We start from the raw sequence: 144,179 nt of genomic DNA, 5'->3' as shown, positions 1-144,179 counted from the left end.
TAGTCACCTGGATTGTAGCAATTTTTTACTGTCCGCTTCAAATGACGATGGGGCTTTGAATGACAAAAAGCCGATGCAAATCATGTACTTTTCGTTCCATAAAATTCAGTTACTGTTGAGTTTTCAGTGACGGTTCATTTTTGCCGATCATGATTGAGACTGCGTGCGTGACGGGGAAGATGAAACAATTCCAAATATTTTTCTTAAAATGGTCGAGTTCTAGTCTTAATGCAGCATGATTTTCACGTGATGAGCTACAACGCTCCAAAATGAGAGGAAATAATTGTGTGAAAAGCGCGAGAAAACGGAAAGCGTTTATGTCTAAAATGTAATGTCAAAATAGCAGACGTAAACAAGATTTCTCTACTAATATGTCGGCGGAAACTTAGCGATATGCTTTGATCGAATTTATCGCTTTTTTTCTCTAGGCATGCTGAATAGCGATTTATTCGAAAGAAGGCAGCTATTTCTTCTTTTATTTGTCTCTACCTGATGGTTACTAATTAATTTATGAAGTATGATTAAACTTCTACTTAATTGTCAATTTAATCGCTTGGGCCGAGCAAAACTAAGAATAAATATCACTTCTGTTTTCAGAGGTTGCAGAAATTTCCTTGCAAACTCTAAAAACTTCTGCAACCTCTGAAAACACAAATGATTTATCCTTAATTTTACAACGAAACATGCGATTACTTGTTTTTAATATAAAGTACATATCTTTCTTTTATCAAGAAGTTCAAAAAACGTACGCTGTCGCACGATTCGTAGGAAGCCATTTCAATGTTCGCTTAGCGTCAATAAACTGTAAACCGAATCAGTTGTACGAAATTGTATTTTAGTTTTGTACTACAACGTCAAAGCAATTAAACCAACCCTACTAAGAGCATTCTCCATCAATAAAATTATAATTCTTTTTGGTGAAGTGATAACGGTTTTTAACATTTTCAGTGTCCTGGGTAATTGTCGAAATTAAGAAAAAATGCTGGTAAAAGAGCAAAAGCTTTGATGGTAACGTCATCATCGCATCTGTCTTCCAATAGGTCACAAGTAAGAACTGAGTAAGTGAGTGTATAATTCAGCTTTTTACACAATTGAAATAGTAAGATGTTGCTGGCTGAGGATGCTATGTGATAAATTTAAAGATAACGAAATCGAAATATTCCTGTTTTACTGATATTTATAACTTTTATGCATCTTTTTTATTTTTATTTTTATTGTTTTGAACTTAACTTGGATATCCCATGAATGCAAATATTTATAAAGTAAAAATATTCCGAAGCCAGAAAATGTTTATCGCTTGTATTATCAGGTGCACCGACGTTTACCGAAGAACCTAAAAAAAAAATCCCAGCAGTGGAAGGTGCCAATATTACTCTGGAGTGGAAGTACACATTTAGCAAGGAGGAATCATTCCGTCAGGCTTTATTTGACATGGATAAAGATCAGCTTTTGGACAAGTTTGCTTCCGATGACACACCCTGGATAAAACCCTCTCACCGAGGTCGCATATACGCGAACATAACAAATAATTACGCATCAATTACTCTCCTCGGAGTGAATAGATTGGACAAGGGAAGCTACACGTTAAGAGTAACCACTAACCCACACAAAGATAGAACTACAAGTGAATTGAAGTTTTCAGTATTGTGTAAGTAATCATTGAAGTAGTCCGCGACTTTGTCGCCTACATGCTTAAATTTTACTGATTGAGTTGAGCATTCAGCATTTTCATTGAGCCACCATTCTAGCTTGCTTAGGGAGAGCGCCAGCTGTAAATAGTGAGCCCCCTTCCACCGTAGAGCTGTTGCTCACCATATCGCGTTTGTGAGAGGACATGAGACCATCCTCCTCATACTCTAAGAGACACACAGCATACAGGGTTGCTTAGCCCCCTACCCTCCCCCCCTAAAAAACAAAACAAAACATAACAAAGCAAAAAAGAAGAGAAAAAAGTGAACAACCTTTACAGAGTGCTAGTTCCTTGTTCAATGGATGTCTACAACTGTTAATAAAAGAAGTTTCGTCTAGAAGCTGTTGTTTTATGTAATTTCCTGTTTTACTGACATTTACAGATGTAGATCAACCAAATATTATATAATAAGCTCAGTTATGCACGCATTCTGATTGGTTCTCACTTATGATCTATTGGAGAATAGACGTATAGATGACGACATCATTAACACTTTTTTCCCGTATATTTTAATTATTTATTATATAAAACAAATAGATTCCAAGTTGCCGTGCGTCTGTTCAGTAACAGATAACAGAGGACGTCAAAATGTGATAAGAACATCAGTGACACACTCGGCTGCGCCTCGTGTGCCACTTTTTGTGGTGGTAAGAACAAAAAAGTGGCACACAAGGCGCAGCCGAGTGTGTCACTGATGTTCTTACCACATTTTGACGTCCTCTGTGATCTATTACTGAACAGACGCACGGCAACTTGGAATCTATTTCTTAAATACTTCAACGGACACTAGACCTGTAGAAGGAAGTGTCGTGACTTTTTCTTGTAATTTTGGTGGAGAACCAGAGCTATAAATATCTTGGACAATGAATGGATCTCCCTTAGATACAGGCGGTAATTCTAGGATTTCTTTCATGGCTGACAACAAGCATCTGACTATAGAGAACGTAAATAGAGCAGACAGCGGAGAGTACCAATGTGTGGCGCACAACAGTATTGGAAATGTTTCTTCCAATGCTAGTACAATGAGTGTCCAATGTAAGAAAACTTTTTTTCCTTTCGGTTTTTTTTCTTATAAAAGATGCTTGAAAAACAAATCCAATAGATACTACCAATCGTCTCCCCAAGACGGACGAATGACTACTACTAAATAGTTGGGCAAATTATTTACTCGAGTTTGATATGTTGGTGATCTTTAAACCATTTTTTTAATCTTTCTAAGTAACGAGGAATTTTTCAACGAAGCGTTGACTTAGTATCGAGGAATTTTTCAACGAAGCGTTGACCTAGTATCGAGGAATTTTTAAACGAAGCGTTGACTTAGTATCAAGGAATTTTTTTTAACGAAACGTTGACTTAGTTATTCCTATGTGGTGGTCTTACGTAAATGCTTCCAAGTAGTTAGTTTGGATATGTTGTAACAAAAAACAATTAAAAATGAAATTTCGGTAAACGACTATTATAATCAACTTTAATTGGTCATATAGTTAAGGAAGGCACCAGGTGAACCATAGTTGAAGTAGAAATTATTCTCCCCACAAAAATCAGTTGAAAGATATTTAATGATAAACATGGTAACTGTTATTGTTGGTATTTTGCAGATCAACCAGAGATTACTCTCAATCCTTTGAATGCCACAAGAGAGAAGGGAGAAAATTTCACTTTGTCTTGCAGCGCCAACGGGAATCCAGAACCAAATATATCATGGATCTTTAACGGATCTCGTATCAATACCAATTATAATTCTAGGAAAGTTTTCTCAATTAACAGACAGAGAATGACGATAACGAGTGTTAGCGTGACAGACAGCGGAGAATACCAATGTATAGCGTCCAATAACCTCGGAAATGCCTCTTCCCAAGTTGCTACACTAGATGTACTATGTAAGTACGATGTGTCGTAAGGAAGGCAAACATTCAGTCGCAGTACTTGGAACAAATTATATTTAGTTTTTAAGAATGAAAGGAAATGATTAAAGATGACATGGTAAATGTCTTGTAAGTAAGAGTTTCCATATTGAAAGGTGGGAGATTTGAAAGTTATTTCGGCTAAAAAACCGATGAATTAATAAATTTCAAAAGCCGATTATTTCCGTCGTTTAGCTAAAGGTAGATTAGTTTGGTTATCATTACCAATGCCCACAACACGAAAGATAAGATTACTTGTTAAACCAGAGCAAATATTCGAACACACCTGTTACACGAAGGAGTTGCTGTTAATTTTTTCACCTTCTGATGCCTATCGTAAGTGACTTAGAGTAGACTCAACATAAATGTTTGTGGGTCCATTGCATACCTCTAACTAAACGCAATAACCTCGTCTGTACTCGAAGCCGGACCTCTTGAGCCGAGGTCTGGCGTACTAATCTAAGCTCATGTCTCTCCAATCATTTTTCTTGTAAATACCTTTTCAATGACTAATCTTTTTCTCGTGCGCTTCCTAAACCAATGGATTCTTCCCTAGTTATTTCGATGCGACTTTAGGTAATGAGCAATTTTAATGCATGAAACTTGAAGTTTTGACATTTATTAAACTTGAAGTTTTTCTTCTGAAGTTGAAATGGTTCATTTTGCTTTCCACGTAAAAGCCTTCGTTGGCCTTAAAAGTTTTACAAACATTAGATCAAATAGTTTTGAACACCATGAGAGTCTCGTGATCTCGAATGTCTGAGGGACAACTAACTACAGGGTCGAGATAACAAAGTTATTAGACATAATCATGCTCCGTAATTGGCACTGGTTTAAAAGGCGTAATAAAAGTTGGCCTAAAAGGCCTTTAGTAGCGGATTCCAGATTTATTTACATGCTAAAAGATCCCCTTTATTATCGATGCCGAAACGGTGCGGAACTAAATTGGCTATGAAACTGGTTCTTGAAAATATAAGATATTTATTAATTATATATACAATTTATGCTTCGTTTTGTACATGTAGATATACCTAGAGTCACAATGATTGGTGGTCCACAACAGTTTGCAATTGTTGGTAAAATAAAGGAACTCATGTGCGAGTACGATGCTCTACCACCTGTGTCTGAAGTGCAGTGGATAAAAGATGGAGATGTGATAGCAAGAAATGTTAGTCTGCTGGTCAACGAGTCTCGCTTTACTGTTTCACATTATAATGAAAGTCAAATACAGTTGCTTATAAATCAAAGTACCTCTCACGATGCTGGAGACTACACCTGCCTTGTTATTAATGCTGTTGGTAACTCATCCCAGAAGACGTCAATCATAAGCCGAGGTACTGAATGTTACTTTACAACTGCTTTTGTCTCTTTTTCGGATATTGGTATTTAAATTTATGGAACAGTAGGAATCTCATTTACCGTGAGCGCTCCAAGGAGACATAGTTGGGCTACTTAATTCCCGCGCATATTGTTGCATAATGGAGAGGCGGTCTTTTGTATTTATTTTGGAGAAGAGAGGGGTATGAGAACCATTTAGATAGGGGAGCCTCGTTAGAGCATGAACTGTGGCCCATGTGACGTTACAAAAGAATCAATGCAATCCACAATCAGGAAAAAAAATTAATTCAAAGTCTTCAGCTACTCATAGATCTCCGGGATGGAACTAGTCCGTCTACTAACAAAAAGTAATCAATCACAGGAGAAGACCTTATCATTCACGTGGAGCACAAAAAGTACTCTTTTAAGAAGAGCTTATCAGGTCCAATCTGTTCCATTTTTGTCTTAGAAAATCAGGAGCTCTCTTATGTGGGATAAAGTGTTTGTTCTATTACTGCTACAAGTTATAACTACTGAGGTACTTGGCAGAAAAGAACATTTTACAGTTAGCTTCCTGGTTGAAAACACAAACGTCGCGAAATGAATCACCATTTCACTACAGCACTTATGTTAAGAGGAGATGTTGAATATCAGATTTAAAAAAACTCTTGCTGCTTTTTCACACAGAGCTGCCCTTAATGACCATCCATCCAGAAGGGAAAACTCCCATAGAGGGAGAAAACATGACTCTATCTTGTAACGCCACTGGAAATCCAGAACCATCAATATCCTGGGTCAAAGATGGATTTCCCATAAGCAGCGATTCAAGGATCAGCTTTTCACATGATTACAAGCGATTGACAATAACGTATGTAAACAGAATGGACAGCGGTGAATACCGATGTGTGGCGAGAAACAGAGTTGGAAATGATACCTCAAATTCCAAAGTGAATGTTCTTTGTAAGTGTCGTACACTCTTTTATTTTCAGGTCTTACTTGCCTTATAATCTCATCAGTTGCATTGACATCCTGGAACCTTATAAAGTGGTTATATCTGTGCTTTTCCGTGTTAAAAATTGGATGAAATGCTCGTTTATTTTAACCAGAGGCTCAATTTACCTTTGGATGCATGTTTTGGATACCGAAATGGGTAGTGCTGTTGCAGTCTTTTCTCAAATATTTTTTTCTTACTTATTTCACTACAAATTTTATCAGATCTATTTCATTTTTTTCGTTACCTTGTCCAGTACTTACCTGGTGTGAAATTCATAGGCCGTCCATTAGTGATCATTTGTCTGTTAAAAAGTTAAATGTAGGTGGACATCAACAAAGCTACAAAGCGAGATTTGCATGCCACACGTTCGAATTATTTATTAGCTCTAACACTGACACTTTTTACTTTTCAGTTGAACCTGAGGTTACAATTGATGGCGATCAGGAGCAATATATGGTCAATTGCAGCAGTATCCGGCTGATATGTCGGTATGAAGCGTCGCCACCAGTGTCTGAAGTGCAATGGATAAAAGAAGGAACTCTGATTGCAGGAAATACTTCAGTGCTGATTAATGATTCAAGAGTGAGAATTCCATCTTTCAATGAGAGTCAAATACAGTTGTCAATCACTGCAGCTTCCCTAAAGGATGGGGGAAATTACACCTGTAGAGTCACGAATATTTTAAACAGCACTCAAGATACGATAATGATCATAATTAAAGGTAAATGATAACGAGTTGAACTAGCCAATTGGTGGAATATATTTCCTTGAGTAACGTTTATTAATCACTCATTGGTTTGAGTCGCTATATCAAATTTGAAACCATTGGGTAAGAATACAATTTTACCACTCTTACGAGAACGTTTTCTCCCGTAACACATTTGCAACAAGATCGTCCTTGAAAACTGCTCATGAGTTACTGTCACCTTCCAAACCTTAGACGTAGTACACTGTTTGTTATTTTTGGTGCTGTGTAATGTGAGATTAACACACGAATTTATAGAAAATGTAATATAGGCATCTTCCTGCACCAAAACGCAATATCTAACGAACTTACTAACATTAGCCAGCCCTCCAAATTCGTTTTTTCTTGTTTTAGTCAGAGTAACACGTATGTATATATGCTTTAATTATCATGAGCAGTAAATTAAACAACGGACAAGGTTAGAACTGTTAAATACGTTTGGAAAGCAATTACTATCACATGAGCATGAAAATTTGTGCTATTTTTTTAAATAATTTTTTTGATAATACTGTTTTTATCCACAGATAAACCTGAGATCGCGACGCATCCTCAAAATATCACAACAAGAGAAGGTCAACGCGTGACTTTATATTGTAACGCTACTGGAAATCCAGCTCCAACAATATCATGGTACAAGAATGGATATCCTATAAATAACAGCTTCAGTACCATTTTGTCACCAAGCCATGAACAGTTGACAATAAGGAATGTGAACAGAATAGACCGTGGCGACTACACATGTCGAGCGAAAAACAGAGTTGGAACGGATACTTCTAACGCTTCCACGATTAATGTTCAGTGTAAGTGACTTAAATTAGTCATTGTACATGAATAAGCACTAGGAGTCCTTTTGATGTGCCATAAATCCATCTTGAAATGTCGATAACTTACTTGGCTCCCTCAAACTTGGCCGAACAATTTATTCTGATTTAACACGCTGCTCACGCTGTTTCAGCCAATCAGAATGCGCTTCATATAGATAACTCATCATAATTGCTTTTGCAGCTCTAGCAACAGTTTTTTTTATCGGCCGTTCTTTCATCTTCCTTTTGGATTAAACTATGCTTTCTTAGCATGGACGATCTTCTCGCCGGAATTTTTACCTTCAGAGGGCTTCTTTTTCACTGGTTCTTCGTCCTATCACTGTTAGTGTTTTATTCATCTACTCAAGGAGGTAAAAGACATTTTTCATTATTCGAAGAAAGAATTTTAACAGATTTGGAAGCGGAAATCAACCTCGTTGACTTCTATAAGGGAAGGATAGGCCCTGGCTGCGCATCGATGATGTCAGTTTAAATCTCCCGATATTCACAATGTAAGCGGATCGAATCCTCTAGGGTGCGAGAGAAGGATCTTGCTAAGCTAAATTTGTTGGGATTCACTGTTTCAGTCCAATACCTTGAGCAACATATTTCGATTTTGTAATTGAATTCAAATGTTTCATTTTTTTCGTGTGATTATCTCGATTAAATCTGCTAACCCGCTTAAATACAGTAAATTTGATCGAATTCATTGCTTTTAATTTCTTACCAAGGTAAGCTTCGTTTTTGTTACCTAGATATGCTTCGACAATTACGCATTTTATACTCGCATTTCATAAAAAATACTCATTTTCATCCGAAAGTATTCCGATGATTTTCAAACTATAATAATTGATATTCTTACTCTTGGTCTAGTTCACGTTTCACGAGGAGAACATTGTCTCGATGGGAAGTGATTGGTTTCTGTATTTTGAAAATGTTGGTTGCCATCGGACGTTAATTTTTTTAACTTTTACATTTAGTGGCTGGTTTGTTTGTAAATAATATCGCAAGATACATTCTAAATTGGAACCGTTTCATGTACACAGCACAACCAATGTCTAGTTGAGCATATTATTATCTGACATTAGGCAGCCTTTCTCCATAGAGAGCTTCCTATTGTGGCACTACTTAATGTCGTCGAACCGAAAGATTGAGGAATGATCAGTCAGTTGTCTGACAACCTCTCTGTGGAACAAAGATTACGCTAAAAAAGCAAACCGCGAGCCAAGTGGTCACATAACGTAATTTGTGATCATGTTATATTTATTTTTTTCGTGTTAGTCCTTGCGAAGTAAATTTTTTCTGAATTTGCAGTTCTAGCTGAAATCGTCTCTCATCCTCAAGCGAATGTCACAAAAGAAGAGGGAAGTAATTTGACTTTATTTTGTAATGCCACCGGAAACCCAGCGCCAATAATATTGTGGACCAAAGATGGATCTCCTATAATAAACAATTCCAGGATAAAATTTTCAACACATAACAGGCTGTTGAGCATATCAAATGTGAACAGAGAAGACAGCGGCCACTACCGATGTGTTGCGAACAACAGCCTTGGAAATGATACCTCAAATTTTACCACCGTTGACATCCAATGTAAGTTCTCCTCTAACTTCTGTACTCTACTTTTTCTAACAGGGGTATGAATAGCGTTTTGATACTCGGCGTCGACTGGCAACAGCTTTCACGCTTTTTCCTCCTATTCACATTTTCTTGTTTCCGCTATTGTCAACTTTTTTCATAATTATTGTCTAATTAATATGGCCTTTGAATAGCATTCGCTAATACGCTCTTCAGCACAACTTTCCTCATATGATTTTCTTATAAGAGAACTTTAATGTTCAGCCATGTATGCATTTCTTTGCAGATTTTTTGTCGATTATTCATTTGCCTTTTGCTAAATATAACCAGAGAGTTTAAAAAATTGCAGACAAACCTGAAATTACTACTCATCCTAGAAGTATGGCTAAAAAGGAAGGAAAAAACGTGACCTTTTTTTGCAATGCTACTGCAAACCCATTACCGACAACATCATGGACTAAAGATGGATCTCCTATTACTAACTATTCGAAGATCATTTTGTTAGCTGACAATAAAGTTTTGACAATAACGAATGTCAGCAGAAAGGACAGGGGAAAATACAGATGTGTGGTGAGCAACAAACTTGGAAACGATACAGCAAAAGCCGCTGCACTTAATGTGAAATGTGAGTTCATTGGATTTTCCTTTAAGATATCGATTACAAACAGAACAGAGCATTATAATGTGATGCAAAGTCTCTTTTGCAGAAAACCCCTTTAAGGACCGTCTACGGTGAAATGGATCTTTTAAAATCTTTTTTGAGTCCTCGAAAGCGATTACGAAATGCACATAGGAAATAATTTAGTCTAAGCACAAACTCTCCCCTGAATGGCCGTAAGAAGCTGGTCGGGAATATGCTTTAACCCTTTAACTCCCTCGAGCGACCAAGAAAGAATTTCTCCTTACAGTGCCGACGCAATATTAAGCAGACAAGTAATTAGAATAAAGAAAAATAGAGATTAGGGGATAATTATTTGATCCAATACTAAATTCTCTGAACTAACATTATAAGAATTTTATGGTTGACATTAAAGAGAATTACAAATTTCATCTGGGAGTTAAAGGGTTAAAAAGGGAAATACTTTGGAAGTGAGCACAAATGACAGCTATTAGAAATAACTACTAAAGAAAGAGATTTCTCCACGTAAAACACGTTCGATAACTCCATTATATCTCCATCATCTTGCGAAAACTATACCGATCACTTGTTCAAAATATACGCAAAAATGTTTGTTCTAGAATTTGATCACAACCTGTTGTGTAGTAACATAACTGTGAAAACAATTTATATGCATAGCCTTCCTACGAGTGTTTGTTGGTACATTTCAGATCGCCCTGAGATAACAAAACATCCGCAGAATGTTACGGAAACAGAAAGAAATAATGTGACCTTAACTTGTAATGCTACTGGAAATCCAGAGCCACAGTTTTCGTGGTTTAAAGATAAACATCCCGTGATAGGAGTAAAAAGGATTTATTTGTCAGCCAACAACTCGCTGCTGACGATAACAGATGTAAACAGAAACGACAGCGGAGGATACCTGTGTGTCGCCCACAATGAAGTTGGCAACGATATCTCGAAAATTGTGGTTTTAGATGTACAATGTAAGTAAAGCACCATCCATACAATTATGTGCTGTTAGCAGGAGTGAGACAAGGCTTTTAATTGTGAAGTGCTTGCACGGGTTGTTTCATAAGTTCGTGCCCTTTTTTGAAATTTCCGAACTGTCTGTTTATGAAGCCTTGCAAGGCACAAGCCATGTTTACATTTTTACTATGGACATTTTCAGTATCCTGTGTGTCCCCCTTTGCTGCTGAAGCTCCGTTTCAGCTTTGACATTTTTTGAAATATTACAAGCATATTGCAAACTGTTCGCTTCAAAACCAGTCAGAGATTACCAAAGGGGATTTTTCATAAATAACGATCTATTTGTATTCTTACGTTCATTACACTCAGCTTCCGCTAGCTCAAATGGAGACCGAACGATATTTGAATTGTAAGTCCCAGATTGCGCACGGAAACGTTTCTCTTTATTCAGACGAGTCATTTGTCTCGCTGAATTGTTTAATTCCAAAGTGCATTGCCTGGCTAATATCCATTCACACCAGCAAAACATATTTAAGTAAACTGAGTTCAATTGAATGAAATGAGGGCACAGAGGGCTTAAAAAACATATTTTCCATAGGTTTCAAGTCGTCACTAACTTGTATTTTCAATGTGCTTAATTTGAAGTCGACAAAAATCGGTTTAAGCGGTTTCTCGGAAGTAAACGATTTAAACCCGTGTTTAACAAAACTGCTTTAAAACATGTTTCCGCTTTGGTTTGAATGAGGTATAAGTGGGCTTTTTGTACATTGTAGATCGACCTGCGTTAGCTACTCAACCGCAGAATGACACATCAACAGAAGGAAAAAATGTGACATTAACTTGTAATGCTACTGGAAATCCAGAGCCAGTGCTTTCATGGTTCAAAGATGAAAATCTCGTGAAAAGCAGCCACAGGATCAGCTTTTCAGCAGACAACAAGCTGTTGAAGATAACGAATGTGTACAGAACACATAGAGGAAAATACCTGTGTCTCGCTCATAATGAAGTTGGGAACGCCTCCTCGAAAATTGCCATATTAAATATTCAATGTAAGTGAGCACTGTACGAAGAATTATTTACTGGCAGCAGAGCTAAGATCAAACTTTAATATATTGTCCTGTTTCTTTATAATCAGCGTACACGGGTCTTCTTTAAAGTGGGTTTTTTTTTCCCGAAAAAGTGAACACTTTTCAGAATAATTAACTAAGTACCATTTGTATACTGAGATACTGAGTAGATAAAGCGCTAGGATAGAATTCATATCCGTCTAACTATTTCGTTTCAGATGAACCGGAAATTATTACTGATCCCTCTGATGACAAGGTAAAGGAACGAAAAAACGTGACCTTATATTGCCACGCGACTGGAAATCCATTACCAGCAATATCATGGAAAAAAGATGGATATTCTATTGGCAGTAATTCCAGGATAAGTTATTCAGCAAAGAGCAACGAGTTGACGATAATAAATGTGTACAGAACAGACAGTGGAAAATACCATTGTGTGGCTAGCAATAGCATTGGTAATGCCAGCTCAGTTGCTGCTACGTTAGTTGTAGAATGTAAGTATTAACAATAATAATAATGATAATAATAATATTTAATGAAGGAAGCCAACAAGCCAAGGTGGTTTTAAGTGGGGCCCAGTAAAGTATTTAGAGAATTCTTCTACCTTATTCGGTAGAAAGTCAGCCCGAAAGTCTGGAAAACAGTCATTTTGGTCTTGCAAGTCATTTCAATTTGTTCAGTCATGTCTGCTGTAAACATTAAGACCACTGAATTGTCGAATTCAAAAAGATGTTGGCGCCTATAGTTAGTGTTGCAAATGTTCATTGCAATTGTTTTACAATTGTGGTTAAAAGTGAGATTACCAGTCATCCTAAAAGTGGGGATTTAAAAGAAGGAGGCAACGTGACCTTTTCTTGTAATTCTACTGCAAACCAATTACCGACAACATCATGGACTAAAGATGAATCGCCTATAACTAATAATTCGAGGATCAGTTTATCAGTAGTCAAGTAAGTTTTGACGATAATGAATATCAACAGTAATAACCACAAAAGAAAGAAATTTCTACATGTAACACGTTTGATAACTCCATTATATCTTCATCATCTTGCAAAAACTGTACCGAACACTTGTTCAAGACATACGCAAAAATGTTTGTTCAAGAATTTGATTACAACCTGTTGTATAGAAACATAATTGTGAAAACAATCTATGTTCATGGCCTTGCTAGGAGAGTTTGTTTGTACATTCCAGATCGCCCTGAGATAACAAAACATCCGCAGAATGTTACGGAAACAGAAAGAAATAATGTGACCTTAACTTGTAGTGCTACCGGAAATCCAGAGCCACAGTTGTCATGGTTTAAAGATAAAGATCTCGTGGAAAGCAACGACAGGATTTATTTGTCAGCAAACAACTCGCTCCTGACAATAACAGATATGAACAGAAACGACAGCGGAGGATACCTGTGTGTCGCCCATAATGAAGTTGGAAACGATACCTCTATAATTGTCATAGTAGATGTACAATGTGAGTAAAGCGCTATCGATACAGTTATGTACTGCTAGCAGAAGTGAGACAAGGCTATTAATTGTGAAGTGCGCATGCAGGTTGTTTCATAAGTTCGTGCCCTTTTTTGAACTTTCCGAACTCTCTGTTTTAGGAAGCCTTGCAAGTCACAAGCCTTGTTTACATTTTTTCTATGAACATTTTCAGTATCCTGCATGTCCCCCTTTGCTATTTCGTTTCAGATGAACCGGAAATTATCATTGATCCCTCTGATGACAAGGTAAAGGAAGGAAAAAACAGGACCTTATATTGCAACGCGACTGGAAATCCATTACCGGCAATATCGTGGAAAAAAGATGGATATTCTATTGGCAGTAATTCCAGGATAAGTTATTCAGGAGAGAGTAACGAGTTGACGATAATAAATGTGTACAGAACAGACAGTGGAAAATACCACTGTGTGGCTAGCAATAGCATTGGTAATGCCAGCTCAGATGCTGCTACATTAGTTGTAGAATGTAAGTATTAATAATAATAATAATAATAATGGTAATAATAAAAGTAACAATAATAGTAATAATCATAACAAAGAAAGGGAAAAATAACAGAAGGCTCAGAGCTGAATGAAATGGCAAAGTCCGACTTAAGGGACGGTCTGCCTACCTTCAAAGTGGTACATCAAGACAATGTGGCCAATGAGAAATGTCAGCTCAACGATATCGATGAAGCAAGCTCCTTTGGATAAATCTATGGGAGAAAGAAGGTCAAGGAAACGCTAATGCCGAGTGGTTTCAAGAGATTTCATCAGCATTTTCCAGAAATGTTCCTTCTTCATCTGAAGGGGATTGTAAGCTGGACACAGAGACTATAGAAAAGGCCCTGGTAAAGAAGAAAAACTCCAGGTGCTCCAGGCCTCGATAAAATTGTCAACTACTGGTGGAAGACGACTCTGGTGCACAAAGATATGGCAAAAGCTTTCCATTTATTGAAGGGTCTCAATACCTCCCTCTGTGGGTTTCAGAGGGGAGAACCATCTTAATGCCAATGCCTAGCAACTTTACGAACGACAACCAAAGACCAATTACCTGTCTGAACACATGTACAAGTGGTTTCCATCTTGCTTGTTGGCCCCGATTGACACACATCCAGAGAGATATGGCCTAATCCAGAGAGAGAGCAAAGAGGTGTGAATAAGGGTTGAAGTGGAACGACGGATAATTTACTCATTGACTGGATTGTTACACAAGACTGTCACAGAGGGCGACACAATCTTAGCATGGCTTGGGTAGATGTAAGCAAGGCTCATGACTCTGTTGACCACTGCTGGCTACTTAAGGTGCTGGAGGTGCATCGATTTCCTCAAAGGATCAGTTATACCATTGGAAGTTTAACTAGAAGCTGGAACACAAGAATTGTAGCAGAGGCAAAGCAAGGTTACGAACAGTCTGGCGTCATCAGATTTAACAAAAGTTTACCACAAGGAGATGCGCTCTGTCCTCGAGTGTTTACCTTGTGCTTGAATCCGGTAGCATGGAAGCTAAGTGTGACTGAGGGCTATAGGCTTTCAAAGCCATTAGATCTGAAGATTACATACCTTCTATACATTGACGACCTGAAGATTTTCGCTGCCTCAGAAAATAAGCTCAAAACTGTCCTTAAAGTTACAAAAGCTGCAATGCAGGACATTGGTGTGAATTGGAATGCAAAGAGGTGCACTGAAGTAGAGCTTGATGAAGAGGAGGTGATTAAGCATCTGGAAGATGGGACCCGGTACAAATTTCTAGGTGTACTAGAAGACATCACACAAGATGACAAGATGGTCCCACGCTGTGCTGCAAAGGTGTATCTCAAGCGGCTGTCAGTGATATGGTCAAGTCCCCCGTCAGATGGGAACCGCGTTATAGCTTCTAATCAGTTTGCGCTCCCAATTTCGAGTTACCTTATGTGGACGCAAAGATGGCCCTTGACAGAACTGAGGAGGATTGATAGAGAAGTAAGAAAGATAATTGTCAGAATGGTAGCAAACATCCTCTCGGATCAACGGCTCTGCTATATCTACCACGAGACCAAGGCGGAAGAGGGATGCAGTCAGTTGAGAGCACGTAGGCAACGAAGATCAAGGTAGCAGAACTGGAATTCATGCCCTCCACATGTTGTTGCAGAGATGCATGAACTTTACGAGCATTTATTACCTACAAGACTATACGATGGAAAGAAAATTGGAACCACTCCTGTCCAAGATGTGCAGTGCAGACTGTGCGGGAATCCTATCCTCATATCCTTGCTGGGTGCTCAGAGTTTGCCTAAACAAAGTACCTCTGGCGACATAACTCCGCGTTAAAGATCTTGTTTTTCGAGTTGCTAAAAGATTGTGGTTTGGTGGATAGAATACCGCCCTGGTATTCCCCAGTGGTCTCTAAACCCCTCTATGAGAATGATGAATACCAAGCGTACTGGGAAGTCCCAGTTTATGCAGAAAACACCGAAGTCCGTGCTAATCGAGTAGATGCACGTATTATTAATTGCAAGGACAAGAAGATAATAAAATGAGCTGTCCTTGGATCGAGAATCGAGATCGCAAAGACAGTGAAAAAACCGTTAAGTACGGCCCCTTGAGATGGGAACTGAAGTAGCAGTTCAAAGGATACAAAGTACAGCAATTCAACATAATCATAAATGTTCTGGGAGGTAATTTAGTGTTAACAACCGAGTTGAAAACGTAAATTGGCCGCCGTAAAGGGTAAAAAAGCTTACGTTTCGAGCGTTGGCCCTTCGTCAAAGCGATTGGAGGAATTGTGGTTTGTGTGTGGGTTGAGATGCAGAAAGTGGAGCTACGCTATTGGTGGGAATATGGTGATGAGAAAACAGGAATAAGTTAGTTGAGTGAAAAGAGCTCGTTGAATCCGTGGGGATTAAGGGTGCCGATTTGGAAGATAAATTTTTGTTCTAGTGTTTTGCGGCTTTCCGAACGGCTTACATGTAAGGAAAGGCCGCAAACTGCCATATGCTGTTTAGAATGATTAGGGAGATGAAAGTGTCTAGCGACTGGTTTGAATGCGTCCTCGTCATTTCTTTCCATGTCGCGAAGGTGTTATCGGAATTAGTCACCTAGTCGTCTTCCTGTTTCGCCAATGTATAACTTACTGCAATAAAAGTAAATAACATGGGAGGAGGTACACGTAAAGTGATCAGTGATCTTAATGGATCTCCTGGGTTCCAATATTTTCTCTACGTTATGAATGAAAGGACAAGTTTTGCATCGTGAGCGAGAGCATTTGAAAGTTCCAGATTGGTCATTGGTTTGAAATGAACTTCTGACCAAAACGTTGCCTATGTTTTTGTCACGTTTGAATCGTTTTGGAGTAATTTGAAGTTTTTAAGAATGATAGATTTAACTGCGTGGTTGTGAGGGTGAAATGTAAGAGTAAATGGAATGCGGTCAGTGTTTTCCTTCTCAGCCGTTTGTAGTGCTGACTGTCGATCAATTTGTCGGGCACAGGGCTTTAAGCGTAAGGGCTTTAAGCGTAAGGGCTTTAAGCGTAAGGGCTTTTCTTATATACATTTCTTAAACCATGTATGGAAACTCTAAGAATGAATGCTGTTAATTTTATCGTGAATAAATTCATCAATAAATTAAACTTGCTTCATGTTGAAGTTTATTGAAATGAAACAACACAAAGGTTACCTGCTGTATTATTCAGTGTTATTTTCTTCATTCTTAATTTTTTTCTCATAATTTTGCAAAGGATAATTTGGAAATTGTCGTCGTTTTTCCCCCTGTTTACTGAATATTATTCTCAATTATGACAGTGCATCTCTTTTGAGCACCACCTTCTTAGAGTTGAAATGCATTTTGAACGGAATTATCAGGGGTTATGGCGAAACCATGTAGAAACCAAGCGACCCAACGATGGAGTTGTTTACGATGAGCTTTAATTTATCCGTGAAAGAATGGAATTAACTGACCCTAGTCACCAACGAAACAGTTTGACTTAAGAATAAGACTTCGTTCCTGTTTTTTTTTTTTTCGGTTTTTGTTTAATTTAATTTTTTTTTAAGCGAATGAAGTCGTTCAAGACTGAATCAAATTAATAGATTTAGAAAGCCGTGCCGAAATCAAGTTGATTGTCATTTTATTTCGAAGCGAGAGCATGACTTTCTTGTCTCAGTTTTCGCCGGCGCTAATCAAAAATTTCAAACATAAAAAAGTGCATTCTTGAACTATTCTCAATTTTTGTCACCTCTGACTTCAATTCGCAGAAAAGTTTTCAATCACGGTAAAACTACAATAACAACAAATAACACTGAATAATACAGTAGGTAAGCGTCGTGATAGTTCATTTCGATAAACTTCAACATGAAGCAAATTTAATTTATTGATGAATTGATTCATGATAAAATTAACAGCGTCCCATTCTTAGAGTTTTCGTACAGGATTAAAGAAATGTATCAAAGAACAGCCCTTTCGTTTTTTTAAGCCTTGCTCAATTACAAGTATACTGAGCCCTAACATCTTGGATTCGGCGCTTGCCAACGATTGTGTTTCGTTCCGAGAATTCAGCATGAATGGAGCGGTAAATTTTCCCAAAATGCACCGAATAAACCAAAGGAAGGGACCAAGTTATCCTGGAAATGATTTCTGAAATAATTCCTGAAATAATTCCAAACAGCATTGTCTTGTTTATAAGCGCAAAATATACGGAAATCCCAAGCGTTTTGATCACGATGGGTAAACCAGCGCAATAACGTCCTGAACTTGTTGGGGAGAACGGCAACGCTAACACCGGAAGTCGAGATAGAGTCGTGTCCAGACTATTCGCGCGCTTTCCCGTTCGGAAATGACGTTCCCGTCCTCTTGCTAAATCACTCTAATGATATTTAATGAAGGAAGCAAACTAGTTAAGGCGGTTTTAAGTGGGGCCCAGTAAAGTATTTAGAGAATTATTTTGATTTATTCGGTAGAAAGTCAGCCCGAAAGTCTGGAAAACAGTCATTTTGGTCTTGCAGGTAATTTCAATTGCTTCAGCCAGTGGTTGCCATAAACATTAACGGCTATTAAATTGCCGAATTCAAAAAGATGTTGGCGCTTATAGTTAGTGTTGCCAATGCTCATTGCAATTGTTTTACAATTGTAGATAAAAGTGAGATTACCACTCATCCTAGTAATGTGACAAATACAGAAGGAGAAAACGTTATGTTACACTGTAATGCTACTGGATATCCGCTCCCTACACTATCATGGACCAAAAATGGGTCTGACATAAGTAACACTCTCAGAATCAGCTTTTCAGCAGACAAAAAACAGTTGGCAATCACCAAAGCGAGCCGAGTAGACAGCGGAGCATACCGATGTGTGGCGACCAACAGCCTTGGAAATGATACCTCCATTGCTGCTGTTGTAGATGTCCAATGTAAGTTGAGTGGAACATTCATTTGGATCATTGACTGAGGCTCGATAGTTCTAAAAAAAGGCCGTAATGATTTGGTCCTATAAAGGTGCACGAACGCTGCGTTCGTTTCTTTAACGGTTAGTTAAACAGTGACTTTTAAGCCCCCAGCTTAGATAAATTGAATTAAGGTCGCCAGCAGCTCCAAAAGATGATTTCTTGGGTTGCGAATTAACAAGCCTAAGTAGTGCACATCACTGCGAGGATCACTTTCATTCATGTCTTTATCCGCAGTTCAAATATATGACTTTCATATATTCTTAACCGTATATTCATCACTTCACGGGTTTACTTAGAACCACCATCATGACCAGCTCCCAGTTGGCTTGTTAGCTCAGTTGGTAGAGCGCTGCACCGGTATCGCAGAGGTCATGGGTTCAAATCCCGTACAGGCCTGAATTTTTTTCAGGCCTTATTTTCACTACTGCCTAAGTAGTGCACATCACTGCGAGGATCACTTTCATTCATGGAATATAATTATGTTTGATAATTCTCATATCTTTGAAACTTACCAAATTTGCACGAATTTCTCATTTTTAAGTATGTTCTTTTTAGTTCAACCTGAAATCTCCATACATCCGAGGAATGTCACAATAGTAAGAGGAAATAATGTGACTTTACGTTGTTCAGTGGTGGGGAACCCAACACCCAGTGTTGTTTGGACAAAGGACAAAGACCTGGATGTAACTGCAAATAGTCGAGTTACATTTTCCTCAAGGAATGACCATCACAGTTTAGAAATTGCAAGAGTTTACCTCTCAGACTCAGGGCAATACAGATGTGTGGCTAATAACAGCAAGGGTAGATCATCTTCATCTGCAGCTACCCTAACAGTGCAGTGTAAGCAATTTGCTTTAGATGTTTTCAGATATTATTTAGTGTAATTCCAAAAACTCTGTATTGCTGTGACACGCAGTATTATATTTTTATTGCTTTGTTGCGTGCATCAGCTGTATACTGTAATATGATATGACAGGACACGTTGCCGAAAAAAAAAATGCTACTAGTATTATGTTTGAAGTCATATCGTCTTACTTCATCAGCATTGATATCCTCAAAGGCAGGGACTCTTTCGCCTATCAAATCTCCGTTTGACTTGTTCTCTATAATTTATCTTTGGCTTTTAAGTAGAGAAAAAAAATCAACGTTTAGCAATCATTAACAATAACTCGAATTTTTTGTGATTTCTTTTTTTCTGTTCTTGTTCTTGTTTTTGTTTTTGTTTTTCCTGCAGATGTACCAGACCCACCAAAGGATGTCAAAGTTATCTCAGGAGGATCACGGAAATTGAATATCTCCTGGACAGCTGGCTTTAATAGAAACAGTGCCATTCAGAACTACACAGTGGAAATCAGTGAGGATAGGCAGACTTTCAAATATGCCATATGTCAAGGAACACTCTTAGTTAATGGTTGTGTGATTTACGCCACAAGAGTTTCCATTAAAGAGCTGTTTCCTTGGACAACATATTACCTCAGGGTGTTTGCCAGGAACATGATTGGTTCTAGTAACTACAGCTCTGTAGTTAATGTTACTACCGATGAAGAAGGTGCTCTTTTTGCTTTTTAAGTTCCTTTTCATTTGATAGATTTTATTTCGTACCTGTGTTTTGGAGATTCTTTCGGCAGCAGTATCTCAAGAACTGATTAATTGATTAAGTTAGTGTTAAGCTTTATCACTTGTCTTACATTTACTTCGTGTCAATTGTTTGTTTGTTTGTTTGTCTTTTTTGCAGTGTTTTCTTCTTTCTTTTTAACTCTGCATTGGGCTTTCCCTATGCCTGAAGCTGACTTTATTAACTGTAAATATGTTGCTATTATACAATTGGCTTTGTTCAAAAAACTCTATACTACAGCTATATATTTCTCGTTAGTCACAGAGAGAAATGTGCTATTGTTTGCTTACAGTACCAAGTTCTGCTCCACCTTTAAACGTGACTGTCCTTAGTTCTACTGCTGTTAACGTTTCTTGGCAGGTATTAGACCCAACTTTTTCTTTTACTTAGCATTCATCAGAGTTTCCTGCTCCACTGACACCGTTACCTAAAGTTCTTAATAGTTGTACCCTATAGCACTCAGAAAAAGACAACATTAAGACATGTACAGCGTACAGTTTAGACACTTTTTTTGCAACAGTTATTGCTGACTTATTTACGAATTCACTGTGGTTTCCGAGCAGCCACAATTGTGCTAATATTACAATGAATGTGTAAACACCTTTTGAACTGGCTGCAGGGACTAAATAAATGAATTTATCGCATTTTATTGCAATACACTTGAGGAAACGATGTAGCATGCAATATATTTATCAAGTAATTGTGGCTAAAAGATATCAATAGTCATCATGGAATTACCAATAATTGTTTGCAGAAACTGGAAACCGATAGGAAATTGTGGAGCATGGTTAAAATGTCGTGCAAGTGAATTATTACTTAACATATTAAAATTAGTAACAGTTTGATATCTTAATTTAGTATTATTAATATTGCCATCTAGATGCTTACTAAGCAAGATGCTAAAGGTGCTATTCTAGGCTATTACATTCTGTACAAGAGAAAAAGCGAGCCAGAGGCATCGTGGAAGAACAGAACTGTTTACAGAGTGGATACTACGTCTTTACTACTGGTGTCTCTAGATGAGTACAAATCGTACCAGTTTGCCATACAGGCCTTCAACCGCAAGGGTGTCAGCGGTCGGAGTGAAATTGTGGAGAGAGAGACAGATGAAGGTGGTAAGTTGCCTAAACAGCCGTCCAGTAGATTTCTGTCGACAAAGTGTTCAGAACATTCTAAGTTACGTAAGCACTAATTTGCAAGCAACACACACCTATCTCATTCTTGACTCTAGAATAGAAACTCCGACAGTACCATACCATGACTGTTCTGTGCATTTTTCGTTTTCTTTTTTTTATATTTATTTGAGAATATTAATTGTCTTCCTCTATTTGGAGATTTCCTTAGAAGTGATGTCTCTGAACAACTGATAAATTGATATACTATAACAACTGTACGTGTTGAGGTTTAAGAGCAACTTTCAACCTCAAATCTCCTTTACTTCGTTATGCGAGTGTTCCAGAAAAGTCGTGCGTTACGACCGAGAGCCAAATATTTTCCCGTCCGGCCCAACCAAGCCCAGTCAGTAAGCATTATACCATAATTATGACCACTAGGTGTTGAAAATTCGTTGTTTCAACCTAAAGATGACGAGGTAGTTGTGGTTTTATTCAAATGTTTTATTTGCCTTCTGTGATTGTGGCTTCGATTTAAACACGTTAATGCAAAATTTAATCGGATTCATTGCTTCCAATTTCTTACCAAAGGTAAACTTCGTTTGTATTATTGAGAGACATTCCGAAAACTACGCAAACTCTAATGAAAACTACACAGTAGAGATAAGTGAACATGATCAGATCTTTAAGGATGTTGCTTGTCGAGGATCACTCTCAAGTAGTGCATGCGTGGTTTCCAGTTTCTCCACAACTGCCTCTCTTACAGCTCTTTGTCCTTGGACAACATATAATATCAGAGTGTTTGCCAGAAACAAAATTGGCAGAAGTAACAGTAGCCCTATCCTTAATGTTACCACAGATGAAGCAGGTATGCTGCTTACTCTATGAATTTTTTGCTATGTGTGAAGAGAGTTATGAATAACAGCAACACATGTATACCACAAGAAAATGGCAGGGGATTGGGAGATACACTGTAAACTTCTGGGAATCGTTTGATATTAACTGATTTTCTCCTGAATTTACCTGATTTAATAAACATTACATAAAGTTATGTCTGTTTTGAAAGAAAAAAATCTTGCTGCTGTTGTTTTGAATCACCACCAATCGGTGGATTCGAATGAAAACAAAAGAAGTTCGTGACAAATATGAGAGAAACGAAATCCAAATCGGTGTACTTCCTTTTTACACCGTGGCTCGAAGGTAATCAGCTCAGAAGAAGAAAATTATCGATTCGCAACGCCACCTCGCTTAAATTTGAACTAAAATTTAGGAAGCTCTTACGCACCTAAATTTTCAAGAAATTTAAACTAGTACCAAAGGAAGCACAATTCTTTTCAGGGTTATATTACACTCTTATCTAGGCACGTTTCATTTAAGACGGGAAAAAGAAGTTATGAATTTGAGCGTTTCCTATCATCTAGATTGCCTGGCTGTGTTTACTCTAAACTCGTGTAAAAGTATCTAAATATAAACATTTGGTCATTTCTTTGATTATGAACGTCATATTGGCTTGAGATATCATGCTTCTTTAACACGCTTGTTATGTTTAGCATGTTCCTTACCTAATCATGACAACTGATTTAAAAAACTTCCTGTAAAGCTTTCTTGGTACGTTCGAATCGTGATCAAAGGCCCTCGGAAAAGAGGTTTTTGGTGCCGGTTTGACTGAAGCTGTAGAATTTTGACGATAAACAAAATTTTGCCGGTAAAAACGAAGAATATGCCGGGGTGGGAAACCTGAAAGTATTTATTATCATGCCGACTTCAAGGGTGTGTTCTACACCTGCAACGATGCATACATGTATGTACAGTCTATTTAGCAGATTCCTTCAAATTAGAAACGCTCATGTCCTAATTTCTCCTGGTCATGATATATTCTTAGTTTCCTTTGTTTTGTGGTCTGTTCTTGAATACAATGATGCAAAGTGCAAGATAAATCTGTAATGTGATCAAAAAAAATTTCAAATTTCTGCACCCTGTTTTCTGTTCACTGCTGCCTAATGGGTTTGACACGCCTTCAATCAAATTAGCCAGTCATTATTATCTTTCCTTAAAAGATGATTTCCTATGTGCAAGAGATAATTTAATTCTAATCTAATATTCTATGGTGGAGCGTTTTGTACTCACCGATAACTAAATGTGAAACTATTATTTCATGTTTTCCTCGAATAGAACCGAGTCGCGGTGCAGAAAATGTTTCTTCTAGTGAAGTAAACTATACGACAAACAGAATCACTTGGGCAGAACTTCCTAAAGAGACGGCCAATGGCGTTATTAAACTTTACGAAGTCCGTCTCGAGTTAAAGGAGAGCTGTTCGAGGGTTGACTTTACCTTTTACGCGATGAACACAACCAAAACAAGTGTATTACTGACCGGCATCTGGATGTGTGCAAAGTATGAAGTGTCTGTCAGAGGTTACACCGTGGCAGGGCCTGGACCCTTTAGCAAAGCCATAGTCGTTCAAACAAAAAGTAGGTTGGAAGGGTGAAACTAACGATCTGTTGCATCGGCTTTAAACTTCAGAGTTTTCATCAAGTTCTATACTTCCTTTGTGTCCCGTACCTTGTCCTTTTCCTAGACCTGAACAAACACGGACCTTGACAAACACGGCATAGTGTTCAGCATTTTTATTACCTGTTAAGTTCGTTCCTTACTTTTGTTTGCACAGGTTTAAAATTATCCCAAACGTGGTCAAAAGAAACACCATCTCCACCTTCCTTCTCTCAGATTCCAAGTGGAGAAGGCATAACAGCCAATATAACATTACCACGCTTTCCAGGGAATGCAAAGTATGAGCCTTTTTATTTAATCTTCCTTTTTCCTTTTTTGTCAATCTTTTAAGCTTGAGCTAAATTGATGAACATCCTACTTTACAGGTTCTTTCAAGTCATTGTTATAAGATACAGCTTGGACTATACTGGTGTAGTTAACTCACCTGAGAGTTTTACACCAAAGGATTTAATGACGTATGAAGAAGCCCACAAATCTCTGGTTCCTGCAGCGTATGTCACTTTTCAGTTTAGAGGGCAGGACTTTGATGCGTTCCGAGAATTTGTTGTTGGAGATGGAGAAAATTCAAGCAGTAAAACAAGACATAGAAGAAGCAGTGATGGGGAGGTCTTTCTTAACAAACCACTCCAGCCAAACACCAACTACAGGGTGTTTCTCAGGGCTTTTATAGAGAAGGTAAAGTGACGAACGTCCTCTTTTGAAAATGCAAATTTCTAGGACAAAATTCGATCTAGTTTCACTCGCATTACATTCAACCATCGCTTAGCAAGTTACGTGCCACTTTTCGGCCAATCAGTCAGTCAATCGGTCCGTCAGATGTATTCTTCATTGAAGCTTTTGATTTCAATTGCACGATGGGGAACAAGATAAGATACTTTGGGTACAGAAAAAAATCTTAGAGTTTTATGGATGATTTCTTTCTTCCTGCTTTTTTGATTGCAGATGGTGTACTTTTCAAGTAACTTCGTAACGATTGAAACCAGAGGTAAAGTTCATGGAATTCGTTTGTCACTGAAACGACAAATTTTCAACCAATTCGAACAAATAAGGTATTTATTGCTTATGTCACTGAACAGCTACTTCAGCAACCCTTTAGACAATAAATCACGGAGTACTAGTTTCTTTATTTTCTCTGAAAGACGTCCCGTTTGTTAGGCTCTCACATTAAAATTGATTGAGACCCTTATTACATATGCCCTTTAAAGGTAGATCCCGGGTAATTTCTTTTTCTCTCTGAAAAAATGACCCTTCCGTTTTGTTATTGTTGTAAAAACTACCGCTAACTTAGTAAAATTCTACCAGGCGAGCCCGCCGTCAAAGACCTACCAGAAAGAACCATTTTTCAAGTTGGCGATGTGGTAGTATTAACATGTGAGGCTACTGGAGATCCAAAGCCTTCTGTTACATGGAGTAAAGATGGAAATACCAGTATACCACGGGCTCAATTCAGAAACGATGACCACATTCTTGTCATTCAAGAGGTCGCACCTAGTGACGGAGGCATTTATGAATGCAGAGCATCAAACATTTTTGGGCAACGCCGAACAGCTACAGCAGTGATCATCGCTGGTAAGTATCATCAACCGTGGTATGACTGGCCACAAAATGAAATTTTTCCTTTACGCGAGCAGAAGCTAAATACGATTGATGTCAGATTTCATGAGTGAAATATTCGAACCCAGGACCCCATGACCTTTCAAATTACGGGTAGAAACTATGCTTATCAGCTTTCAGAAAGTATTAGAGGTTTTTTTTATTAAACGTTCTCCTGTAAACGCCACCTACTCTTATTCTTTGGCTGTATGAGAGATGTTGAATCTTACCTTTATACCTCCTTTTTAAACTCAGTGCCACCCAGCATCATGAAAGACGTTTCCCCTAGATCAGTTCTATGTGCAAAGGAAACTTCATGTTCTTTGCTATGCCACGCGACTAGTGACATTCCATTTAACTACTCTTGGACAAGGAATGGCCAGGCTTTAGATGGCCATAACATTAAGGTCATGAACAACAGTGTTGTTATCACTCCTCTTGATGATCAAGATTTTGGAGATTATGTGTGTCATGCCACAAACTCATTTGGATCTACAACTTACAAAATAACTTTGTCAGAAAGCAGAGAGGAAGGAAATAGTAAGTGTTGTCAATGTTAAACGCTCTCAACGTTCAAGAAACATTTGATCCTTAACAGTTCTATCTGATTTCAGTACGTAGTGTTTATGGATACTTTACTCCGTCCACAGGCCGGCCAAGCTCCGGCTGTGAGATGATCATCTTGCGAAATAAGAGTCATGGCGAAATTATAAGAGTTTGTATGGCAATATTTACGACCGAGGTTAGGAATAAAATTCTCAATACAAATACCTCACCTTACTTCCACAGTGCATCGCTTGTTATCTGACCGCTTACAATATTGAAAAGTTTGTAAAGGAGGCGGGTTACCAAGCTAGTTTTTAATGGTCGTATGTCAGAATGACTGTGTACGCAGACCGTTAGAGACGGTTAAACGAGAAATTTTTTAAGCAAACTGCGGTTTAGCGTCGGTTTCACGAGGAGGATTGGGGTTTTTAGTGAATTGAAATGAAACTACAGTATATGTGCTTAGATTTTTCGCTTTTCTCGAATCAGGCGTGTGTAGCTTGGGCTTCTCTCATGTACGTAGTAAACCTAGAAATGGATAACTCGCCAAAAATGGGTTTTTTCCAACATAGTAAGTGGTCAGATAACAAGCGATGCACAATGGAAGTAAGGTTTGGTATTTTTATTGAGAATTTGATTGTATTCTTTTATTCCTAAGAGCGGTCGCAGGAATGGGCTCCTGGCGGTTGTTAATATTTCCATACAAACTTTTATAATTTCGCCATGACTCTTTTTTCGCAAGATGATTATCTCACAGCTGGAGCTTGGGCTGCCTCTGCTACGTCAGATACGTTTTTGCATCAAACGTTTAAGGAGGCTTTATAAGGTTTTTTGACCGCGGTAGATCTGGGTGCGTACATAGCGCTAGCTTTAAAAGTGTCAACATGCAAGACAAACATGGCGGCTCAACACGATCGCACGATTATTATCTGAAAATTTTGAGAGATTTCAGCAAGGCAAATTGAAGAAAATCAAAGGCAAAGCCAAATTGTCGCTGGCGAGCGCCTCCCTTCGTAAAGCCTTGGCTTAACGAAAATAATTTTGATATTATTTACTACAGCAAACGATAGTCCGAACCTTGTTCATCGCCATTTGATGACGTCTAATGACTTAGAAAAGAGAAATCTTATAGAGAATAATACATGGTTGCTTGTAGATATGGAATTTCTCTTCTATCGAGTTAAACACTCGAAGAGAAATTCCATATCTACAAGCAACTATCTATCATATTGTTTATCATATAAACACAATATCCCTTTACTGGGAAGAAAAGCCGACTTCATTAATGAATGAAAATAAACTAATCGACAATTCTCGAATAACAATCGTAAAGTGCGTTGGCGCTGACTCTTAAGATGGAAAAATGCGTTGAATCATAATTACAAAAGCAACAATGGTCGTAATTTTCAATTTACAAGATTCACATTTATTGACTTTGTCCTTACCGACAGAAGAAGTCTTTCAGATACGCGGCTAAAATCGGCCAGTGGCAAATCTTCCAGTTGTCGATTTTCATTCTCAGCCAAGAGAAATGCTGACACCAAAGCCACTGAATGCGCAACTTTCGATTTATTTTTTTAGTATGTTGGTTTTCTTCCCCTTCTAGAAAAGTTTGAACCTCACTGTCTGTCAGCTGTACGGATTTTTTAATGTGTTAGCCGCCATAATTCGAGAACGGCTCCGGCAAACAACTTGTAGTGAGAGTCGTGAAGGCTTTGCCGTTTATTCATCAACCTGATCACGTGGTGCCAAAGGCGAGTGACGTGTCAGCAGCTGATTGGCTATATCAACACACGTGAATAAATACGATATTTTTTTACGTGTGTTGTTACGGCTTTTCTCAGGGCCGGAAATCCTTGTATAACACCGCAGTTTATATGATTAAAAAAATTTCAAGAAAAACATTACGCTGGCGCGCGCGCCAACATTGAGAAAAAACTCCTACTAGAGCCTCCTCGATTTGATATTAAAATTATGTCTTTTTTATTTCTTATCTTTTAGTGTATCGTCAGAGGAACCTACAGTAGGCTAAAATCTAAGTACATGCGTTTAAAATCGAAAAAAATAAAAAAGATAAAACAAAACGAAACGACAAAAAAGCAAAAAAACTTAATAAATATAAAAAAAAGCAAGATCTCATGACAAAACAAAAATTAAAAAGAAAAACAAACAAACAACGAAATCAATTAACAAGACTTTTGGTCATGATTTACAATTAATTTAGATTAGAACATTGTGATCAAATAATGTCAACCTTTATGCCACTTATGGCTTTAGAATTACCTTTTTTTCCCAATTCGAATTTCGTTTGACTTATTTTTAAAAAGGAAGGGTTTCATTTTTTTTGGTAATGTTTCTTAATAAGCAATGATTTGATCTTGAAGGATTTTTTTCAACACAGTGTACCTCTATTTATCTGTATATTTTCTTTACTTTTTGGACAGATGTACAGAGCATTTTTCGGGCTAATGACATTGCTTGGTCATGCATCGTTTTCGTGTTGCTTGTTTTGATTGGTGTATTGATATGGCGGCTTAGAAGAGCTCAGGCGAGCAACAGACCAGCGACTGCTAAGAAAGCCACCATTAGAGATACTGTCCAGTCTGTCTTTCCACTTGAGCAGCATGCGTCAGAACCAGCGTCATATATGGAGCTACGTTCCAGGCCTTCGGAAGGACAAACACGAGTCCCCCCTGAATACCAGTCCTTACAAGGGAGCCACGTAAACGCTGGGTATTACAACGTGGTTCCCGAGGAAGGAAACAAAAGGGGACCAAATGAAGAAATATATGACGAAATAGAGCTTTCTGATTGTTAATTTCTAGTTTTTAAGGGAGTCCATTGTTACACAGTCGCATGTAGATATAGATGATTTCAGCAATGTTGTAGCTTACTCGTCAACTAAACGTCAAATAGGAAGGTACTTAGGTGTTGTTATAAAATATGCTTCTCCTCTACAGTGGATAATTGCACAATATACTAAATCCGTTTGAAAATTGATTGTATGTTCTGTCCGTACAATAAATTCTGAACTGTCGTTTTCCCTCTTGACAGATAGAGAAGCCTCGACTGTGCTCTGTTCTGTTGTAAAGCACGAAGGAAGCGGTTAGAGCGCGAAAGAAGTGTAGGGAGAAACACACTTCTTGAGTGCTCTAGCCGCTCCTTACGTGGTTACAACATAACACAGAGCATAGTCAAGGCTTTCCTTTCTGTTTTATGGTAAAGAATACGTTAAATTCCCCACGCATTACTTTTAATTTTCAAAACAAACTTTATTTCCAAAGCAAACAACGGTGTCGTCAACATGCTCCATGCTCTCATAAAGCACGCTACAATAAGTCATTCAGAATCCCTGTTAGAATAGTTCAAGTAATCTGATTGGCTGCACAAGACGAAACTGTCAAAAATGTAATACTATCAAAGTTCAAAAACCATCCAAGTTCACATTCTGCAATAGTTTACAAACTTATTAACAATAGTTCGGCGGCTCGAATTGAACTTGAATTTTTCCTGAAGTTTTTTAGTCTCTTATACAGAATCTGAAAGTGAAATTGTCTGTGAAATCCGGCCGAATTGTAGTTCATAAAAACACGCAAGTCTTTCACATATATACTACATGAATGTTAGCTGTTTTTTATTTTTATTACTGTACGTAAGCTTGCAATCTAACTGAGTGCGAAAACCTTCAAAACTCGGACAGTCCAGTCGTTTTCTCTTTGAGGATTTTCTTCTCTGCTCACGTTATTATAACGTCAATTATGGCACGTTTGTTGGTTCTTCTGTTGCTATTTCCCGACTTGCCTGTTTCGAACTTTCACTTTCAGTTACAAGAAAAAACTAGGGAAAAGTCCCGGAAAAGGTCGGACATGGTTCAATTTGGCAGATGGCGTGACAGCTTTAGCTCTATGCTCTACACTCCCATAGAGGACGCTCTTACAACCAATGACAGCGTGCGTCATATCCGAACTTAATTACAATAACGGATGAGGGATAAAACTCGGTCCGCAACTCACAACTTGGACTTCGAACTCTTATGACCGGTAATTATCTATCGGTGGGAGAGGGGGAGGGGGGGGGGAAAGGAGGAGGAATGCGGAGAGATTTTTTTTGCGACAACGGAGTTTTTACGTGAACCTCCTTAAAGTTTACAACCGTTTTATTTTTTTTAAATTTTATTTTATTTTATCCTCATATGTTGGCGGGAAAAGATTTCATGATGCCCCTCTCCCTCTTCTATTCCAGCCACCTCAAAAAGCTGTTAGTTTCTGGATACAAGTGAATGCTTACGTCTCGTGAACTTTTTTTTCTCTCGATAAACTAGTGAGCAGCACTGCACGAATGAAATTGAAACTGAAACGTTTTTAATTATACTAAGCGTTTCTGCAGACTTCGACAAGTAGTTTTTACAAGTCGGGGAAGTAAGCTTAGTTGCATAATATATACATGGTAAATACGATGTCTTCTCTCGACCTACACGCATAGTGTGAAGCAATCGGAAAGTTTCTGAAAGGTGTGACAAAGGTGTTTTACATGCATGACATTTTCCGGACGTACGTGATGTGTTTGAGGGACCTTAACACTATTTACTTACAAAGATAAGCGAAACCTTCTTAATACGTGCGTGGTTACAGTTAAATGTAGTCTTAAAACAAACGCTGTAATTAAGTTAGCTTTGTTTTTAGACTTAAACCATTTTTGCGATTCCTGTATCATGTTTCGTAGAACAGCGAGAACAAAAACTTGAAAGGGTTAACCCCTGAGCCCGAGGGGTCGCCAGAATTTAGTACCTGGTGTCTGAAAAGGACTTAAAGGAGGAAATTTTTCTTGGTATACTTTTTTAATTAACCGTAATGAACGCTTTCTTGATATCAGAATGGTGGAAAAACTCGAAAGGGATATACAAGTACTTATTTCGTTGTTTCTGAAAGGTAGAATAGTGTATTGTAAGCGTTCCAGACAAGATCTACTAACTTCTTCGTACAGAAGTAAATCAAGAAAGGAAATGCTACTCTGGCTAATCATATACTTAAGCTTGATTCGATCATTTTTTTTCTTGAGCTGAGCCTATCAAGAAATTCGATAAGGGTTTCCTTAGGACCTGCCCAGATAACAACTAATGATGTCATCTTTAAACCGCTTATAGCAACTGATGATTTCATCTTTAAACCGCTTGTATAACGTTAAGTAGCAAGAGAATTATGTAACGACATATTTCTTGTGGTAATACAAAGTACTTAGCGGGGTGCACACCACTTCAAAAATTTTCTCCTTCTTTTCATGGTCCCCTCTCCTTAGTGGCTGTCAATTAGGGTTGATCATCCCTTCTGTTCTCATGAAAACCCTGCGATTCCCCCAAAATCTGCCTCTCCTCCTCCCCCTCCCTGGGCGGTTCCTTTAACAGTATGGAGTGATAGCCATGTTCGTTTCATTAACGTTATATATTGTCAAGAGAATATCACCTCAGTTAATATTCTCTTGATATTGTATAATAATCGCAGATGGCCTTTTCTGAATCTCCGGTTTAAATCTAGCCTACGTGTAGCCGTACCCTCCCCCCGCCAAGATGAAACGGAGGCGAGGTTTCCCCTTTCTTATTAGGCGGACTAAACGCGTGCAATTACAACATCTCTCTTACAGTAAATCAACAGCGGACTTTGTTTACAATATTATGAAATCTGTCACACTCTCTAATGCAGTCATTTACAATTCCGCGACATAATTAATATTTACTAGGACATTTAATCAATGACTTAATTCGTGATTGATATTCCTTGACTCAAGAGGAGTCCACACTAAAACTGTCTTATTTGAAGTTTGCTTTCAAGAATAATGAGTTTGTTATTGTAATTTTTTAAAGGAGCAACGTGAGGATTATATTTCCGCTTCTGATTTGTGTTCTAGAAGAGTTGTCATCTTTGAATTTCGCATTCAATCATAATGAACTTGTTATTACTATGGTTTTAACAAGGGCAAAGTGCGAAGTATTTCTCCAGATCCAATTTGTGCACGTGAGATGTGTATTATCCTTTTAGACAGTTAGATATGAAAGTTAAACTTGGCTCGCATTGCGATATTAGACTTAAATGGTTGTGGGGAAATAAACAAGGAGGTAATGGCTGTTTTTGAAGTCTGAGGCGGAAAGTGTTCATTTGCATCTGAGTGTCATCGTGAATCAATACCAGTTCTCTTAAACAATATACATCGTAGACGAAGTCGTTAATCGAAGGACTTATAATGGGACCTTCCTTTTCCTCTTTTTCGTTCCAGGTCAGCAGAATAGCATTCACTGACTGAAAAGCATGGATAAAACGTCAAAGAGTTGAAGAGCGAATCATTATTTCTAGTTCCTGTGGAATTAAGTTAGTAAACAAAGTAATTGACAGTTCAAACTCTGAGATGCATTCCTGTACATGTCTCAGAAATTATCATGCGGAAATTGGTAAGGTTTTCTATCAGACAGATGCATCGGAGAACTAACGGTTTACATATTGTACAGAATCTGCACCAGGAATCCTATGTTGTAGTGATCAAAATGAAGGTTTATGATAGCTCTTGACTGAAAAATCTAAAACCTCAAACCGGCCGAGCTCGGCGGAAATGCGTGACCCATTAGTCAAGAATTATTTAAGACTAGTAATTGATACCTTGCAACTATCATCATGTTACAGAGAAGTTTCGGCATAGCGAGGTTCGTTCCATCGACTAGTCGCTTCTTTAAGCTGAAAAAGGCGGCACTTATTCGCTTTAAAGTAGCCCAATCGACGTGAAAGACAACAAAAGAAATCCTGTATAATGAAGGCAGGTTCACTGACAATCTTTCTGTGTGCTCTTTCCGTGTTTTCTGCCGAAGGTAAGGTTTACATGCATCTCATTGTTAAAAGCCACTATATGCTTGTACGTGTTGACAAAAGCGAAATTATGACCTAACAAAGTAGAAACTATCGAGACGGAGCTTAAAATTTGCGCTTTCTACACAAAATGTATTGTTTATTTCTGAAAATGAGAGTTTGATTCGGCCTTTATACGTATCTGAAAATGTAAAAGTTTGATGTGGTCGTCAACGAACGTGTCGGAATTGGAGTGAACATGTCAACAACGACTGCAGAGAAAGTAAGGCACCCGGCCGTTTCCAACCGTGTATTGTGCTTTCGTGATGTGAGGCTCGGCAGAGAAAGCGGCGGCCAGAAACTATCACGAGAACCGTACGAACTGTGAGACAGACATTAACAACCCGACGAGAAATTCATGGAAGGGCTTAGTGTAATGAAAGCCTGAAAATTCAACACAAAAGTGGAAGTGATTTACACGGGTTAAGACAGTGTTAGTGAAAGACCAGGCTTCATTAAATGTATCGAAAACAGAAAGAGGCCATTTTTTTCCTGTTCGTCGACTGCCGTCATGAATCTGATAGGTTGTGCTATGCATGCGTCGCTCGAGACTTCCGTGTTTGCTCGTGATATTCTCCCGGATTGTAGCAATTTTTTACTGTCCGCTTCAAATGACGATGGCGCTTTGGGTGACAAAAAGCCGATGCAAATCGTATACTTTTCGTTCTATAAAATTCAGTTACTGTTTAGTTTTCAGTGAAGGTTCATTTTTGCCGATCATGATTGAGACTGCGTGCGTGACGGGGAAGATGAAACAATTCCAAACCATTTTCTTAAAATGGTCGAGTTCTAGTCTTAATGCAGCATGATTTTCGCGTGATGAGCCACAACGCTCCAAAATGAGAGGAAATAATTGTGTGAAAAGCGCGAGAAAACGAAAAGCGTTTGTCTAAAGTGTAATGTCAAAATAGCAGTCGTAAACAAAATTTCTCTACTAATATGTCGGCGGAAACTTAGCGATATGCTTTGATCGAATTTATCGCTTTTTTTCTCTAGGCATGCTGAATAGCTATTTATTCGAAAGAAGGCAGCTATTTCTTCTTTTATTTGTCTCTACCTGATGGTTACTAATTAATTTATGCAGTATGATTAAGCTTCTACTTAAGAGCTAATGTTAGCATGCATCAAACAAACAGCGGCAAGTCACCCAAATTTGTTTTCACTTCTACTTTCATATTTTATAGCCCAATACGTTCTAATAATTGTGGTGTAGTTTTTTTGTAAAAATATATTTTAGTTGTCGAGAAATGACTTTTTTCGTTCGACCGCTCAAATATGCAAATTTTCACCGTGAATATTACCCGAGTTGTGTGACCTCATGTAACGAATGTACTAGACCTACGGTATTTCTGCGAACATAATCCTTTGTTTTATCATCTAAACTTAATCCCCTGTCGTTATTGAAGCTGGCAAAGAAATATTTATTTTTTGGTGAACATTTTTGTCCGACATACTTTTCCTATGTCGAAAAGTAGCATCAAAACAAAGACAGTTTTAACAATGACCGATAAGACAGAATCTACTGAGCTTCAAGCTTTTAAAAGACCAAAGGATGGTTATAAAGTTAACTTAAAAATTTCCATGTGTATTGGTGTTGTTCGATCTTGAGACGAACTCAAAGTCCGACAAAATTTACTTGATAGCGACTATGGAATATACATGGTGCGCCTACTTGTCGTTACTGTTATCTGGCGTAAATCACTACAATTTGCAGAAAATCTAACATAACACTCTTACCTTGTTTATTTATGATTTAATTAGCTGTTTCGATGATCACGTTAATTATGCTCTACCACATTCTGGTCAGATTTGAGTTCCAGTCTATATATCTTCTCTATCTTATTGTATCAGTTGCGTGACAAGCGTGACACAAAAATTCGTAGATAAATCAACCTCCGAAATACCAAGAGATGTGTTCTGGCATCCCGTCGGATGTTTCTTTTGACCAAGGGAAAATGGGCAAGAATTTAGTTTAATGTCTGGAGAGAGGTCGTTTTTGAACCTTTTCCGCGATAGTCGAACACCGCTAGATTCAATAAGAGGAAAATTTTCGACACTAATTTATTTTGTCATTGTTTAATGTCCGAGTGTTGGGACGACGTGGTACAATGCGAGTTGTGCGAGGAAAGGTTACACATGAGCTGCGACGGATTTAAGACTGCCCCGGAAGGCGAGTGGCTCAGCATTGTCTGCAGATTGCCAGACTCTAGACGTCTTCGTAATTGTTAAGGTGTTATTTCGGATCCCTCAACAGTTAATAATCGTTAAAATTAGAAAATAAGATCGAGTTCGATGTAATAGTCTCCACTTTTGTTAAGACGTTGACATTGATGTTGATTAGCATCTGAAAATAAGCTGAGAGTTCCAATAGTTCAGAATAGAAACATTTTTACTTATCATAGGCTTTACGAACGACTTTTAAAACGAGTAGTGTCTTCGTTCTTGTTCAAAAACTGTTTAATGTTATTATTTTGGAAAATCAGACTGAGTTATTTTTGTGACTGGACGCAGTAGTCTCCACTATTGTTATGACGTTTCGTACCAATGTTGATTCGCATCAGAAGAAGCAAAGATTTATTGGGACAATTTCAATAGTTCGAATGCTGTAGTTTCTTCACATCTGATTCCTGCGTATACTGTACGACTCGCTATAATGAATGCGGTAGAATTGGAACGAAATGGCTGGTTTTTTTTTACCTTTATTGAGGAAATGTTATGTTGTGATTGAAAAGAACATCGACAAAAAAGCCTGCAAATAGAATTAGTTACCAAATATTAAACAAAGGTTACTTAAAAGGAAAATTTGGTTGGGGGGGGGTCCAAATCTGCGAAGGGGGGGACCATATCCGCTAGCGGAAATGTCCGGCCATGGTAAAGGTAGGGTTAAGTCGATTCCAAAAGCTGATAGGGGAATTGGCAAGCGTGTATCACAGATAGTACTCAAGATGTCTAGAAAATTCGTACAATCTGGCTTCGGTAAGTAGGCTACTTACCACCGTGAGCAAAGTTACGCGTGACATCAGACTTAAGTTTCGATTGGGTATTGGTCAAAAGGCTACCAAAAATTCAGACAGAGGCGGAGTTTTCTGAACTAATGTCGGAACACTTTGTTGGCTTTCCGCCGTCTGGGGGAACGCGTAATTATGTACACGGCGGTAAAGGCCCTTCCGCACTAGCAACTAGACGCTGACAAAACTTGTTTCTCTTCGCAAAAAATCACATCAGAATTTGTCCTTGCTAAATGTCAAGTGTGCGGCACGTATCAGCATCCCCGGGGAACCCCTTTATATAAGAGGGTGGGGGTGCGCGCCTGGAATTTCGAAAACGACCGTTATAAAATTATAAAAGGTACTTAAGTCTTATCCGTGTGGGAGTGGCAACATTTAGCCTGTAAAAACAAGTCTTTATGTCCTTTTCTGTCTTTTTCAATGCTTCCCTCGCTCCTACAGATGATTCATACAAATATGAGAGCCGTGCCGCGTTTACATTGTACAGGTAGAAAAGGTCGTCTAGAATTAGTGTTTCGTTCTCTAATGAAAACCCCAATAAACTCACCCAGAAATGACTCGTTTCGAATGAATTTTACGCTGATTGTTATGTGGCAACCGGTATGAACTCGTTCTTGAACAAAACTCATTCGGATATCATGTAAAAGGCCCCTAAAAGTTTTTATTCCCAGAGCATCACGCTTCGCTCGCCTGTCTGAATACTAAAAATTTCGGTAGCGTTGAAGCAACAACCCACTTTTAACTGCTTCGCTACCGCTGAAACAACGATTAATGAAGAAAGGACATATTTTAATATTTTCAATTCAACGTAAACAAAAATCTATATACATGGTAAATATTCACTTGTGTCGGTATCAATTAATGCGTGATATAATATATATATGATATAAGCTAGGGAGGGGAAAACACAACGCAAAACCTGGGCTCCTGTCCAAAAATAAAACCCAGGCGTAATATAATAATCGAAACGGCTAATAAAATCATAAATAAACAAGGTAAGAGTGTTATGTCAGACTTTTTTACAAATTGTAGTGATTTATGCCAATTAACGGTGGCGACAAGTGGGCGCACCATGTTTTTCCACAGTCGCTATCAAGTAAATTTTGCCCGACTTTGAGTTCGTCTCAAGATCGAACAACATCAATACACATGGAAATTTTTACAGTAACTTTATAACCATCCTTTGGTCTTTTAAAAGCTTGAAGCTCAGTAGATTCTGTCTTATCGGTCATTGTTAAAACTGTCTTTGTTTTGATGCTACTTTTCGACATAGGAAAAGTATGTCGGACAAAAATGTTCACCAAAAAATAAATATTTCTTTGCCAGCTTCAATAACGACAGGGGATTAAGTTTAGATGATAAAACAAAGGATTATGTTCACAGAAATACCGTAGGTCTAGTACATTCGTTACATGAGGTCACACAACTCGGGTAATATTCACGATGAAAATTTGCATATTTGAGCGGTCGAACGAAAAAGTCATTTCTCGAAAACTAAAATATATTTTTACAAAAAAACTACACCACAATTATTAGAAAATATTGGGCTACAAAATATAAAAGTAGGAGAGAAAACGAATTTTGGGCCACTTGCCACAATATTTCAGATTTGTTCGATGGATGCTGACATCCATTTAATCGCTTGGGCCGAGAAAAACTAAGAATAAATATCACTTCTGTTTTCAGAGGTTGCAGAAATTTCCTTGTAAACTCTGAAAACTTCTGCAACCTCTGAAAACACAAATGATTTATCCTTAATTTTACGACGAAACATGCGATTACTTGTTTTTAATATAAAGTACATATCTTTCTTTTATCAAGAAGTTCAAAAAACGTACGCTGTCGCACGATTCCGTAAGATGCCATTTCAATGTTCACCTAGCGTCAATAAACTGTAAAACGAATCAGTTGAACGAAATCGTATTTTAGTTTTGTACTACAACGTCAAGGCAATTAAACCAACCATACTGAGAGCATTCTCCATCAATAAAATTATAATTCTTTTTGGTAAAGTGATAACGGTTTTTAACGTTTTCAGTTTCAAGTAATTTTTCCCGGGGTAAGAAAAAATGCTGGTAAACGAGCAAAAGCTTTGATGGTAACGTCATCATCGCATCTGTCTTCCAATAGACCATAAATAAGAACTGAGCAAGTGAATGTATAATTCAGCTTTTTATACAATTGAAATAGTAAGATGTTGCTGGCTGAGGATGCTATGTGATAAATTTAAAGATAGCGAAATGGAAATATTCCTATTTTACTGATATTTATAACTTTTATGCATCTTTTTTATTTTTTATTTTTATTACTTTGAACTTTACTTGGATATCCCATGAATGCAATTATTTATAAAGTAGAAATATTCCGAAGCCAGAAAATGTTTATCGCTTGTATTATCAGGTGCACCGACGTTTACCGAAGAACCTAAAAAAAAAATCCCAGCAGTGGAAGGTGCCAATATTACTCTGGAGTGGAAGTACACATTTAGCAAGGAGGAATCATTCCGTCAGGCTTTATTTGACATGGATAAAGACCAGCTTTTGGACAAGTTTGCTTCCGATGACACACCCTGGATAAAACCCTCTCACCGAGGTCGCATATACGCGAACATAACAAATAATTACACATCCATTACTCTCCTCGGAGTGAATAGATTGGACAAGGGAAGCTACACGTTAAGAGTAAGCACTAACCCACACAAAGATAGAACTACAAGTGAAGTGGAGATTTCAGTATTGTGTAAGTAATCATTGTAGTAGTCCGGGACTTTGTCGCTTACACGCTTAAATCTTACTGATTGAGTCGAGCATTCAGCATTTTCATTGAGCCACCATTCTAGCTTGCTTAGGGAGAGCGCCAGCTGTAAATAGTGAGCCCCCGTTCACCGTAGAGCTGTTGCTCACCATATCGCGTTCCTGAGGGGACATGAGACCATTCTCCTCATACCCTAAGAGACACACGGCATACAGGGTTGCTTAGCCCCCTACCCTCCCCCCCTCCCTAAAAAAACAAAACAAAACAAAAAACAAAACAAAAGAGAAAAAAGTGAACAGCCTTTACAGAGTGCTAGTTCCTTGTTCAATAGATGTCTACAACTGATAATAAAAGAAGTTTCATCTAGAAGTTGTTGTTTTATGTTAATTTCCTGTTTTACTGACAATTACAGATATAGATCAACCAAATATTACTTCAACGGACACTAGACCTGTAGAAGGAAGTGCCGTGACTTTTTCTTGTAATTTTGGTGGAGAACCAGAGCCATCAATATCTTGGATAATGAATGGATCTCCCTTAGATACAGGCGGTAATTCTAGGATTTCTTTCATGGCTGACAACAAGCATCTTACTATAGAGAACGTAAACAGAGCAGACAGCGGAGAGTACCGATGTGTGGCGCACAACAGTATTGGAAATGTTTCTTCCAATGCTAGTACACTGAGTGTCCAATGTAAGAAAACTCCTTGTCCTTTCGGTTTTATTTCTTATAAAAGATGCTTAAAAAATAAATCCAATAGATACTACCAATCGTCTTCCCAAGACGGACGAATGACTACTACTAAATAGTTGGGCAAATTATTTACTCGAGTTTGATATGTTGGTGATTTTTAAACAATTTTTTAATCTTTGTAAGTAACGAAGCGTTCATTCCTACGTGGCGGTCTTATGTAAATGCTTCCAAGTAACTAGTTTGGATATGTTGTAACAAAAAACAAAAATGATATTTCGGTAAACAACTATCATAACCAAATTTAATTGGTCATATATTTAAGGAAGGCACCAGGTGAACCATAGTTGAAGTAGAAATGTTTCTCCACACAAAAATCAGTTGAACAATATTTAATGATAAACATGGTAACTGTTATTGTTGGTGTTTTGCAGATCAACCAGAGATCGCTCTCAATCCTTTGAATGCCACAAGAGAGAAGGGAGAAAATTTCACTTTGTCTTGCAGCGCCAACGGGAATCCAGAACCAAATATATCATGGATCTTTAACGGATCTCGTATCAATACCAATTATAATTCTGGGAAAGTTTTCTCAATAAACAGACAGAGAATGACGATAACGAGTGTTAGCGTAACAGACAGAGGAGAATACCAATGTATAGCGACCAATAACCTCGGAAATGCCTCTTCCCAAGTTGCTACACTAGATGTACTATGTAAGTACGATGTGTCGTAAGGAAGGCAAACATTCAGTCGCAGTACTTGGAACAAAGTATCTTTAGTTTTTAAGAATGAAAGGAAATGATTAAAGATGACATGAAAGATGGGAGATTTGAAAGTTATTTCGGCTGAAAAAGCGATGAATTAATGAATGTCAAAAGTCGATTATTTCCGTCGTTTAGCTAAAGGTAGATTAGGAATGGGTTGGTTATCATTACCAATGCCCACAACACGAAATATAAGAATACTTTTTAAACCGGAGCAAATATTCGAACACACCTGTTACACGAAGGAGTTGTTGTTTTTTATTCTCGTCCACAAACTAACAGATTTGTTTCGTGTTACAGACATACCATGGATCACTGCTCATCCACAGAATGTGACTAAAAAAGAAGGAGACAATGCCACCCTAATTTGTTACGCCATAGGGAATCCTGTACCAAAAATATCGTGGAACAAGGGAGGATTACCTCTTAGTAATAACTCCAGAGTTAGTTTGTCAATGGATAACAAGCAAATGACTATAACGGATGTGAAAAGAGTAGACAGCGGAGAATACGGATGTGTGGCCACCAACAGCCTTGGAAACGATGCCTCCAATCCTGCTTACCTTGGAGTGCAATGTAAGTGGAATATTTAAACCGCTTGGTCTTTAGTATCTTACCTTAAATTAGGAAAATGTCTCAGATTTTGATGGTGTCGCCGTATATTTACGTATTTCTAATTTTTCACCTTCTGATGCCCATCGTAAGCGACTTAGAGAAGACTCAACATAAATGTTTGTGGGTCCATTGCATACCTCTAACTAAACACAACAACCTCGTCTGTACTTGAAGTCGGACCTCTTGAGCCGAGGTCTGGCGTACTGATCTAAGCTCATGTCTCTCCATCAATTTTCCTGTAAATACCTTTTCACTGACCAATCTTTTTCTTGTGTACTTCCTAAACCAATGGATTCCTCACTAATTATTTCGATGCGACTTTCAGTTATATTTCTTAATAATTAAGGAAAGTATTTAAGAATTGTTCACTCTGTCCGCGTAGAGCCGATAAGAAGGTATGATAAACGTCCTTCAGGGAACAAGGAACAGGAAGTCACGTGAATTTAAAAACTCATACCAACATGAGGAGTTCTTAAGCAATATCATATTTGAGAGGCCTAAGGAAGCGCTTAGTCATCTGCGAATTTTACTTGTACAGCTAACTTATTCAACTCACCCGTTTATAGCTTACTACCCAGGACCATGATTTACACCTTCATTTTGGTCAATTAAAATTCGAATCCATTTGATAGGTGCATCATCTACAAGTCCCAAGTCCTAGTCACAATCGTTTCTTTTTCCTTTTTTTTGTTTTTAAGTAGAGTTGACTCTGGCTCAAGGGAGTCAAGGCCCAATACTGTTATCTGTTAGTGCTTTGATCTGACTAGATTTTAATATCAATCTAAAAATTGCTTTCCCCACCTATCCCCATTTTGGTCCTTAGTAGGACAGATCAAATTCATCTCCTTCTTTTAGAAGCAACTGAAAATGTCACTTTGTTTTCTTTAAAATGATCTGCTGGGGATTTTACTTGTCTCATTTGGACGGCTGTAGATAAACCTGAGATCAGCTCCCTTCCACGAATGATTCAGAGAATCGAAGGAGACAAGTTTACTGTATTTTGCAACGCCACTGGAAATCCAGTACCGACGATATCATGGACTATAGATGGGAATTCTGTAGACACCAGTAACAGTTCTAGTATGAATTTGTCTTACGAAGGAAAGCAGCTCACTGTCAAGAATGTGAGCAGAGGAGACAATGGAGTGTACCGATGTGTGGCGGAAAACAGTCTTGGAAATAATACGTCCCATGGCACTACTTTGGAAGTGCTTTGTGAGTAGTGAGCAATTTTAATGAATGAAACTTGAAGTTTTTCTTCTGAAGTTGAAATGGTTCATTTTGCTTTCCACGCAAAAGCCCTCGTTGGCCTCAACAGTTTTACAAACATTAGATCAAATAGTTTTGAACACCCATCAGAGTCTCGTTATCTCGAAAGTCTGAGGGACAACCAACTAGAAGGTCGAGATAACAAAGTTATTAGACATAATCATGCTTCCTAATTAGCACTGGTTTAAAAGGCGTAAGAAAAGTAGGCCTAAATGGCCTTAAGTGGCGAATTTCAGATTTATTTACAAGCTAAAAGATCCCTTTATTATCGATGCCGAAACGGTGCGGAACTGAATTTGTCCATCTATGAAACGGGTACTTGAAAAGATAAGATATTTATTTAATATGCAACTTATGCTTCGTTTTGCGAGTTTAGATTTACCTGGAGTCGCATTGATTGGTGGTCCACAACAATTTGCAACTGTCGGTAAAATAAAGAAACTCATATGTGAGTACGATGCTGTGCCATCCGTGTCTGAAGTTCAGTGGATAAAAGATGGAGATGTAATTGCTAGAAATTTTAGTGTGTTGGTCAACGAGTCCCACCTAACTGTTTCACATTATAATGAAAGTCAAATACAGTTGCTTATAAATCAAAGTACCTCTCACGATGCTGGAGACTACACCTGCCTTGTTGTTAATGCTGTTGGTAACTCATCCCAGAAGACGTCAATCATAAGCCAAGGTACTGAATGTTACTAAGCACTTTACAACTGCGTTTGTCTTTTTTTTTAAATTTATGGAACAGTAGGATCTCATTTACCGTGAGCGCTCTAATGAGGCATAGTAGGGCTACTTAATTCCCGCGCATATTGTTGCATATTGGAGAGGCGGTCTTTCGTATTCATTTTGGAGAAGAGAGGGGGATGAGTACCATTTAGAGAAGGGAGCCTTGTTAGAGAATGAACTGTGGCCGATGTGACGTTACAATAGAATCAATGCAATCCACAATCAGGAAAAAAAATTAATTAAGTCTTCAGCTACTCAGAGATCTCCGGGATGGAACTAGTCCGTCTACTAACAAAAAGTAATCAATCACAGGAGAAGACCTTATCATTCACGTGGAACACCAAAAGTACTTTTTTAAGAGGAGCATATCAGGTCCAATCTGTTCCATTTTTGTCTCAGAAAATCAGGAGCTCTCTTATGTGGGATAAAGTGTTTGTTCTATTACTGTTACAAGTACAAATTATAACTACTAACGTACTTGGCAGAAAAGAACATTTTACAGTTAGCTTCCTGGTTGAAAATACAAACGTCGCAGATGAACCACCATTTCACTACAGCACTTGTGTTAAGAAGAGATCTTGAATATCAGATTTTAAAAAAAAAACTCTTGCTGCTTTTTCACACAGAGCTGCCCTTAATCACCATCCACCCAGAAGGGAAAACTCCCATGGAGAGAGAAAACATGACTCTGTCTTGTAACGCCACTGGAAATCCGGAACCATCAATATCCTGGGTCAAAGATGGATTTCCCATAAGCAGCAATTCAAGGATCAGCTTTTCACATGATAACAAGCGATTGACAATAACGTATGTAAACAGAATAGACAGCGGTGAATACCGATGTGTGGCGAGAAACAGAGTTGGAAATGATACCTCAAATTCCAAAGTGAATGTTCTTTGTAAGTGTCGTGCACTCTTTTATTTTCAGGTCTTGCTTTATAATCTTATCAGTTACATTGACATCCTGGAACCTTATAAAGTGGTCATATCTCTGCTCTTCATTTGTCTAAAATTGGATGAAATAATCGTTTATTTTAACCAGAGGCTCAATTTACCTTTGGATTCATATTTTTGACGCCGAAATGGGTAGTGCAGTTGCAGTCTTTTCTCAAAAATTTTTTTTCTTACTTATTTCACTAAAAATTTTATCGGATCTATTTCATTTTTTTCGTTACCTTGTCCAGTACTTGCCTGGCGTGAAATTCATAGGCCGTCCATTGGTGATCATTTGTTTAGTAAAAAGTTAAATGTAGGTCGACATCAACAGAGCTACAAAGCGAGATTTGCATGCCGCACGTTCGAATTATTTATTAGCTCTGACACCGACGCTATTTTCTTTTCAGTTGAACCCGAGGTTACCATTGATGGCGATCACGAGCAATATATGGCCAAAGGCAGCAATATCTGGCTGACATGTCGGTATGAAGCGTCGCCACCAGTGTCTGAAGTGCAATGGAAAAAATACGGAACTGTTATTGCTGTAAATGCGTCAATGCTGATTAATGATTCAAGAGTGACAATTTCATCTTTCAATGAGAGTCAAATACAGTTGTCAATCACTGCAGCTTCCCTAAAAGATGGGGGAAATTACATCTGTAAAGTCACGAATAATTTAAACAGCACTCAGGATACGACAATGATCATAATTAAAGGTAAATGATAACCAGTTGAACTAGCCAATTGATGGAGAATATTTCCTTGAGTAACGTTTATTAATCACTCATTGGTTTGAGTCGCTATATCAAATTTGAAACCATAAGGTAATAGTACGATTTTACCACTCTAGCTGACGAGAACGTTTTCTCCCATTCCACATTTACAACAAGATCGTCCTTGAAAACTGCTCATGAGTTACTATCACCTTCCAAACCCTAAACGTAGTACAGTGTATGTTATTTTTGGTGCTGTGTATTGTGAAATTACCACACGAATTTATAGAAAAATGTTATATAGGTATTGTACAATTCCTGCACCAAAACGCAATATCTAACGAACTTACTAACCATTAGTCAGCCCTCCAAATTCGTTTTCTCTTGTTTTGGTCAGAGTAACGCGTATGCGTATATATTTTAATAATCATGAGCAGTAAATTAAACAACGGGCAAGGTGAGAACTGTTAAATACGTTTGGAAAGCAATTACTATTTAATGAAGATGAAAATTTGTATTATTTTTTAAAACAATTTTTTTAATGATAATACTGTATTTATCCATAGATAAACCTGAGATCACGACGCATCCTCAAAATATCACAACAAGAGAAGGTCAAAACGTAACTTTATATTGTAACGCTACTGGAAATCCAGCTCCAACAATATCATGGTACAAGAATGGATATCCTATAAATAACAGCTTCAGTACCATTTTGTCACCAAGCTATGAACAGTTGACAATAAGGAATGTGAACAGAATAGACAGTGGCGATTACACATGTCAAGCGAAAAACAGAGTTGGAACGGATACTTCTAACGCTTCCACGATTAATGTTCAGTGTAAGTGACTTAAATTAGTCATTGTACATGAATAAGCACTAGCAGTTCTTTTGATGTGCCATTAATCCATCACGAAATGTCGAGAATTTACTTGGCTCCCTCAAGCTGGCCGAACAATTTATTCTGATTTAGCACGCTGTTTCAGCCAATAAGAATGCTTATCATATAGATACCTCACTATAATTGCTTTTGTAGCTCTAGCAACAATTATTTTTTTTATCGGCCGTTTTGTCTTCTTCCTTTTGGATCGAACTATGCTTTCTTAGTATGGAGGATCTTCTTGCCGGAATTTTTACTATCAGAGGGCGTCTTTTTCACTGGTTCTTCGTCCTGTTACTGTTAGTGCTTTATTCATCCACTCAAGGAGGTAAAAGACATTTTTCATTATTCGAAGACATAATTTTAACAGATTTGGAAGCGGAAATCAACCTCGTTGACTTCCATATACGAGGTATAGGCCCTGGCCGCGCATATATTTCATCAGTTTAAATATCCGGATATTCACAATGCAAATGGTTGAATTCTCTCGAGTGTGAGAGAAGGACCTTGTTAAGCTAAATTTGTTGAGATTCACTGTTTCAGTCCATTACCTTAAGCAAGATATTTCGATATTGTAATTTAATTCGAATGTTTCATTTTTCTGGTGTAATTGCCTCGATTAAATCTGCTAACCCGCTTAAATACAGAAAAGTTTGATCGAATTCACTGCTTTTAATTTCTTGCCAAGGTAAGATTGGTTTATTTTCCCTAGATGTGCTTCGATTATTGCAAACTTTACACTCGCTTTTTATTTACAATACTCATTTTGACCCGAAAGAATTCCGATGGTTTTCTAACTAATTACTGATATACTTACTCTTAGTCTAGTTCATGTTTTACGAGGAGATTTTGTCTCAATGGGAAGTGATTGGTTCCTGTACTTTGAAAATGTTAGTTGCAATCGGACGTAAATTTTTTTAAAATTTGACTTTTAGTGGCTGTGTTGTTTGTGAATGATATCACAACATACATTATAAATTGCAACTGATTCTTGTACCCAGTACAATTTGTGTTTAGTTGAGCATGTTACTATCTGACGTTATGCAGCCTTTCTCCATAAAGAGCTTCCTTTTCTAGCACCACTTTATTTCCTTGAAACGAAAGATTGAGCAATGATCAGTCAGTTGTCTGACTGTGAAGCAAAGATACGCTGAAAAAGCAAACCGCGAGCCAATTGGTCACGTAACGTAATTTGTTGACATGTCATATTTATGCTTTCGTGGTAGACCTTTCAAAGTAAAATTTTTTCCAAATTACAGATCGAGCTGAGATCGTCTCTCATCCTCAAGCGAATGTCATAAAAGAAGAGGGGAGTAAGTTGACTTTATTTTGTAATGCCACTGGAAACCCAGCACCGATAATATTATGGACCAAAGATGGATCTCCCACAAACAACAATTCCAGGATCAGGTTTTCAAAACATAACAGGCTGTTGACCATATCAAATGTGAACAGGACAGACAGCGGCCACTACCGTTGTGTAGCGAAGAACAGCTTAGGAAATGATACCTCAAACGTTGCTACTGTTGACATCCAATGTAAGTTCTCATCTCACTATTGTACTGGTATGAATACTCTACTTTCTCTTACGAGGGTATGAATAGCGTTTTGATACTCGGCGTCGACTGTCGGCAGATTTCATGCTTCTTTCTCCAATTCACCCTTTTTTTTTGTTTCCGCTATAGTCAACTTTTGTTATAATTATTGTTTAATAAACATGGCCTTACTCTCCTACTCTCTGCCGGAAAATTTCATCCTATGCTTTTTTTATAACAGAAAACGGATGTACAGTCATGTATGCATTTCTATGCAGACGTTTTGTTTATCTGTTATTTGCCCTTTGCTAACAAGATTGATTTCAAAATTGCAGATAAACCTGAGATTACTTCTAATCCTAAAAGTGTGGAAATAAAAGAAGGAGGAAACGTGACCTTTTCTTGTAATTATACTGCAAATCCATTACCGACAACATCATGGACTAAAGATGAATCGCCTTTAACTAACGATTCGAGGATCAGTTATTCAGTTGTCAATAAAGTTTTGACGATAATGAATGTGAACAGAAAGTACAGTGGAGAATACAGATGTGTGGCGAGCAACAAACTTGGAAACGACACATCAGAAGCTGCTGAATTAAATGTGAAATGTGAGTTCATTGCATTGTCCTTTAAGATATCGATTAGAAATAGAGCAGAGCATTTTAATACGCAAAGTCTCTTTCGCAGTAAACACCTTTAGGTAACGTCTACGGGGAAATCGATATTTTAAAATCTTCTTTTTTGAGTCCTCGAAAACGATTACGAAATGCTCGTAAGAAATAATTAATAATTTGGTCGGAGAACAAACTCTCCCATGAATGGCCGTAATAAGGTGGTCGGGAATATACTTCTACCCTTTAACTCCCATGAGTGACCGAGAGAGAATTTCTCCTTACAGTGTCAATGCAATATTAAGCAGCTAAGTAAAGAGAATAAAGAAAAATCAGGGAATAACTATTTGATAAAATACTAAATTCTCTGAACTAACATTATAAGAATTTTACGGTTGGCATTGAGGAGAATAACAAATTTGATCTAGGAGTTAGAGGGTTAAAAAATTTGGAAGTGAGCGCATCTTACATGACAGCTATTAGAAATAACTACTAAATAAAGAGATTTATCCATGTAAAACACGTTTGATAACTCCATTACATCCCATCATCTTGCAAAAAACTGTACTGGACACTTGTTCAAGATATACGCAAAAATTTTTGTTCAAGAATTTGAGCACAACTTGTTGTATAGTAACATAATCGTGAAAACAATTTCTACGCATAGCCTTACTAAAAGAGTTTCTTTGTGCATTTCAGATCGCCCTGAGATATCAAAACATCCGCAGAATGTTACGGTAGCAGAAAGAAATAATGTGACCTTAACTTGTAATGCTACCGGAAATCCAGAGCCACAGTTTTCATGGTTTAAAGTTGAAAATACTGTGAAAAGCAACAACAGGATTAATATGTCAGCAAATACGTCGCACCTGACGATAACAGATGTGAACAGACATGACAGCGGAGGATACCTGTGTGTCGCCCATAATGAAGTTGGAAACGATACCTCGAAAATTGTCATATTAGATGTGCAATGTAAGTAAAGCACTATTAATACAATTATGTACTGTTAGCGGACGCGAGACAAGGCCTACAGCGAAGTGCGCTTTCAGGTTATTTCATAAGTTCGTGCTCTTTTTGAACTTTCCGAACTGTCTGTTTTATAAGCCTTGCAAGTCACGAGCCATGTTTGCATTTTTTCTACGGAGATTTTCAGTATCCTACATGTCCCCCTTTGCTGCTGAAGCTACGTTTCAGCTTTGCCATTTTTTGAAGTATTACAAGCATATATACTGTTCGCTTCAAAACAAGTCAGAGATTACCAAAAGGGATTTTTCCTAAATAATGATTTATTTGTATTCTTACGTTCATTACACTTCAGTTTTCGCCATCATAAATGGAGAGCAAACGATAATCGAATTGTAAGCCCCGGATTGCGCACGGAAACGTTTCTCTTTATTCAGATGAGTCATTTGTCTCGCTGAATTGTTTAATTCCACAGAGCATAGTCTAGTTAATATCCATTCACACAAACGTAACATATTTAAGTAAACTGAGCTCAAGTGAATGAAAGTATGACACAGAGGGCTAAAAAAAAAATCACTTTCCTATTATGCAAATTTGTAAAGTATATAAACGATAGTACGAATATTCCTAACGATAACTAACTGCAGAAAGTACTGTTTCGGCCTTCTGGGCCTCATCAGTGCAGTGCTGATGCTAGGATGGAGGTAAGACCATATAGCCACCCCGAGTGATCTCACATATGTGGGATCATCTAAGCCATGCCAGAGTGCTCAAACTAGAAAAACTAGTGAGCATGCATAATGCTAGCAGCAATGACTCATCCTAGTAGAGTGCTCAACTTGGACATGAAAGCAAAGCTTTGTATTCCAAAGAGAGATATATATATATATATATATCATTAGCAATAAATTAAACAGCGGACAAGTTGTGAACTGTTTAATACATTTGGAAAACAATTCCTATAACTCGAAATTTATATTTATAATAATTTTTTTTTTGTAATACTGTATTTATCCACAGATAAACCTGAGATCGCGACGCATCCTCACAATATCAGAACAAGAGAAGGTCAAAACGTGACTATATATTGTAACGCTACTGGAAATCCAGTTCCAACAATATCATGGTACAAGAATGAATATCCTATAAGTAAAGGCTTCAGGATCATTTTGTCTCCAGGCTATGACCAGTTGACAATAAGGAATGTGAACAGAATAGACAGTGGCAATTACACATGTCGAGGGAACAACTCAGTTGGAGCGGATACTTCGAACGCTTCCACGATTAATGTTCAGTGTAAGTAATTTAAATTAGCCATGAATAAGCACTAGTAGGCCTTTGGATGCGCCATAAATCCATCATGGAATGTCGAGTATTTACTTGGCTCTCTCAAGCTCGGCAGAAAATCTACTCTGATTAAGCACGCTGTTTCAGCCAATCAGAATACGTGTCATATGGATACCTCATAATAATTGCTTTTGCAGCTCTAGCAGTAATTATTTTTTCATCGGCAGTTCTTCCTTCTTCCTTTTGGATCAACCTATGCTTTTTTAGTACGGACGATCTTCTTGCCTGAATCTTTACCTTCAGAGGGCGTCTTTTTCGCTGATTATTCGTCCTATTACTGTTAGTGTTTTATTCATCTACTCAAGGAGGTAAAAGGAATTTTCCAATATTCGAAGACAGAATTTTAACGGATTTGGAAGTAGAAATCAGCCTCGTTGACTTCCATCCGAGGTATAGGCCCTGGCTGCCCATCGATTATGTCAATTTAAATCTCCGGATATTCACAATGTAAGAGGACTAAATTCTCTGTAGTGTGCGAAAAGGATCTTGTTAACCTGAATTTGTTGAGATTCACTGTTTCAGTCCATAAACTGAAGCAAAATGTTTTGATATTGTAATTCGAATGTTTCATTTTACTCGTGTGATTATCTCGATTAAATCTGCTAACCCGCTTAAATACAGTAAATTTGATCGAATTCATTGCTTTTAATTTCTTACCTAGGTAAGCTTAGTTTAGATTACCAACATATACTTCGAGAATTATGACATTTTATCCTCGCATTTCATTCAAAATACTCATTTTGACCGAAAGAATTCCGATGATTTTCAAACTAATTACTGACATACTTACTCTTGGTCTAGTTCATGTTTTACGAGGAGATAATTGCCTCGATGGGAAGTGACTAGTTTCTGTATTTTGAAAATGCTAGTTGCTATCGTACGTTAGTGTAGATAGTGGCTTGTTTGTAAGGGATATGGTAACATATATTCTAAATTGGAACCGTTTCTTGTACGCAGTACAACTATTGTGTGGTTAAGCATGTTGTTATCTGACGTTATGCAGCCTTTCTTCATAAAGAGCTTCTTTTTGTGGTACCGCTTTATTTCCTTTCACCGAAATATTGAGGAATGATCAGTCAGTTGTCTGACTGTGGGGCAAAGATACGCTGAAAAAGCAAACCGCGAGCCAAGCGGTCGTATAACGAAATTTGTTATCATGTTATATTTATGCTTTCGTGTTAGTCCTTTGCAATGTAAATTTTTTTTAATTGCAGTTCGAGCTGAGATCGTCTCTCATCCTCAAGCGAATGTCACAAAAGAAGAGGGGAGTAAGTTGACTTTATTTTGTAATGCCACTGGAAACCCAGCACCGATAATATCATGGACCAAAGATGGATCTCCCACAAACAAGAATTCCAGGATCAGGTTTTCAAAACATAACAGGCTGTTGACCATATCAAATGTGAACAGAACAGACAGCGGCCGCTACCGATGTGTAGCGAACAACAGCTTGGGAAATGATACCTCAAACGTTGCTACTGTTGACATCCAATGTAAGTTCTCATCTCATTACCGTATTCTATTTTCTTACCAAGGTATGAGTTGCGTTTTGATAATCAGCGTCGACTGTCAGCAGCTTTCACACTTTTTTCTCCAATTCACCCTTCATTTTTGTTTCCGCTGTAGTCAACTTTTTTGTCTAATAAACATGGCCTTTGAATAGCATTTGCTCCTACCCTCTGCAGTACATCTTTCATCATATGATTTTTTTAATAGCAGAAAAAAGGATGTACAGTCATGTATGCATTTCTATGCTGACGCTTTGTTTATCAGTTATTTGCCCTTTGCTAACAAGATTGATTTCAAAATTGCAGATAAAGCTGAGATTACTACTCGTCCTAAAAGTAGGGATGTAAAAGAAGGAGGAAACGTGACCTTTTCTTGTAGTTCTACTGCAAATCCATTACCGACAACATCCTGGACTAAAGATGAATCGGCTATAACTAGCAATTCGAGGATCAGTTTTTCAGTTGTCAATAGAGTTTTGACTATAACGAATGTGAACAGAAAGGACAGTGGAGAATACAGATGTGTGGCGAGCAACAAACTTGGGAACGACACATCACAAGCTGCTAAATTAAATGTGAAATGTGAGTTCATTGGATTGTCTTTTAAGATATCGATCGTCCTCCAAAGACCAATCTTTTATGTATTCTCCTGTTTCTTTATGAACAGCGTAAACGGGTTTGCTTTGAAGTGGGAATTTTTTTCGTTGGAAAAGGTGAATACCTTTCAAAATAATTAACCGAGTACCATTTTTATAGAGATACTGAGTGAATGAGGAACCAGGATAAAATTCATATCCGTCTATCTCTTTCGTTTCAGATGAACCGGAAATTATCACTAATCCCTCTGATGACACGGTGAAGGAAGGACAAAACACCACCTTTTATTGTAACGCGACTGGAAATCCATTACCAGTAATAGCATGGAAAAAAGATGAACATTCTATTAGCAATAATTCCAGGATCAGTTATTCAGCGGAGAGCAACGAGTTGAGGATAATAAATGTGTACAGAACAGACAGAGGAAAATACCATTGTGTGGCTAACAATAGCATTGGTAATGCCAGCTCAAACATTGCTACATTAGCTGTAGAATGTAAGTATTAACAATAATAATAATAATAATAATAATAATAATAATAACGATTTTTCACGAAGGAACCCAAATCGCCAAGGCGGTTTTCAGTGGGGCCCAGTAAGTATTCATTGAATTCTTGTAACTTATTCAGTAGAAAGTGAGCTCGAGAGTCTGGAAAAACAGTCATATTGTTCTTGCAGGTCATTTCAATTGGTTAAGCCATGTCTGCTGTAAACATGAACGACCATTGAATTGTCGAATTCAAAAAGATGTCGACACTTATAGCTAGTGTTGCTAATGTTCATTGCAATTGTTTTACAATTGTAGATAAAAGTGGGATTACCACTCATCCTAGTAATGTGACAGAAACAGAGGGAGAAAACGTTACGTTACACTGTAATGCTATTGGATATCCGCTCCCTACTCTATCATGGACCAAAGATGGATCTGACATAAGTAACAATTCCAGGATCAGCTTTTCAGCAGACAAAAAGCAGTTGGCAATTACCAAAGCGAGCCGAGTAGACAGCGGAGCATACCGATGTGTGGCGAACAACAGCCTTGGAAATGATACGTCTATGGCTGCTGTTGTAGATGTTCAGTGTAAGTAAGCGGAATATTCATGAGACAACGAGTTATTGGGATCATTAACTAGGGCTCGATAGTCCCAAAAAAAAGGCCGTAATGTTTTGGTTCGAAAAAGGTTAACGGTTAGTTAAACAGCGGCTTTTAAGCTTCCCAGTTTAGATAAATTCAAGGTTGCCAGTTTTGTACTGTGGCTCTTAAGGACACTTTCTTGGGTTGCGAATTACGTCAAGCGGCAAACATGTCTGCTGCAGATAGTCACATTACGTTTGAGTTAACAAATCACAGACGAAAGGAAAAACAGAAACAAGTTGAGAAAAATTTGACACGAGAAAGAATTAGGAAAAAAAGTAAGAGAAGCTTTGGAACCGCACTACTATGCAGCTATGGACACTTGAGTAAATGTTTTCAGCTTGTAATTGAATGATAATTTCTATTTCGCATTGATAAATCTGTTTGATAATTCGCATATCTCTGAAACTTATCAAACTTGCACGATTTTCTAATTAATAACTATGTTTTTTTTAGTTGCACCTGAAATCTCCATACATCCGAGGAATGTCACAATAGTAGGAGGAGATAGTGTGACTTTTAGTTGTTCAGTCGTGGGGAACCCAACTCCCAGTGTTGTTTGGGAAAAGGACAGAAAAGACCTAAATGTAACAGGAAATAGTCGATTTAACTTGTCCTCAAGGAAAAATAATCACAGTTTAGAAATTGCAGAAGTTCACCGCTCAGACTCAGGACAATATAGATGTGTAGCTGAAAACAGCAAGAATATATCATATTCATCTGCAGCTACCCTCACAGTGCAGAGTGAGTAAATTCGCTTGAAATGTTTTGAGATATTACCCAGTGTAGTTTCAAATGCCCTGTATTGCTGTGACATGCAATATTTTATTAAATTGCTTTGTTGCGTTCATAAGCTGTATGCCGTAGTATGATATGAGAGGAAACGTTGCCAAAGGAAAAAAAGACAACATTTCATAATGCTAATTGCCCTCTATAACCTTGTCCTTAGCTTTTCGGTGGAGACTTTTAGAAATCGTTGACGGTAATTCTAATTTCTTGTTCTTTTTTGTTTCTTTTTTTTGTTTCTTTTTTTGTTTCTTTTTTTCCTACAGATGTACCAGACCCACCAGAGGATGTCAAAGTGATCTCAAGAGCTTCACGGGAAGTGAATGTCTCCTGGACGGCTGGTTCTAATGGAAACAGCGCTATTCAGAACTACACAGTGGAAATCAGAGAAGATAAGCAGAATTTCAGAGATGCCATATGTCAAGGAACACTCTTAAAGAATAATTGTGTGATTTACTCCACAAGAGTTTCTATCAAAGAGCTGCTTCCTTGGACAACATATTACCTCAGGGTGTTTGCCAGGAACATGATTGGTCCTGGTAACTACAGCTCTGTAGTAAATGTTACCACCGAAGAAGAAGGTGCTCTTTTTCTAATATTTTAAGTTCCTTTTCATTTGATAAATCTTATCATATACCTGTATTTTGGAGATTCCTTCGGCAACTGATAAATTGATTAAGTTGATGTTGAGCTTTTAACACTTGTCTTCCATTTACTTCGTGTTATTTGTCTGTTTTTTTTTTTTTTTTTTTTCCAATGTTTTGTCCGTTATTTTTTAACTCTGCACTAGGCTTTACCTATGCTTTGAGTTGACTTTTTTAACTGTAAATGTATTGCTATTATACCATTGGGCTTTGTTATAAAAATTCTATACTTCAATTCTATATATTTCTTGTAACTCACGGGGAGAAAATGTGCTATTATTTGTTTACAGTACCAAGTTCCGCTCCACCATTTAACGTGACTGTCCTCAATTCTACTGCTGTTAACGTTTCTTGGCAGGTAGTAAACCCACTTTTTTTCACTTAGCATTTATTAGAGTTTCCTGCTCCACTGACACCGTTATCAAAAGTTTTTTTTAAAATAGCTTTGCTCTATAACACTCAGAAAAGACAATACTAAGACATGCGCAGCGGGCAGGTTGGACACTTTTTTTTTCGCAACAGTTCTTGGTGACTTATTTACTAATTGACTGTGGTTCCGAGTAGTCACAACTGTGCTAACATTACAATGAATGCATAAACATCTTTTGAAATGACTGCAGGAGCTAAAGAAATGAATCTATCGCATTGTACTGCAATACAATTTAGGAAGTGATATTGCATGTGGTATATTTATCAAGTAATTGTGGCTAAAAGATATTCATATTCATCATTATTGCTTGGAGAGACTGGAAACCGAAAGGAGCATGGTTAATATGCCGTGTGAGTGAATTATTACTCACCATGTTGAAATTAATAGCAGTTTGATACCTTTGTTGATTAATTTTATTCTACTCGGCTCCCTCATCACAGTTTAGTATTATTATCATTGTCATCTAGATGCTCACTAAGGAAGACGCTAGAGGTGATATTCTGGGCTATTACATCCTGTACAAGAGAAAAAACGAGCCAGAGGTATCATGGAAGAACAGAACTGTTAACGGAGCCGATATCACGTTTTTAGTCTTAGCATTTCTAGATGAGTACACACCATACCAGTTTGCCATACAGGCCTTCAACAGCAAGGGTGTCAGTGTTCATAGTGAAATTGAGGAGAGAAAGACAGATGAAGATGGTGAGTTACTTAAACAGTCGTCCAGTTGCTTAGAAGATTTCTGTCGACAAAGTGCTCAAAACATACTAAGCTACGTAATCACTAACATTCAACCAACACGCACCTATCTTACTTTTTTCATGAAGAGCAACTCCGACAGTACCAAAACATGACTGTTCTGTGCATTTTTTGAGAATATTAATGGTTTCCCCGTATTTTGGATGTTCCCATGGAAGCGATATCTCTCAACAACTGATAAATCGACAAACCATAACCACTATGCGTGTCAAGGTTTTTGAGCAACTTTCAACCCAGAGTCAAAGTAATCCAATATTTGTTTGGTTTTCCTTTACTTCGTTATATTAGTGGTCCAGAAGAGTCGCACTCGTTCCTTACGTCACGACCGAGAGCCAAATATTTTCCCGTCCTCCACGACCAAACTCAGTCAATAAGCGTTATATCATTTGACCACGCAGTGCTGAAAATTCAAGAGTTATTTCAACCTAAATATGACGAGATAGAGGGACAACCACAAAATAATTTAAATATAAACTTTTCCAGCTTTTTTTTTCTCTCGAGTGAGAACTCACAATTCATCAAAAAACGCAACTTTTTCACTCTTTTCTTTTTTTCCGTTAAGTTTTTTGCAACAAAGCTGCTTGAATGCAAGGGCGGACGGCTTCTCTCGGACTGGCTCGCGTCAACCCGTCCGGCCCCACGGACGTCAGCTTTCCCTGTGTTTTTCTAAGGGATTGCGCGCGCAGGGCCTTATGAGTCATTTGATAAAGGCAGTGACCAACAAGACGATGACTTGAAGTAAATCAATTGTATTTTATTGTACATGTATAACTCCTTAAAATTGATTATATGCGTTTCAGCACCTTCCGAAGCACCGAAATGGATCCCTGCAGTAACAAAGAACAGTACTAGTATTGAATTGGCATGGGAACCTGTTCCTGAGCGTGATTTGAATGGCAATCTCACTGAGTATATCATAAGTTATACGGATGGCGTAACAACAATACGAAGGCACGTGGAAAGATATAGAAAAAAAGTGGTTATAAATGGGCTCAAAGCCTCGACTACTTACTCCTTTAAAATTTTGGCTGCAACTGTCAAAGGTGAAGGTCCACTGAGTAAACCCACGGAAGCTAGAACGGATGGTGAGAAAAACAAACTAAATAGCTAATAATGATGATAACAATGATTTTAGTAATAAAAATGATAATTTAGAAAAAGTAATAACTTTTTGACGTTATCTTATCATTTAAAAAAAAAATCTTTGTTATTTTTTCGTAAATCTTTAATTTAAAAAAAGGAAAAGGATAAAATGCAGCATAAAAGCAAGTGACGAATGTTCTGATTTATTCTCTTTTTAATAATATTGATGGTAATAATGACATCAACAAACATAACAATGATTTCAATAATGATAATAATGATAATAGTGCCAGTGATAACGATGAGAAACAAAGGTCATGCTACATAAAAGACGTTACGTGTCCTCTTATTGTACGAGTGTGAGAAAAAGGAAAAGATACGAAAGAATTTCATCAAGATCTTTAGAAAGAAATTCAAAAGACCGGAAAATAAAGGAAAGCATCCTTCTCTCCTGTTGTCATTGGACCACCTGGAACAATGACCTAAGATTTTCATCCTTTGGTTAAAAAGATAGGTGGCCCTTCCTATTATATCCATACATTAAACAGGAAACAGGTAATTAGAGTACTCAAACTTATAGGATAGAAGTTGTTCCCTTGATCGAACATCAAATTCTTGTAATTAATTAAAAAGGGAATGTGTAATGGCTAGTGGGGAGAATTAACAATCGGATCTTGGAAGTTAAAGAGTCAAAGCTTGTCTATTGGATACTGCAAAGATCATTAGAACGACCTTAGACAACTAAAACTATTAGATGATGTACTTTGTATTTAAAGGCAATGATTAGCATCATTACCACACAATCAACAAATCAACATAATGTTCATTATGTTGATTTGTTGATTGTGATAATAACGATAATGTTAATTATAATAATAATGATAATGATGGCAACAATAACTATGGTAACATGCAATGGCAGGACTTATGTAACAATCGACGTAAATCTATAACTACAGAAGTACGGTAAAAGTTACCAAAAAATGATTTACTGACTTACTTTGTCGTTCGATTTTTAAGATTTGCCGTCTTCCTTAATGTATTTCATGTAATTTCTAAATATTTTCTTTCAAATTTTATTTGAATTAATTGCATTGCATTTGAGTTGCATTTATCAGTGTTTCTCTTCGTTGAAGACCCACCCATCCCTCCGACACCTGCTAGTGGCGACATTGGGGCAGAGGAAGTTTCTGTTGCCTTTGAGCCCAGGCAAATTTTGAGTAATGGAGAAAAAGTCAGGTTAGAATTGTTTAGTTCATACATTGTTGGTTTTTTTGTCTCTTTTTCTAGCTTGAGATTGAATTGTAAATGATTCCAAAAGTCTAATCTCAAAGTTAATTCAATAAATTACACCAATTATCAAATGCAAATTTCTCCTACAAAGGAATTTTAACCCTTTCATTCCCGGATCTCATTAGTAATTCTCCTCACAGTCTGCTATACAATTGTTATGATGTTAGTTCTGAGAATTTGGTATTGAATCAACTAATAATCCCCAAGCTGATATTTTTATTTATTCTCATCACTTGTCTGTTTGATAGTGTATTGATTTGGTATGGAGAAATTCTGTCTTAGTCACCCGTGGGAGTTAAAGGGTTAACCCTGTTATTGAAATTTGATTTTTTTTTTCTAAGTCGTGATAATTTTAATAAGGTCACTGCGTGCTTTCACTTTTATCATCTAAAGTTTGGTTAAGCAGATATCATGTTAAAACCTTACTTATTTGCTCGTTTTAGAATTCGCTCTTTTTATTAATTCCTCTTCTACTTTAATGGGATGCCATTAAACTGGGTTTTGACTTTCAAAATTGCTTAATAAATACCTTTTTTTATTTATTTATTTCAGTTACTACCAAATCATCGTCGTACTACTAGAAGAAGGGAAAGATCCTGGCAAACCATCAGATAAGAAATATGTTAAAGTCATCAAAAGGTATGAAGATAAATCGGAGGGTGAACCCTACATTACGGCTGAATTTTCTAACAATAACAAGCAGAGAAAAACCTTTCCTGTCGGTGATGGGAAGTACTATTCAAGAGAAAGTCATGTGGTGGCAAGAAGAAAGCGCAGAGAAGGTGAGTAACTGTAATTATAAACTTTCTCCCAGTTGATCTGAATTACAAATTATACTTAAATATAGATTTAAGTTTCACAAACTGATTTAGCTGACTCCGTGTATCTATTTTGTTATATGCATTTCCTTACCTACTTGTTGGATTGCATCAGTCTGTAATGAATACAACGATCGAAATCGAGACGGGCAAAATAATTATAGTAAGATAACTGAACGTCCTTTACATAAATTAAAATTGTTTAAGCCTTGATTCCATGCGATCATGAGGTGTTCTCAAGAGATAAAGAAAATTGTGGCGATCTTTGAATTTAAAGGGAACACTACTGTGTGGATCAAAGTGCGCTCCGTCCCAACCTCCCAATTGTCTTGGTAGTATTTCTACGAAATTGCCCCGATTACTGCAAACCTTTTTCAAGACTATTCAGACTATCATGACGATCCAGACAATCATACTTTCTCCTCCCCTTCACTCGCAATTGTATTTAAAAAAAGGAAAAAAAAAACACCAGTCGAGTAATAATATGCAACTTTTGATGTCAAACTATTGGTAGGAAAAAGATGAAGTGGGTAAGTTTCTGAAGAAACTGTGGTGCTACGTCAGTGGGAGAATACAACAGGGTAATAAGTAGTGTCCAATGAGTTAAAGACGTAAATTGGCCACCGTTAAGAGTTTCAAAGCTGACGCTTCGAGTGTTAGCCCTTCGTCAGAGTGAATGGCGAAGGTCTAACGCCCTACACGTCAGCTTTTAAACTCTTTACGGTAGGCAATTCATGTCATCAACTCAGTTGCTAATATTAATAACCCTTTTAGTAGGAAGACCCAAAGGTTTGTTAGGAATGTTGGGGGTGGGTTCTACGGCTCTTTTGTCATGTCACTTGGATATCAAATCTTACATTTAATTTTAGTGTTCTCGACTTTCTTTTCTTTTTTTCGTTTAGTCTACACAGAGTATTTTAATGGCAAGCTTGATGACGACACGGAGTACGCTGTTTTTCAACGTTCCCTTAGCAAAAATGGTTATTATCAAGATGAGGGATTTTCTCAGTTTACAACCAAAACCCTTCCAAGAGAGGAAGAGCCAACACCTGGAAAGAAGAACAAACACCTGATTGTTGTTGGAGTATTTATAGGACTGTTCATAGTGTGTGTAGTTGTTGTCGGCGGAATCGTGATTGTCTGGTTACGCGGTCGACGGCAGAATAATGCAAATGACGACGGCGAAGAGATATCTTTGGAAGAACAAGGATACGGTATGTTGTAGTTCACCACCTAGTTTAAATATCTCTAGGTTGATGTAATTCTTTGTTTATTGCCTCTTTTTGGTTTGCTGAAAATTTGTTTGGCTTCTGTTACATTACTGTAACCATTTGCCTTACGATAACAATGTTTGATAGAGCTTTTCTTCGTCGTCTGTGATACTATTTTACGTAGCGCACGAGCAGGTTTTAACACACAGGGTCTGTTGTCTAGTTCTCCAACTCAACACCAAAGAGAGCATCTCCATGAGACATTGTTCCCCATGACATCGGTCTCCATCTTCCAAAATTTATTTCTCAGAGAATGAGCTTTGAAAACTGGAACTTAATTGTAGTTAGCTCCGCTGACTCATTACAACTCCATAGCGGATTAAATGTGTACCTCAAAAATTGAGGTTGTTAAGTATTCATATATTCAGGCTATTGTTCTTTCTCATTACTTATTCATTCCGATGAGTTTGCCGACATGCCGGCATGCTTCCGAAGATCGTGAAGAGCGCAACTTCTTTGATGTAGGTGAGATATTTTTCTTTTGTTAACAGATGAAATAAACTCTCCCGGGAATCTGCTTGATTCGGATCCAAACAAAACGATCGGCGCTCGAAATGATAAACTATTTTCGCTTTTGCTCTTCGCAGTGATTACAACAACTCGTCCAAGATCCATTTTTAAATCTTTTGCGACGCTCTTTAATCCTAAAAACATATTAAGGCTAAAAATACACCGTGAATAGAAACTAAATCCATTCAAATGATTGCAGTTAATCGATCTCGAGTTCATTCATCTCAAGACAATGTAAACAAAAGGATACAAGATCACAAGTCTGTTCGCGCAAGGTAGCTTAATTACACTATTGTCCAAGTCTTTTGAAGTACCTTCCGCAGTTCCTTTGGTCTTCTTCCAAAATATCTCACCTTTTTCGAAACGAATAAAACCGACACGTTTTCGGCAGCCACCGAAAGCAATGCCCAAAGGAATAAACCGAGCCTTCGAGGTAAAAAATCCAGCGGTGTCACCCATTTCAGAAAGTCACATTTAATCCGCTATGGAGTTGTAATGTATTTTGAAGTAGTGGGGTTCGAGTTATGAGGATTGGTATTGAATTTCAAATATACAATTAATAATAATGGTGAACCATGTTTGTACCATCGTTGCACAATCAACAGTCATTTTCGTACATTAAGTTTGTTTAACAAGAGCTGCTTTAAAATAATATTACTGAATAAACGGTAAACTGTCATTTACAAGCTCTGGTCTTATAAACCTCGAAAGGGGTTCTAGGGGAGACTTACAAGCGGCGGGGCTTCTATCCTTTTGATTAAGTAGGCTTCAAAACGTCTTTGTAAAACTAGTTCCCTACCTATCTCAAAACATGAAAGGCCGCTTATAGTTGGATGCATATCTGTTTACAAGTAAAAGGGCATGTAACGGGGGGGGGGGGGGGGGGGTTCATAAGCGACAGTTTACTTAACCGGTACATGAGTGCGTATGTTATCATGAATAGAATTGAAAGATAGCAACCTGCTCATTGGCTCTCTTCAAAGATTGAGATAAAGAACCTTTGTTTGTGCAAATGAAATAATAAACTGATAATTTTTTTCTATTCAACTTAGAAAACTTCGATCCAGAAGGGGAAATAGCTGTCGAGGAGTTTGAAGACCACGTGAAACGCCTTCAAGAGGATGATTTATTTTCTGTTGAGTATGGTGCTATACGCCTTCAAGGAAATGTTACTTCCAAAGCCACTTTGGCCGAGGAGAACAAACACAAGAACCGTTACAACAATATCGTTGCGTACGACCACAGCCGAGTAAAATTGACTCCAATCGAGGGTGTGCGGGGCTCTGACTACATTAACGCCAACTTCCTTGACGGTTATCAGAAGGATAAGGCATATATCGCCACTCAAGGACCACTTGAACACACTTCAGATGACTTCTGGAGAATGGTCTGGGAGCAAGGGACAAAAACAATCGTCATGGTTTGTGCTTTCTGATAATAAGTAATAATCAACGTAGATCACTTGTAATGATTTAGTTGCGTCATGTTCATTTTACCGTGCATTGTGCAGCGTAGCCATAAGAGAAAGTGTCACATCTTTCCATGCCTATCTTTAAAAGAATTTGAATTTCTTTCATATTACAGAATTAAAATTTTCCAGTCGATTGTGTGTGTAAAAGTCTGTGGTTTTTGTAACATGAACCGTTTAGAAAGGAATTATTTCTTCGGAATGAAATGTTAAGCCATTGATGCTTCACCACTCCTCCCCCACCCCTTCCCCTCACCCGTACGATATTATCAGTTTTCCTCGACAATTTGCGAGTGCCCGCCTATAATCCTAGTCGGAGAGAGGATTTGGGAAAGATGAGGTGCTCACCCAATTCCTTCATCCCTGTGAATAACCTAACACAGTTCACCATGAAACGCTTGAAGTATGCCCGTTCACCCTATTCTAGGTGACAAACTTGGAGGAGAAGGGTCGCCTGAAGTGTCACCAGTATTGGCCATCAGAAGGTGCCGAATCGTATGGTGACATTCGAGTAACCTTGATGCAGACGGTGCAGCTCACTGAATTCACCATCCGTACCATGACTCTAAAGCACGCCAATAACTCAGAACAACGAACTGTAAATCAGTATCATTACACGGTATGGCCTGACCATGGTGTTCCCGAGTGTCCTTCCTCACTTCTCACGTTTGTGAGAAAGGCTTCTAGAGCAAATCCTCCGGACGCAGGGCCTATGGTAAGTTATCTTATATTTCGCAGGAAGAAGTGAGAAAGAATTTTAAATGAGTGGTGGGGCGTACAATCAGCTAAATGTTTTCTAGTAAGGAAAATGGCATATTGCATAGTGGAAATATTATTGTTAACTTCTAATCTAGAAAAAAATTAAACAAAAAAATCCACTTTCTTCTCTCTCAGTGATCGTTATGTTGCATCTTGTAACTAAGCACAGTGGATTATCATCTTGTTCTGAAACAAGTGATGACTGACAGGAAAGTTTCCACAATCTAAGCAAATATTAACTGCAGAAATAAAAAAAGAGGCACACATATTTGGTCCTTTATTAGTTCCGATATATCATTAGTGAATTTTCATTCAGGTTGTTCACTGCAGTGCCGGGGTGGGCAGAACTGGTACATTCATTGTGGTAGACGCAATGTTGCGCCGCATTGCTGCAGAGAAAACAGTGGATGTCTATGAATATGTCACCTCGTTGCGACAAGATAGAAATTTTATGGTACAAGTTGAAGAGCAGTACATTTTGATTCATGACGTCCTGGTGGAGGCCATCCATTCCGGATTCACTGAAATACACGCAAATGATCTTAGATCTCATATCAAGAACCTCATGCAAGTGAATCAAACGAGCGGTATGTGTCTTTCCCAACATATACCATCCTGTCAATCCCTTATCTAATTCATATTACGAATTGGAAATAACTCCATAGAAGTGCTACTCTGTGAGTTCTAGGCTTAATGGCGATTACAAAACCATTTTATTGATGGTGCTTCATTCCACTTGTGTTTTTATAAATGTAGCGGTTTTCTTATGTAACATCCTCTGGTTGCGAGGCTTTAAAAAAGGTTTATGATGAAACTTCACGAAAAATTTCCTCTGATCAAACGAATTTCTCTCAACCTCAGTCGGCCTTTAGAGTATTATTCATCCTCTGTTCGATTTGATGTGATAAGGTCATTTTTTTTATGCTGTTAGGCCAAAGTGAGATGGATGAGGAGTTCATCCGGCTAGGTCGCTGCATCAACACTTCCCAGCTCACAGCTCAGGCTGCTAGCATGGCCTGCAACGTGACCAAGAATCGTTATCCAAATGCGTTACCGTATGATGAAACCCGGGTTAAACTGAGTGTAATCTCAGGAGTGGAAGGCTCTAATTACATCAATGCTAACTTCATTGATGGCTACATGACTAGGAGAGCATTCATTGCAACTCAGGCACCCATACCTGATACTATACCAGACTTCTGGCGCATGATTTGGGAACAAGAATCTTCCACCATAGTCGTGTTATCAAAAGAAACAGAAGGTGACAAGGTATGCTCAATAAACCGACAATTTATCAATCAACTAAAACAATCAATCCATCAGTCTAGGAAAAGGTTACCTTCCTTGTTAGGGATGTTATTTTTGCAGGGGTTAATAGAGATGCCTTACATTGGTAAGTGACCCCCATTCTATGTCGGTTATGGGTAAGTATGTATTCCTAAAAGGCGACTTTCGTGAGCAACTTCTGAGAGACCTATAAAAAAGCCTTCTTTACTTGTAGATGGGTCCTCCTAAGTATAGTAAGACCCCTGATTATAAGAGTTTGTTGGTCTTAGTGAGCGGCTGTATGCTTCGTTGTCTTATGCATGCAGTGTTACTCCTCATAACTTTATGTAAACATATTCATTTAAATACCAGCGAATGGATACATGCATCCATTTACTCGTAACGGCTGTAGGGAAAAAAGATATGACTAAGCATCAACTAAAATATCTTTAGCTTTCGAGTCATCGTTTAGTGGGAATTAACTTGTATAGGGTAGGAGGTCTATCTATGTAATTGATCTGACTCTGGATTTAATCGATTTGTAAAGCTTAATCTTATGTGTACAGGTCAAAGTACACCAGTACTGGCCTGCAGAGAAGCCCGCGCACATTGGCACTTTGGTAGTGGAAAAGACAAGTGAGACGTCCTATGAAGACTACACATTGAGAGAAATGAAACTCACCCATACCAAGGTTCGTTCTGATGACTCTTCAGTTAGTCTTCAGCAACTTTCTGTTTATTACCAATAAAATGTCAGGGAATTAGCCAAGAATTTGTGTGTTACGGGGAGATCCATCCATGGCGGTTCCTAGATTGAAGGAGAAGAATGGGGTTAAGTTAATAAAAGGCTTTTAGGACCATAGCAATATGACAAAACGTGCCAATTCCCCAAGACATGCTTTATCTTCTTCAAAGCGATCACATGCACCCTAAAATCTCTACTGACAGCATTTATCAAACACACACATTTCTCTTGTCAATATTTCAGGAAAGTGCATCGCGAGTTGTTCGTCAGTATCATTACACTGGATGGCCTGATTCAGGATCTCCAGAATCAGGCACTGGCTTGATCGATCTTATTGGGCAAGTACAACGGTGGCAGCAGCAGTCAGAAAACACTAAGATTACTGTGCACTGCAGGTGTGTATTTATAATTAAAATATTATTAAGCATATATTATAGTCTGGCTTTGGTCCTAATTGAAAAATGCTCATTTAGTCGTTATTAAGTTCACTGGTGTTCCTTGTTCCTAACGTTGTCTCCTGAGTCTCGTTCCACCTTTGCAAAACATTTATACCCTGTAACTATAAGTGGACAATTAAGGCCCTAGGGAAGATCTTTTCATTCCTAACAGTGGAATGACAGCCATATAAATTTGTCGGTTTTGGCATTACTCGCTTGCTTCACTGGGTATATTAAAACGCGCACGTTGTAATGTTACCAATTTGCACACATTCATGTATTTTTATTCATCCTATATACCACTTTGTAGTAATATTTCAATTACTACGATCGTTATAAACTGTTATATTCATTTAAATATTAATTTATCAATCTATGAAAACTCTTGTAGCATGTTAATATCAGGTATTGCCCTCCGCTAATAAATGCTAGTGGAAAGACAACCTTTTGCGCAGTTTACAGCAGACCCTAAGTTTATTTTCTTCTTCAACTTCATCTTCAACTTCACATTTCAGCGCTGGAGTGGGTCGCACAGGAGTGTTCTGCGCCCTCAGTATTTTAATCGGACAGTTAAAAAGTGAAGGTGTGGTAGACGTTTTCCAGACTGTGAAGCAGCTGAGAGTTGAGAGACCTGCCATGGTCCAGACAAAGGTGTGTTATTTTTTTTGTGAGGTATTCAAGGCAACTTAAAAACCGTCACAGAAGAGGGCAATTGGCTTTTATTTCTCGGTTGGAATTTAATTTTGCTCTCTACTTGCATGGCTGCGAGAGTGGGCAGTCAATAACATATGTTATAGGATACAAGTTTTGTTTTGAAACAATAGAAAGTACAATTTGAACCAACCAAGACTTATGTCAGATAGATCAGAAGGGTCTAATAGGAACTGGAATGGCCGAGCAGTCTATTTGAGGTTTTTCTAGTAACTTGAAAGTACACTTGTGAATGTATTGCTGACCTAGTGATTTTCACTCTTTCAGGATCAATATGAGTTTATTTACTCTGCTCTCAGTGAGTATTTGGACTCATTCGATGCCTACAGTAATTTCTGAGTGCTTGCACCCGTTCAAGAATGAAGGACAGTTATAAATTCAGCAAGAATTAATTTCTTTCGTGCTCTAACTAGAGATGAAATAATCAACATTAAGTCGTTAAAAAGGCGGCGATTTTCTTTAAAGTGCCGTTAACTCAGTCAGATATGTAAACCCAGTTGCTAAGGATAGATAGATGATATGGTTAACCGCTTAGCGCTTAAATTAGGTTGTGATCATGACCGACGACAGTCTTAGGAAAAAAAAAATTGGGATTCGCTAATGTAAAGCAAATTTAAACCACAGGGAAAAAAAACAAGATCTAAAAGTATAATTTGCGAATGGATTCATCGATCAAATTATATTGAAAGTTTCATTTGACGTTTTATTTCATTTTTTCGTGTTTCTAGGCTGAGTTAATTGAAACATATGGTGACAACTTTCTGTCAGGAAAAAAAAAAATGAATCTTAAGGGTAACCGAATCCTAAACACACAAGTTCACAGAAACCATGGTTCAGTCATTTTTCAAAGGAATCAGCCAAAAACCTTGTTAACCTCGCTCCAGATTTTGCAGCCTTTTTGTGAAAGTGGAATTGTTTGACTATGTCTCCTACTGGCGGGATTTCCTGAGACTAGCTTGTGTTCTGTGGATGAAAATAGTTAAGTTTTCTATCTTGTAGAAAAATAATCAGTATAAACTGAACCATTCGCTGGAGTCAAGCAGAAATAATTTCAGCGGATGACAGTCCAATCTCTATACAATTGAAGCTTTAGCTGTATTCTAACAATAAAAGATAATTTTGTTCCATGCTCGTACTTTCAATGGTCAGGGTATTAAACAACTGTTTACGTAAGAGGAAGTGGCAAGGGATTAATATTTACCGAGCATTCGACGCTATTCACTATTTTAGTATATCGTAATTGTCTCTATTCAAGCAATGCCAAGATTTTATACACCGGCCTATTGTAAGTGTCATTAAATGCATGACTGCTCGTTAACACCAGTCTGCTATTTTGACAAAACATGGAACCTGTTGTTACATTTTCTGAAGGAGATAAAATCGAACCGACTGAATCGAACCGAAGCGATGGTCTTTCAGAGGTCTATACCATGGCTACAGTTTTTCTCTAATTTTGTAGATGATTTGCGTGTTCACTACAGGAGATTTTCAAGAATAGTGCAATTTTTTCCTATTCCTTTTTATTACGATCAGCTGATCAAGAAACCTGTGTAGATCTGTAGATAAAAAAAACCAATCTAGGAACTGATCTCGCAGGTCTTCATATCATTGTCCATTGTTCTGGCTCAGCCTTTCCATTAAGCGTCAAACAAAAGTCCTTCTGTAATCGGTAGCCCTGAGGGACTTTGGCCGAAGGGAGGCGGAGAAGCTCGTAACTGATCGAGAAAATTATAGGAGTGACAATTTCGCTGCATTGGGAGAGCGGGTAGTGTAAATTTGCACTGGTAAAATCAATCTCATATCAGCGTACCCAAGGGTAGACTTGACCCTCGATGAGTGCATCGAGCTAAAGGCTCGCAAATTTAAAAATTACAAAAGTTATTCGTATTGCAGTGACTCGTTTAAACCACCTCTCTCTATGTGCAAGTCAAGTCGCCTGATAAAACGTCAACGCACAATAAATATTTCTTGATCTTACTATTGGTGTTAAATGCGTGCGAAAGAGTCGCTTTTCTATGGAAAGCCTGGAAGCGATTAAAGAATCGCACCTCTTGTTTCTGGTATGAGCTTAACTACAAGCGAAAGTTGTTGTGAAAATTGGAGAAAACGTTTCATGAACGTTCTTGATCTTCAATGAACAAGACGGCTGATATTTGAGGGTTTTCCCATAGCACTAAAATTCACTGACTACACAGTAGGACTGAACAAAAAAATGTAGATTACTTCATGGAAAGTGCTTTTTACGGGTTTTAATTGACGAGTTGCAAAGAGTGAATAAAATCCTCACTAAGCACTGTCTATGCAGTAATTGGTTTATGAGATATATATATATATATATATATATATATATAACGAGAATTAAACATATATTTCCGATATCATAAGCTTACAGACCAGCAAAAATTTCAAGATTCACCTAAACAAGCGAGCGTAATAAGAATAAAATCCAATTTCCAGTCTAGCAACAAATAAACAAAGAGCCTACACAAACTTAGATATCACTTCCCATTCAGAGTAACTGATAACTACTGTAGAATTCGTAAATTGAAAATTGTGAATCTTTTCGCTTGTCGTGGGGTACCCTCCATCATTCACCGCGTGCTTATGGCGGTCATCATGTCTGCACGTACCCAGGGAACCATAGATTCTCATCCTTTATTGTAAACGCCGTTTTAAGTGTCACAGTTTTTTCCGTGGTACACACTCAAGGTAGTGTTTTATTTGCGGATTCCTTGATCGATTCTAATAAGATAAATTCAAAAGTTCAGAGTGAATCTCGTTTAACTCTCTCAGTTGTTTTTTGCTTTGGTTTGTGTTTCGTGTTTTGTGTTTTGTGTTTTGCGTTCTGTATTTTATATTTTTTGGTTTGTGTGTTTCGTGCTTTGTGAATTTTGTTTTGTTATCCTTTTATTTTTTACTCATTTAGCCCTCTCAGATGTCCCCCCGTTCAAAATTTGAGGGCGGAGGGGAGGGAGGCGTGAGGTGTACGGACCACTCACCAAGAAAAAGGGTTGTCTTTGAAAGTAGAGGGTCCCAATGGGGTTAACTGTTAGCCGTAAAACGGCCAAAATATTTAGCTGTTAGACGTAAAAATTGACAACTTTTAACCGTTACTCGTAAAAAAAGTTAAACGTAAAAAATATCTCTGGTGGAAACAATGGAAATGTGTTTACCGTTAGCCGGAAATTGGCCAAAATTGTAACCGATAGCCGTAAAAGCCATCACCCCATGGAGACCCTCAAAGTAAGACTACCCAGGTAGCCCACAAAAGTCACTGAAGCATAAATATAGGTAAGGCACTAATTCATTTCTGTTCACCACCCTTATCTTGTCTCAAGACTTTTAACGATAACTTACCTCTGAACCTCTTCCTGAGGGATTTAATCCAAAACTTAGAATTCCCTTAAAAAAAAAAGAAAAAAAAAAAGAAGAGAAAGCTTAATAAAGACACTTAGGAGCACCATACCCGGACCACACCGTGTGATTAGAAAAATTCACAGATTTGATTGCTGGCCCTGGAAAAGTTTACCTCTAACTATGCAGGCTGGCTTGTTCGGATAAGAGTGAAGTCAGACTGAAATATTGAAGTTACTGTAAAAGAGACTTATTGTTGACATGTGCTATTATGTGAATTCATTTCTGTTTCATTTGTAACATCGATCGCACAAATCATGTTATTTAATTTATTAAGTTCCATCAAAGCCCAGTTGGTTTGCAAACTGAACTGATAACCTGTCCGGTTATAACTGCTCCTTTAGAATCTCTCATCCCTGAAGGCAAATAAAGTAAACAACTTTAAGTGCATAAGGTTTATTTACAACCACTTATGACCATTTACGACCATGAAAAAACAGGACAGAAGTGGAAGGGACAATCTCAATAGGAAGTCTGGGTGTCCGGTAATCAACCAAAGACAATAACTCAAATAGGTGAATAAATTCATTAAAAAAGCAATGTCACGTACTTACAGTGGCGTTTACTCAGATTTCCCTAAAAATTTAGAGGTTCAGGAACCGTGACTTGAAAATTACTCACTAAACCTTTCCGGTTCTTCTCTTCAAGTGTACATGTCCTTCTTTTTCTGCTGTGGCCAACTGGCGGATCACTAAGTACTGTAAACTAATCAGCTCATTTGAAGACAACTTCCAGACAGTTATGTTTCTTTTCACATTCTTAAAGCATGTTCAGTGTCATGATTTCATTACTATTCACTCAAGGAAATAAAAAGTACATCGTGGTATGGTTTCTGAGGTATAATCCGCCTAGAGAAATTTTCTGCAGCACTGAAATACATCACCCAACACTTTATATTATTTCTGGAAAGTGTGGCTACCTAAAGTCAACAGAAAATTAGTCAAAACCAAGTGATACACACAGTGTGGTGTTAAAAAATAGGAAGACATTAGAACATTGCAAAGCAAGATTATAAACAATAACAACCGGCAAACGTTCTTGATCCTGATTAATTAAAAACGGGTCTAGTTGAAATTAAAGAGTCCTTGAATACGCACTTAGAGGTGTCCTCATCTTCAAACTAACTTGGAATCTTAAAGCGAGAATCATCATATGTCTAAAGTGCGCACTTTAAGCAGCCTTAAAATACGCTCTTTTAATTGTCTTAGGGTGAGCATCTCAAAGAGCATTGAGGAGTGCACTATCTAAAGCCTAACAGAGCGCACTTGAAAGCGTCTTTAAGTGCGCTCTTTAAGGAACCTGAACGTCCTCGAACCTGATTTAAGGTTCATTATACTTAAAAGAAACCTTCACTTTGTGATACGAGGAGTCTTTTAAGAGTGTCGAAGTTTGCACTCTAAAATGTCGTTAAAGTACGCACTATATATTTTTTTTCTATAAAGCACGCTATAAGTTGTCATATAGTGGGCATTTTAGAAAGTTTTTCATCCAAACTTGTCTGAGAGCATTTCACTCAAATGAGTCTTGAAGTGCGCACTCTTCGGAATCTTGGGAAGAGTGGACTTCAAATGGTCTTGAAGTGGCACTTAAGAAGGTATTAGAGTGAGCACTTTTATAGGTGTAAAAGTACACTCTCTAATTTATTTTGATAGCTTAAGACTCGTGCGAAAAGTAGCACCAGCGTAGACATATATAAAAGTCTTCCATTAAGTTAAATTTCAAACGAGACGAGTCAATATGCGTTGTTGCTGATAATACATACAAATGCTATGAAAGAATGATTTGGGCAACTTACATACACCTTCAGTTGCAGAGGATTTGGACACACTCAGGGGACCTTCCCCTTTCGCAGTTGAAAGCGAAACTTGGAATGAATACTCAGTAGATTCCTTAAGACCAGACACAACTTCTTGATAAGTGATGGGATCCTTAACAGGTGTTACAACCTTAGTATCCACCTTCCCATCGGAGTATGCGTAGTAAATGGTGTATCTGGTTGGAATTCCGTGTGTTGATTCTTCAGGAACTGCCAACCATTTAACTTTTATGCTAGTGCTGTTCAGTGTTTGTACAGACACTAATGTAGGAGCCGTAGAAGGCACTGTAAAAAAAAGACAGGACATTTACTTATTATCATTTTTTTTCTCGCATCTGTTATGAGTTACAACTGGAAAAGCTTTAAGGCTAATGAGAGATAAATTGATTCCTTAACAGGAGAAAGGGGGACTTTTATTAACACTGGCTACATAGCGAAAGCAGAACTTGGGAAGCAGATCGATCTTCGCATAGTTGCTGCACTTCGTTACTGTTTCGCATCACTGAAAATTGGGGATTACTTTTCATACTGATCATAGAAGGAGGAAGTTGAGGAATTTACTTCCCCTCCTCAAAATCTATTTTAATAATCTCAGCTGGGTTTGAATAAACCACGAAGCAAAAGTCAAATTCCACATATCCTTCAGACTTCGTACCGACTGTGAAACACCTCACAAATGATAACTAAACCATGATTGTCATTTGAGGTCATGACACCTCACAATGTTTAGAGCATGGAGCTCTTTTGGCATACTTCTACCAGACACTTCCACCAACGGTTATGGCAGAAAATCAAGTAAACACACTTAACCGTATTTCCTGTCCCCAAATGACAATTTGTATGGTAACTATACTAAAGGCAAATCCGCACATAAAATTATGTCATAAATCAGAATCTTCTCCTCTTTTTTTCCAGAGTTTTAGCCGCTGAGCTATTTATCGAAAGTCTTCTTTTACTTACCATCCTGGTCTGTGCGGACCTTGATAGGATCACTTGCTGGTCCGCTCCCTACATGTGTAGCAGCTGAGACCTTGATGTCGTAAAATGTGTACATATTAAGTCCCTTTAGCTCAATAAACCTTCTAGACATTGGTGTAACTGGTACTGACTCATAACTAATATCTGTCATCTTTTTGTTCAATATAGTATAGTATTCGATATCACCGTGTTTTTTGTCTTCCGGCACCTCATTCCATGTGACTCTAATGCTGGTCGAGCTGGTGTTATAACCTATTACATTCTGAGGTGGTGCACTGGGCCCTATGTAAAGACAGAGAAATATGGAAGTGGCGATAGATGTTCAACACTATCTCCGACATACGAACAAAAATTTAAGGTTATTTCTGTCAATATACCGTACGATGGTCAAAAATTAAACTCTTTGACTCGAATTTTGTCTCTGTGACTACTCGGAGGTAAATCCCCCTTGCTATCATATTGACTTGTGTCATATTCAACAATTTATTTTAATCAAGTGAAATGCTTGAAATAGTACGCCTCAATTGTACATCTCCCGCTGGATTTAACCAGTATCTTAATGTATCCATACGAAAACCGTTCTACTCGGAAGCGGACCCAACCCGATCCTTATGATGTTGTCGCATCTTACAATTGGTAAGAGAAATCAATATCGCGTGAGTTAATTTTCAAAGGTTACGTAATTGAAAAATACGGACTTACTGTCTTCTTTTGTTCTGAACGTCTTTGGGCTGCTGTAAATCCCGTCGCCCTTGATTGTGGAGGCCAACACACTGATGTTGTAATACATGTCCTTTGTTAGGACGGTCAGGTTGACCTGCCTTGTAGGGGCCTTTACTATAATCGTATAAATAGGCCCAGCAGATCCAGCTTCTGGTATCGCCTGATAGCTGACGTTGTAACGAATAATGATACCATTCTGTTCATCAGGCAAAACTTCATCCCACATGACAAGAATGCTTGTTGAAGTCGCATTAATTGAACGTAAGTTAAGAGGGGCAGCACTGGGTTCTGTGAATCGATGGCATGAAAATCGTTATTTCATATCTTCACCATGTTGGCGGCGTTACGGTAAGATAATGAAAGGCCATTTGCTGAGTCTTGGAGTTAAATTCGTAAAGGAAATTCTCGGATGCTTTGAAAGAGATATTTTACTTTAAAAAACATCAGAAGATAAGAAAAAACCGGAGAGAAAAACAAAGATAATAACAGATGGCGAGGATTAACACGGATTAGAACTGACAAAATCTGAAAAAAAATTTTGTGGATGCTAAAAAAAATAACGTTCGTCCTAGTCAAAGGTGGGTCTTAGCCCGAGAGAGACAGCTAAGAAATTAAATTACAATACCTTCCAGCTATAAATGGAGGGTAAACACAAACAGCAGTCTTAAACGTGGACGGGAGAGGTTGTCCAGGAACAGTACTTACCATCTTGGTCTGTACTAACAAGGATAGGGCTACTTTGTGGTCCATCTCCTTTCGAAGTCGACGCGAGCACTGTGATGTCGTAATCGACGTACTCTCTAAGACCTGTTAATTCCTTTTGACGATCATAGGGGCCAGCTATAGCACTCCCATTGTGACCCTCTGTTAGTGACCGATAAGTAATGGTGTAATTCGTGATGATACCATTTTGATCAAAAGCTGGAACATCATCCCACTCTACTAAGATGCTGGTTGAGCTGGTGTTATGTCCTCTCACATATAAAGGAGCAGCAGCAGGTTCTAAAAGGAAAGTTCAAGAAACAGGCCTTAAATTATTTCAGAGGTAATTTTTAAAACAAAGGACTTGTGGTAAAACCATTACAGGACTCGGATAAGAGTGTACTCCTGACTGTTAATTGGTCAATTAATAATGGTAACTGAAGTGAGCTAAATGCAATTTGGTGTCAATCGTACCCGTGATTTCAAAATTGAACGTACTGAAAACGATGATTTCGGAATAAAATTGAACACCAAGATGCATTACCGCTTTACTAGTTTATAATAAGTCCAAACCTCTCCCTGCCATCATTCAACGACTGTAGGAAATAATATTTGTCCGTATTTTTCTCCACACAATGGCTTCGGCTTTGTGATTAATTTTATTGCAGTTTGACCATTTCACCATTTGAAAGCGAGATGGTTTATTTAAGGAAGAGAGAGAGGTAAAAAATATTAAATGAGAATCTTTTTTTTTAATTTGAACGTAACAGGACTTTAATTTTTTTAATTTCGACTGAGATAAAGAGCTTTCAAAAGACATGGAATTTCCCCAAGCCATTAGTGACAGTTAAATTTCTTTGAGGTTCAATTTTTTAAACCACACTTCGAATTATCACCATCTTTAAAAGCAATCAGCTGGAGGGTGAACGTAAACATTAGTCTAAACCCTTAAACCTCTAAGAGTGACTAGCATCTAATTTCTCCTTACAGTTTCACCCCTGAATCAAACAATTAAGTCACAAGAATAGAGGAAACGATCGCCAGTTAAAGAAGCTGTCGATTGTTCAACAAGTTCTCCTTGTCAGCACCTTTGCATATGTAAAGGGAACAGTATGGAGAATATGCATACTGATTTTGGATGTAAACCAATACGAGTCCAAATTGAAATTTTAAGAATGATTTCTGGACTAAATTGAACACCAAGATCAATTACCACTTTATTAAATCCCTTTTGAGATCATAAAATCAACCACTCAAACACAAGTTTTTTTATAAGTGCAAACCTCTCCCTGCCATTATTCAACAACCGTAGGAAATAACATTTGTCTTTGTTTTTTTCCACGCAATGGATTCTTTGTCATTCATTTTACTGCAGTTTAATCATTTCACCATTTGAGAGCGAGATGGTTTATTTAAGGGAGAGAGGAAAAGAGAGAATCTTTCCTTTATTTTGAGTGTGAACTTAAAAGAATTTATATTTTGCTACCTTAGACTGAGGTAAAGAGTTTCCAAAAGACGCAGAATTTCTCCGGGTCATTAGTGACGGTTAGTTTCATCTTTAAAAGCAATCAGCTGAAGGGTGAACGTAAATATCAGGCTAGACATTTAACCCCGAAGAGTGACTATCATCTAATTTTCCTTACAATTTCACCCCTGAATCAAACAATAAAGTCACAACAATAAAGAAAACGATCTCCAGTTAAAGAGGCTGTTGATTGGTCTCCTTGTCAGCACCTTTGCATATGTAAAGGGAACAGTATGGAGAATATGCATACTGATGTTGGATGTAAACCATTTATCACAGACAAGAGATTTGGAAAATAACAGTACTTACTATCCTCGTCTGTACTAACAAAAATAGGGCTACTTTGTGGTCCATCTCCTTTCGAAGTCGACGCAAGTACGGTGATTTCGTAATCGACGTACTCTCTAAGATTTGTTAATTCCTTTTGACGGTCATTGGGGCCAGCTATAGCACTCCCATTGTTACCCTCTGTTAGTGACTGGTAAGTAATGGTGTAACTCGTGATGATGCCATTCTGATCAAAAGCTGGAACATCACCATACACTACTAAGATGCTGGTTGAGCTGGTGTTATGTCCTGTCACATTTAAAGGAGCAGCAGAAGGTTCTGAAAGGAAAGTTCAGGAAACGGGCCTCAAATAAATTCCGAGGTAATTTTTGAAACAAATGACTCGTAGTAAAACCATTACAGGACTCGGAGAAGAGTGCACTCCTGACTGTTAATTGGTCAATTAATAATGGTAACTGAAGTGAGCTGAATGCAACTTGGACTCAATTATACCTGTGATTCAAAAATTGAACGTTCTCAAAACGATGATTTCGGAACGAAATTGAATACCAAGATCAATTACCACTTTATAAGTTTTTAATAAGTGCAAACCTCTCCCTGCCATTATTCAACAACTGTAGGAAATAATATTTGTCCATTTTTCTCCACGCAATGGCTTCTTTGTTATTCATTTTATTACTGTAGTTTGACCATTTGAAAGCGAGATGGTTTATTTAAGAGAGAGAGGGGGAGAAACACTTTTAATGAGAATTCCTTTTTTTTTTTTTTTTTATTGAGCGTGAACTTAACAGGATTTTCATTTTGTTAATTTAGACTTAGGTAAAGAGCCATCAAAAGACCCGGAATTTCTCTGGGTCATCAGTCACGCTTAGAATTTCCTTTGAGGTGCAGTTTTATAGAGCACACATTAAATTATTTTCATTTTTAAAAGCAAACAGCCGGAGGTTGAACGTGATCATCATTCTAAACTCTTTAACCCATATGAGTGACTAGCATCTGATTTTTCCTTACAGTTTCACCCCTGAATCAAACAATGAAGTCACAAGAATAAAGAAAACGATCTCCAGCCAGAGAGGCTCTTGATTTTGCAACAACTTCTCCTTGTCAACACCTTTGTATACGTATGGGGAACAGTAAGGATAATATGCATGCTGATGTTGGGTGTAAAACATTTCGCCATGTAAGGTAATCCAGGACAATATTAGATTTTGGATTCCATGCTGTGGATTCCGGATTCTAGGCGCTGGATTATGGATTCTACCTATGCAGATTCCGGATTCCAAAACACAAAAGATTCCAGATTTTAGTTTCTCGTTTGCTTCTAATTTTTTGCATTTCGTTTTCTAAGAATGACTTCAATGGTGGATATCGTTATTGAAGGACATGCTATGAGAATGCATGTTTGTCTATTCATATATCCATAACAATATTTGATAATTAAAATAAATATATTACAGCAAATTAAGGGATAAATTTTTCTTCTAGGAATATCTATTGAGACTGTCCGTCTCTTAAGTCCAATGTTTATTCATTCTTTTTAGCAACTCTGAAGAGGTCCACCATATTTCTTTCATTCAGGTTCCTCGAAGTTCTTCAAGTAATTTAGAGGTATCAAAAGAACTAATAGATCAAATCATTGCTTATCGTTTTTAATTTATAAATTAATTGTTTTAGCACAGAATAACATGGTTCCGGCTAGAAAAAGGTGGCCAATTTTTATAATTCAAAATTGACTTTATGGAGAACTGTCAACAAAACAGCTCGAAAATATTTCCCTATCATCTATATTACTTTTTTAACTTCCCTTTTAATCAAAAACCAGAGTATTGACGAGAAATTTAAACTGAGATATAATTTTAATAACACCCTGTGTATGTCGTAAATAAATAGCAGACTATGACTAAGAAAAGCTTGTTTTCCTATATGTAATTGGCGATGATGTTCGTCATTATGAGTTTGCGCATAAAAAGGTGTTCAACCAACTCAACTTTACTAAAATCTTTGCCAAATCGCAAAAGATCTGCATTTACACGGTAATTTTTCAAGAATAACAGATTCTCTTTTCTATACTTCCTTTTTCCTTTCTTTATAAGGCCAGCCAAGTCAAGTCACATTCTCCAGAGAAATGATTCTAAAGGTTTTTAACGTGTGGTCCGTCGCTATGTTGGAATCCAAGTAAATCCTGTGGGATTTGGACGCTGTTGTTATGTAGACAATCTCTTTAGTCCCTCTAAATTTACATACCCATCGACAACGTGAATGAACTGCACTGTACAGCGGTTGCAGACTGAGCAGGCTGTGCACCTTTTTGTTGTTGTTTTTTTAACTGTGATTTACACATGATTCAGGTGTGTACACCTTTTTCTTCTTTTGGTAACGTATGAACTGTTTCCAAGTTTTGGACACCACATGACAAAATATTACGAGGCAAAACAAAATCGCGAAATTTTCCGGCGAACAAAGCGCGGTCTGCATGGTTTGCACGGTTTGCGTGGTCTGCATGGTCTGCAAGTCTGCATTTTAGCGTGACCGTGGTTGCATGGATGCGTGCGCGTAAAAGCCATTTATGCGATTTGAAATGGATTTTCAGCGAATGGATTCTGGATTCATTTTTTAGCGAGATTCTGGATTCCAAAAGCTGGATTCTGGATTCCAATTCCCAGTATTCCGGATTCCACAAGCAAAAATTTCCTGGATTCAGGAATCCGGATTACCTTACATAAGGCGAAACATTTATCATAGACAAGCGATTTGGAAAATAACAGTACTTACTATCCTCGTCTGTACTAACAAGAATAGGGCTACTTTGTGGTCCATCTCCTTTCGAAGTCGACGCAAGTACTGTGATTTCGTAATCGACGTACTCTCTAAGATTTGTTAATTCCTTTTGACGGTCATTGGGGCCAGCTATAGCACTCCCATTGTGACCCTCTGTTAGTGACCGGTAAGTAATGGTGTAATTTGTGATGATACCATTCTGATCAAAAGCTGGAACATCACCATACACTACTAAGATGCTGGTTGAGCTGGTGTTATGTCCTGTCACATTTAAAGGAGCAGCAGAAGGTTCTGAAAGGAAAGTTCAAGGAGCGAAATTAAATTATTTCAGGTGTAATTTTTAAAAGAAATAAAGAATGTACCCCTGACCATTGATTTTTCAATTAACAATGGTAATTGAAGCGAATGGAATGCAATTCGGTCTGAGTCATATGCGTGATTTCAAAATTGAACTTGTGCGCAGCATAAGTTCGATTTGAAATCAAACGGATGGTTCCGGAAAGAAATTGCACGACACCAGGGTCGATTACCACTCTATAACATTCCTTTGATATCATTTAATATATTCGCCAAATACAAGTTTTTATTACGTGCAAACATTTCACTGTCTTTATCTAAACAAAGGCATGCCACGCATGGAAAAGTTTTTTTTCTTGGGATGGATAAGTTAAAATGGCACAATTTGAATAACTGATTTTTTTTCATTTTTGTAAAATAAATTAAAGTTTCCAAAAACACCTTCGAAAGAGAGAAAAAAGCACCCTTCCGATCCAAATGAAATAAACTCAGACACTAGTATTCTGTGGTCTGTTGTCACTGATGTCTGTACAATTATAAGCAGAAATGAACTAGATTTGGTGTCACGCTTTCTGTAGTCTCTTTCGCAGCCCTTGTTTGGTCTCGTCACGCGACGCGCTTTTACCCGCGTAGCGTGACGAGATCAAGCAATGGTTGCAAATAAGACTTCGCTCTCTTGCGAGTAGGTCCACATAATTTGGGGCTTCGGTACGAGCGTTTTTTTGATGCGGAAAGCAAACTCTATTTTATCTCCAGGAGACCTTAGCCAAAGTTATTTCGCGTTCTACGTTTTTCGAATAGGTGGGAATACATTGAACGAAGAAGAAATAATCATCTCTCAAAGGCTTTCACGTGGGCATTACAACGTTGGGGGAGGTGGGAGAGCTGTCTTTTATCTGGACTTTGCCCCCTGCTTGTGGAATACGTGACAAAATACAGATGTATATAAGGAAATGACACGTGATTGGGTGAAGTCGATTAAGGCGAATTTGATTGGTAGAAAACGTCAAAGCATGTGCGAAGTGCTTGGAAAATTTATTAACAATAGTATTGGTTCAAGTGAATTTTTTTTATTGGGGCAGGAATATTTCGTGAAATTTAGACTGTTTACTGGAAATGTCATTTTATGGGAAAGCCTAAAGTGTCTACTAGAGTGTAACTTACTGTCCTGTTGTGTTTGAACAATTTTGACTTTACTCAGTGGTCCTTCTCCGACAACAGTGAATGCTAACACCCTGACGCTGTAGTTGGTAAACTTGACGAGATCGCCCAAAGTTATGTCTTGCTCTTTTTCTTGATGCTTATTGCTGATGTTGATGAACCTTATAGCGTTTTTCCCATCCGGTAACGCTTGATAAATTACTTTGTATCCTTTGATGATTCCATTACGATTGTCCTTACCGACCGCTGCCCAGCTTACAGAGACACTTGTGGAATTTTTGGAGCTAGCTTGAACACTTTGTGGCGAGCTACTGGGTTCTAAAGGCAACACCATAATGCAATGTTGTCATGCAATCTTCGATGTTGAAAAATGTTACCTAACTACACGGCCGTTTAAAGGTATATCAAAGGTTTATCACAGGTATATCAGAACAAAGCGACTGAGAAGGAGAGGCAAGAGTGTTTAAAACAATATTCCAGTGGGTGATGTTCATTTCCAGTAACATTCACAAAATATCGCATGGAAGTGATTACTTCTGGACAAAATTTAATTTCCAGCCAAAAGAATAAAAATAAGTCCCCTAAAACAACGATCGAGATACACCCCCTTTACTGACAGTTTGAGCTTTTCATTATTTAGTCTGTGTCATTACCAATAGGGAAACAATGAACCTGAAAGTACCTTCTTCATCTGTAGTAACATTCACAACAGAACTGCTTTTGCTGCTGCCAACTGCATTTGTTGCAAACACTCTGATAAAGTACTTTGTAAAAGGAAAAAGCCCTGTGAGAGAAGCACTTGTGGAGGAGTTGGACAGTACACAGGAACCATTTGAGAGCGTTCCTTGACAACCAACATCGCTAAAGTTCTCCTTATCTATTCTTATCTCCACTGTGTAGTTCTGAATGGTACTGTTTCTTTTAAAACCAGCCATCCAGGATATATCTACCGTCTTTGAGCCTTTTGTGACCAATTTGACATCCGCTGGGGCTTCAGGTACCACTGGGAAAGGAAATACCACATAAGTAAATATTGAAACATACATGTACCAGATTCGTACAACTTCGGTTGAAAGTTCATCTTTCTTCACCAAAAGACGTAGAACAGATACATGAAGAGTTTTAAAATGTCCTACAGTAATGAAACGCCGCACTAACGAAGGTTTATCCTCCTTAATTATTTGACTAGAGACTCTTTCCCTTGGAAGTGCAGTCATCTGGATGGAGAGGGGCACAAGTCTTATTTAGAGCCCCAAGCCATTTCTGGAAACCATCCCTTCTCATTTAGAGTCCAAATTTGACAATAACAGTGCTATTGTGTGATGTGCCTGTTTCAGATACCATGGCAAGTGAGAAAAGCAAAGGTGGCCAATTGGTGACAAGTGGGTGGGGGACCTGAAGAGAAAGCTTCAGTTCTATATTACTTGGTGTTTAACATCTGGTACAAGGAGAAAAAAGATGTCGAAACATATCCACTGAACATAATTGGTGAGGTGAAAAAACTTAAAATTTCTGATTTGTACAGACTACGGACCATGTTTTGATAGCCATAACCTACCGACTAATGATGTATATTGCCAAGTAAATGACAGTGACAGACACTCAAGCTATCAGTAAACCGAGTGATCGTTCCTCAATCTTTCAGTTGAAATTATGCAGTGCTGCTATACAATCTATAGTTGGCGCTTTGGGAAGAAAGACAGAATGACTAGAGGTGATGATTTGCTCAACCTGACAGTGGAACTGTAAAGAAGAAACAGTTCCAATTTGCGTTGCGTGTTCCGAAGTCGTTTATAAACAAACCAGCCGCTAGATGTCATTGTTTTAAAACACTAACGCTCGATGTAAACTGATATTTTCAAAATACAGACACCAGTCACGTACCATCGCGGAAAATTCACCTTGTAAAACATGCATAACCCAAATCAATAAGAAGTATATAAATATTTTAAAGATATATTTTAGGAAATTATTATTATTGCGACTCATGAGTAGTGTTTAACTAGCACCTGTGCGTAAATTAAGCTTGTATGTTTGAAAGCTTGCGTAATTCTTTTTGTATCTCCGTTACACAAACGAAGTTTACTTTTGGTCAAAAATTAAATGCAACGAATTCGACTAAACTTTGCGGAGGCCAATTTATGTTGAAGCCATAGAGTACAATATCGAAATATTGTGCTTAAGCAAACTGACTGAAGCTTCGCATTTCAACAAATTTAACTTAGCTCACACTCAACAGAACTCAATCCCATTACATTAGTATTTAACGTGAAAAAAAAAAAAATAAATGTGCCGCCGGAGCAAACACCTTGTATACAGAATAGGTTGAGTCAACGTTGATGATTCCGCTTCCAAATCTTACAAATACTTTTGTCTTCGAAAGGTGAAAAATTACTTTTACCTTCTTGGGCTGATGAATAAGACACTAACAGCAGAATGACGAAGAACCAATGATAGAGACGTTCTCTGAACGCAAAAAATTCCTGCAAAAATACGTCCATAGTTAGGAAGAATAGTATCATCGAAGTCGCTGTTTAAAATATTTCGTCGCACCCTATGTTAAGAAGTGCAGAGGAATTTATGATAATAGTCTGATGTTTGCGCGGCAGAGGACTGGACATACTGGTAGACGTCATATGACGTAAGCAAAAAAAGTCATGTGTTTTTGAGTCGAGTTATGCAAAAAAAAGGTTGTAATGCTATGTGACCACATTGCGACAAATGAGTAATAGAGAAAAAGTCTGGTTAGAATTTTCATACATTCTTCATTTTTGTGTTGGTTGTCCAAGCTTGAAATTGTATTGTAAATGATTCCAAAAGTCTAATCTTAACGTTAATTCAATAAATTACATAAAGATAATTACATAATTATCACATAAAGATATTTCCTAGAGAGGATTTTTAATCCAGTTATTGAAATGTGCCTTTTTTGTCTAAGTCATGATAATTTTAACAGGGTCATTGTGTTTTTCAATTGTATCGTCTAAGGTTTTGTTAAGCAGATATCATGTTAAAAAACTTTACTTATTGGCTCGTTTGAAAGTTCGATTTTTTTTTCAATACTGCTAAATACGTACCATTTTTTATCGATTTCAGTTACTACCAATCATTGTCGCACAACTAGGAAAAGAGAAAGAGCCTGGGAAATCATCAGATGAGAAATATATTAAAGTCACCAGAAAGTATGAAGATAGATTGGCACTGAATTTTGAATTTTCTAACAACAACGAACAGAGAAAAAACCTCTCCTGTCTGAGGTGAGAAGTACTACGTGAGAAAAAGTCATATTGTGGCAAAAAGAAAGCACAGAGAAGATAAGTCACTGTAATTATAAATTTTTCCCAATAGAGCTGAATTACCAGTTATAATTAACAATAGATTTAAGTTTCATAAAATAGTTTAGCTAACTGCCTTTATCTATTTTGTTATATGCATTTTATTACCTACTTGTTGGATTGCATCAGCCTGTAATGAATACAACGATCGAAATGGAGATGCACAAAATGATTATAATGAGATAATTGAACGTCCTTAACATAAATTAAATAGATTTCATGCGATCGTGAGGTGTTTCCAAGGAGTAAAGAAATTTCGGCGATCTTTAAATTTAAAGGGATTAATTGCGGGGACTCAAGTGCGCTCCGCCCAAACCTCTTAATTGTCTTGGTAGTATTTCCACGAAATTGCCCCGATTACTGCAAAACTTTTCCAAGACTCTTCAGACAATTATACTTTCCCTCCCCTCCCTTCACTCGCCCTTTCATGCGATCGTGAGGTGTTTCCAAGGGATGAAGAAATTTTGGAGATCTTTAAATTTAAAAGGATTAATTGTGTGGACTAAAGTACGCTCCGCCCAAGCCTCTTAATTTTCTTGGTAGTATTTCCACGAAATTCCCCGGATTATTGCAAAACGTTTCCAAAACTATTCAAACAATTATACTTCCCCTCCCCTCCCTTCACTCGCTATTGTATTAAAAAAAAAAAAAGAAAAAACCGCCAGTCGAGTAATATAATGATATGCAATTTTTGGTGTCAAACTATTGGTAGAAAAAAGATGAAGGGAGTAATTTTCTTAAGAAACTATGGTGCTGCGTCAGTGGGAGAATATAACAGGGTAATAGGTATAATCAAATGAGTTGAAGACGTAAATTGGCCACCGTTAAGGGTTTCAAAGTGTTAGCCCTTCGTCAGAGTGAATGGCGAAGGTCTACACGTCAGCTCTACACTTCAGCTTTTAAACTCTTTACGGTGGCCAATTCACGTCGTTAACTCAGTTGCTAACACTAGTTATCCTTTTATTAGGAAGACCTAAAGGTTTGTTAGGAATGTTGGAGGTGGGTTATTCGGCTCTTCTGCTATTTTACTTGATTATCAATTCTTACATTTAATTTTAGTATTCTGGGCCATACTTTTTCTTTTCCGTTTAGACTTCACAAAGTATTTTAATGACAAGCTTGACGACGAGACAAAATACGTTGTTTTTCAACGTTCTCTTATTACATATAATACGAATCAAGAAGACGAAGTCAATCAAAAGCTTTTAGGACCATAAAAATTTGATCATGTTTAGGAAATCACATGATTTCGAGTGCGATTTGGAATAAATAAGCAGTAAATTTTTTCAAAAACTAACAAAATTGCACAAGCCCGTGGGGCGAGTGCAATTTGTGTTCTTTTAAAATATTCTCAAGTGCTTATTTATTTCAAACTGCAGGAGAAAAATATGTAATTATGTATTATTAATACGCATAAAAAAAATATGAGATAGCTCATCATAATTACGCGGAAGCAAAGCGCGCGCGTCAGGTGCAAAAATAATTTATTCAAACCTGTGCATTCGGTCAAAACAACCGCGTACGATCAAAACAGTAATATGCAATGATATTATCACATCTATAAGAAGCAAAAAAGTTCAAAGTCCGGCTAAACAGTTCAAGCAATTGTTCAGTCTGTGTCGGAATCACTTTCGATGGAGTGGAATCGTCGTTTGCGAGGTTTAACCATGTTTGTTTTAAATTTCGGCTTAGAATCGCTCGAGCAAAGTGTTAAGCGGGATCCTTGACAATTCCCTTCTCTAAACACCACTTTTTCCAAATCGATCACCAAGTTGACGAGTTGCAAAGAGTGAATAAAAATCCGTTCAAAGCACTTTCTATGCAGTAACTGGTTTATTAGGTATGTATGACGAGAATTAAAAACATATGCTTGAAATCAGTTTTATTTTCCCGATATCACAAGCTTACATACAGATCAGCAAAATTTTTAAAGATCTTATCTAAGTAAGCGAGCGTAATAAGAATAAAATCCAGTTTACAGTCTGGCAACGAGTAGACAAGGAGCCTAAACAAGCTTAAATATCACTTCACGTTCAGAGTAATTGAAAAATACGGGAGAATTCGCAAACAAAAAATTTTAAATCTTTACGCTTATCGTGGGTAGCCTCGGTCCATCATTCACCACGTGCTTATAATGGTTATCATGTCTGCGTGTGCTCAGGAAGCCGTAAAATCTCATCCTTTATTGTAAACGCCTTTTTAAGTGTCAAATATTTTTTCGAAATCGATAGTCATTGACCTCAAACTTTTTAGTACACACTCAAAGAAGTGTTTTACGTGCGGATCCCGAGATCAATTATCATACTGACTAATTAAAAAGAGTCAGTGGGATAAAAATTATCACTTAAGTACGAAATTAAATTCGGAGCGTTAGAGGTCAAGAGAGAAAGCAATTGCCACCCGAGTGATCAGTAGTTAAAGCAATCAGCGAGCTTCTCAGGTACCAAGTTGCACAACAAGCTATACGATAGGTGCAAGACTGCTCAGCACATGGACGCCACTTCTCGTGCCCCTGACGGCTCTGCAAAAGTTCAAAGTTACTCTCGTTTAATTCTCTCATTTGTTTTTGTGTTGGTTTGTATTTCATGTTTGGTATTTTGTGTTTTTTTGGGTGGTGTGTGTTTTTTGTTTGTTTCAATTTTATTTCTTTTTTACTCATTTAGCCATCTCATGTGTCCCCCCGTTCATAAGTATAAAGAGGGCGGAGGGGAGGGAGGCGTGAGGTGTACGCACCACACCCCAAAGAAAAAAAGGTCAGTAGGGCATAAATGTAAGTAAGACACTAATTCATTTCTGTTCACCATCCTTATCTTGCCTTAACACTTTTAACGATTACTTACCTCAGAACCTCTTCCTGTAAGAGTTAATCCACAAGCTTCCCTAATAATAAGGAAAAAAAGAAAGAAAAAAAGAAAAAAAGGCAGTGAATAGGGACACTTGGGAACGCAATGCCCGGACCATACCACGTGATTATAAAATTCACTGATTGGATTCCTGGCCTTTATTGACGTCCGTATCAGTTCTAGTATGGATGTTGAATCCACTGAGCTCTACCATGCCATTATATGATATTGCATCTTTCGAAGGCCATACTGGTGAAAATTTATTGAGTTTTTTCCTCTAACTTTGCAGCCCGGGTTGTTCGGATAAGAGTCGGGTCAGGCTGAAATATCGAAGTTATTGTACAAAATAGGTATTGCTGACAAGTGCTTTTATGTGAATTCATTTCTGTTTCAGTTGTAACATCACAAAGATCATGTTATCTAATTTATTAAGTTCTATCGAAGCCCAATCATTTGGCAAACTGATCTGATAACCTGTCCGGTCATAACTGCTCCTTGAAAATCTTTCTTCCCTGAAGGAAAATAAAGTAAACAACTTTAGGTGCATAAGGTTCATTTAAGACCACGTATGACCATTTACGACTATTTCATATACAGCTGTTGCGAGAAAGGTCATGTGTTTGAAAAAACAGGAGTGCAAGGGACAATCTCGATAGGAAATCTGGGTATCCGGTAATAAGTCAATAAGTCAAATAAGTATGTAAATTCATCCAAAAACAGTAATGTCTCGTACTTACAGCGATGTTTACTCAGATCTCCCTGAAATCCCGAGGACCAGGAACCGTGACTTGTAAATTACCGACAATGCCTCTCAGGTTTGTCGCTTGGACTTAAAGATTTTTTTGCAACAAATATTCTCAAAATATCTGTGTATGCATTTGTGACTGTCAAAACTACGGGGGGAATTCGTTTTAAGGTAAAGCGTGACAAAGAGGATGTGAAGAAACCTTCCAAAATACTGGAATGAGTTTACTCCTATTCACCATGCTGACAATAATGAGAAAACCTTTATACGGTATTAATTGATTTTTTATTTGGGCTACCCATAAATAAACACACATATAGTCTACATGTGTATATTTATTTCATTTTCTCACAAAACCTCTTCCAATGAAGAAATCTTTCTGGTGGATTATTTCGTTTTCTTACAATCTCAGAAAAAGTTGAAAGTCGACTATACTCACACTTTTTTTTTTTCATCTGTAAGAATTTTTAGTCAGGTCTGCAGATTACGGGAAACACAGTGTAACATAATAGAAAAATTTCTTTGCAGTGATGGCTTCGATCAGTTTCCTGCACTTTAAAACTAAATAAAGATGAGTTACCTGCTGTAAACACGCTGTTCATATGATTATTACGAAGTGACGTGCTCCTGCCCACAGTAAGTTGTTACCTTTCTTCTCTTCAAGCGTACATGTCCTTCTTTTTCTGCTGTAGGCACTGGATCGCTAAGTACTGTCAAATAATCAGCTCATTTGAAGACAAATTCCAAACGCCTATGTTTCTCTTAACAATCTTTAAGCGTATTCAGTGTCATGATTTCATTACCTTTCATTCAAGCAAATAAAAAGTACGTCGCTATATGTTTTCTAAGGTATAATCCACCCACATAAATAAACATAAACAGAAAACCAAAAATGTTTTGCCGCACTGAAATACATCACGCAACATAGAGTATTATTTTTGAGAAGTGTACTTACCTCAGATCAGTGGAAATTTCGTTAAAACCCAGTTATGCAGACAGTGAGGTGTTAAGAAATCAAGCGACATTAGAACATTGCAAAGCGTGGTTAACAACAATATCAACCCGTAAACGTTCTTGATCCTGGTTAATCAAAAACATGTTTAATTGGAATTAAAGAATCCTTAAATTCGCACTTTAAGATGTCCTCATCTACGACCACAAGGAGTCTTAAAGCGAGAATCTTCAGATGTCTAAAGTGTGCACTTTAAGCAGCCTTAAAATACACACTTTTAAGTGTCTTAGGGTGAGCAACTCAAAGAGCATTGAGGTGTGCACTCTTGAAAGCCTAAAAGAGCGCACTTGAAAATGTCTTTAAGTGCACTCATTACAGGAAACAGAACGACCCCGAGCCTGATTTAAGGTTCATTACACTTAAAAGAAACCTCCACTTTGAAGTTCAAGATGTCTTTTAAGAGTCTCGAAGTTTACACTCTAAATGTCTTTAAAGTACGCACCACAATTTTTTTTCTATAAAGCGCGCTGTAAGTTATCACATAGTGCGCATTTTAGAAAGTTTTTCATTCAAAGTCTTTCAAGTACATTTCACTTAAATGAGTCTTGAAGTGCACACTCTTTGGAATCTTGGGAAGAGGGGACTTCAAAGAGTCGTGAAGTGACACTTACGGAAGGTTTTAGAGTGAGCACTTTTATAAGAGTAAAAGCACACTCTAATTTTCTTCGATAGCTTAAAAGCCGTGTGAAAAAGTAGCACCAGCGTAGAAATATATCGAATTCTTCCATTCAGTTAAAATTTCAAACGATACGAGTCAAAATGCTTTGTCATTGATAACATTATAAATGCTATGAAATAATACTTTTTGGACCACTTACATCCACCTTTGGTTGTGGAAGATTTGGACACACTTAGGGGACCTTCCCCCTTTGCAGTTGAAAGCGAAACTTGGAATGAATACTCAGTAGATTCCTTAAGACCAGAAATAACTTCTTGATATGTATTCTGAACATTGACTGGCGTTACAACCTTGGTATCCACCTTGCCATCGGAGTTTGCGTAGTAAATGGTGTATCTGGTCGGAATTCCGTGTGTGGATTCTTCAGGAACTGCCAACCATTTAACTTGTATGCTAGTGCTGTTCAGTGTTTGTACAGAAACTAATGTAGGAGCCGCAGAGGGCACTGAAATAAAGACAGGACAACCACATAGTATCATTTTTTCTTTCTCGCATCTATCATGAGTTACTGAGTTACAATTGGAAAGCTTTCAGGTTAAGGAGTGTTAGGAGAAAAGGGAAATTTTATCAACACTGGCTACATAGCGAACGCAAAGCTTGGGAAGCAGATCGATGTCCGCATAGTTGCTGCACTCGCCCCGATTTCTCCAGAATTAAATTACAACGAGTACTGCTACTTCTGAGGACGAAATGGTGGCTCACCGCAGGTTACTGTTTAGCATCCCTGGAAATAGGGGATGACTTTTCATACTGGTCATAGAAGGAGGAAGTCGAGGAATTTACTGCCCGTTACAAACCGCGAGGCAAAAGTCAAATTTTACGCTTCCTTTATACTTTGGTACCGACCGCTGAACACCTCACAAATGATAACTAATCCAAGATTGCTATTTGAGGCCCTAAAAACTCACAATTTTAAGGGCATTGGGATATTTTGGTATTCTGGACACCTCCATCATCGATTATTGCAGAAGCGCCGCATTTAATGATACATACTGAATTTCCTGTCCCCAATTCGTATGGTAACTTGTCCCATTCTTTTACAGTCCTGGCCTCTAAAGGATTTATCGAAAGCCTTTTTTACTTACCGTCTTCGTCTGTTCGGACTTTGATAGGAAAACTTGCTGGTCCATTCCCTAAATTGGTGGCAGCTAAAACCTTGATGTCGTAAAATGTGAACTTATCAAGTTCTTCTAATTCAACAAATTTTCCAGATATTGGTGTTACTGACTCGTAAATGACATTTGTTTTATTTTTGTACATGACAGTATAGCGGATTATATCACCATGCTGTTTGTCCTTCGGCACCTCATTCCATGTAACATTAATGCTGGTCGAACTAGTGTTATAACCTTGTACATTCTGAGGAGGTGCACCGGGCCCTGTGAAAAGACGAAGAGGTGGAAAATTAAAGACATTTGTCACAGAAGTGGCGATTAATGTTCAACACTATCTGGTGGTCAAAGATTAAACACCTGACTCGCGATTTTGTCTCTTTGGCAGCTCGGAGGTATATGGCGCTTACTAACATATTGACTTTTGTGATATTTAACAATTGATTTTAATTAAGGTAAATGCGTGAAATAGCACGCCTCTGATAAACTGATAGAGATAGAACTAAAGCAGGCGGCTTGCGCACTCCGATTGCGTTGCATTGTGGTAGCTTCATTTTCAATATGGCGGTGAAAGCAGCAGAATTCCGCAGATTTTGACTGAACATTCCGTAAAAGTTAGGCCGTTCCGTTTTCCTTTCACCATAGGTAAATGTAATTTGATTTATTCTGAATGTGTAAAAGTATTTTTTGTTCGTATTTGTCGCGTATTCTATGGTTCTCAGGGACAAACGTGATCAAACGTGATTTTGTATTTAAATTTAGACCGGATTTTAAGAAGGTCAAATTTGATGTACGTCGTAGTTTGGAGCCTTCCAAAGATTTGGATGGCTACTTTTATCCTTCTTTAACGGCTCTGACCAAACGCTTTCAAACGCTTTCCAACGGTACATGTGTTTCCTGCATTTTAAGCGCGGGTGTTTAAGACCGATTATGGCCGAGAAAAGGCTTTTGTTGCGTTACACAGCGTTACTATTATATACTCAATTGTGTTGTAAATCTACTTTCCTAAGTAAAAGGAAATTAACTTATCGCGAGTGTTTTATGGTAAATCTACTATCTTGATCATTGAATGAAGGACAGTTATATTTGAGCTATGAACGGAGTCACTTGTCCAATTAATGACTCTACAATGCGCACGGCGAAACACCGGGTAAGCCGGAAAGCAAAAGGTTGTCGATCTTTAAAAGGTGTTGATAGCTTGAACGACTCCTGCCATTTTCTTGCGCTTTTAAATATTCTAACCTGAAAGCTTAGCTGTTATTAGGATATCCTTTAATGACTTCCATTTGCAATGTGATATTAAAGGTTAGTTTTAAGGTGTCATTTCCCCATCTGTATGTTCTTGAGGTTTGGCAAAGCCGGATGAGATTGTGTTACGAAAGATAATATTTTCATGTGTGCGCGCTATTTTTTTTTTTTTTTAAGTATCAGTCTCTCCCGCAGAAAATAACGTCAGAGATACGTTTGTCAAAACCTTATTCTAGGTATTCTCTATTCTTTAAGCATATTTGAAACTCTGTACGTTTTTTTAATAAACGTTGAGCGTGACGAATTTGGAACTAGGAGGCGTAAGGCCTCTCCTTTCGCGAATCCCGTATTCACCCGTTTAAGTGTATGACATGGAAAATAGTTCGTGTTTTAGAAGGTCGCTGCCTCTTTGGAATGCGTTTGCATATCAAGGAACGATTTCCCGTTAAATAACTCACGAATTTGATATTATTCACTCAGCCATCGGCTGTGTGTGTAACTGCTGTCATATAAATAGATTCTCGGGCAAGACTGCAGTTTCGATTCTTTCTGAATCTCTTCAATTGCCTCTTAACAACGAATTTGTCAAGGAGGAATAACAGGAGTCGCACAGGCCCGCCAACACTTTTTAACTTTCGAAGGAACGGCAATAAACAGTGAATTTTCATTAAATTCCACGTTTATTCACGCTATCTTGCTGCTACCAGAGATGTTCACTCGACCACGACAGGATGCAAATGACTTATTTTTCGTTTTACGACCATGATGCAACGCAATCATAGTGCGCACACCATCTGGAACTAAAGCATGTTCGATTCTAAGGAGAAGGGTCAAGAAAAATAGATTCTCTTAAGGTTTCGAAACTAAGAAGCAATTTACTGCTGGCTTTGATGTGGGTAAGTCCCACTTGACAAAATTTTTTTTTTGGTCCACATACATGGTATCACTCCCGCTAGATTTAACCAGTATGTAACTGTATTCATACGAGAACTGTTTTACTCGGAAGTGGACCCGATCCGATCTTTCTGATGTTGCCGCAACTTGTAATTAATAACAGAAAGCTATATCGCGTGATTTTATTTTCTATGGTCACATAATTGAAAAATACGGACTTACTGTCTTCGTTTGTTCTCAACGTCTTTGGGTTGCTGTAAATACCGTCGCCCTTGATTGTGGATGCCAACACAATGATGTTGTAATGCATATCCTTTGTTAGGCCGGTCAGGTTTACGTGCCTTGTTGGAGCCCTAACTAATTTCGAAAAAAAAGGCCCAGCAGATCCTATTGGTATCGCCCAATAGCTGACGTTGTAACTAATAATGATACCATTCTGTTCATCGGGAAAAACTTCATCCCATATGACAAATATGCTTGTTGAAGTCGTATGGATTGAACGTAAATTCTGAGGGGCAGCACTGGGTCCTGAAAATCAGTGGCAAGAAAATGATGATTTCATATCTTCATTCTTTAGCGGCGTTACGTTAAGATAATGAAAGCCATTTTGCTGAGTCTTGGAGTTGCATTCGTAAAGCAAATTAATGAATACTTTGAAATAGACATTTTGCTTTATAAAACACCATAGGACAAGAAAAATCCGAAGAGAAAAAACAACGATGATGACAGATGGCGAGGATTGACACGGATTAGGACTGACGAAATTAAAAAAAATTGGGCATGCTGAAAAACAACGTTCGTCCTAGTCAAAGGTGGTTCTTAACCCGAGAGAGACATGCTAAGAAATTCCATCACAAATCGCACTACAAATCCGATTTCATATCTGGATTAGTTACTTTGTCTCTCAGCCAAAAAAAGACCCTTTTTGGGCTCAATTTTCTCTAAGGTCAATTGTCAGACTGTCACATTGACAATTTCCTTTGAAACGAGGTAATCTAATTTATCTTTCAAATCAGAAGGTGCAGAGGGTTCTCAAGAGAACGATTACATGAAGGATACGGAATTTTCAATATTTTGAGTTGTAACTCGAAGTTAAAGAAAAAAAAAGGTTCCGTTCATGAGCTATAGACTTCGTTTGGAGGGGAATTACAAAGAACGTGTGATACAGTAGCCGCTTCGGACATTAAGCGTCTTGAAAAGGGACAATAATAGCGCCATAGCGCCCTTACTGCAAGATTTCCGACATTTCTGACGTTATTAACTTTTGAATAAAGCTGCATAATCAAACTTTCTCGCATAAAAAAAACGATAAAAAAAGATAACTTACAAGTCAATATTCATTCAAAGCTTCTCCAGATTTTAATTTTAAAAAAATATTGCTTGGGCAGAAGGTTTTTCCAAGGGAATTTTTTCTTATCTTTTTTTTTTATCTTCCACAATGTAACAACACACACGAAACTACTTCATTTAAGACTCAAATCAACTTCTTTCCAACTTTAAATAGCTATAACTGGAAGGTAGACACAAACATCAGTATTAAACGTGGACAGGAGAGTTTGTCCAAGAACAATACTCACTATCCTGGTCTGTTCTAACAACAATAGCAGGGCTACTGTCTGGTCCATCGCCTTTCGAAGTCGACGCACGTACTGTGATATTGTAATTGACGTACTCCCTAAAACCTCTTAATTCCTTTTGACTGTCATTGGGGCCAGCTATAGCAAAGACATTGTGATTCTCTGTTTGTGAGCGGTAAGTAATGGTGTAACTCGTGATGATGCCATTCTGATCAAAAGCTGGAACATCATCCCACTCTACCAAGATGCTGGTTGAGCTGGTGTTATGTCCTCTCACATTCACAGGGGCAGCCGATGGTTCTAAAATAAAGAGGATAAGAATCATTCGCTATGGCTGAGTCTGCGACATATCTCCCCTTGGCAAAGAAAAGCGGCTAACCAAATGATCATGAAAATACAACAATAGACAAGGTAAACTAAGCACAAAGAGAGACTTTTTACTATGTGGTAACAACCTATGAAAAAGAAAAGCAAAGAATGCCCTGGGATTATAATGAAAACGACAAATAACGATATTATGTAAAAATTCACAGATAAAAGGTATCGGTATAACCATACAGGAAGCAATAGATATACGCGCGCTCAAAATGGTCAAGGATTGAACATTATCTTCCATAATCATCCCGAGCGGTGATTAGACAACAAGGGCGTATAACTCTTCGGATTTAAAAGGCCATAACAGTGTTCATGTTGAAAACACTTCTAGCATGATTGACTCTACCTCACCACCAAATATTGCCAAACCATCATAGATTATCATTTTGTTTCATTCACTTTTAGCTTTTATCATTTTTTCTGTCCCTTTATCCCTTTGAAGGAAGGGGATAAAATGTGACTTACATTTCTTTCTCTCGTTATCATCTGAAACATTATGTTAATACATGGAACTAAAAGCAAAATTACTCACTGTCCTCGCTAGTACTGACAATAATAGGATCACTGGCTGGTCCGTTTCCCACTACTGTAGATGCAAACACCGTGATGCTGTAGTTAACAAACTCTCTTAGACCAGTCAGAGTCATTTGGCGGGGGACATAATACACTGTTGCACTGCTACTGTGTTTCTCTGTTAGTGAGTGATAGCTAATATTGTAATTTGTGATGATACCATTCTGTTCAGCCGCTGGAACTTCATCCCACGTGACTGAGATGCTGGTTGAGCTGATGCTTTGTCCAGCGACGTTCGTGGGAGGAGCAGAAGGCTCTGAATTAAACAGAAAGAACATAAGATACTTTGTTTTCCAAGGAAGTAGTCTAAGGGGACTTATGTAGAAAACGCCTGACGTGACATTTACTCTATTTTGACATAAAGTAAATAACACTTAAGAGGAAAATATGCTCATTGGAATAGGGGAAGGACAGAAATTTGAATTACATTAGCACTCATGGCAGAAATCGTATGAATAATCTGAATGGTTAACAGGAAACCGTAATTAAAAACAAACAAACAAACAAAAAACAGAATAAAAAAAATTATGTTAGTATGTAACAAACATCATTGTTGGAAAATAAATAGGATTCCGATTAGAGAATTAATAAATAAAACAAAGCAAAACAAAAATTAAGATATATCAAGTGCCTTTCGTCATTCGTTCGACTGCAAACGAGTCAACATTAAGATCCCAGACATTGTTATACATAAAATTATCTGTATAATCATAGGATGTAAAATTCATGTTTTCGGCAACATCTAAATCCTCTCTCATGGTTACATCATTCACTTTGAGGGAGGTTAGCTTGTTTGATCCTATACTGGCCGATGAGAGGTAGATCTAAAACGATTTCGGGTCCCAGAGTTCTTTAGATCTTAGAGATCTTATTGATGTGTTCCCTCCGGGAAGAGTTGCCAGCATTTTTAGTAAGTTGTTTATGGAGCAGTACGCGTCCATGACTTTTGTCGGCCAGATCTTGTTGCTTTCTTGTTGAGCCCCTTCTTTTTCTTAAACGACTTCATCAAGCCGTGAGTAATCCATGAAGCATGCTTTCCGTTTTTAGCTGACCCTAGAGGACACTTAATGTACAAAAACTTACGCAAAAGTATTGACATGCGTCCGAACTTTCAATTGCGAGAGAGCTCCTTGAGATTCAATACAAATATAACCGAAAATGTGTTTGGAAGCGATAAGCTTTATCTCCGGAGCTGATTAACTATGAAGCATTGTCTAAGTTAGAAGCACGCCCATTCAAACGACGTTTCTCTCATATGTGTCTCAAACCTTTTTTTCTGATTTCATTCGAATCCATCAATTTGAAGGAAGACGTTAGTACAAAAATGTCTAAAATGAATTGGGTCAGTCATTTTAACATTTGCAAGTTACAGTATAGATTTTCCTCATCAGATCACAGTGTATCTACAATACGTACTTTGAGTATCCTTTGGGAGTCAGACGCAATTACACTATGTACATTCTACGCTTTAATCACTTTGTATTACATTCTACCTTGAGTAACACAATAGAGAGAGGATATTAGTTCAACTTACTGTCCTCCTGTGTTCGCAAAAACTTGGGAACGCTTGGTGGTCCATCTCCTATTATAGTGAATGCTAAGACATCAATGCTGTAGTTTGTAAATTCATTCAGAGTCTGTAACGTCTTTGCTCCTCCTTCGTCCTGTTGTTTACTGCTGATATTGAGGAATTCGCTAACGATGCCACCATTTGATAAAGCTCGATAATTTAGTTTATATCCTAGGATGATTCCATTTCGATCATCAGTAGGGACAGGACCCCAGGATACATTGATACCTGTAGATGTCACATCGCTAATTGTGACTAGTTGTGGCGGCCCACTAGGCTCTGAAAGCAAAGAAAATTTATCGCAAGGTCTTGTAGATGAACTTTTTACGGGAAGCAAACTGAGGAGAGAACGACTAAAGGGGATAGCTTTTTGAAGAAACTGTGGTGCTGTCTCGGTGGGAAAGTATACTGTGACAGGGTAATTTGGTATCATCAACTGAGTTGATAACGTAAATTGGCCAATGAAAAGAGTTTCAAAGCTGACGTCTTGACTTTTCGGCCTTAGCCCCTTGTCAGAGCACTGACGAAGGCATAACGCTCGAAACGTCAGCTTTAAAACTCTTTACGGAGGTCAATTTACGTTGCCAACTCAGTTGATAATACCCAACTATCCTAAGCAAAGGATGGAAAATAAAATAAGCTGGTAAAGCGTCAATTTTTGCCAGAACTGAAGATTAATTCAGACAACTAAGAAAACTATAGCTAATTGCACCAGGATTCCTTATTACAAATATTATGTCAAAAGGATTTCCACTTCTCATTAGATCTTCGCTCATGACGGCCTTAACAGAAGATATAAAGTCTGTGTCATGTAAAATCATTGCATTCATTCCAAATGCAAATAAACTGTTAGAAAAAGTTTGATTATAAGCGCACGCATTACCTGCTTATTGTTCGAAGTTTTCCTCACGCGCAAAAAGACTACGCAACTCGCAAAATATCCGCTTGTATTACGTGTTAAACCATTAAATAAGGTGTACATTATTATTCTCAATCTGTCTCCCGCGTGATCATACGTTGTAAAGTCTTCTCGCACCACCTCTTACACATACATTACTCTCTATGGTGTGTACGAGGCAGAAAGGAACACAACAGCTGTTACAGCAAAAATAAAAGCACAGATTCTTGCATAAAACTTAAAAGGACTTAAAAACTTAAAACTTACTGTCTTCCAGTGTCTGCACAACCAGGGCAACACTTGCTGGTCCATTTCCAACTAAAGTGAATGCTAACACTCTAATGCTGTAGTTTGTAAACTCATTCAGATTATCTAAAGTCACTGTTTGTGTTTTATTCTGTTGCTGACTGCTGATATTGCTGAAATTGGCGACCATTTCACCATTTGGTAAGGCTTGATAATTCACTTTATATCCTTTGATGATTCCATTTCGGTCATCAGCTGTAACAGGATTCCATGAAACGGAGACACTTGTAGAAGATACAGCATAGATTGCGACAGTTTGTGGTGGGCCACCGGGATCTAAAGGCAATACAAACAAATGATAAGATTCGTTCAAGTATTAAACTGGCTATGGGAAATGTTGATACGGTGAAAATTGTGTTTTGCTGTTTTCTCAAAATAACTTATCCGATAGCGGCAACCCTTACCAGGAGCCCTTGATCACGATTCGTCCGCAGTTAGAAACCCTTATAAGAACTTCGTTTCAAATTAATTGACTTGGTTAGGAATAAGTTATAAAAAACGCGTGTAAAAGAAAGAACACATTTGAAGCCAACATAACGTTTACCATCAAAGAATTGAAGGTCTCCTAACGTTTCATTAACAAACGTCGATACGATGTGAGAGAAATGCACGCAACTAAGGTCTCCCGGATGCAAGAGATAGACTCAGATTCATAACCACGGTCGAACCTGAATTAAGTCGTCACCGCCAGGGAATGCTGGGGTGACCGCCTAAATATAGGGTTACCGCTTAATGGAGGTTCCATGGAATAGGGGTTTTATTTTTTAAAATGGACAGAGACAATATCGGTTATTATCCACGACAACGGCACCTGGGTAGTACCGAAGGAATTGTTAAATAATGAAAGAGAAGGCGCTCGCTGACTGGATATTCCTTCAGTAAAAGCAATGGAAGCTGATCAGACCCGGAGGACTTGCTCGAGTTAAGAGGGTGGCTAGTTTCGTGTACATTACATAGGATAGTTGACATTTTTCGACGATTATATAGAGAATATTACACGTTGGCGAGAAGTTATATATTATCTAAATTCTATGAGTTTTATGTTCGAGTGACATATCACTTACTGTCTTCGCCAGTAATGACAGCAATAACATCACTGGCTGGTCCAGGTCCTATCTTCGTAGAAGCGAACACTGTGATGTTGTAGTTAACAAACTCTCTCAGACCTATCAGAGTCACTTGGCGATCTGGATAATCCACTGTTGTACTGTTACTGTGATTCTCTGTCAGTGAGTGATAAGTGATGTTGTAACTCGTAATGATACCATTTTTATCAGCAGCTGGAACATCATCCCATGTTACAAAGATGCTGGTTGAGCTTGTGCCATGTCCTCTCACATTCAAAGGAGCAGCAGATGGCTCTGATATAAAAAGGTAAGAACTGCTTTAAACGGCGAAATAATCAATACCAACCTTCTTTTTGTGTCCCCACAAAAAAGAGTTACTGCCTATATTAGCTCTGGCGGTGGACTGAACAGTGTCAGCAGATAAGAACTGATTTCTGAAATGCAACGAGGAACATTAATCCAAAAGCAAAATTACTCACTGTCTTCGCCAGAACTGATAATAACAGGATCGCTTTCAGGTCCATTTCCTTTCACCGTGGACGCAAACACTGTGATGCTGTAGTTAACAAACTCTCTCAGACTCACGAGAGTCACTTGACGATCTGGATGATCCACTGTTGTACTGTTACTGTGATTCTCTGTCAGTGAGTGATAAGTGATGTTGTAACTCGTAATGATACCATTTTTATCAACAGCTGGAACATCATCCCAGGTGACAAAGATGCTGGTTGAGCTTGTGTTATGTCCTCTCACATTCAAAGGAGCAGCAGAAGGTTCTGAAGTGAACAATAAGTACATTTAACGGACTTTGCATACGCAGTGGTCAAACAGTTCTTAGCCTGAGAAGTTACACGTTTGCGGAAACCGCTGTACTGTACATTACTTTCGATATATGATATTAAAAAAAAAATAGGATTTGGAATTAATAGGATCGAGCTTTGGCATGGTCAACCGTTTTTTTAAATTTTTTGTCTTTTTTTGTTTTGTCTTTCCTTTTACATATTTTTTCCTTTCAGCTTACCCTCTTCTTTAAAGGATAGCTTAGATATGTTCAGAGTAAAATAATAATATACACATGTGAGAACGTTTGACGACGAGGCTTTTAAGCTCAAATCAATAGCAAGTCGAAATACAGAGGTGGGGCCCTCAACCGAAATTGAACTAAACCCGACAAAACCATAAATGAATCCAAAGAAACCCAATCACATTCTTTTCTTACACAACACCGTATTATGGTGCTTACACAGGCCTTTTAAGATCGAAGGCACAGCAAGCACAAAAATGAACAAAAACTCAAATGTAAGAGGTGCCTCGCATCATCTCGTTCCATATTCATACCAACGCCAAGTTTCTAACATGCAACGACGAACATCAAACTAAAAACAAAATCACTTACCATCCTCGCCAGTACTGACAATAACGGGTTTACTGGCTGGTCCAGGTCCTATCTTCGTAGAGGCAGACACTGTGATGCTGTAGTTAACAAACTTTTTCAGACCCGTCAGAGTCACTTGACGATCTGGAAAATCGACTGTTGTACTGTTACTATGATTCTCTGTCAGTGAGTGATAGGTGATGTTGTAACTTGTGATGATACCATTCTGTTCAGCCGCTGGAATATCATTCCAAATGATAAAGATGCTGGTTGAGCTTGTGTTATGTCCGCTCACATTCATAGGAGCAGCAGAAGGTTCTGAAATATATGAGTTAAGATCGGTTATTTTCAACGACAACGGCACCTGGTCAGTATCGAAGGAACTGCCAAAACTAATCATGAACAAAGACAAGGCGCTAACTCGACTACGCATTCCTTCAGTACAAGCGGTGAAATCTAATCAGGACTGGAGGACCTGCGCAGGTTCAGTTTTTTAAAGGCTGGCTGATTTCGTTTACGTTACATAAGATAGTTGACAGTTTGAGATCCAAGACATTGTTATACATAAAAATATTTGCATAATCCTCGGATGTAAAATTCATGTTTTCGGCAACATCTGAATCCTCTCCCATCTTTCATCTCTCAGTTTCATGGAGGTTAGCTTGTTTGATCCTTTACTGGCCGATGAGATGTAGCTCTAAAACGATTTTGGGTTCCAGGGATCTTTAGATCTTCAGAGATCTTATTAATATGTTCCTTCCAAGAAGAGTTGCCAGCATTTTTTATAAGTTGTTTATGGAGCAGTACGCGTCTATTACTTTTGTCGGCCAGATCTTGTTGCTTTCTTGTTGAGCCCCTTCTTTTTCTTACATGACTTCATCAAATCGTGAATAATCCATGAAGCATGTTTCCCGTTTTTAGCTGACCCTAGAGGGCACTTAATGTTCAAAAACTTACGCAAAGGTATTGACATGCGTCCGAACATTCAATGCGAGAGAGCTCCTTGAGATTCAATACAAATATAACCGAAAAGGCGTTTGGAAGCGATAAGCTTCATCTCCAGAGCTGATTAACTATAAAGCATTGTCTAAGTTAGAAGCACGCCCATTCAAAGAAGTTTCTCTCATATGTGTCTCAATCTTTTTTTTTCCGATTTCATTCGATTCCATCAATTTGTAGGAAGACGTTAGTACAAAATGTCTAAAATGAATTGGGTCAGTCACTTTAACATTTGCAAGTTACAGCATAGATTTTCCTCATCAGATCCCAGTGTATCTACAATACGTGCTTTGAGTATCCTTTGGGAGTCAGACGTAATTACACTATGTACATTCTACGCTTTAATCACATTGTATTACATTCTGCCTTGAGTAACACAATAGAGAGAGGATATGAGGATATTAGTTCAACTTACTGTCCTCCTGTGTTTGCAAAAACTTGGGAACGCTTCGTGGTCCATCTCCTATTATAGTGAATGCTAAGACATCAATGCTGTAGTTTGTAAATTCATTCAGAGTCTGTAACGTCTTTGCTCCTCCTTCATCCTGTTGTCTACTGCTGATATTGAGGAATTCGGTACCAATGCCACCATTTGGTAAAGATCGATAATTTAGTTTATATCCTAGGATGATTCCATTTCGATCATCAGCAGGGACAGGACCCCAGGATACATTGATACTTGTAGATGTCACATCGCTAATTGAGACCAGTTGTGGTGGCCCACTAGGCTCTGAAAGCAAAGAAAATTTATCGCAAGGTCTTGTAGATGAACTTTTTACGGGAAGCAAACTGAGGAGAGAACGACTAAAGGGCATAGCTTTTTGAAGAAACTGCGGTGCTGTCTCGGTGGGAAAATATAACAGGGTAATTTGGTATCATCAACTGAGTTGATAACGTAAATTGGCCAATGTAAAGAGTTTCAAAGCTGACGTCTTGACGTTTTAGACGTTTCGCCGTTAGCCCCTTGTCAGAGCACTGACGAAGGGATAACGCTCGAAACGTCAGCTTTAAAACTCTTTACGGAGGTCAATTTACGTTGCCAACTCAGTTGATAATACCCAACTCTCCTAAGCAAAGGATGGAAAATAAAATAAGCTGGTAAAGCGTCGATTTTTGCCAGAACTGAAGATAAACTCAGACAATTAAGAAAACTATAGCTAATTGCACCAGGATTCCTCATTACAAATATTATGTCAAAAGGATTTTCACTTCTCATTAGATCTTCGCTCATGACGGCCTTAACAGAAGATTTAAAGTCTGTGTCATGTAAAATCATTGCATTCATTTCAAATGCAAATAAACTGTTAGAAAAAGTTTGATTATAAGCGCACGCATTACCTGCTTATTGCTCGAAGTTTTCTTCACGCGCAAAAAGACTACGCAACTCGCAAAATATCCGCTTGTATTACGTGTTAAACCATTAAATAAGGTGTACATTATTATTCTCCCTCTGTCTCTCGCGTGATCATACGTTGTAAAGTCTTCTCGCACCACCTCTTACACATACATTACTCTCTATGGTGTGTACGAGGCAGAAACGAACACAACAACTGTTACAGCAAAAATAAAAGCACAGATTCTTGCATAAAACTTAAAAGGACTTAAAAACTTAAAACTTACTGTCTTCCAGTGTCTGCACAACCTGGGCAACACTTGCTGGTCCATTTCCAACTAAATTGAAAGCTAACACTCTAATGCTGTAGTTTGTAAACTCATTCAGATTATCTAAAGTCACTGATTGTGTTTTATTCTGTTGCTGACTGCTGATATTGCTGAACTTGGCGACCATTTCACCATTTGGTAAGGCTTGATAATTCACTTTATATCCTTTGATGATTCCATTTCGATCATCAGCAGTAACAGGATTCCATGAAACGGAGACACTTGTAGAAGATACAGCATAGATTGCGACAGCTTGTGGTGGGCCACCGGGATCTAAAGGCAATACAAAGAAATGATAAGATTCGTTCAAGTATTAGACTGGCTATGGGAAATGTTGATATGGTGAAAATTGTGTTTTGCTGTTTTCTCAAAATAACTTATGCGATAGCGGCACCCTTTACTAAAAGAGAGTAAGAGAAGACTCGCATTCATAAAAACAGTCGAACCTGAATTAAGCAGTCACCCCCAGGGCATGCTGGGGTGACCACCTAAATATAGAGTAACCGTTTAATGGAGGTTCCATGGAATAGGGGTTTTATTTGAAAAAAAAATTGACAGAGACAATATCGGTTATTATCCACGACAACGGCACCTGGACAGTACCGAAGGAATTGTTAAATAATGAAAGAGGGGGCACTAACTTGGCTGGACATTCCCTCAGTAAAAGCAATGAAAGCTGATCAGACCCGGGGGACTTGCTCGATTTAAGAGGGTGGCTAGTTTCGTGTACATTACATAGGATAGTTGACATTTTTCGACCATTATCTAGAGAATATTACACGTTGGCGGTAAGTTATATATTATCTAAATTCTATGAGTTTTATGTTCGAGTAGCATATCACTTACTGTCTTCGCCAGTAATGACAATAATAGCATCACTGGCTGGTCCGGGTCCTATGTTCGTAGAAGCGGACACTGTGATGCTGTAGTTAACAAACTCTCTCAGACCTATCAGAGTCACTTGGCGATCTGGATAATCCACTGTTGTACTGTTACTGTGATTCTCTGTCAGTGAGTGATAAGTGATGTTGTAACTCGTAATGATACCATTTTTATCATCAGCCGGGACATCATCCCATGTTACCAAGATGCTGGTTGAGCTTGTGTTATGTCCTCTCACATTCAAAGGAGCAGCAGATGGCTCTGATATAAATGAGGTAAGAACTGCTTTAAACAACGATATAATCAATACCATTTTTTTAATGAATATAAAAAAAAATAGTTACTGCCTATATTAGGTCTGGTACTGGAGAAGTATGTGTTGGTAGTTAAGAACTGATTTCTGAAATGTAACATAGAACATTAATTCAAAAGCAAAATTACTCACTGTCTTCCCCAGAACTGATAATAACAGGATCGCTTTCAGGTCCATTTCCTTTCACCGTGGAAGCAAACACTGTGATGCTGTAGTTAACAAACTCTCTCAGACCCATCAGAGTCACTTGACGATCTGGATGATCCACTGTTGTGCTGTTACTGTGATTCTGTGTCACTGAGTGATAAGTGATGTTGTAACTCGTAATGATACCATTTTTATCAGCAGCCGGAACATCATCCCAAGTGACAAAGATGCTGGTTGAGCTGGTGTTATGTCCTCTCACATTCAAAGGAGCAGCAGAAGGTTCTGATATAAATGAGGGAAGAACTGCTTTAAACAGCGAAATAATCAATACCAACCTTTTTTTATGTCCCTAAAAAAATTATTACAGCCTATATTAGGTCTGGCACTGGACTGGACAGTGTCAGCACATAAGAACTGATTTCTGAAATGCAACGAGGAACATTAATCCAAAAGAAAAACCACTCACTATCCTCGCCAGTACTGATAATAACAGGATCGCTTTCAGGTCCATTTCCTTTCACCGTGGAAGCAAACACTCTGATGCTGTAGTTAACAAACTCTCTCAGACCCATCAGAGTCACTTGATGATCTGGATGATCCACTGTTGTACTGTTATTGTGATTCTCTGTCAGTGAGTGATAAGTGATGTTGTAACTCGTAATGATACCATTTTTGTCAGCAGCCGGAACATCATCCCATGTTACAAAGACGCTGGTTGAGCTGGTGTTATGTCCTCTCACATTCAAAGGAGCAGCAGATGGTTCTGATATAAACGAGGTAAGAACTGCTTTTAACAGCGATATAATCGATACCACCTTTTTTTCTTATGTCCATAAAGAAAAAAATAGTCACTGCCTATATTAGGTCTGGTGCTGGGCCTAACTGTGTAAGCACATAAGAACTCATTTCCGAAATGTAACGAGGAACATTAATCCAAAAGCAAAATTACTCACTATCCTCGCCAGTACTGATAATAACAGGATCGCTTTCAGGTCCATTTCCTTTCACCGTGGAAGCAAACACTGTGATGCTGTAGTTAACAAACTCTCTCAGACCCATCAGAGTCACTTGACGATGTGGATAATCTACTGTTGTACTGTTACTGTGATTCTGTGTCAGTGGGTGATAAGTGATGTTGTAACTCGTAATGATACCATTTTTATCAGCAGCCGGAACATCATCCCATATTACAAAGATGCTGGTTGAGCTTGTGTTATGTCCTCTCACATTCAAAGGAGCAGCAGAAGGTTCTGAAATGAACCATAAGCATATGTAACGGACTTTGTATACGAAAGGAGTGGTCAAACAGGTTCCAGCTTAAGAAGTTACACGTTTGCGGAAACTGCTTAACTGTACATTACTTTCGATATATGATACAAAAAAAAAAAAACAAAAAAAAAACCCAAAGGATTCGGAATTAATATGTTCGAGCTCAGGTCCCGTCAACCTTTATTTTAATGTTTTGTCTTTCTTTCTTTTTTCTTTTCTTTTGCATATTTTGACCTTTCGACTCTTCTCTAAAGGATAGGTTAGATATGTTCAGACTAAAATAATATGCACATGTGAGAGCGTTTTACGACGAAGCTTTTACGTTCTAATCGATAACAAGTCGAAATACAGAGGTATGGCCCTGAACCGACATCGAATTAAACCCGAAAAAACCATAAATGAATTGAACAAACCCAATCATATTCTTTTCTTACACAACAACGTGCCATAGAACTTACGCAGGCCTTCCTATACACACTTCACACTTCACAGGGTAATTTGGTATCATCAACTGAGTTGGTCAACGTAAATTTGTTAATATAAAGAGTTTCAAAGCTAACGTTTCGACGCTTTTGACGTTTAAGACGTTTCGGCATTAGTCCCTTGTCAGAGCACTGGCGAAGGAATAACGCTCGAAACATCAGCTTTGAAACTCTTTACGGAGGTCAATTTACGTTGTCAATTCAGTTGATAATACCCAATTACCCTGAGCAAAGGATGAAAACAAAATAAGCTGGGACAGCATTTTGCTAGAACTGAAGATAAACTCGGATAAGTAAGAAAAACATAGCTTATTGCACGTAGATTCCTTATTAAAAAGATTTTATCGAAAAGGACTTCCTATTCTCAGTACACCTCCGCTCATATATATTAAAAAATAAATTAAAAAAAAAAACAGAAAGAAAGAAAAAAAGAAAGAGTGGACAAAGGAAATAACGGTTATCTTCCACGACAACGGCACCTGGCTAATATCGAAGGAATTGTTTAATAATGAAAGAGAAGGCCCTCACTTGACTGCGCATTCCTTCAGAACAAGCATTGAAAGCTGATCAGACCCGGGGGACTTGCGCGACTTAAGTTTTGTAAGAGGGTGGCTAATTTCGTTTACATTACATAGGTTAGTTGACAGTTTGAGATCTAAGGCATTGTTATACATAGGAAAATTTATTGCATTCTACTTAGAGTAACACAATAGAAAAGATATTAGGTTAACTTACTGTCCTCCAACGTTTGCACAAACTTGGCAACGCTTGGGGGTCCATCTCCCACTATAGTGAACGCTAACACGCTAAAGCTGTAGTTGGTAAATTCATTCAGAGTCTGTAATATCTTTGTTCTTCCTTCATTTTGTTGTTCACTGCTGATATTAAGGAATTCGGTAACGATGCCATGATTTGGTAATGCTCGATAATTTAGTTTATATCCTAGGATGATTCCATTTCGATCATTAGCAGGGACAGGACCCCAGGATACATTGATACTTGTAGACGTTACATCGCTTAGTGTGACTTGTTGCGGTGGCCCACTAGGCTCTGAAAGCGTAGAAATTGTATCATAAGGTCTCGTAGATGTACTTTTCCGGGCATTAAACGGAGGAGAGAACGACTAAAGGGGATAGCTTTCTAAAGAAACTGTGGTGCTGCGTCGGTGGGAGAGTATAACAGGGTAATTTAGCCTTATCAACTGAGTTGATAGCATAAATTGGCCGATGTAAAGATTTTCAAAGCTGACGTTTCGACCTTTTTTTGACGTTCTGGACGTTTTTGCGTTAGCCCCTTGTCAGAGCACTGACGAAGGGATAACGCTCGAAACCTCGGCTTTGGAACTCTTTACGGGGGTCAGTTTACGTTGTCAACTCAATCGATAATACCCAATTACCATGAGGCACACCTCTATCAATAGGTTCATTAGAACATGTGTACAACAAATGCAATTACCATTGTGACTAATCTTTCCTACGACTCGTTATACGTTCAGTAATGAAAAAACATCTCACTAGAAGAACTACACTGTAAGTTATACGGCAAATAATCATTGTCCGAGATTGTACAAACCATAAAAATCATGTTCGAAAAACAATTATATACAAAAGATGAACATGAGTAAAATAAAGTAACACTCACTATGCTGGTCAGTAGTCTTTTCCACCAAAGCACTTAAATTACTGACACCTTTACTGTTAAACGCCTGCATGGCAAACTCGTATGTAGTGTGTTCATTTAGTGATCCTACTAGAAGTGATGTCTTTTCGGCTCTATCAACACTTTCATTTGTCCAGGGTGGAGTGTCTTTAACCCGGTGCAAAACGTAATAGCCCAAGATGGCTCCTCTAGCCTTGTCCTTACTTAGCATCTGGTTTCGTAAAGTTTAAAAAAAAAACATTTATTTGATGAATAAAATACTTTTTACACATACTTAAGGGCGTCCAGTTGTTGTACTATACTATCATGAACAGTTCATGTACTTATTGATTCAATTTTTTTAAAATTAAAATTAAGTCTGAGTTTCCTTACGCTTAGTCTGAAGTGGATCTCAAAAGTCATTAAAATGAAATTACAACTGTAAACTAAAAACGCGACACAGAAGCCACAGGCAAGGGTATAAACGATGGTCTTGCTAGCTACATCGCGTCATCCGTGACATGTATACGTTAAATGGTACACAACAACACGGAATCTAACGGAGGGAGCTGAAAATAATGTCGTTGCTGACATCGCCGACATGTAAAAGTAAGCTGCTGTCCAAGTTAATTAAGAGCAGAGTCTCGTCTTGTCTAAGTCTACGCAATTTCAAATTTAAACCCGCAGAGAGCCGAACACGTGCATGGTTATTCGAAAACTAACGAAGCATTCAAGATTTAAAGTTTCGTCTTATCATACGTACTTTCGCATCATTTAGCATACTTGTAATTATCGTATTTAACACTGTACTTAACAAAACAGTTGTGTGAACTAGTAATTCAGGTTTGAAACTCTCCCTTCCTTGTTGTAAAATGTGGAGGGAATAAATAAAACATGTCAGTACTAAAACAACAACAACAACAACAACAACAACAACAAATCATTCGGAGATAAATGTAACGTCTGATAATTACCTGCCAGGAAACATTCACTGCAGTTGAATTGACAATAATCACATCAAAAGTCGGAGCTTCCCTTGGCACTGCAAAGTGAATTAAAAACTATATATATATATACATACAACTCTTTTAGTATGTCAATATATAACACATGAAAATTGTAGCAAAATTGTGTTTGCTTGATTTCCGCACAAAAGTACATAAACTAGCACCTGCTCACTACTGCGTGCAAAACTTTCGCAGTTAATACACACTTAGATTGTTGTATAAGTTTTCTCCACAAATTTGTGACACATGGCATACAATAGCCCTCATAAAGTAATTACCACAATTTCCAAAAAGTCTACACGCCCTTATCCCCTGTCATAATACTCCGGTAGCTATTATCGGTGTGGCTCCTTCCGTACACAGCAAAGAAATGCAGAGAGTGAATAGCATACATGTACCTTCTTCATCTGTGGTAACATTCAGAATATGGCTACTGTTACTTTGGCCAATTGTGTTTGTCGCAAACATTCTGATATTATATGTCGTCCAAGGAAGAAGACCTGTAAGAGAGGCTTTTGTGGAGGAACTGGACACCACACAGGCACTGCTTGAGAGTGATCCCTGACAAACAACACCCTTAAAGATCTGATTATCTTCACTGATCTCCACTGTGAAGTTCTCAATGGCACTATTTCCATCAAAACCAGCTGTCCAAGAGATATTCACCACCCGTGAGCCCTTTGAATCAACTGTCAATGTCTGCGGTGGGTCTGGCACCACTGTGGAATTAAACAATACTTCGTTACTCATTAAAATGTGCAATTTCACCAAATAGATGAAGAGTTTTAAAATCGTTCTACATTGGACAAGTTCCACATTAATGATACAGGAAAATAAATTCATTCTTCTTAATTATTTCCATAAGATTGTTACGGAGATCGAGTTTTTTTGTATATCGACTGTTCAGCTTTTGGAATGATTTTATCAATATAATTTGCGTTGCTGCTCCCGTCATCTTGTGCATGTTCTGTCTTTAGGCTCCTCTAACCCCAAAACATAAGCAAGACCACGTTTTATGAGAATCTTTCCCATATCCAAGCGGTTGCAGTCTCAATTACCACAGAACATTGAAAATTATCAAAAAACAAAACTACCTATAACTGACAGCAAATGTGGCTTAGTTGAAGATCTACATTATTTGGTGTGATTATGGTTAAGATAGAATAGAGAGACACATAGATATAGTGTATTTATGTGCAGCTGTTTTTTTTCGTAATTTTTGTTTCTTTTCACATTGGGTTGTTCTCTATTGGAACAATTGACCTTTCTCTTTTTGCGGGGGGAGGGGGGTGAAGGGGGGAGGGAGGGAGGGAGGGAGGGGAAGAAACATTTAGAAGTGTAAGCTGCCAAATGGTGACTTTATCCCTTTAACCTGTAAGAGTGATTAGAATCGAATTCCTCCTAACAATGTTACACCTTAATGACACATTAAGATCACGAATAAAGGAAAGAAGAAGCTCTTGCTTGTTAGACAAATTCTCTTTGTCAGCACCTGAGAAAATGTATAGTGAACAGTATGGAGAGTAAGCTAACAGATGTTAGGGTGTAAAGAGTAAAAGACAGTTGAGCCTGGGACTGTGTTTCTTAAAGAAAATTAAAACTTTTACAAAGGATAAAAAATATCAAAAAAAAAACAAAAATGGAATCAGTTTTAATATAAGTTAACAAAGTTAATGAAGAATCCATTAACTCCAGTAAACTCTAAACAACAGCCCCACAGAGAAGAGTATCTGCATACTGTACTTGACTAAAAGTGATGAGATATCAATATATCAATATACGGTGCATCATTCAGAAAAACATACCTTGTATAAGGACTGACGTTGTGTCTGAGGAATTGCCAACAGTATTTGTGACGAAGCAAGTGTAATTTCCCTCATTATGTGTAGTACTTGATGAAATTAGCAGCTGAGATTGACTTTCAGTGAACTGTGTTACATTCACCGATCCATTACCAATACCACTACCATTTCGAGCAATCACATTTCCATCTTTAACCCATTGTACTTCCGACACCGGCGGCGAAGCATTGTACTGGCAAGTCAGATGAATTTGTTTGTTTATTTCAACAAACTTTGGTTCACTGCCACTTATTTTGACATCTGCTCTAACTGTAATCATAAAGATTGTTCAAGTTAGTTACCACAAACGTGTATAGTACATCTATTTGAAACATTTCTATGAATTATGTGTTATATTTTTAGACAATTTGGTGTGTAGTATCCCTGTAAATTTTTACTTGTTGTTTGTAAGTGTATATTGATGAGCCCCCAAGGAAAAAAACCAAATCAAACCACGCTTTAGTCTATCTACCTATATCATCCAAATGTTTTATCTCAAATGCATCTCATATAATGCAAGAAATGCAAAGCAAATAGAGAAGTGGTTTGACGCCAGTCTTGCATTATGCTAGCATCAGATTGGCTCATGAAACATCAATTTGTCACAGAGGGTTCCAAAACATATCAAAGTGGAATTCTAGTTTTGATCTTTGTTCTCAAATCCTTGGATACATTCTACAGTACATGCATACTAAAAGTGTTTTCACGACACACCCAAAATAAACGTTTATGTGTTGATGATAGAACAGCAAGAAAACCTTTGCTGAGTACATGTGCACTTAGAACCTGCATTAACCTTTATACATATATTTTTTTAATTCTTCTCTCTAGCTGCAGCACAGTTCCTTGTAAATTACATGCGATTGAGAGAATTTGGTTCTAGTTCAAGATAAAAACTTCTGGGCCCAGTTGTTCAAAGAGTGGAGAACACTATCCCAACGGATAAATCACTATCCAGCGGATAACTGCCAAGGAAACGTATTGTACCAACCACCAGATAGTGATTTATTGAGTGGGTAACGTTATCCAACCTTTGAACAACCGTGGCCTGCCTGATAAGTATTGGTGTTGTCTTATACCTATTTGTTGAATAACATATTCATACTATAGGAAGAAGTTACATATAAATCACTTCTGGGAGGTAAAGGATTAAGCAGACACTGTGAACAATATCAAGCATATCTTTGGGTGTCTTCTGAGAAGACTCTTACATGTATAAGGGTCTCAAGTACCTGATGTGCTGACTTATTATAGGTTCCACTCAACCAATAATAATAATATATATATCTCATATACTGCAGTCTGAAAAGTAATACTCACAGCTGACTGTCAGTTTTCCTGGAGCTGAGGCGGTACTATTTACACTGTTATTTGCCACACATCTATATTGGCCTTCATCCCCTCGCACAATATTGATAATTGTCAAACTTGACATGTTTCCCTTAAAATCAGAAACACTAATCCTTCGATTTTCTGATATGTCAATTCCATCTTTTGTCCATTTCACATCTGGTGTAGGATTTCCATAAACTGTACAGTCCAGAGTTAAGTTAACATTTTGCTCTTCTATTACTGTCACATTCTGTGGGACACTGATAAATTCAGGTGGAACTAGAAAAAAATACAATTTAGTCTGAGTGTTTTTTTAGTCTTACTTTAGTCTTACTTTAGTCTTACTTTAGTCTTACTTTAGTCTTACTTTTTTAGTCTTTTTTAGTCTTTTTTAGTCTTTAGCCTTCATTGTACTGGCAACATCAATTACATCCATAACCCTCTTTCAGAGGCCTACACTGTTAATGGTTTTATTAGCAAGAAAAATTTGAAGTGCTTTCCAGCCTATTATCATTTTAATAACCTATCTTGAATTTCAAGCACATCAAACATTTGTCTTTCAGTGACCTTATAATAATAATTTAGTAATAATTTATAGACTCATGTCGCGCAATTATCAATATGAGAATTTTCAAATTCGCATTACAATTAAAAGTTAAAAATACAACCCTGATAGTTACTAAAAACTAAAAAAAAAAAAATGATCACTGAGAAGATGCAAAAACATAAAATTAGATAAAAAGAAATAAAAAGCTTTTGCAAATAAAAAAGTCTTAATAGCGGTCTTAAACTTGTTTAAAGATTGGGTGCTTCTGATGGAGCCCGGAAGATCGTTCCACAATCTAGGGGTGACCTTCACCCCTAGATATGTAGTGAACTCGTATAAGTGTGCAATGCATAATGGGTATGGGTGTTTTCTGTCATAAAATAATGTAAATTTAGAGCATTGTGTAGGTAGTGTAAGTAATCGAAGGTAAGTCATCTACTGTAATCAAGTTTATTGTAAACTATACTTTGTTCGTGGTGTGTCCTCAGTGGATTATTGTAAGTGACGTATTGTAACTGAGTTCTGTAGTGTATTGTAAGTAGAGTAATGTTTTGTAAAATGCCAAAAAAAAAAAAATTAAAGACAAAAAAAAATGGCTGTTTCGACTAACACATACATACGTTTTGTTTTCTAGAATTTTCAGTTCAATTTGTGAATGGCTTTAACATCAAAACTGATACTTACAACAGAATTCGAAAGCACCTGAGAAATTATACTAAAACAATCATTCGCCAACGACGATAATTATTATGTATGATTTGTAGCATGTGCTCTTGGGAAAAAGGAGGTTTTGTGTTCAAGTAGTTTTTGATGATTTTCATATCATTTTACTGTCAAAGAAATTTTTATAAGTTACTTACATTGTACATTAAGATTCCCTGCAGATGATGTTAGGTTGCCAACATTATTAATAATCACACATCTGTACTGTCCCGAATCCGATCGATGAACATCTGTGATTGTCAAACTGTGATTGTTGTTCAGTGACGACGTTGTTAGTCGTAGATTTGCTGTTATATTCAGGTTTTCCTCGTTCTTCGTCCAAGTAAATCTTGGTGAAGGATTTCCATCTACCATGCAACTAAACACAACATCTTCTCCCTCAACTATGGTGGCATCCTCTGGATTTTCCACAATTTCAGGTGCAACTTGGAATTTAAAAAAACAGAAGCGTTAGGCTCTGTCAACTCAAATCTGCAAATTTCAAAAGCTACCGGCTTATTCCTTTGCATATCTCAAAGATCTCGTCATTTTTTTTTATTGTTTTTTGCTTTTTAGATTTGTCAAAACATAATTTTTCACTGACGTCAAAGACTACTGCGTTACTTTAATTCTTCTTCTTCCTTTTTTTTCGGTCTTTATGCTCGTCGCTGAGTGTCTATTTCATCTTCTAACTAAAGATAAATCATAAAAAAATGATTTTTAATTTCTGCTAAGACCTAGGAATGCTATGTCATCAGTGATAATGAGCGATTTTTAACGAAAAATTCTAACATCTCTTCTTCCAGTCGTGTGGACAATCAGATGAAGCTGACAAGATAAATGGCAATATAATCTACCTTCTCACGACGAAGCTACCCAAAATTACCAAAATACAATCCAAATGAGATTTCTTGAAGGAAGGGGGAAAAAATTACGTGACAGAGAACTGAAATAACAAGCCAGATATTTGTTTGTGAATACTGTGCACGAACATTCAACTTTCGGTCCTGAAGAACTCTTTTCCATTTTTAAAGTTTGCAAAATTTTTTCTGAAAATTCGAAACATGAAGATAAATATTGTGTTCAACATGTCTGATTTATATTTGACATAGCTACCCCCCCCCTCCACACAAAATACCTTTCAAATTAGGCAAAACAGAAAATAATTGACGGATCACTTACACTGTACATCGACTTTTGCAGCATTTGAGGTATCATCCCCAAGGCTGTTCCTGGCAACACATCTGTAATTTCCGCTTTCTGATCTGTTCACTTTCGCTATATACAGTGTCTCGTTGTCTCCTGACAAAATTATCCCTTGAGTGTTAGTTAAAGGAGATCCATCTTTGGTCCATGACAGTGTTGGTGGTGGATTTCCGGTCGCGTTACAAAATAAGGTCATGAGGAGTCCTTCTTCTGGTGTAACGTTCTTAGGATGCGTAATAATTTCAGGTTGATCTGTAAAGAGAAAAATATGAACAGATAAATAAACCAGAAGCACAACCTTAAGCAATTCTAGGATCGATCCAAGAATTTTTTATTCTTTTCTCTTTTTGTGACAAATAAATCGTTATACGTTATTTTAAGCAAGAGAATTACAAAGAGTGTCCAGAAAAACCCAATCTTTTCGTCCACACATTTCTGATAATTGAAAAACTGTTTGGACCCATATAATAGAATATTGTAAACAACCTGGAAATTTCCATTACGCGCAATTCTGTGTATATATATATATATATATATATATATACGTACAAATATATACACACACACACACATAAGAATTTAGTTCAACTACATTTCTCTCGATCTTAAGTTGGCTCATACCTTACTGATACTGCTCAAAAGTTCGTTCTCTCATGACTTAGAAAAGCAAGTTAATTCTGTACTTACATAGCACGTTTATTACAGAGGGGTCAGAAGTGTCATTTCCGACCCTGTTTTTCACTAAACATCGGTAATCTCCACTGTCTCCTCTGTTCACATTTGTTATTGTCAATTCTTGAGAGTCATTGGATAAACTTATCCTGGAGTTCTTATTTACTTTAATGACAGATCCATCAAACGTCCAGGATATATGCAGTAAAGGGCTTCCTGTAGCGTTGCAATACAACTTGACGGTGTCTCCTTCTTGGGGGGCAGTACTTTTTGGCTGAGTAATGATGGAAGGCTTTACTGAATAGGGAGAAACAGAAAAAAAAGTCTAAAGCACCCATTATTTTTTCAGTGTTGTAATCAGTCTATATTTCCGCTAAACAAATCGTTAAACGAAATGTTTCATAGACTTCATAGGAAAGTCTCGGGTTGCTTTAATACTATGCGTATACAGCAAATATTTAAAGATAAACAAATAGAGCAGCTGCTGTTCATCTTCTACATATGCACTTTCTAAACAGCTCGTGAACTTCATGCGAAATCTTGCTTTCGCGATCCGGAGATTTCACATTTAACTCATTCACTCTTTGAAGTCTGTAAAGAGAAATCTCAGCTTATTGCTGTCTCACCCTAAAATACGGGTAAATAAGAATTTGCCAACAGCTCTTACACACCTTCCACAATGATAGATGTCGAGTCTGATGAACTATCAACCATATTTGTGACATTACAAGTGTAATTCCCACTATCAGCCACGATAGCTGCACTGAGCGACAACTGTATGATACTCTCATTGAAGTGCAGAATATCCAATCGGGAGTTGTTTATCACTTTCGTGGAGTTTGTTGAAATCTCCTCTCCATCTTTTATCCACTGCACCTCAATCACAGGCGGTAGCGCCTTGTGCCGACATGTTATCTTGATATCGTCGCCCTTAGCCACAATCTTCTCTTTACCACCATCGATTGTAACTTCTGGATCAACTAGAATATGATTTAATAATTATAATTGTATCGTAATCATGTGCTTTTATTTATTTATTTATTTATTTATTATGCTGTGTATAGATGATATAACTTTTCAAGCATAATTGGTATCATATCAAAATCCTAGACTAGAAGTTGTGAGTCTGCAAACTCTTATGACAGGTTTTCCTGATAGTGCTGAATTTGTGAAAATAACTTAAATATGAACTGAAAGGTTTATGAAGGAACAAGAACAAGAAATGGAGCGGCATAGAGAGAACAGATATCAATTGTAGAGTAAAATTGTAATGGATAATATCGACGTATTAGCGTCAGTGGCCAACATATACATTCATCCATCGAAGTACTAAATAACATTTTAAATCAAGCTACTTAGCAGTTACATTCAAATCCAGAACAAATTCGTATGCATATCTTGAAAATTGGTAGCGTCTCTAAAACGAATGATCTTAATTACTTATGGAAAAAAATACAAACACCGAAAAAAATAAAACAAAACAAAACAAAAAAAAAATACAAGAATATTCAACACTCGCACGTTTCACAGAGGAATTACTCTTAGACTCACAATGCACTGTTAGGGTCGCTGAAAATGAAGTCACAGTAGCCAAACTGTTATTAGCCACACATCTGTATTGTCCTGCATTCGATTGTTGAACATTTGATATTGTCAATTGGTGGTTTCCATCATTGGAAGAGACTCTAAGTCGCGCATCTGCAGCCACATTCAATTCCGCTTCATTCTTTGTCCAAGCAACATCAGGTGTAGGGTATCCTGCCACTACACAATTGAACATAACAGTTTGTCCTTCCACTCTCGTGGCATCAACTGGAGATTTGGAGATTTCAGGGGCAACTGTCAATATAAATAACGAAAAAGAAATTATGAGTCTCTACAGAATCAAACATAATTTACAAGATGTAGTGCGACATGTTGGTTAGAGCACTGCGTCAAAAAAGGAAGCAAATGACACCGACTTTCCTAACATTTTTTTGTCAAAGATGAATGTTAAATATACAACGATTTAAATTTTAGTCGTGTCGTAAACCATAATTAAACTCACATCGAGCAGTCACTGTGGTGGCATTGGAGACAGCATTTCCAACCTTGTTGCTCGCCACACACCGGTATGCCCCGTTGTCTGTCCTACTCACGTTCGTTATTGTCAGCTGCTCGTTGTCTGCTGACAAACGGATCCGTGCATCCTCATTTGGATTTATAGAAGATCCATTTTTTGTCCAGGATATTGTCAAAGAGCTTCCAGTAGCGTTGCAAAAGAGAGTCAAGTTCTCTCCTTCTTTGACCGGATCAGCTTTTGGGTGCGTGTCGATAGCTGGCGTCACTGTAGAAATGCAAACAAGTATTTTCTACTTAAAAAGTTTACCTATTATTCTTTATATTTCGTATCCAAACAGTTTACATAGGTGTTCTCGAGCAGGTTCCCACGCACATAACTAAGCAGCAGTTGAAGTCCAAAATGTAGGAATGTAAAGCACTCTATCTTCTCGCGGGAGAATAAACCAATAATGACGATGCCACTATTTTAATATCAGTGCAACATTTTCAGCTCCTGAGAAAACGTACAGTGAACAGTATGGAGAATATGCAAACTGATGTTAGGGTGTAAACGGTTAAAAACAGATGAGCTTGGATCTGTGTTTCTTAAAAAAAATTAAAACTTTTACAAAGGATAAAAATATATATATAAAAAAATGGAACCCAGTTTTAAAATAAGTTAACAAAGTCAATGAGGAAGCCATTAACTACAGTAGACTCTAAACAACAGCCCAACAGAGAAGAGCATCTGCTAACTGTACATTGCTCAAAGTGATGAGATCAAACAATAGTACAAAATATCAATATACCGTGCATCATTCAGAAAAACATACCTTGTATAAGGACTGACGTTGTATCTGAGGAATTGCCAACAGTATTTGTGACGAAGCAAGTGTAATTTCCCTCATCGTGTGTAGTACTTGATGAAATTAGCAGCTGAGATTGACTTTCAGTGAACTGTGTTACATTCACCGATCCATTACCAATACCACTACCATTTCGAGCAATCACATTTCCATCTTTAACCCATTGTACTTCCGACACCGGCGGCGAAGCATTATACTGGCAAGTCAGATGGATCTGTTTGTTTATTTCAACAAACTTTGGTTCACTGCCACTTATTTTGACATCTGCTCCAACTGTAATCATAAGGATTGTTCAAGTTAGTCACCACAAACATTTCTATGAATTATGTGTTATATTTTTAGACAATTTGGCGTGTAGTATCCCTGTAAATTTTTCCTTGTTGTTTGTAAATGTATATTGATAAGCCCACAAGGAAAAACACCAAATCAAACCACGCTTTAGGTTATCTACCTATATCATCCAAAGGTTTTGTCTAAAATGCATCTCATATAATGCAAGAGATGGAAAGCAAATAGAGAAGTGGTTTGACACTTCTCTTGCATAATACTGGCAGGAGATTGGCTCATGAAACATCAATTTGTCACAGAGGGTTCCAAAACGTATGAAAGTGGAATTCTAGTTTTGATCCTTTTTCTCAAATCCTTGGATGTATACTTCGCAAAAGATGTTGCCCATTATTTGCAAATATTTCCTTTTGTGCAAGTTTTGCCAAACTGATACATGCATACTAAAAGTGTTTACACATGATAAACCCACAATAAACGTTTATGTGTAGATGACAGAACAGTACTAAAGCCTTTGCTGAGTATACGTGCACTTAGAACCTGCATTAACCTTTAAATCCCAATATCTGTCTTTTTCAATTCTTCTCTTTAGCTGCTACACAGTTCCTTGTAAATTGCATGTGAATGTGAAAATTTGGTTCTAGATCAAGATAAAAGCTTCTGGGTTCAGTTGCTCAAAGAGTGAATAGCACTATCCAACGGATAAAACACTATCCATCGGATAAGTTTTAAGAAAACGTACTGCACCATCCACTGGATGGCAATTTATCGAGTGGATAGCGTTATCCAGCCTTTGAACAACCGGGGCCTGCCTGATAAGTATTGGTATTCTCTTACACCTATTTGCTGAATAACACATTCATACTATAGGTAGAGGTTACATTTTAATCACTTCTGGGAGTTAAAGGACTAAGCAAACACCGTGAAAAATATCAACTTGAGACACTACAAGTACGACTCTTACATGTATAAGGGTCTTAGGAACCTGGTGTGCTGACTTACTACAGGTTCCACCCAACCAATACTAGTATATATCTCATATACCGCAGTCTTCAAAGTAATACTCACAGTTGACTGTCAGTTTTCCTGGAGCTGAGGCGGTACTATTTACACTGCTATTTGCCACACATCTATATTGGCCTTCATCTCCTCGCACAATATTGGTAATTGTCAAATTTGACGTGTTTCCCTTAAAATCAGAAACACTAATCCTTTGATTTTCTGATATGTCAACTCCATCTTTTGTCCATTTCACATCTGGTGTAGGATTTCCATAAACTGTGCAGTCCAGAGTTAAGTTAACATTTTGCTCTTCTATTACTGTCACATTCTGTGGGCTGCTGATAAATTCAGGTGGAACTAGAAAAAAAGGCAATTTAGTGTTGTTTTGGTCTTTACTTGTACTGGCAACATCAAATACATCCATAACCCTCTGGCAGAGGGGGGGGTAGGGTTCCTGATCCCGTTTCAAGCAGGAATTTTAGAAAAATTGATCCGTCACATCCTCTTTAAACAGTATTTTAAGCATCACGGCTTTAAAAGGGAAATTTCAAATCTCACCTATAGATTGAAAAACAGAATGGCTTTAACATCAAAACTGGTATTTGCAACAGAATTCAAAAGAACCTAAGCAATTATACCAAAACAATTATTCGCCCACGACGATAATTGTTATGTATGTTTTGTAGCATGCGCTTAGCAGTTTACATGATTTGTTCATTTATCTTTGCCTGAATGTAGGGAAGCGTAATGAAACAAAAGATAAATGGTTTCTTGAATTCCCGAGCACGAGTGCATTTGTCGGCAGTGTGTTTTAAGTGCCGGCGTGAGATTATGGGAAAGAAGTGTGATATGTAAACTAGCAAGTATATATTCGCTGAACAGTAAACAAGTTTCATTGTGGATTTTTACAAGCGGACAGTTAAATTTTGTTCTTCTTTATTTTTTGGTTGGAATCCTGTAGTCCATTTCCTCGTAACGGTTTTTTAGTTGTGCTTTCCTGATGATTGACAGTCATTATAAGTGGTTTTGTTTATTCAATTTACTTTGGCCGCATCGAACGTATAGAGTTTGTTTTAGTTTTTTGGTGTCTAAACAGTGTAAACAGTTGTTTTTGTCTTGTGATTAGTTGGTTAGTTCAATAAATGGGCTAAGAATTGTCTGCTTATCCCGCACCGCATTTCTGGTTGTCAGTTTGTTGGGTGCGGGGAATTCAAGAATTTCATATAATTTTACAGTCAAAGAAATTTTTATAAGTTACTTACATTGTACATTAAGATTCCCTGGAGATGATGTTAAGTTGCCAACATTATTAATAATCACACATCTGTATTGTCCCGAATCCGATCGATGAACATCTGTGATTGTCAAACTGTGATTTTTGTTTAGTGACGACGCTGTTAGTCGTAGATTTGCTGTTATATTCAGTTTTTCCTCGTTCTTCGTCCAAGTAACTCTTGGTGAAGGATTTCCATCTACCGTGCAAGTAAACAAAACATCTTCTCCCTGAACTGTGGTGGCATCCTCTGGATTTTCCACAATTTCAGGTGCAACTTGGAATTTAAAAAAACAGAAGCGTTAGGCTCTGTCAACTCAAACCGGCGTACACGTGTCCTTTGCATATCTCAAAGATCTGACGTGAAAGACCATTGCGTTATTTTAATTCTTCTTCTTCTTTTTCTTTCTGTTTTTATGCTCGTCGCTGAGTGTCTATTTCATCTTCTAACTAAAGATATATCATAAAAAGTTATTTGTACTTTCTGCTGAGACCTAGGAATGCCATGTCATCAGTGATCATGAGCGATTATTAACGAAAAATTCTAACATCTCCTCTTCCGGTCTTGTCGACATTCATATGAGGCTGACAAGATAAATGGCATTATAATCTACCTTCCCACGACGAAATATCCCAAAATTACCCAAATACAGGACCAAAAACTGAAATAACAAGCCAGATGTTTGTTTGTGAATACTGTGCAAGAACATTCAACTTTCCGTCCTGAACACCTCCTTTCCATTTTTAAAGTTTGCACAATTTTTGCGAAAATTCGAAACATGAAGATAAATATTGTGTTCATGATGTCTGATTTATATTTGACATAGCTAACCTCCCCCCTCCCTACAAAATACCTTTTAACACCTTTTAACTGTGACCAGAATTTCTCCTTTTAAATTAGGCAAAACAGAAAATAATTGATGGATCACTTACACTGTACGTCGACTTTTGCAGTATTTGAGGTATCATCTCCAAGGCTGTTCCTGGCAACACATCTGTAATTTCCACTTTCTGATCTGTTCACTTTCGCTATAGAGAGTGTATCGTTGTCTCCAGAGAAAATTATCCCGTGGGTGTTAGTAAGAGGAGATCCATCTTTGGTCCATGACAGTGTTGATGGTGGATTTCCGGTCGCGTTACAAAATAAGGTCATGAGGAGTCCTTCTTCGGGTGTAACGTTCTTAGGATGGGTAATAATTTCAGGTCGATCTGTAAACAGAAAAATATGAACAGATAAATAAACCAGAAACATAACCTTAAGAAATTCTAGGATCGATCCAAGAATGTTTTATTCTTTTCTGTTTTTGTGACAAATAAATCGTTATACGTTCTTTTAAGCAAGAGAATTCCAAAGAGTGTCCAGAAAAACCCAATCTTTTCGTCCACACACTTCTGATAAACTGTCTGAACCCTTGTATTAGAATATTGTAAACAACCTGGAAAATATATGTAAATATACACATATAAATTTAGTTCAACTACATTTCTCTCGATCTTAAGTTGGCTCATACCTTACTGGTACTGCTCAAAAGTTCGTTCCATCATGGCTTAGAAAAGCAAACTTATTCTGTACTTACATAGCACGTTTATTACAGAGGGATCAGAAGTGTCATTTCCAACCCTGTTTTTCACTAAACATCGGTAATCTCCACTGTCCCCTCTGTTCACATTTGTTATCGTCAATTCTTGAGAGTCGTTGGATAAACTGATCCTGGAGTTCTCATTTGCTTTAATAACAGATCCATCAAACGTCCAGGATATATGCAGTATAGGGCTTCCTGTAGCGTTGCAATACAACTTGACGGTGTCTCCTTCTTTAGGAGCAGTACTTTTTGGCTGAGTAATGATGGAAGGCTTTACTGTATAAGGGGAAACAGAAGAAAAAAAGTCCAGGGCACTCCATTATTTTTTTCAATGTTGTAATCAGAGAGTCTATATTTCCACTAAACAAATCGTAAAACGAAATGTTTCATGGACTGCATAGGAAAGTCTCGGGTTGCTTTGCGTACACAGCAAATATTTGAAGATAAATAAACAAAATAGACTTAAGCAGCTGCTGCTCATCTTCTACATATGCACTTTATAAACAACTCGTGAACTTCATGCGCATTCTTACTCTCGCGATCCGGAGATTTCACATTTAGTTCATTCATTCTTTGAAGTCCGTAAAGAGAAATCTTAGCTTATTGCTGTCCTACCCTAAAACGCGGGTGAATAAGAATTTCTCAACAGCTCTTACACACCTTCGACAATGATAGATGTCGAGTCTGATGAACTATTAACCATATTTGTGACATTGCAAGTGTAATTCCCACTATCAGCCACGATAGCTGCACTGATCGACAACTGTATGAGGCTCTCATTGAAGTGCACAATATCCAATCTGGAGTTGTTGATCACTTTTGTGGAGTTTGTTGAAATCACCTCTCCATCTTTTATCCACTGCACTTCAATCACAGGCGGTAGGGCCTTGTGCCGACATGTTACCTTGATATCGTCGCCCTTAGCCACAATCTTCTGTTTACCATCATCGATTGTAACTTCTGGATCAACTAGAATATGATTTAATAATTATAATTGTATCGTAATCATGTGCTTTTATTTACAATACAAACACCGAAAAAAAAAACAAAACAAAACAAAAAAATACAAGAATATTCATCACTCGCACGTTTCACGGAGGAATTACTCTTAGACTCACAATGCACTGTTAGGGTCGCTGAAGATGAAGTCACAGTATCCAAACTGTTATTAGCCACACATCTGTATTGTCCTGCATTCGATTGTTGAACATTTGTTATAGTCAATTGGTGGTTTCCATCATTGGAAGAGAGTCTAAGTCGTGCATCAGCAGCCACATTTAATCCCGCTTCATTCTTTGTCCAAGCAACATCAGGTGTAGGGTATCCTGCCACTACGCAATTGAACACAACAGTTTGTCCTTCCACTTTCGTGGCATCAACTGGAGATTTGGAGATTTCAGGAGCAACTATCAATATAAATAACGAAAAAGAAATTATGAGTATCTACAGAATCAAACATAATTTAGAAGGTGTAGTGTGACATGTTGGTTAGAGAGCTGTATCAAAAAAGAAAGCAAATGAAAGCGACTTTCCTAAACATTTTTTTTTATCAAAGATGAATGTTAAGTGTAATGAAAGTGTAAATTTCAAAGATTTTGTCCAGCGCTCAGCGACTGCAACAATGTAGCTAACGGAATTTTACCTTGCTACAAGTTACAAGGTGTATTCAGTTAGTTCACAGACAAAATATGGAAATTTCAGCTGAAATATTTTTCACACCAGCGTGATCAGAGGAGACCCTTCTCTTCGAACTTAATTTGCATATCAAAAACTCACTACTTTGTACGAAAGAATTCTCAAAATGCAGGCGTTAATCGGGTTGAAAAAGCATATCAGTGCAGAGTTTATACACCAATGAGGTCACAAATTGCCTCAAACTGGCGGGTATATCTCTAGCTTCCATCCACCAACTTCTTAAAAACAACGCAAATCCATGTGTTTGCTCAATTGCGCTCGTGTCAAAGATTATTTGCATGATTCTTAGAGTTGACCAAGATCTCCTTTTGACCGTTCAAACTTCGTTCGTTTATCGAGAAGGCGCCTCCCGATCACCTTTGTCTACTTTGTAAGTCACGCAAGCGCGCAAGCGTTACGACCGATCACGTTTACGCAACGATTTAGGACAACTCGGCATCTAATCTTCCTTCAGTTCCTGTGAAAACCTAAAATCCTCAACGTAGAAGATACATTGCTACAATAAAGATACATTAGCTTCATTGTTGCAGTCGCTGCGCGCTGGACAAAATCTTTGAAATTTACACTTTCGATCGCTGTCCACAGGGGTTGTCTAGCCAAAAATCATTTTTGGCTTGTGGCGACGCAAAAAAAGAGAATTGGAGAACAACTAAACTATTTTTGAAACATGTGTCCTAAACCCTTTTCATGGGCAAAAAATAAAAGAAAACTTTTTTCCGACGGGAAGTTGAGTGGACCGCTCTTAGCGAGAGTGGCACTTAAATATAAAACGATTTATATTTTGGTAGATTTATATTTTAGTCGTGTTGTAAACCATAGTTAAACTCACATCGAACAGTCACTGTGGTGGCATTGGAGGTAGCATTTCCAACCTTGTTGCTCGCCACACACCGGTATGCCCCGTTGTCTATCCTACTCACGTTCCTTATTGTCAGCTGCTCGTTGTCTGCTGACAAACGGATCCGTACATCCTCATTTGGATTTATAGAAGATCCATTTTTTGTCCATGATATTGTCAAAGAGCTTCCAGTAGCGTTGCAAAAGAGAGTCAAGTTCTCTCCTTCTTTGACCGGATCAGCTTGTGGGTGCGTGTCGATAGCTGGCGTAACTGTAGAAATGCAAACAAGTATTTTCTACCTAAAAAGTTCTCAGTTTCTCTCTCATTTTTTATTTTTCGTATCCAAACAGTTTAAATTGGTGTTCTTGAGCCGGTTCCTACCCACATAACTAAGCACTAGTTGAAGTCCAAAATGTAGGATTGTAAAGCACTATATCTTTTCGTCGGAGAATAAAACAATAATGACGATGCCACTATTATAATATCAGTGCAACATTTTCAGCACCTGGGAAAACTTATAGTAAACAGTATGGAGAATATGCAAACTGATGTTAGGGTGTAAAGGGTTAAAGAACAGTTGAGCTTGGATCTGTGTTGCTAGAAGAAAATTAAAACTTTTACAAAGAATAAAAAAATATCAAAAAAAAAATTAAACCAGTTTTAAAATAAGTTAACAAAGTTAATGAGGAAGCCATTAACTACAGTAAACTCTAAACAACAACCTTACAGAGATGAGTATCTGCTTACTGGTCATTGCTCAAAGTGATGAGATCAAACAATGGTACAAAATATCAATATACCGTGCATCATTTAGAGAAACATACTTTGTATAAAGACTGACGTTGTGTCTGAGGAATTGCCAACAGTATTTGTGACGAAGCAAGTGTAATTTCCCTCATCGTGTGTAGTACTTGATGAAATTAGCAGCTGGGATTGACTTTCAGTGAACTTTGTCATATTTACCGATCCATTACCAATACCACTACCATTTCGAGCAATCACATTTCCATCTTTAACCCATTGTACTTCCAACACCGGCGGCGAAGCATTGTACTGGCAAGTCAGATGGATCTGTTTGTTTATTTCAACAAACTTTGGTTCACTGCCACTTATTTTGACATCTGCTCTAACTGTAATCATAAGGATTGTTCAAGTTAGTTATCACAAACGTGTACAGTTCATGTATTTGAAACATTTCTATGAATTATATGTTATATTTTTAGACAATTTGGTGTGTAGTATCCCTGTAAATTTTTAGTTGTTGTTTGCAAATGTATGTTGATGAGCCCCCATCCAAAAACACCAAATCAAACCACGCTTTAGGTTATCTACCTACATCATCCAAATGTTTTATTTAAAATGCATCTCATATAATGCAAGAAAAGCAAGGCAAAGAGAGAAGTGGTCTGACGCCAGTCTTGCATAATGCTGGCATCAGATTGGCTCATGAAACATCAATTTGTCACAGAGGGTTCCAAAACGTATCAAAGTGGAATTCTAGTTTTGATCCTTGTTCTCAACTCCTTGGATGCATCCTTCGCAAGAGATGTTGCCCATTATTTGCAAATATTTCCTTTGTGCAGGTTTTACCAAACTGGTACATGTATACTAAAAATGTTTAGTGACACACCCAAAATATACGTTAATGGCAGATGACAGAACAGTACTAAAACCTTTGCTGAGTATATGTGCATTAACTTTTAAATCCCAATATCTGTTCTTTTTTTAAATTCTTCTCTTTAGCTGTTACACAGTTCCTTGTAAATTACATGTGCTTGCGAGAATTTGGTTCTAGATCAAGATAAAAACTTCTGGGCCCAGTCGTTCAAAGAGTGGATAACACTTTCCAACGGAGTGGATAGCGTTATCCAACCAGTGAACAACCGGGGCCTGCATTGGTATTCTCTTACACCTATTTGTTGAATAACATATTCATACTACAGGGAGAAGTTAAATGTTAATCACTTCTTGGAGATAAATGATTAAGCAAACACTCTAAACAATACCAAACAGACATTACGAGTTCCTCTGGGTGTCCTCTCAGCAGATACTTACATGTATAAGGGTCTCAGGTACCTGGTGTGCTGACTTTCTGCAGGTTCCACCCAACCAATACTAGCAGGAGTGCTTTGACATTATATATCTCATAAATTGCAGTCAGAAATAATACTCACAGTTGACTATCAGTTTTCCTGGGGCTGAAGTAGTGGTATTCACACTGTTATTTGCCACACATCTATGTTGGCCTTCATCTCCTCGCACAATCTTGGTAATTGTCAAACTTGAAGTGTTTCCCTTAAAATCAGAAACATTAATCCTTTGATTTTCTGATAGATCATGTCCATCTTTTGTCCATTTCACATCTGGCGTAGGATTTCCATAAACTGTGCAATCCAGAGTTAAGTTAACATTTTGCTCTTCTATTACTGTCACATTCTGCGGGCTGCTGATAAATTCAGGTGGAACTAGAAAAAAAGGCACTTTAGTCTGATTGTTGTTTTGGTCTTTAACTCAACTGGCAACATCAAATACATCCATAACCTTCTTGCAGAGGCCTGCAGTGTTTATGGTTTAACTAACAAGAGAAATTTGAAGGGCTTTCTAGCCTACTCTCATTTTAATAACCTATCTTGAATTTCGAGCACATCACACGTTTGTCTTTCAGTGGCCTTCAGTATATGTCGTGAACTTGTATAAGTGTGCAATGCATAATGGGTCCACTGACACATACATGCATTTTGTTTTCTTGAATTTTCAGTCCAATTTGTGTGAGTGAAATGATCCCATGTGCAGTTGTTTAATTACAAACAGCAAAATAACAAGGGGAGTAAAGTTAGTGGCAACATAAACAAATAAACAAACAAAGAACACTTTTCACAAAGTAGCCTGTACTTATTAGAAATGAGCATCTGAGTAAAGCCATATCTTACATGGACACCTATTTGAGGAGGGAGGGGTGGGGGGTAGGGTTGCTGATCCCGTTTCAAGCACAAATTTTAAAAAAACTGATCCGTCACATCCTCTTTAAACAGTATTTCAAGCATCACGGCTTTGAAAGGGAAAATTTCAAATCTCACTCAGTATAGTGAAAAACATCCTATATAGTTTTTTTTTCTGTCCTACCCGCGCGGTATTGGTTAAGGTTACGTCACTAACGCATATTTATAGTGTATAATTGCTACGGCCATTATAGAGATGTGCGCGCCCTGATTGGTCGAGGATTGCGTCATATCTCGCTAAAATGACCTCGCGCAAGGTGATTATAGCAGGAGCGCTTAATTTCAAAACGGCTACCTCGCGTTTTTCCAGTGCTACGGAGGAAGTGTGAACGCCCTAAAAAGAATCAAATCCCACAAGGACAAAAGATGGCATGTAGTTTAGAGTAGCAAAAGAAAGATATAAATTTTTCGGTGATTGATGTTAAATGAATCATCAAATTCTAGTGAAAACTGGTTTCTTATCTCGATACGAGTACTCAGAACAATCAAAATAGAACGGCTTTAAGATCAAAACTAACATTTACAACAGAATTCAAAAGTACCTATATTACAACAGTTCTTCGACTGCGGCGATAGTTGATATGTATGGTTTGTAGTATGTGCTCGTGGGAAAGAGAAGGTTTTGTGTTCAAGTAGTTTTATCAGGTACCTCACGTTTTCCCTTCAGGCTTACACATTTCATAAGTTTTATTTTCATTTCATTTCGTCTTGTTTCAGTTCACTTATTCATATTAGATCGCTTTTCTTTCTTTCCGTCAAAACAGATTACAGACGGTATTCCATACCTTGCCTTTTTCGAAAAAACCCACCCATCGCATATTAACTTTGAGCTTGATCAAAAGTGCGCATCACATTTAAACCTGTACTCCCATCTGTGATCTCAATGAAAATCTACTCTCTTGTCTGTGTGTCTGTTCAAAGGCACATAACTTACGGCTCTTCTGGAAAGGGAGAGACTCAATTACGTCTCCTGTTTCCCCCTACACTTCTTTAGTGCTCTAACCGCCTCCTGCGTGCTTTGCAAAAGCACAGAGCACAGTCGAGACTATTTATTTGATAAATATAGACACAGAGAGATCTCTTTGTGTTGTCACCTATGCTAAGATTATGAAATATTGAAACAAATTTTAAATTCACTTCACGGCACCCGTTGTTTTTTTCATGACAAAGAAATTAAGAATATGGGAGCGATCTTCGCAGTAATGAACACTACTTAAGCAGTGGTGGAAAAAACCTGAAAAAAAAAAGAAAAAAAAAAAAAGAACCAGGACTGCATTAAAGTGTTTCGTGCTGGTCTGGGCTTTTTGTTTACTTTTTTTTTAAGCTCTATTTTCACTACTGTTCAAGTAGTGTTCATTGTAGCGAAGATTGCTCTCATATTTATTTCATTATCCGCAGTTCACATAGACGATTTTATATAATCTTACAGTCAAATAAATTTTGTAAGTTACTTACATTGTACATTTAGATCTCCTGGAGATGATGTTATGTTGCCAACACTATTAATAATCACACATCTGTATTGTCCCGAATCCGATCGATGAACAACTGTGATTGTCAAATTGTGCTTGTTGTTCAGTGACGACGCTGTTAGTCGTTGATTTACTGTTATGTTCAGTTTTTCCTCGTTCTTCGTCCAAGTAACTCCTGGTGAAGGATTTCCATCTACCATACAACTAAACACAACATGTTCTCCCTCAACTATGGTGACATCCTTTGGATTTTCCACGATTTCAGGTGCAACTTGGAATTTAAAAACAGAAGTGTTACGTTCTGTTAACTCAAATAAATGAATTTCAAAAGCTACCGGCTTATTTCTTTGTATATCTCAAAGTCCTAGTCATTTTTTTTGTTTTTTTTGGATTGTCAAATCATGAATCTTAACCAGTATGAAAGACTATAGGATTATTTCAATTCTTCTTATTTTTATTTTTATGCTTATCTTGTATATATTTCATCATCTAACTAACGATAATTGAGAAAACATAATTTTTTATTTCCGCCAAGACCCAGGCCGGAATGCTATGTCATCAGTGATAATGAGCGATGTTTAACGAAAAGTTCTAACATCTATGGCGTCCTTGTCGACATTCAGATGAAGCTGACAAGATTGATAGCACAACAATCTGCCTTCTCACCACGAAACTGCCGAAAATTACCCAAATACGGGACCGAACGAGATTTCTTGAAGAATAGGAAAAAATTACGCAACAGGGAATTGAAATAACAAGCCAGATATCTGTTTGTGAATACTGGGCGCACATTCAACTTTCGGCCCCAAACATTTCGTTTCTTTTGCACAAGTTGCGACACCAATGATATCATAAATTGTGTTAGTGTTCAGTTTTCGTAGGTAAACGTTTGTGGTGAAAAAAAAATGTCTGATTTATACTTGACATTAACTCAGTTTAAGATTTGAAAGGTGATTCCCGAGGTCGTTGCTTTCAACTCCTGGGAACCCATCGTTACTTCCCCCTTCACATTCATTTGTGCCAAATACCTTTTTAATCCTATCAACTGTACAGAATTTCTCCTTCCAAATTAGGAAAAAGACAGAAAAGAATTACTGGAGCACTTACAATGTACGTCGACTTTTGCAGGATTTGAGGAATAATTTCCGAGACCGTTCCTGGCAACACATCTGTAATTTCCGCTTTCCGATCTATTAATACTCGCTATAGACAGTGTCTCGTTGTCTCCTGAAAAAGGGATCCCTTGGTTGTTATTTATAGGAGATCTATCTTTGGTCCATGATAGTGTTGGTGGTGGATTTCCGGTCGCGTTACAAAATAAGGTCATGGGGAGTCCTTCTTCTACTGTAACATTCTTAGGATGCGTAATAATTTCAGGCTGATCTGAAAAAAAAAATTGATAGCGAAAATGAATAGATAAATAAACCACAAGCATAACCTTAAGCAGTTCTACGATCGATCAAATAATTTTTTATTCCTTTTTTTTTCCTGAGAGAGTTATATCTTATTTAAGAGATCTGTCTTATTTACTGAGTAAACTAGAAACAGCTTGTCGTTCACTCTGACAGAATCGGGCCCTATCTGGCCTCCAAAGGAACGTATTTCATTTGTAAAAGGTAATGCAGGTAATTGTCTTTCTATCTCTGGGATTACGAGGGACTGTTTGGACCCCTATATTAGAATGTAGTAAAACAACCCGGAAATTTACATTAGGCCCAAATCTGTTTATTTATTATTTATTTATTTTTTTTGTTCAACTGCATTTCTCTCGACCTAAAGTTGGTCTATACCTTATCGATAACGCTAAAAAAGTCAGGTCTTAGAGATTGGGTATAGCTCGACTATAGTGCGATTTCATGACTTAGAAAAGCAAACTTATTCTGTACTTACAAAGCACGTTTATCACAGAGCGGCCAGAAGTGTCATTTCCGACCCTGTTTTTCACTAAACATCGATAATCTCCACTGTCTCCTCTTTTCACACTTGTTATTGTCAATTCTTGAGAGTCGTTGGATAAACTGATCCTGGAGTTCTCATTTGCTGTTATAACAGATCCATCAAACGTCCATGATATATGCAGTATAGGGCTTCCTGTAGCGTTGCAATACAACTTGACGGTGTCTCCTTCTTCAGGGGCAGCACTTTTTGGCTGAGTTATGATGGAAGGCTTAACTGTATTAGGGAAAACAGAAAAGAAACTAAGTCTGAAGCACTCCACTATGTTTTCAATGTTGTAAACATTCTACATTTGCGCTAAATTAATCGTTGAAGAAATTTCTCATAGACGCCATCGGAAGTCACGAGGTGTTTTAAGATTATGCAACCCTGAAAAAATGAAAATAAATAGTAACATTTCTTCTCTAGTCAAACCTAGAGGAAATTATTTTACTTTTCTAAGGTGTACATTATGTATATTCACCCATGCCCCGGTGCTGGGTCAAATTACAATTTTCATCTTAATAATTTTTAAAAGTTTTGTAGGCAACGGAAACGGTAACAGGCGATGATTACTGGGACTTCCAGTAGGTTGTAACCATCTCTGAGAGTAGCTTATAAACTATCTCATTAAAAATCGGGATGTCCCAGCACACATCAAGAAGTCCCCGTTACCAATAATCAGTAACTCGGTATTCCTGCGCATACCTGCGCACACAGTAAATATTTAAAGATAAACGAACGGGGCAGTCGTTGCTACTTATCTCCTAAACATGCAATTTATAGACAGCCCTTGAGCCCCAGGCGAAATCTTACTCTCAGTAACGGGTGGTTTCTTTTTAATTAGACCTTAAAAACTGTCCTCATTTCTTCGAAGTCTGTGAGGAGAAATCCCAGCTTACGGCTGTCCTACCCTAAAACACGAGTAAATGAGAATTTGTCAACAGCTCTTACACACCTTCGACAATGATAGATGTCGAGTCTGATGAACTATTAACCATATTTGTGACATTGCAAGTGTAATTCCCACTATCAGCCACGGTAGCTGCACTGATCGACAACTGTATGAGGCTCTCATTGAAGTGCAGAATATCCAATCGGGAGTTGTTTATCATTTTCGTGGAATTTGTTGAAATCACCTCTCCATCTTTTATCCACTGCACCTCAGTCACAGGCGGTAGGGCCTTGTGCCGACATGTTACCTTGATATCGTCGCCCTTAGCCACAATCTTCTCTTTATCACCATCGATTGTAACCTCTGGATCAACTAAAACGTGATTTAATAATTACAATTGTATCATCATCATGGGCTTTAATTTATTTACTTTTTCATCCTATGTGTATAGACGATATAACTTTTCAAGCATAACTGGTATCATATCAAAACCGTGCGCTAGAACTTGTGAGTCTGCATATTCCCATGACAGGTTTTCCGGATAGTGCTGAATTTGTGAAAATAATTTACATGTGGACTGAAAGGTTTATGAAAGAAGAGGAACAAGATATGGAGCAGCAGAGAGAGAAAACCTGGCAATTACAGAGTAAAATTCTAATGGATGGTATTGATGTATTGGCGCCAATGGCCAACATATACATTTATCCATAGAAGTACTAAATAACTTTTTAAATTAAGCAACTGAGTAGTTAAAGTCAAATGCAGAGCAAATTCACAAACCACAAAAATTTGTAGGGGTTTGTAAAAATAATAACCTGAATTACCTATGGACAACGATTAGAAAACAAAACAAAACAAAACAAATAAAAGAATATTCAACACTCGCACGTTTCACTAAAAACGACTCTTAGACTTACAATGTACTGTTAGGGTTGCTGAAAATGAAGTCGCGGTATCCAAACTGTTATTAGCAACACATCTGTATTGCCCTGCATCCGATTGTTGAACATTTGATATGATCAATTGGTGGTTTCCATCATTGAAAGACACACTAAGTCGCGCATGTGCAGCCACATTCAATTCCACTCCATCTTTTTCCCAAGCAACATCAGGTGTAGGGTATCCTCCTACTACGCAATTGAACACAGCCGTTTGTCCTTCTAGTTCCGTGGTATCTCTTGGAGATTGGAAGATTTCAGGGGCAACTATCAATATAAATAATGAAAAAGAAATCATTTTTCTCTACAAAATCAAACGTAATTTACTAAATGTAGTGCGACATGTTGGTTAGAGCGCTGTATCACATAGGAAAGCAAATGAAACCGACTTTCCTAAACATTTTTACCAACGATGAATTTAAAGTATACAACGATTTATATTTTGATCGATCCATATTTTTAGTCGTGTCGTAAACCATAGTTGAACTCACATCGGACAGTCACTATGGCAACATTGGAGGTAGCATTTCCAACCTTGTTGCTCGCCACACACCGGTATGCTCCGTTGTCTTTCCTGCTCACGTTCGTTATTGTCAACTGCTCTTTGTCTGTTGACAAACGGATCCGTACATCTTCATTTGGATTTATAGAAGATCCATTTTTCGTCCATGATATTGTCAAAGAGCTTCCAGTAGCGTTGCAAAAGAGAGTCAAGTTCTCTCCTTCTTTGATCGGATCAGCTTGTGGGTGCGTCTCGATAACAGGCGTCACTGTAGAAATGCAAGAAAGTATTTTATACTTAAAATGTTTATCTATCATTCTTTTTTTTTCCGTATCCAAACAGTTTAAATAGGTGTTATTGAGCCGGTTCTTAAGCACATAACTAAGAATAATAATAATAAATGCCACTATCAGTGCGACATTTTTAGGCGTTGCTGGAAATTTTAATTGTTAGTCGGAACAAGTCGGATTTTAATTGTTAGTCGGAAAAAGATTAGGCTTCTGGTGATCACTGAGGATAGAAAATGAAGTTTAGCCGTAAATTGACCAAGATTTTAATTATTAGCCGTAAAAGCCAACACCCCTTTGAGACTCTAGAAGTACCGTAAGGTCTCAGAGGAACACACACAGAATGGTTTTTCATTGTGTCAATTCACGAGTCAAATTTTGGCCACAAGCTTTTAAAATATTTGAGCTTGGTATAAAACAGTTCCTCGACTTCACATACAATTTCTGCTTTTGGTCACTTTCGGCCAAGAAATATATTGACAAACCAAATTGTTTCATGTCTAAGTTCATTTACATCGCAACATACCTTGAATGACAATCGACGTCCAATTTGAGGAGCTACCAACATTATTTGTGACATTGCAGGTGTAATTTCCAGCATCTTCCAAGGAAACTGCGATGATCGACAACTGAGCTTGGCTTTCATTATGATGTGAAATAGTGACACGTGACCCATTCGAAGGTGTAGTAAGGGTTGATGCAATCACAATCCCATCTTTTACCCACTGCACCTCAGAAACGGTAGGCAAGGCGTTGAACTGGCATTTCAGCAGTAAATCAGTGCCGTTGGCTAAATACCGTTTATGATCTCCATCGATTGTGACTTCTGGTGCAACTAAAATTCAGTGATACGACATAGAAACCGCTCTTCATTGATAATATCATATTAAAGTTAGCGGAGAACAATTATTGTAAAACGAAAACTTACCCAGGACCCTTTAATCAAAAACCACAATCGAAGATTTGAGAGGGAGAAGCTGAGATGTCGACAACAATTTGGACGCAGGTCCCTGCAGTCTCTGACACATGTATTTAATCCATTGAGGAACTTATAACATCATTGGCTTCGCATTAATTCAACTTGGTCTTTTGCCATTTTCAGTACGAGAAGAACATCAACCGAAAAGAGAGGTTTTGTCAATAATAATGATCTATAGAATTTGTGGTCAACGCTGGAGGAAACTCGAATAAAAAAGTGATCAATACTAGAACGTTGCTAATATACAAATATACACTACTTTGGCACTCACATTGTACTGTTAGGGTCGCTGAAGATGAACTCGCGGTATCCAGACTGTTATTGGCTACACATCTGTACTGCCCTGCATCTGATTGTTGAACATTTGATATGTTCAATTGGTGGTCTCCATCATTGGAAGATACACTAAGTCGCACATCTCCTGTCACATTCAATTCCAGTCCATTTTTTGTCCACGCAACGTCAGGTGTAGGGTATCCTGCGACTACGCAACTGAAATCAACGGTTTGTTTTTCCTCTTTTGTGCGATTAGTTGGAGGTTCGGATATTTCAGGTCCAACTAGTAATGTGAAGATAAAAAATTGAAAAACTGAGTCACTGCAAAACCATACGTATTTCACAAAATACAGCAAAAATTGCCATTTCGGCAATTTTTGCTGAAACACTACTACACTGCAACACTGATTTAAATGAAAGTTACTCCGTTTGATAACTGTAAAAAAACAGCAAACGTTAAAAGGAATTGAATAAACAAACAACAAAACAAAATTGTCAATATCAATAATCTACATCAGTGTAATACTAAAGCAGTAAATAGCGTTGAAGGCCCGCCCTGATGGGCTATTAAGCCTCTGAATATCCGCCACTAGCCACCTCCACTTCGGTGAAGCTTGGTTATTTAATAGTATAATAATGTTAACTTAAGAATGCTATGATTTTACTATCATCTCAAGCCAAGCAAGAAAAAAGAAACTTCAAGACTGCTAACAAGTTAAAACGGCCTGTCACGTTTGCTCTGTACTTACATTCAACCAGCAGAAAGTTAGTATTAGATGTATCGTTTCCAACCTCGTTGCTCGCCACACATTTGTATTCCCCCTTGTTTACCCTGCTCACGTTCGTTATAATCAAATGTCGATTGCCATCTGAAAAACTAATCCTTGAATCCCCTGAGGTGGTTACATCAACTCCGTTGAATTTCCACGTTATTGTTAGAGAGCTTCCAGAAGAGTTACAAAATAACGTGACATTTTCTCCCTCCTTGACAGTAAGAGTTTCTGGCTGCAATTTGGTGGAGGGCTTCTCTGTGAGAGAACAGAAATACTTTAGTCAGTTATTTGGTATTCCAAGGTATTGTACAATTTTACTTTTACGTCTTCTTTCGAGGCTTTCTAAAGTGTAGTAAGTTAAACTTTCGTATGATTGACATCTTTTTTATATTTTTTTTTAATTTGTTTTTTTATTTTTTGTGAGTCTATGAGGAAGGAATGGTTTTTGTCTAGAAATTGAGGTAAGGAGTTAGATTATTTTTTGAACGCGTAAATCAAGGCAAATTTTGTTTTACTGATCAAATAAATGTGATGTTCGTTTTGACGAGAGAATTGTTTTGTTGCAAAAATAAATTCGTGTAATTATGTTTACACAGAACTGCTGGGTTGGCTTTTTCTTCCACAGGAGAAGATGTTAAACTAACAAAAAAATTTAACCAGGAACATTGAGAGAAATAATGCCGCGGATATGTTGTACAGGAAGTAATGGACATCGTATGCATACCTTGAATAACAATCAAAGTCGAATCTGTTGTACCATATACATCATTTGTAACATTGCAGCTGTAATTTCCAGAATCCTGTGAAGAAGCTGAGGCGGTTGAAAGCTGTGATAGACTTTCATTATAAAAGATGTTAGTCACTCTTGATCCATTGTTGGTCACAGTGGCATTTATGGTAATCACATTTCCATCTTTTATCCACTGCACCTCAGACACAGGCGGTGAAGCGTTATACCGACAGATCAACGTGAAGTTCTCGCCTTCAGCTATAAACTGCTTTTGGTTACCATCAATTGCAACTTCGGGCTCATCTGAAATTCAAATCAAACTCTTCTTAGGACAAGGGGGTAAGTTTCTAAAGAAACTGTGGTGCTTCTTCGGTGGGAGAGTATAACAGACTTATTTAGTATAATTATGATCAACTGACTTGATAACGTAACTGGCCAACGTAACGAGGTTTGAAGCTGAAGTTTCAAGGGTTAGCTCTTCGTCGGAGCGGAAGACGAAGGGCTAACGCTCGAAACCTAAGCTTCGAAACTCTTCACGGTGGTCATTTACGTTATCAACTCAGTTAATGATGCTAAATTATCTTGTTAGGTCAAACTATCATTTACTAAAGCAATTGTTCTTTCGAGAGAACGAAAGCCTGCAAGGGATAGTAAAATAAAATCAAACATTTAAAACGTCTCTTCGTTATTTCTTCCTCATGGTGATCGGCAGCCGGAAGGATTGAAAAGAAGAAAGAGCCGGCGCTTTGAATGCTGATTCGCTGTAAAATGAAAGGCAAATGTCGTGTTTTTGTTGACTCCTGTCGGTATCTTTCAATTTATAATTGACTGATGAACAGCATCTTTTCCTCCCTTAAATACACGTATATGAAAAGCAATAAAAATCTGCTAAGCATATTCGTATTAGAATAGGTGATACGCGTCTTTTCTAATCCACTACCATGTCATTTTGCCAAATAAGGTCATGAGAACGCGCAAAATATGCCACGGTCTTACGCTGTAGAGGAGGGCAAAATTACGGAGCAATGAAATGGCCGCACTGAACGACCTAATGTATTGCTTGTATTTTTTCTCACCCCTTCGGGGCTCTGGGAATACTTCGCAACTCGCAAAAATGAATATCAGCACGTATTACATGTTTAACGATCGAGTAACGTGTATTTATTTAAATATTTTATCTCAGAAGCTATGAGCATGAAACTTCTCCCTATAATATCCCCACACTATCTGGCAAACAGGTAATGAGAACATCAAAATTCTCAGACAGAATTTTTTATCTTGACGAAGCAACAAATTGTTGCAATTAATTTACAGGAAATGCGTAGCAGTTAGAGGGGAAATTTTTTTAAAAATGGTGCAAAAGGAGAGCATTTAGGGACTTGAAATTTGTTAATAAATTGCGTCAATAGCAGCGAATAGTGGCAAAAACGGGCTACAATTTTGCTCATTCAACCTTAAATTTTTTAATCGAAACTATAGGAAAATTTTGCAAGAATTTCCGTCTATCGTTAACAAACTGTGAAAGCAGACTGCAAGAAGCTAAATTTTTGCCGTTTGGTTTAGTCATCGCTGCTAGCCTTTCCAATTAGTTGCCTTCTCGTTTCTTTTTCCTAATATTTGATCAAAAAACATTGAGTTAAAATCACGCAACAGAGTCATCAACAGACACACGGGTTATTTACATAAATCAATGCCCTTTTGCAGCCTTTCCTTTACGCTTGATTACTTTTGCATTTGAAATTGTCTTTCCGACTTTCAATTTCATCAGGGCCTTTCCGCACTAGCGACAAAATTGTTTATTTAGACATATTTTCTGTCATCACCAACATTTTAAAAGTGCGGATGGTTTGTCGCGACTCTACTAATTCTGGCCGTAGCCGTCAAAACCTGAGACGCACCGCCGACAAAGTTTTTCCCACGTGATAATTTAGCAAAATCGACTAATTATACAAAACCGTTATAAACATGTCAATCATTTGTCGTTGAAGCTAAGACAAGCGTGTAATTGAACCGTAATCAGTTTACTAGAAAGGCAGTAATTGTCTTCTGCTGCGACGTTCGGGTATTCTAAAATTTTACAGTGACTTAGGATAAATCCCGGAAATTAAAGGTGAAATCCTTCGGCAACTATGTTGGCCGATCCTATGAACAGATCGGGCGCTGACGGAATGTGACGGTTTTAAAATTTTTAGTGCAAATGCAACCGACGGAACAAAAATTCATCATGACAAAATTTGACCTTTGTTTTGTCGGAATAATTCTAGTTTTGTCCGCTAGTAGGGAAATGCTCTTCAAATAAACGTCAAATTTGATCCCCTCCAACAGTTTCTAGTTTAATTGGCAGAATTAGCCTTACGCTATACATTGATCAAGGCTTTCAGGGTAATTTTAAATAAACATTCACACATCATGAAGTAAATACAACAAATGAACTGCTGTAACTATAGTGTACCTCACTGTGGTGTCTACGTCATTTTTCTTTAGGACTGAAGATACCTTAAGTGTCCTATTGTCATGCCCAACAATAAAAAAGACTTTCGATTGTTGATCAAAGCCATATCTACACCAGGTAAGCTTGAAAAGGAGGAAACTGGTGTAAACATAATTTTAACGAAAATTGTTTACCAGATCAAAAGGATAGACATAAATTATTCAATCCCTCTCTAGGCATGACGTGTACTGAATTAAAATTCCTTGCAGTCATTCAATCGTGAACAACAAGTTCGCTTTACACCAAATATAAAATATATAACATTTAACCTGTTAAGAATCGTCTATGTTGATGCCATGTTGTGCTTACGATCCGAAGATTCAACATATTTCACAAACAATACAAACCATTGGTTTGTTGTATTCATGGATGCAATTAAGTCAAAAGCTCCAGTTAAGACGACTCCCTGTTGTGGGACGCACTAACTGATCGATTTCGCTTAACTCAGTGTTTAAGAGCAAGTTATGGTCTTTCAAATTATGAACAGCAAATTGATTAAAACAGAACTGCAAACAGAACCTATCTCACAAGTCTTCACATCAAACAGACTCACTTAATTTCGGGTCTTACATAAGCTAATACAGCTCCCGGAAGTTCTTGTCATAAATCAAGGAAAAACTATCTAGGCACGCGGTTCTGAAACGTGAATACCGATCAAAATGATGTACAAATTCAATATTTACGATATTTTGATTGAAAGCGCCTTTAATATGCTGTAAGACCTAAAATGTAGGAATCATGGATATCACTGCAATACGGATGGATCAACATCACTGATTACATCGCAGGATGAATTAAACTACATTGTATTCGCATAGTTTAGACAACTAACCTTGATGTGTAAGTGGCGCAGAAAGAAAAAGTAAAAAAGCTATTCTAACAACCATTTCAGTGTCGCACTGTCCCACTGTTCTTTCGCCGGTCTGCTTTGAAAAGCGTAGTCAGTCAATCGTTTTGGATAAATTTAATTGCAATGAGATGCAAATTTTGTAAATCCACCAATTATAGCCTAATTTACAGACACAAATAACCGAACGGAGACATCCGTCGCGATTTGTCTGTCTGCAAGGTAAAATGTTTCTGTCGAGACTATAACAAAGTGAAAGAAAAAAAAAAGAGATGTGTGTGTTTTTCTTAACATGTTCCTAGTCAATCCACAATAATTTAGCTAATTGCCAGCATGTTAAGTTTCCTTAAGATTAGCACTATCCATAAATTTAGAGAAACAAAATACTTCCCATGTCAAGGGGTTGGTTTCTTTTATTTGGCAAACAAACAAAATTATCTTACTGACCCATTCGCTTTGCGCTCAATTGATCGTAGGTGCAATCAGGTACGATCAAAAGTAAACACTTAAAAGGCCTTTTTTGAGGGGACAGGAAATTCTATGTGAAATCTGGGGGCCTGGAACCAATTAAGTAATCACAACTCTGAATGAATTACTGAAAAGAATAGGAAAAAACTCGACAAAAACTTTCGGAAAAATATGTGTCAACCATATTTTTTCTGTCCTTTAATAGAGACCAGGTTATTGAATTCCATTTGTCTCTGTCTAGTACTTTTTCTTCCAATGGTTGGTTCCATCCTTCAAACAGATTTTCTTTTCATTATTTACTGTAAGCAGGGGGGTCCTAGGGCCCACCGAGAGAAGCAAATTATCTGATACAAGAACTGGCTGGTAAAAAGAGTGCCTCTTCAATGACGATACATTTAAGAAAAAGGGAAAAAATCGGAACAATGTAAGATTGATGCTTGAAAGCGACCTTTGTAAGAGTCTATTATCCAGGGTGTGTCGTCACCAGAAGATAATTCGATCCACTATTCTGGGTGTTTTGACATTTGCAAACATCACCTGACGAAAGGATTCATTTCCAAATGCATAACTCCATTCAAGGGTACTATCGTCTCCCTCCAGAGCAAAGAATGGATTTGGAGGTTCAGTTGTAAATTTTACACCTGTTATTACAATGGATAAAGCTTAATTCACGTTATTTTCGGTCTGGAGAAGGCTCCAGATGTTAAAAACTAAGTTCTGTATCAGGAGAAGGATGCTTCTCGTCTTGTTACGCGCGTGGGAAAAAAAAATTCTTAGTTCCCATAAGGATTCGAACCTTAGACCTTCGGATTTCACGCTCTGATGCTCTACCACTGAGCCACAGAGACGGTGAGCGAGGTCTACTATACTACGAAGTTCAACTGACAAGCGTCCTGCATGCATACTGCAGGCTCTGAACAGTTTTTTTATGTCAACAGTAGCGACTACATTGTTTTGAAGAGATTGAGCGAGTTGTCATAATATATAAAATACAGGGTACAAATACACCTGGTTATCATGTCGTTGTCGTACACGACGCTGTTGACATGACTGATAGTCTCTGTGGCTCAGTGTTAGAGCATCGCAGCAGAGAAACCGAATTCCTCACGAATGTTCAGAACTTTTTCTTTGTCCCATGCTCGTGACGAGACGAAAAATCATATTTTGCCATTATGAAAAAGCCATCGTTATCAGAATAATTATAACTGAATGAAACGTAATCACACGGCCATTTCAAACGCGGGAGTCCGAAATCCATGCACGTAACGCGCGTGAGACAACTCCCATATCTTACTTTCAAGATATCGATTTTACTTTCTTAACTTGATGAAATGCTACTAACAATGGTTGTTGCTTAGATTCGTTTGAAACTTTGAAGAAAAATTAACCCAAATCTCTTAAACCAACTCGACGCCAATTTTGAATACTAACGTCTTTGTTTGATAATGATGTTATCTGCCGCTTTTCCGGTTGTGATCGAATTCAGGGATATGATTTTAGTTCTGAGGGAAATTCATTTCTAAAGCAAGGAAATAAATAAATTTGGCTTAATGTTTTCAAAAATCAAACACAAAAGTATTGAGACAGATGAAAATCAAATTTTTTTTTTGAGTTAGTATTTATCGCTCTGAAAAAGCTACGATAAATTCTTCGTTTTACATCAACTTTTTCATCATTCATATTTGTATCTGTTGATCGTTTACGCCAAAAATTAAACCGAACCAATCAAAGACTAGTTTTTTCTGATCCTGCATTAATACATAACTACGCATTTCATAACTGTTTAATCGTGTACAACAAGTATGAATCAACCTTGTGTGTTATTAATTATTTCAAATGATCATTTCAAAGCTTACCTTTGGTGGATAAAACGCAGAGAGCACTCGTAATGATTAGTAGAGCCGCTCTCTTGATAATTAAAAAATCTGCGCTCAGCATCCCTCGTGTGAACTGTTTCAACGATAATATTTTTAAATGACGCTTTGTTGAAGATGGAGGCTAAATATTCGCTTGAGTCACGGAGTGTGAGACGAGACGACGCTGTTCAGACGTAAGGTGAGAATTACGTCTAATCTGGGTAATCATTTACTTAGCGGTCACGCACATAACTCAATTGAGGCGATTCTTGAAATTTCATTCAATATCAAATAGCAAGCAAATTACTGGCGCTATCCCCATTAGAGCGCACATTCTTATTATGCTCAATGAAAATTTAACAAGTAACGCCAGAGGTAATATTTTCAACACCAAAAATAGCGAAAGCGCACGTTTGAAATATCTTTTCCCCAAGCTACAGTACCCCGTACATATTTTTGAATACCATTTCAGTTCCTGACCTCAGAGACAAATACTGCTGTTTTGACAGTACCAGAGTCGTATTGCTGTTCAAAGATCACAAAGCAGCCGACACTGTAAGAGCGCAACTAGGGGATTCGAGCAACAAAATTGGAAAAACTATACAGCCGGTGTTCACAAGTACAAAAAATAAAGATGATGTTGAGACGCGCGCGGAAAGGCCTCCGCTAATCGACCAGGAAAGCATTGGGTCTTTATTCAAACGTCGCTTGTGCGATGCAAGCTATGTCGGCTATACTCGCCGGTACCTATTTCAACGTGTTTCTGAACATCAGAGCTCGGCCGGAATTGGAAACCACGTCAAGAAAGACCACAATTTGGAACCAATGAACCTCAAAGGAGAAATGCAGGAGTCAACGTGATTGCGTGATATATGAAATGTTGTATATCGGAGATCTTAGGCCGATAAACAATATTCAATCAATCACTTTGATTGACATGGTTTCCCGGAAAGTCACATTTCTGGTAACTTGACATATTTCGCCACCTTATGCACAAGAATGTACTAACGCAAAAACAAACCTACACATTTGCTTGACAATGACATCCGACGACGTCGATAAATATAACAACTAATTTCGTAAATTTAATTTACCTTTCTAATTTTACCATGTAAAAGAATAGGCGCTCACTACTTCACAGGCAGCAGAGCAGGCGCGATTTTGGCGAACGATGGCTTAGTGTTTCCTTCAAAAAAATTACAGCCGCCGTCGTTGATTTCAATGGCAGTGGATAGTTGTAGAGAGAGTGAGATTGGTAATTAGGGGGGTGGGTGACGGTCAGAAAGGATGAGAGGGGAGGGGCCATAAATAACACGACTTCTTGACTGTACGTACATTGGGTCACGCTAAAATTTTCCGTCTATTTCAAGTTTTCCTTCTACATCACTGGAACCCCTTAATATTCTGAACTGCTCTTTTTACATTGGGAAAAAAAAACTAAATTTATGGTTGAAGCTGGGCATTTCTGCGCAGAAAAAAAAGCAAAAACAAAATAAAACAAATGCAAAAGCAAACAAAAAGATAAGCAAAATTACAATACCATAAATTATTATAGACTATCCGCTTAGCTTTGACTGGCCCTTAGGGCTGTACGCAGCTAAGCCCGCGTTTTAAACCTGACATCGCACTCAAATTCATTCGTTAAGCGCAAAGCTAGATATTAACTTTTTGTCAGTGCTACTGTCCCCACCACAAAAGTTGACGATTGATTAAAAGGGTTTACGAGCGGTGAATATCTCCTAAACAGCTGGTCTACATAGTGGAAATCAGTGAGGATAATTAGAACTTCAGCAATGCAGTTTGTCAAGGAAAACTTTTTAGCCGAGCCTGTGTGGTTTCCACTGAAAGTGCTTCTCTTACAGTGCTTTTTCCTTGGACGTCATATTACATTATCAGTTGGCCGAAGTAACAGCAGCCTTGTAATAATTTTCTTTTATTATAAAAATTTCAATTTCCTCGACTGTGGTTGATCGAAAAAAAAATCCAATTTTCACTAATTCACTTGCTAAGTTGCTCACGGACAGTTCAATAAGCCAATCACATTCAAAGTTGTAGTAGGTTTCAATCACAATGACATTAGACAATTTACGCCTCCTTTGTCAGTATTTTAAAGCAGATTTTTTCCTTCTGTCATAACTTGACTTTTCTTCTTTTCTCTGAAATTATAATTTTTATGCGCGCCCGTGTATTATTCTCCATGTACCATTCAGAGTTTCCCGCCAAAAATCGCGGCTGCACGATTGTTACAAACTCGCTTCCCGTCTGCGATGAACACAAAGCTTAAATGGAGAGATGTCGTAGAAAAACAATATTGAACTGAGGAATTTTTTGTGGAACATCAAAGGTGTAAGGAAACATTAAGTTAAAGATCAACATATCGCGAAAGTGCTCGCATTCATCGACTTTCGAAGGGAATATGAGTGAAAGAACCTCGAACAGTCGCCGGACACATTTCTCTCTATTTGTTTGTGCACAACTGAATATTTTCATTCAGAAGTCGATACTTCAATAAGCTTTCATTATTACACCTTCATCAGAGAAAGCCTAACGTTTTTGTTAACAACATGAAATAAATGTTTATTCAGTTGTTGAAATCCAATAATATTAGAATATTTTAATTGGGCTTCCTCGCCGAACGAATGTTTAGAGCTTGGTCATGACAGCAGTGGAACATTAGCAGCAAGAATTAGTGCATGAAATTACAGACTCAGGAATCAGACAGAAAGTAAGTGATATTTGAACCTTTTTTATTGTTGTTGGTTTTGTTATTTTCATTACCTTTTTATAGTGTGCAAGTGTTGCAATTTGTGATTTATAGATACAAACTCCGGTAGGTTCCCACCCACGGTAAAAGATCTCACCGAGAGGAAAGGGCTGACAGAACTACTCATTCTTTAGAGGGGTAGGGATGGGATCGTTTGTTTCAGTGACCAATTATGTCTAATGTCTGGGGAAATTTATTAAATAAGGAGAAACCAGTTGAGTTGATGTTCTCCTCGAAAGAGACTTTTTTGTTAAAGAGGATAATGAATAAATTGTTAATAAATATATGATATTCGCCAGCCGAGAGGTCCGTATTGGGAAAAACTATGCCCGAGGTACTCAAGACAGAGTAAGTGAATAACATTTTTATGTTTTCCCTTAAACTTATCATAATTCTTCCCAAAAGATCCAGAATGATTTAGCGCTGTAATTACTGTAAGATTTTTCCTAAACTGAACGATTTTTGAGCGAGTAAATGGTAGTTAAAATAGAGGTGATGCATAT

General features: G+C 37.7%; 5 protein-coding genes and 1 pseudogene across 8 annotated transcripts in view; 4 read left to right on the top strand and 2 right to left on the bottom strand.

Annotated features, from left to right (window-relative positions):
* Positions 1-3,590, top strand: part of LOC136277107 (carcinoembryonic antigen-related cell adhesion molecule 6-like) — a 4,337-nt gene extending 747 nt beyond the window's left edge. The window contains exons 2-3 of the mRNA XM_066158792.1: positions 1,310-1,648; positions 3,289-3,590. Coding sequence (XP_066014889.1) covers positions 1,310-1,648; positions 3,289-3,590 — 641 coding nt within the window. The remainder of the gene's footprint in view (positions 1-1,309; positions 1,649-3,288) is intronic.
* A 1,223-nt stretch (positions 3,591-4,813) lies between these two features.
* Positions 4,814-28,878, top strand: LOC131777789 (hemicentin-1-like). The gene is made up of 23 exons (XM_066159702.1): positions 4,814-4,928; positions 5,599-5,871; positions 6,318-6,626; positions 7,175-7,450; positions 8,768-9,046; positions 9,381-9,656; positions 10,361-10,636; positions 11,393-11,668; positions 11,905-12,180; positions 12,881-13,156; positions 13,378-13,653; positions 18,271-18,546; positions 19,138-19,422; positions 19,817-20,131; positions 20,490-20,557; positions 21,078-21,312; positions 23,482-23,781; positions 23,979-24,099; positions 24,187-24,496; positions 24,764-24,806; positions 25,124-25,390; positions 25,670-25,954; positions 28,405-28,878. The coding sequence occupies exons 2-23, from the start codon at positions 5,610-5,612 to the stop codon at positions 28,776-28,778; spliced, it is 5,661 nt and encodes a 1,886-aa protein (XP_066015799.1). The 5' UTR covers positions 4,814-4,928; positions 5,599-5,609; the 3' UTR covers positions 28,779-28,878.
* On the top strand, positions 15,261-15,858 carry LOC136277331 (uncharacterized; annotated as a pseudogene).
* A 3,749-nt stretch (positions 28,879-32,627) lies between the features above and the next one.
* Positions 32,628-67,019, top strand: LOC131777788 (receptor-type tyrosine-protein phosphatase F-like). Its single transcript, XM_066159686.1, has 34 exons — positions 32,628-32,810; positions 38,256-38,594; positions 39,022-39,303; positions 39,735-40,016; positions 40,368-40,643; positions 41,616-41,897; positions 42,328-42,636; positions 43,307-43,579; positions 44,024-44,332; positions 44,896-45,171; positions 46,470-46,748; positions 47,081-47,356; positions 48,059-48,334; positions 49,346-49,621; positions 50,887-51,165; positions 51,487-51,762; positions 51,998-52,273; positions 52,583-52,858; positions 53,369-53,656; positions 53,965-54,279; positions 54,633-54,700; positions 55,240-55,474; positions 56,332-56,616; positions 57,751-57,853; positions 58,460-58,689; positions 59,628-59,939; positions 61,559-61,926; positions 62,402-62,689; positions 63,050-63,320; positions 63,665-64,002; positions 64,566-64,691; positions 64,988-65,139; positions 65,697-65,832; positions 66,160-67,019. The coding sequence occupies exons 1-34, from the start codon at positions 32,753-32,755 to the stop codon at positions 66,229-66,231; spliced, it is 8,487 nt and encodes a 2,828-aa protein (XP_066015783.1). The 5' UTR covers positions 32,628-32,752; the 3' UTR covers positions 66,232-67,019.
* A 3,727-nt stretch (positions 67,020-70,746) lies between these two features.
* Positions 70,747-82,117, bottom strand: LOC131777787 (receptor-type tyrosine-protein phosphatase F-like). Its single transcript, XM_066159703.1, has 9 exons — positions 81,976-82,117; positions 80,257-80,577; positions 79,578-79,892; positions 78,111-78,407; positions 75,360-75,656; positions 73,529-73,825; positions 72,803-73,111; positions 72,083-72,382; positions 70,747-71,407 (listed from the first exon to the last, which is right to left on the bottom strand). Exons 1-9 carry the CDS (start codon positions 82,094-82,096, stop codon positions 71,025-71,027), a joined length of 2,640 nt encoding a protein of 879 aa, XP_066015800.1. The 5' UTR covers positions 82,097-82,117; the 3' UTR covers positions 70,747-71,024.
* Positions 82,118-84,794: 2,677 nt separating this feature from the next.
* Positions 84,795-141,048, bottom strand: LOC131777793 (hemicentin-1). 4 transcript variants are annotated; one of them, XM_066159681.1, is made up of 52 exons: positions 140,913-141,048; positions 135,245-135,553; positions 134,497-134,775; positions 133,743-134,030; positions 133,019-133,327; positions 132,195-132,473; positions 131,683-131,970; positions 130,829-131,137; positions 129,826-130,107; positions 129,043-129,318; positions 127,919-128,206; positions 125,639-125,929; positions 124,289-124,594; positions 123,456-123,734; positions 122,050-122,337; positions 121,592-121,900; positions 120,926-121,207; positions 120,282-120,557; positions 119,338-119,625; positions 118,142-118,432; positions 116,756-117,061; positions 115,930-116,208; positions 115,434-115,721; positions 114,554-114,862; positions 113,898-114,179; positions 113,187-113,462; positions 112,163-112,450; positions 110,744-111,034; positions 109,388-109,693; positions 107,981-108,301; positions 107,550-107,617; positions 106,579-106,807; positions 105,673-105,987; positions 104,140-104,436; positions 103,653-103,949; positions 103,172-103,468; positions 102,691-102,987; positions 101,803-102,117; positions 100,598-100,912; positions 99,205-99,501; positions 98,288-98,584; positions 97,806-98,102; positions 96,703-97,017; positions 95,502-95,816; positions 93,927-94,223; positions 93,020-93,319; positions 91,665-91,970; positions 89,274-89,567; positions 87,146-88,633; positions 86,227-86,264; positions 85,750-85,789; positions 84,795-85,430 (listed from the first exon to the last, which is right to left on the bottom strand). In XM_066159681.1, the coding sequence occupies exons 1-49, from the start codon at positions 140,992-140,994 to the stop codon at positions 88,242-88,244; spliced, it is 14,085 nt and encodes a 4,694-aa protein (XP_066015778.1). In that variant the 5' UTR covers positions 140,995-141,048; the 3' UTR covers positions 84,795-85,430; positions 85,750-85,789; positions 86,227-86,264; positions 87,146-88,241. The 4 variants fall into 4 exon arrangements, with proteins under 4 accessions (XP_066015778.1, XP_066015777.1, XP_066015779.1 ...); XM_066159680.1 differs by having other exon boundaries at positions 85,750-88,633; XM_066159682.1 differs by lacking the exon at positions 140,913-141,048 and adding an exon at positions 138,574-138,663 and having other exon boundaries at positions 85,750-88,633.
* Positions 141,049-144,179: the final 3,131 nt, after the last annotated feature.

This window comes from Pocillopora verrucosa, chromosome 12 (genome assembly GCF_036669915.1).
Source record: "Pocillopora verrucosa isolate sample1 chromosome 12, ASM3666991v2, whole genome shotgun sequence".
Lineage (NCBI taxonomy): Eukaryota > Metazoa > Cnidaria > Anthozoa > Scleractinia > Pocilloporidae > Pocillopora > Pocillopora verrucosa.
This window is presented reverse-complemented; position numbering and strand designations above follow the sequence as displayed.

Excerpts from the sequence above, each read along its gene's own strand:
- LOC131777789 (XM_066159702.1), top strand. The coding sequence starts at position 5,610 with ATGACCATCCATCCAGAAGGGAAAACTCCCATAGAGGGAGAAAACATG. Across the intron at positions 20,132-20,489 it reads TGTTACTACCGATGAAGAAG|TACCAAGTTCTGCTCCACCT; the intron begins GTGCTCTTTTTG and ends GTTTGCTTACAG. Across the intron at positions 25,955-28,404 it reads AAGCAGAGAGGAAGGAAATA|ATGTACAGAGCATTTTTCGG; the intron begins GTAAGTGTTGTC and ends CTTTTTGGACAG.
- LOC131777788 (XM_066159686.1), top strand. The coding sequence starts at position 32,753 with ATGAAGGCAGGTTCACTGACAATCTTTCTGTGTGCTCTTTCCGTGTTT. Across the intron at positions 59,940-61,558 it reads TTTGGAAGAACAAGGATACG|AAAACTTCGATCCAGAAGGG; the intron begins GTATGTTGTAGT and ends TATTCAACTTAG. Across the intron at positions 61,927-62,401 it reads GGACAAAAACAATCGTCATG|GTGACAAACTTGGAGGAGAA; the intron begins GTTTGTGCTTTC and ends ACCCTATTCTAG.
- LOC131777787 (XM_066159703.1), bottom strand. The coding sequence starts at position 82,096 with ATGATACTATTCTTCCTAACTATGGACGTATTTTTGCAGGAATTTTTT. Across the intron at positions 73,826-75,359 it reads TGTTAGTACAGACGAGGATA|AACCTGCTGCTGCTCCTTTA; the intron begins GTAAGTACTGTT and ends CTTTCCTTTTAG. Across the intron at positions 72,383-72,802 it reads GTTCAGAACAAAAGAAGACA|GGCCCAGTGCACCACCTCAG; the intron begins GTAAGTCCGTAT and ends GTCTTTACATAG.
- LOC131777793 (XM_066159680.1), bottom strand. The coding sequence starts at position 140,994 with ATGCTGAGCGCAGATTTTTTAATTATCAAGAGAGCGGCTCTACTAATC. Across the intron at positions 131,971-132,194 it reads TGCCATAGTGACTGTCCGAT|TTGCCCCTGAAATCTTCCAA; the intron begins GTGAGTTCAACT and ends TTATATTGATAG. Across the intron at positions 104,437-105,672 it reads TGTGCAAACGTTGGAGGACA|AACCTTCTGCTGCTCCTTTG; the intron begins GTAAGTTAACCT and ends GGTTCATTTCAG.